Source organism: Anabrus simplex, chromosome 5 (genome assembly GCF_040414725.1).
Source record: "Anabrus simplex isolate iqAnaSimp1 chromosome 5, ASM4041472v1, whole genome shotgun sequence".
NCBI classification, from domain to species: domain Eukaryota; kingdom Metazoa; phylum Arthropoda; class Insecta; order Orthoptera; family Tettigoniidae; genus Anabrus; species Anabrus simplex.
The window spans coordinates 405825448-405969626 of NC_090269.1; the positions used below are offsets into that span (position 1 = coordinate 405825448).

At 40.2% G+C, this 144179-nt stretch overlaps 1 protein-coding gene across 1 annotated transcript; it reads left to right on the top strand.

Moving 5' to 3' along the window:
* The first annotated feature begins 5000 nt into the window (after positions 1-5000).
* LOC137501016 (uncharacterized) lies at positions 5001-69667 on the top strand. The gene is made up of 4 exons (XM_068227856.1): positions 5001-5246; positions 21498-21653; positions 30895-31056; positions 69429-69667. The coding sequence occupies exons 1-4, from the start codon at positions 5001-5003 to the stop codon at positions 69594-69596; spliced, it is 732 nt and encodes a 243-aa protein (XP_068083957.1). The 3' UTR covers positions 69597-69667.
* The last annotated feature ends 74512 nt before the right edge of the window (positions 69668-144179 follow it).

Genomic DNA, 144179 nt, shown 5'->3' on the forward strand with positions numbered 1-144179 from the left:
AGTAGATTAGGGTTGATTTTGTTCGTTCAAGTGCTTGAAGTGTTCGCGATTATATAGGAGCACGTTTCATGTAAAGATAAATTGATATTAATTTTTTTGCAAGTTGCTTTACGTCGCACCGACACAGATAGGTCTTATGGCGACGATAGGACAGGAAAGATCTAGGAGTGGGAAGGAAGCGGCCGTGGCCATAATTAATGTACAGCCCCAGAATTTCCCTGGTGTGAAAATAGGAAACCACGGAAAACCATCTTCAGGGCTGCCGACAGTGGGGTTCGAACTTACTATCTCCTGAGTACGGGATTTTAGAAGTGCTCCAATGTGTTTGACTTAGGTCAGTTATCGTAAACTTTATTGATATTAAGGCATGTTGTAAGATTATCCAGAGGTAGAGGGTTGCCAGTGAATTTATATGTTGTGGGACTGAAATGAAGTCCGTTTGTTTGTCTGTAAATATCAATGATTATGTGTGCCGAGAAGTTTCGCCAGTGGACAGCAAATATAATAATCAGTAGAAGTATCGGAGTGATAAATGAACACGGGTAATGTCTAAATGAGTGTTTAATAATAATGCTTTGTGAATAATGGCACGGCCCTAGTTTGATAGAATGCAAGTTAAACAATTTAAATATGGAGGTAACATGTAGCGTGGAAGACTTCAATTCGGGCAGTAAATTTGATTTTAACATTAATTGTTGATTTAACGTTTGTGAACTCCATAATAATCATAATAATTTGTTTAGAAGTGATAGAGGCACTAGTATATGATGGTCACGCAATATTGAAGGCCCAGAGTGGTTTAAGCCCATTTTTGATTTTGGAATTCGTGCGGGACAAAATGGCGGCATGAGAGAAAATTTAGTCGTACTCATATTGATGAAGATATAGGTGAATCCCGAGGCCTACTTCCATATTATATGACGATTCCTGTGTTATGAGTGGCAGAAGTGTCCACGCACCGAGGATTAACTAGCGAATTAAATGATTTGAAGAGTTCCAGTGGAATAAATAGACTTCCAATGAAGAGGAAGGAATAATTTTGCACATGCAAGGACTGGATGGAGATTCCCAGCCGCGAGGTGCCATGGGATTTGAGATTTGTCTTCGGAAGACATGGGGTTCCCATAAATTAACGACAGTACGGAATGATATAAGGTTGCGGTTCGAATACCGTCATTTTGTCCCGACGGATGTGAAATCGGATCTCGGTGGTTCATATTAGGATTTAACATATGTGACTACATTCTAAAGATTGGAAATTAAAATATAAAATTTCAAATTTATAATAAAAATAATAATGATATTCCAAACAAATCATGTCTCAATTGATTGCTTAGTGCCAAACTAGACCGGAATTTGTGGAGGGTTATGCTTTATACATAATGATAGTTAACTACCGTGTAACAAGTGAAATTATTTTATAATAATAATAATAATAATAATAATACTAATAATAATAATAATAATAATAATAATAATAATAATAATAATTTGAAGTAGCATAAGAAGAAGAATTTATTGTATTATTTCTGAGAAGAATAATAATGGTGATAAATGAAATTGAAATATTAAATCAATGATGATCTCCACTGATAATAATAATAATATTATTATTATTAAAAATAATAAAATTAAATATTTTTAAAATTATTTCGGATGGTGATGTTGACGGACACTAGGGGCGTCACCTGGCGAAATAATGCAATAATCTCGAGTTGTTGTAAATAATAATTTAAGTTTGTGATGTTTAATATTATGGCAAATCCCTACATCTGGACCATTAGGTTAGAGTCCTTTTGTAGTTTACTTCAGTTAACGATAGCATTTCTTGGTGAGGAACCCGGGGTCGGTATTGTACTATCCCGGGTTGGTCTCATCTCAATAACATGACACGATTCATGTGATCGCCCCCACCTGGACAGCAGGTAATTGTTTCATGACCATGAATGTTCATGATGTAGTCACGAGGGTCGCATTTCAACTCTCAGAAATCAACGGTTCAACCACACATGTGGATGGGTTGTCTATAGTGTAAAATTTTAATATGTAAAATTTCCAGGAACGATTTGCCAAATTATGGGCAAAATAAGGGTCAACGAATTTTGTGTGTTCAATTCTAATTTAAATAATATGCTCCTTTCTTGTAAAATAGTAAGCCTTTGGTGAACGTTTAAAATATCCGTCCCCATTCCTAGGACGGAGCCTTCCAATTTTTCCCTTTGATTTGATTTAATATAATTTTGTTTATGATGAGCCTCAAAGTCAATAATTAGAGTGTCCCGTTCAACCCTGTAGAACTGATTAGATGGCGCCCAGATATTTAATTGGAGATTACGTATCTTCAGATTTTTTTATTGTTTATTTGTTGCGATAGATTCGGAACGTAACACCCCCTGAGACAAGTGCTGGTTGGGACTCAGGCCTTGAGCAGGTACAATATATCACCTACATTCCTTTCATACTAATACTTGGAATGTATATAATCTTAAAACACATTCTTCTTATAAGAACTTCGTCTTCAGCTATGGCATAACTCTTCTTGAATCATTATTTCTTTTTAATTAACTGGGGTTTGCTTTTTGTGGATGACTACGTAACACCTTTTATGTCAATCTGTACTGAAATCATTCGCGAGAATCTAATTTTGTAGGTTATTTTTGAGGATCCAACTCGGCACCATTACAATACTTGACTATACTCAGTCTACACAAATATCATCTACCAAATTACGTATTTTAATAAAGAGACTTCCCTTATTTCCGTCCGCTCCTGGAATGGCTTAGGTCTGGTTCATTTTCTGCAGCTGGGGGCGATCCACGTGTTTGGTGGCTGGCTAGGGAGACGTTTCCTGCGAATCGGGCTCGTCGTGATTCGGCGCAGGTAAACCCGAGTAGCCTGTCGCCCATCTTCCTAGTGGGATACCATCTTGAGATGCCCGATTATGAAATTACAATACACAATTGATATCAGCTGACACGTTAAAAATCTTCAAAGCCTTCTAATTGATCAACTATTTTACTTTATAAATTTCTTGGGTTGGCCTCTAATTTGTATGCTCAGACCTTCTATATGTCGGCAGTTATGACGAAATTTATGTTAAACTGCCTGTTTCACAAGTTTTGGCAAGTTTAACGCGTTATTGTAGCCTCTTTTGCCTTTGTTCTTTTGATTTTAAATGGAGTTTTATAGCTGGGTCGTCTTCAGTCTTGTTCCATAAGTAAGATGGATTTAACCGTTTTCTATTAATATCTTGCCTTGTTTTTAAGATAGCTCAATGGGTCAATATGGTTAATATGCTCCTTTTGTTCAATTCTCTTATATTACGAAGTTTCTTATACGAAATAATTTTGCCTGTTATCTTCAATACGTCAGTATGCTGGGATTGCCAATGAATTTGTCATTTTTTCTCAGTGTTGGGCTTTCTTAACAATCCTAATCCCATGTTTTTGTCTTTACACTGCCCTCATGAATATATATATATATATCTTTCGATATTATATTAATCTGGACCTCAGTGACATACAAAGAAATTATTCAATCTACTTAATCTCGTTGTAGGTAATCGCGTTTTCTCTGACTTGGTTGAAAGTTTACTTATGGAATAGTGTAATGGTACAATGTATTTGACTCAAAGGCCAGGACGATTGCCAAATTTCACTTGTTCCTTGGCAGTCACAGATTGGACTCCATTCAAAAGGAAGCCCTACCGTATTCCGGATAAACGCCACGCTCAGGTCGGATTCGCTAAAAAGAAATGGAACAGAATGGTCTGATATCTAAGATGCCAACGCCATTCGTGAACCCGATCGTGGTGGTTTTGAAGCCAGGAGGTTATTTATGTGTGTGTTTAAATGCCCGACCTCTAAATTATATGCGATCAAGCTCCCGCAATGAAAGATATTATATTAAGATACCGAATCATGCTTCGTTTTACTGGTATATATCTTACATCTTCCTATCAACACAGAATGTTGGGCGAAAAATCCAAGTTGTTCACTAGATTTATCTTCGATCAAGAGACCTATGTCTATAAACGACTACCTTTTGTACTTAAGAATGCTGGTGCAGCTTTAGAAAGAAATCTCACTGACGAAGTCAAGGTAGTGACAACGCGTTATTTAGACGACATCTTACTATCGTCGGAGGGTTTTCAACATAAGATTGAAGAAGTTGTTAGAAAACCTAAATTCATCAGCCTTCAAGATAAACCTCACGAAGTCTCATTTTTCAAGGGGAAGTCTTGCTTTTACGACATTTGATACACTGTGACTGAGTCCGGCGAAATCCAGTTAAGTTCGAATCTGTAGAGAAATTTCCACGCCCCATCAGAATTAAAAGCATGAGGCAGTTTTTAATAATGTGCCAGTTCTTAGCGGATCATTGTCCTATTTATAAGGAGTTTGTGGTCCCTCCTGAATATTTGTGGCATAAACAACAAATGGCGTAGGAGTGTTGAATGTGAATAACCTGTTAGGCGCACAATGAAATTTTGTCGAACAGCTTGAAGCTTGGCTATCCTGACCTTTTAAAGATTTTCATTTTGCAAACGGATGAATCTAGAGTATGCATCGGAGCGATCTTGTATCAGGAATCTGTGGATTAATCGGCGAAGAGAAACAATTTAGCTTCTTTCAGTCGTAAGATGAGATCTCACGAGATAAGGCAAAACGTTACAGAGTTAGAAATGCTCGCCATCGTCTAATCATTGCAACATTGAATAAATATGATATGTGGATTCCGCATAATGATCAAGACAGGCCATGAAGACGGCTTTTGCCAGCGAAAGGATAACGAGATGGGCGTTATTCAATCAGCAGTTCGATCTGTGTACAGAACACTGGACTAGAAAATCGAATATTTTGGCAGACTTATGAAGTCGTAATCCCGACAGTGAAGGAAAAGTCGTCAATTACACGGAACTTGTACCGAAGGATCGTGACTGTTTACTCAAGCTAAGTCAACTTCCAGCCAGTCAGCAAGAGGATCCGTTTTGCAGACGCATGGTTGATTATCTACAAGGTATTATTCTACCCGAAGATCCGTGTAATTCTGAGGTCCAGAAATTGGTTGAGAACTACCTCTGTGTGAATGGAACTTTGTTGACATTTGTTGATAGAGATCTTATCAAATCACGAGTTCTTGTACAACCTGAGCTCACGAAAGATCTTCTATGGCACGTTCACCACGTCACTGGCCATGGGGCCATTGATAAATGTGTGCCCAACATCCAGAAGACATTCACGTGCGTAAACTTTAGGGAAACGATAAAGGAAACTGTCATCACATGTCACACTTGCCAGCATGTTAGTGCCAACCCTTATCTAATTCGCCAAGCACCTATACCACTTCTTACCATTCAAGCCCAAGGAATTATACGCGTTGGATATTTTCGATCCCTTGTCAATGCCAAGCATGCAGTTAGCCACGCCCTTGTGACTATTGGTATCTTATCAAAGTTTAGGACCCTTTTTCCGATGCAAAAAAATTTAAATATCAAACTTGTCTTGAGGTGTATTAATCATAGCATCATTCCAGCCATGGGTAAAGCTGAATTCCTCTGGGCGTATCATGGACCCCAATTTACGTCTCATCAATTCAAGTTAGCCATGAAACATTTCCAAATACGCCGTGTACTAAGTTCAGGCTCCTCAGCGAACCATGTGACCTTGCCGCGATGGGGAGGCTTGCGTGTCCCAATGATGCAGATAGCCGAGCCGAAGGTGCAAAAATATCGAATGGGTATCTGTTGAGAGACCAGACTAACGAATGGTTCATCGAAAGGGGGGTAGCAGCCTTTCGGCAGTTGCAAGGGCAGCAGTGTAGGTGATTGACTGTTACGGCCTTGTAATAATATTCAACATGGCTTAGCTGTGTTGATACAGCTAAACGACTGAAAGCAACGGGAAACTACATCCGTAACTACCTCCCGAGAACATGCAGCTCTCTCTGTATGAATGAAGTACTGATGATGGCTTCCTCCCGGGTAAAATATTCCGGAGGTAAACTAGTCCCCCATTCGGATCTCCGGGTGGGAACTACACGAGAGGGGGCGATCATCAGGAAGATGGATACTGACATTCTGCGAGTCGGAGCGTGGAATGTTAGAAGTTTGAATCGTTGTGGTAGGTTAGAGAATCTAAAAAGGGAGATGGATAGGCTAAAGTTAGATGTAGTTGGTATAAGTGAAGTACGTTGGCAGGAAGAACACGATTTTTGGACAGGCGACTACCGAATTATCAACACAAAATCAAACAGGGGAAATGCAGGAGTTGGTTTAATAATGAATAAGAAAATAGGGTAGCGGGTAAGCTACTACGACCAGCATAGTGAAAGAATTATTGTCGTCAAGATAGACAACAAACCAATGCCCACCAAAATACTGCAGGTCTATATGCCTACTAGTTCAGCGGATGATGAAAAAATCGAAAGTATGTATGAGCAGATAGAAGATTGAATACAATATGTAAAAGGTGACGGTAATCTAATTGTGATGGGAGACTGGAATGCAGTGGTAGGCCAAGGAAGAGAAGGTAGTACAGTAGGAGAATTCGGATTGGGACAAAGGAACGAAAGAAGAAGTCGGCTGGTTGAAATCTGCACTTGTCATAATTTAGGCCTTGCCAATACTTGGTTCAAACACCTCAAACGACGGCTTTATACGTGGACGAGACCTGGAGACACTGGAAGGTATCAAATAGACTTCATTATGATTAGGCAGAGATTCAGAAACCAGGTGTTGGATTGCAAAACTTTCCCAGGAGCAGACGTGGACTTTGACCACATCTTGTTGGTCATGAAATGCCATCTGAAATTGAAGAAATTGAAGAAAGGAAAGAATGCAAAAGATGGGATTTATACAAGTTGAAAGGAAAGATTGTGAGGGATTGTTTCAAGGAACATGTTGCACAAGGACTAAATGAAAAGGCTGAAAAGGAAACACTATTCAAGAAGAGTGGAGAGTCATGAAAAATTAAGTCACTAGGGCTGCTGAAGAAATGTTAGGAAGGAAGAAAAGATCAACTAAGAACCATTGGATAACTCAGGAAATACTAGACCTGATTGATGGACGATGAAATTTCAAGAATGCTAGAAATGAAGAGGGCAGAATGAAATACAGGCGGTTAAAGAATCAAGTGGACAGAAAGTCCAAGATAGCTAAGGAAGAATGGCTGAAGGAGAAGTGCAAGGATGTCGAAGACTGTATGGCCCTGGGAAAGGTAGATGTTGCATACAGGAAAATCAAGGAAACATTTGGAGAAAGGAAATCTAGGTGTATGAATATTAAGAGCTCAGATGGAAAGCCACTTCTAGGGAAAGAAGACAAAGCCTAAATATGGCAGGAACATATCCAACAGTTGTATCAAGGTAACGATGTAGATAATTTGGTTCTGGAACATGAAGAGGCTGTTGATGCTGATGAAATGGGAGACCCAATTTTGAGGTCAGAGTTCGACAGAGCTGTGAGTGACCTAAATGGAATTGTTGATATTCCCTCTGAATTACTGACTGCCCTAGGAGAACCAGCATGGCAAGGCTATTTCATTTAGTGTGCAAGATATATGAGACAGGGGAAGTCCCATCCGATTTTCGGCAGAAAGTTGATATACCCATTCGAAAGAAAGCCGGTGCTGACAGGTGTCTACCGCACCATTAGTTTAGTATATCATGCCTGCAAAATTTTAACACGTATTATTCACAGAAGAATGGAAGAACAAGTTGAAGCTGAGTTGGGAGAAGATCAATTTGGCTTCAGAAGAAATGTAGGAACACGTGAAGCAATTCTGACTTTACGTCTGATCTTAGAGGATCGAATCAAGAAGGACAAGCCCACGTACATGGCATTCGTGGATCTAGAAAAGGCATTCGATAATGTTGATTGGACCAAGCTATTTATGATTCTGAAGATGATAGGGATCAGATACCGAGAAGGAAGGATCATCTACAATCTGCATAAAAATCAGTCTGCAGTGATAAGAATCGAGAGCTTTGAAAAAGAAGCAGCAATCGAGAAAGGAGTGATTCAAGGTTGCAGTTTGTCGCCTCTCCTTTTCAATGTATACATAGAACAGGCAGTAAAGGAAATCAAAGGGAAATTTGGAAAGGGAAACACAATCCAAGGAGAGGATATCAAAACTTTGAGATTTGCCGATGATATTCTTATTTTATCTGAGACTGCAGAAAATCTCGAGAAGTTGCTGAATGGTATGGATGAAGTCTTGAAAATAAATAAGTCCAAAGCAAAAGTAATGGAGTGCAGTCGAACGAAGGCAGGTGATGTAGGAAATATTAGCCTAGGAAATGAAGTCTTAAAGGAAGTAGGTGAATATTGTTACTTGGGTAGTAAAATAACTAACGATGGCGGAAGTAAGGAGAACATAAAATGCAGACTAGCACAAGCAAGGAAGAGCTTTCTTAAGAAAAGAAATTTGCTCACTTCAAACATTGATATCGGAATTAGAAAGATGTTTTTGAAGACTTTCGTGTGGTGCGTGGCATTGTATGGAAGTTAAACATGGACGATAACTTTCTCAGAAAGGAAGAGAATAGAAGCTTTTGAAATGAGGTTCAGAAGAATGCTGAAGGTGAGATGGGTAGATCGAATCACGAATGAAGAGATACTGAATCGAATTGGTGAGAGGAGATCGATTTGGCTAAATTTGACGAGAAGAAGTGATAGAATGATAGGACACATCTTGAGACTCCGAGGACTTGTTCAGTTGGTTTTTGAAGGAAGTGTAGGTGGTAAGAACGGTAAGGGTAGACCAAGGTATGAATATGACAAGGAGATTAGAGCAGATGTTGAATGCAATAGTTACTTAGAAATGAAAAGGTTAGCACAGGATAGGGTGGCATGGAGGGCTGCACCAAACCAGCCTATGGAATGATGAATCAAACACAACACACACTAAGTTCAGTTCGACATTCGGTGGGGAACCCATCAGAGCGTGTCATCCGAGTCATTGCAAAATTTTGCCATACCTACTGCGCCAAAGATCATGTCTTACCTGTCATTGTCGACTGTGTGAATAACACTATTCATCAGTCTATTGGAGATAAATCATCGGTAGTGCATTTCAAGCACTACCCAGTCAGGCCTTAGGAATGCTGTGTTGCAATGTCATGACTACCCCTGACCATCACAGGAGTTGGGTATATTGAGAAAGGCAGAACATCTTAGACAGCAGGCAGTCCGTCGTTTGTGTCCGGAAAAGAAGGTTTTTTCGTCCTTTAGAAGGAAATTAATTAGTTCTTGTAAGGCATCCGGCCATGTCCAATCCTGAAGGAAAGTTCTATGCAAAGTTTGCATCGTTTTATGTAGGACCATTCAGGATTGTCCAGATTTTTTCAACAACTCTTACAAAATTCAGAGCCCGGACGGAAATAGTGAATCAATCTTTAATGCTGCAATTCTGAACGTTTATCATCAATCTGAGGATGGGATACAAGAAAAAGTTAACGCCATTGCGTCACTGAACGATGTTCTTGTGGAAGCAGAAATAGGAGAGGAGGATCAAGAAATTCCAGAAATTTGTGAAGCGTGTAAAAGTACTGTTAAGGAAGTACAGCAGTGGATTAAACCCATAATGGAGGAAAGTAAAATGATCCATAAAGGGAGAAGAGTACTGAAAGGTGAGCGCAGACAATTGTGGAACGGAAAGCGAGAGTTGGAGGGGAGAATGCAAAATGATGGTTTCAAGTTTTGAAATGGAGAATTTGATGAAATATTTTCACTGCCATGAAAAATCCATTATGTTGCAAGAGGATTATGAACCCATTATTCACACTCGTCGAAAGGGTATCTAAATTTACTAGCCAACTTAGCCGCGAGATACGTTGTTTTGAATGGAGCATCCATTCTTGCATCATTACTTAATGGGCACCCTATGCCTTCTACACGTTTCGTACCCACATCACTATAGCGCTGAACTTGAATGACAATCTCTTTTGGGCAGGAAAGGAATCCAGATTTATAAGATCGTAGGGGAGAGTTCGGATGGATTCGAGCATACTCGTGGCTAATTTCTAAAATACGACAGTTATCCAGAGGTAATTTAAAACTAGGGTTGGTACAGTGAAACGCCCAGTAAATTGTCATGTAATAAAATCTCTTCTGGCCAAAAATGAAAAGATTGTGCTAGACCGTGGGACGATTCGAAACTACACGTGTATGTTGTCATGGAGGTGGAGAAGGATTTATTCAACCCACGCTACAGTGTTTAGACCACTTAGAGACAAATTAAAATTTTAAAATAATGATATTCATATTCCACGAATTTTTCTGAACATTATAGATACTAACACAAGAGATGAGACCCGTCGGATAATGCAATTGCGTAATGTTGTGTAATCTTCTAACCACTTTTCGCGCGCCAAAATGCAGGTATACTAAGAGTAACGAGGGAGACAAGAATCATTCCTTCTTATGTGGTTCGCGAGTACATTTCGCTCTGGACCAATCATTAATGTGCAGTTGATCAATTGAACACTCAAGATTGGTCATTGGCAAGAGTGAAATACAGGTCTATGGCGAGAACTGGTGGAATCAAATAAAATCAATACTCATATTAGTGTGAATATTAAATTTGACCGCATTTGGTGATGAAACGTAATTAACGGCATATCTCTGCATGGTAATATGAATACAGTCATTTGTCTGGTAAATGTGTCAGATGGTGTAAAGATTTAAAAATAAATAAGAAGTGAAGTGTTTCATGTAAATATTATTTAATGGTCAGGGTATTCAGGAAGAAACGTGTGTGATAAACTTGAAGATTCACACCTACTTGTTAAGTAATACATGTAAGAAAGCAGTTGGTGAATGGCAATGTCTTAGAACATGCCATTGTTCAGCAGAAATCCAGGTGAGTGACATGATTTGTATTCTTTAAAGTGTATTTCAGCATCGTTATGTTCTGTGTATATAAGGGTCGAAGTATCAGGCCCATAGTTCGATGTTTTCCTTTGTGTTGGTTCAAATATTAAGTGCTGTGTGGCACAGAGATGTTACGAGGAGTTTATGTGCGTTTAATGCGGTAATCCCAACATTTCGGACGATTATGTTAAATCGGATTAAAGAAGGTATCGGTAAAGATAAGTTTTATGCCAGTCTATCGTTAAAGAATTTGTGTGTCATGATTCAGTGTCAAAGTATAACGTAAATATAGCTGAGTGTTGGAAAATTTTAGTTTGTAATTATCGGGTAAAGATATCATAATGTATAAATTAAGTCAACTTCGGCGTGATTTTACTATAATTTAAAGTTTCATATTTGCCGGAAGTTTCCTTCAATAGTTAAGTAATTTCAGTATGGTGACGGTTCCATGAAATAAGCCACGATATTGAAATGAAATATAAAAATGAGATTAATATAGACCATATAATATTGTATAAGAAACTAATCTGAGATCATATTGGCATCCAATAGCCATGATGAGAAAGGACGAACCAGCAGAGGCAATGTCAAAGTAAATAAGTTTAGTTGGATTCCGGGATGGAAATGCCCCGAGGGAGAATCAAACTCAGGAGGTGTTGATGCCGGGAAGATGTAATGCCCGGGGGAATAATGTGTTTTAATTCCGAGATGTAAATACCCCGAGTATTTAATATGTGTTAGAATGCCGTGGGAGGCATGTGCAATGTTCAGGATTCGAGAATTGTTGGTTTTAGGAATCATGTGTTCTCAGAAGACTGGATGTTATGAGAGATAAATTCAATTCAAAGGAGTATATTATACTCTTGCTTGTTTCAAAGTGATTCTCTTTCCATGCAGATGCATCGCAGGTAGAAAGTTGACAGGTGGTACGGGGTGATTGAGAAACCGCTAGGCGCTACGGTGCGGTATTTTTAGAAAACTGCGAGCCAGTAGATTTGAGAGGGCTGAAGAAGTCATGATATGATGTAAAACTCTTAACTGCTAGAGATGATATTTTGTATACTGGATTAATGGTTTTTGAAATGTGGAAGAGTTTATTGATCACGAAAGTTAAGTGTTTGTGATGAAATTTTATTTCTGTTATGATAGCACTGGTCATAGTTTTTGAGTAACACATTTCTTCAAATGGTTAAGATGACGGTTGTGATTTCTGAAATAAATAATAAATAGTTCTATATACGTATAAGTGAGACGTTTTTCCGTGTTCCATACAACAGTACTTGTCATGATTATTGTAATGAGTATGTTTGTTTATTATGATGACCATTGGTTTAATAAGTTCACGTTAGTTGTTATTGATTGTTATTGTTGTTATTCATAGCATGGTAATTATTGTTACAACACCAGTCATTGGCGTTACTCTTTTCAGTTCAGTTTGTTAGTAGCGTTCATAAACAATCGGATTAAATTAATTTAGTTATTATTCAGTGAAGCAATAAGGTTAATTTTTCAGACATCCTTGCTTATTGTTGTGTTCATTTTAAATTAATTCATTATAAACTAACATAACCTGGAAGTTATTTGTATGTTGACTTAAATATAAGCTCAACCTTTTAAGTATATTTTATAAATAATGCTGTTCATATAATTTCAAATAATCAATAAAGTAACTTTATTTCCGAGTATCGGGTTGTGGCACAAGATGGTGCGATCATGATTTTTTATAGTGAAATTAGGAATTTTATAGCAGTGAAGCACCATGCCTTGCCAAGGAGCAGGTCAACATGTGAATTAACTGCTATTTGTGTATAATTAATGGGTTCTAATACAACTGCGGTTGTCTCGGTTCTATTAAGGGTCTATTCGGTGCAAGATAATATCATACGTGGTATTTTGTGATTGGTGGGTAACGTTAGTTAAAGACAAATTCGGAGTCCGGTAACGGAAACTGCATCTTTACGGATCAAGTGAATCGACTAACGGTGTTACTTGAAACCCGATAGTAATTTTAGGGTTTTTCTCTTTTCATTGTATTATTATTGAATTTTATTATGGAATGGTAATTATCGTTTAACTTAACTGAATATCAATAAATTAATTCCTGAAGTCTTCTTATTTTTGTATTTGTGTCAAAGTAATATCAGCTGTTTTTTATTAATACAATTTCTTCTATTATTCGATGCTTCACATCTATGAAACGTAATTAATTTATTTTTATAATAAGTCCATTTTATCCCTCTTCTTAAATTTTAATTTAAGCAGTACATAGATTTCATTATGCTACCCGCTGATTTATGTCAACAAGCGACTGAAGAGCCCAGAACCCCTGAGATTAGAAGATTTACATTAGCAAGAGCCAGAGCCAGATATTGACTTTCGGTAAGCAAGGGTGCCGTATCGCCAGATGACAGCACGTTACACACCAAAATGATAAGTACATTCAAATGATGTCTTAGCATGAAAATCCGTCAAATTCGCAATAATATGTTAATTTAACTTTTATAGATCAAGTCAGTAATGTGCATTTTGATTTTCTATATAATGGCTAGAAAAGGAGATATACAGTTTTAAAAGGGATATAGATTTTTGTATTGACTATATTTCTTGTCTTCAGTGTAATTATGGGTTAATCACAACATTTATTTCCGGGAATCTGCATAAACTGGTGTATAACGTCCTATAGGTTGTATGTCTATTTAGTGAAGCACTCGTAGGTAGGGTGGATTTAAATACTTCGGCTAATTTCCACAATATTTCAAAATAAAGTCAAATAATATGATAATATTAATTTGTTCAGGTGTCTCAATTTTAGATTTTTCATGTTTGGAGACTTCCTGCTTTAGTTTAAGGATGCACTTAAGTGAAGAATATGCGATTACTCGAGGTGCACAAATGTCATAGATAGATACACGAGTGTGTGTAATGTTATAATTCAATCCATATTGTGGGTCATCTACATATTTTACAAGATATTTGAATATTGCGAGTATTAAGTACTTGTGTTGAAATTTAGGGCGATCGAAGTAATATTTGAAAATGTGCAAAACGGGAGAATTGATAACAATGAGCACAGAGGGGCCCGTAATGAATATTGCTGAGGCACTAGATGAAATGAATGATATGTAAATAGTGCCCATAGAGGTAATATGCATGCAAAAACGTGCGAGAGATGAAATTAAGAATTGATCGTTTATTCTGGATGGAATTGTGCGTATCCATTCCGCTGTTGTAGATAGAGCATATGTTCGAGACGAGTGATTTATGGTCTCATAGTGGAGGGTGAGAGAAGGTGAAATTCCAGACCCCCAGTTGTTCTGTCCCTTTAGAAATACAGTATGCCTGCAACCCGTGCACCTGTAAATGGCAGAGATAATATCGCTCACTTCGAACAACTTGTTTAATTATTCAAGTGCTTAGTAATTTGTTTTCGCAAACTTGTGTGTTATATCACTAGTCTGTGTATTTCCTCCAATTAGAATATATAAATAAATCGTAGTAGGAAATTTCAGACAACACTTCCATGTTAAGACGGCGTGGTTCGACACCCGACTGGTATCGAAATCCCTGTATCGATACCAGAAGACCATTAAGGGGTCCCAGATTCCGAAGGGCATTAAAGTGCATTTATAATTTGTTTCCAGGGATACTGATTGCTTGTGCTGTGTGTAATTGTATGTGGTTCATTTGTGGAGTTACAGGTTAACCAGCGCTGAAATGTCCGCATTGTAATATTAGTATTACGTTTATCACCCACGAGTTATCCGTATACTCGGTAGTGTAGTAATGTTTAATGTGATAGTAATAGGCGACGACGTGATCTTCATGACTGGGTAATTAGTGGAGTGAATCGGATATACTTGTCAAACACAAATTCCACGATCTCGGCTCTGTAAAAATGATTCACAAGGGGTGCCACAACTTTCATGTAATGTATGCCGTTATGTCACAATATAGTGGATGTACAAAAGGTATCGATATTAAGGTGAAAGGGACAGATCCCTATTCATTCGTAGTATGGCGTCATGTAGGCGGTGTTGAGTGATTTTGGATTGGAAATGCCATAATGAATTTCAGGAGTGTTTAACGAACTGGCAAAGATATTAAATGGCATTACCCATGCATTATACTTTAAAAATTGCCACGCAGACGTTTATGTCGTATCTCGCGTCTGTATAAGGTTTCTCTTAACCAATGATATCTCTCAGTGATTAAAATTAAGTTTTAAATTCGGTAAATACCCATTCTTATTATTTGTTTTTTTGCTAGGGGCTTTACGTCACACCGACACAGATAGGTCTTATGGCGACGATGCGATAGGAATGGCCTAGGAGTTGGAAAGAAGCGGCCGTGGCCTTAATTAAGGTACAACCCCAGCATTTGCCTGGTGTGAAAATGGGAAACCACGGAAAACCATCTTCAGGGCTGCCGACAGTGGGATTCGAACTCCCTATCTCCCGGATGCAAGCTCACAGCCGCGCGCCTCAACACGCACGGCCAACTCCCCCAGTTTATTATTTGGTAGATTGCGTATTCCTCTTACTATAGTGCCCTACTTTCACAATATTTATCACACATGCCCATTCTATTTCTCGAACAAAAATACGACCCGTGTGCTCTCGAGCTTAGCCGTTGCACTGAGTGAAATTAGGGATGATTGGACTTCAATGCCCGGGTTTGATTTCCGAAGTTCTTCACCCATGAGATTTCTACCCGTGATCTATTTGTGAAGCAGGATTTTATACTTAGTACTCTGTCGAGTTCCGGGACAGGTGCAGTGTGGTAAGAGAAGAGAATCTGATTATTTGGCATGTTTAGCGCCAGCAAGTTCCATGAATGTATCACAATTCGACATCTCTGATCGACTTTTGGGTCCATGACAAACCCTATAACCTACTGTACAATTTCTAGAAAGGGAATAACGGATTTTATGCCTTTCAAGACAATATACCTGTGCGAGTGTACTTCTTATGTCCTGAGACAAATGAGAAACAATTACAGAAACAGAGCTAATGTAGCAACTGTTCTTTAGTTCAAGTGATTACGCTTGTAAAATGCTTGGCCAGACATCCGTCTTCTTTGCACAGTTAGACGCGACCGTTTTATTCGGTCTTTTCGAAGGGACACAGGGACATCACTTGAATAAAACAACTCAGAAGCTTTCGGAAATTACAAGACTTGGAGAAATCGATGGGAGAAGAAGTTTGAAAATTATGTTATCGAATGTAGAAGGATTAAAAAGCGCGGTATGCATAGCTCCACCATACTTTCTTGAGGCATATGACACAGCTATATTCACGGACACCTTTCTCACAGACCATTGGCAACACCCGGAATACTTTAGCATACACCTGCTAGCGTAACTAGGAGAAAGGGGAAGACCCCAAGGAGGAATAACAGTCCTTCTTAAACCGTGGTTAACACCAATTGTATCGACACCTGAGCAGAACCACTCCATTCTAATAGAGACAAAATACATCACAATATTAGCAACCTACATTCAGCCAAATGCAAAAGTTATATACATAATAAACGAATTGAGCCAACAAATAACATAGAGCAAGAAAGACATCCCTATAGTATTGCAGGGGATCTAAATTGTCGGTCGGACATACCAAATCACAAAACAAAATTAGTAATAGATTCACTGCAAGAAGAAGTTTTCATGCTGCTAAATGACACCAATGTTCCTACATGTATTTCCCACAACGGCAAAAGCACTATAGACATCGCCCTCATAAGAGGAGAAATAAAAGGGGATATCATCCCAATTTGGAATGCGAACCACACTCCAATAAGAAAAGACTTTCCAGTGAGCATCAACATACAAAGTGAATGGAAGGCGAAGAACAAGCAAGAAGGAAGAATGCTCTCAAGCAGACTGGATGTCAGGAAAGTGGATGAATGCCAAGAATAGATGGAACAAATCAAAACACTAATTGACAACTAAATTTTAGAGGAAGCAGTTCATGATCTGGAGAAACTATTAACTCAGGCGGCTAGCCCCAGGAAAGTGCGAAAAGCAAAAGCATGGTTCGATCAAGAGTGCTTCATACTAAGGAAAGAGGTGCTTCAAGCTATACACCGACTAAAATCGGCCATTGAGAATCACACACTCCTTCAGACATACACCGAAATAAGAAGACGCTACAAAACACTAACACGGGAGAAGAAAACGGCATACAGGGAAGAAGAAGGAAGAAGAATAGTTGAGGAAGCCAGGAGAGACCCATTCATAGCAATCCGTCCTCGAAATCAGGCTCAGACCCACTATATCAGCATGGAGGAATGAACGAGACATTTCAAAGACAGCCTCAATAAAGAACGAAGAGAAGGAACACCCAAAACCAACCAAGAGCATACAACGCATGAGACGGCAGCATGGTCTTCCCTGACTACAAATGAGGTTCAAAACATTATTGAATCCGAAAAAAAAGGAAAAAAGGTGCAGGACCGGATATGATAACGAATTCCTTAAAGAAATGGCTCATCTACTAGCACCACTTTGGGAGAAACTTTATACTAAATGCATAGAAACAGTCAAAATCCCAGATCAATGACGACAATCAATAGTAAGGGTAATGTTCAAAGGGAAAGGAGATCCGAAGGACACAAATAAATATAGAGGAATAATATTGGAAAACAATCCTTTCAAGGTATTCACAAAACTAATCACAGAAAGAATAAGGGACACAGTAGAAGGACACCTCCCAGAATCTCAATTCGGGTTTAGGGGAGTAAGATCCACTGTCGCAGCGGTGGAACTACTCCTAAACAACACATGGGAAGCTATCGAAAGGAAGGAAAAATACTATACAATCTTTATAGACTTCACAAAAGCCTTTGATCTCCTGGACCAAGCAATAGTACAAAGGAAGCTTGAGGAAACTCTAGGAAGAGACAGCTCCTGGACAAGAATTATGAACTCCATAAATGAATGGAACAAGCTAAGGATCTCGGACAGGCTAGTCCTTTTAGAACCAAAAATTCAAACAAATGGTGTACTCCATAAGGACCCACTAAGCCCTCTACTGTTCATCCTGGCAGCGAAAGACATTATGGAAATTGCACAAAATGAAGATGTAGCAGCATACGCCCACGCGGATGATATTGTGATCGGGTCAAAAAGCTTAAAGAAACTGCAGAACACTATAGACGATGTGGGAAAATGGTGCATTGAACACAAGTTCCTAATTAACCCAGAGAAGACGGAAATGATGGTGTTCAGATCAGGAGGGCAAATACCAAAATCGACAAGAATCACCTTGCAAGGAAAAATATACCTATCACCAAGGAATACAAATATCTAGGGATAACACTCCAGCCGTCTGCAAAATGCTTCACTAAGCACACAATAGAGAAAGCGACACAAGCCATTAGAGCGATAAAGGAAATAAGCTTCATCAGATCACTAAATATACAGCAATGTCACTCTTCAAATCGAAAATCGTACCATTACTTACATATGGTATTGAAATTATATGGACACACCTGAATGAAAAGAACTTAGCAACACTGGAAAGAATGAAAGCAACATACATCAAAAGAGCAATCGGAGTGGCAGAAACAACAAGATCCAGATTAGTCTACCTTCTCGCGTGAGAAACTTTCCTCATAGAGGATCTAAGGACAATGCACCCCTACACAACACAACGGCATCAGAGAAGAACACTAACTAGGAAAAGAGAGGAATTCTATGGAACTGAGGCCGTGATCGATCGTACATGGACAGCAGCGAATTTTGAGACGAGGCACGTGCTTACAAGACTTGCAGTACATGGATTCCACATGCCATTTGCGAAAACGTAACATACCACGGACCATCAAACTCATGCACGTGTACATTATGTGGACAGTTATGTGAACGATATCACTTAGAATTGTGCAACAAGAGGACTAGATCAATCAGAGGCTATGCTACCAATGGGGCAAGTGTTAAATTGTAATAACACCTTTCACTAATGTGTGGCTATTTAACTGCAATAAATGTTTAATTTAATAATAACAAAGTGTCACCATGTTCTATATATTCTGTGCATTTATAACTTATTTTTATGTAAATTAAATTACGATTTGCAATACAAATAAACACTTTTACTGAAGAAGATTTAAAGGATTACCAAACGCATTTCTAGTTAATGTAGCTGGAATTTCTTTAAAGTAGATTTGTGAGAAAGTGCCTCGCGATTGGGCGTAAGATCCTGGTTTGTCAGAGCTTCAAACGTGTAGTCTAAATCGATGATGGTGATGATGATGATGATGCTTGTGGTTTAAAGGGGCCTAACATCGATGTCATAGGCCCCATAGTCTAAATCACGGACAGGCAATTTTATCTAAGAGACCTTCAACGAGAGAGTGTCGTGCGTGTCAACTGATTAACCTTTATCACGGATCTGAAACTAACGAGTTGACTTTACTTATGAACACTTATCATGACTGCGAAGAAAGCAGATAAGCTGACAGAAAAACATGAAGAAACGTGCTGGGAGAAAGGTGATGAAGCATGCTGGGCGTGGGCTCATCAATAAAGCAATTGATGTTCTTCCTTTTGAGCTTCATCTTCATATCTTTCAGGCGCTAAACTCGATGTTCGCTTGGCGATCCTTCTATTAATATGCTAGATGCTGCTTGCAAAGTCCACGATCTTGCTTACCGTGCTAGTAATCGTGAAAACGAACCTGAACTGGGACGTGTTGCTGATTAAAGTCTGGTTCGTAAAGCTATGCTGTGTGTGACGTCACCAAATGGTACAGTTGCCGAAAAAATGCAGCGCTCGTCCTTGCCGGTCCAATAAAAAGAAAACTGTTACTGGGTGAAGAATTAAAACGTGAAAACAGCAGAGAAAATAGGTATGAGCAAGGACAAAACAGACTTTCTCTTTAAAAGAAAACTGTACACTGCTAAAATAATACGATTTGTGTAACTTAACGCAGTTGATGATTGATGTTTATGTTAAATCTTATTCTACTCCAAACCCTAACTTAACCAGTTGTAATGGTGTTAACTAACAAGTTAAAACGTGTTTAAACAATACAATATAACAGAGCCAAATACTCACGTAGATATCCGAGTCATTCTTGACATACATAGCTACTCTATATTTTTCGTGGTGGCGAGAGGTGCAAGATCTTTAATTCCATACCCGGAGAGGTTACAGAGGGCGTCTTAGAGGGTGTAAACTTCTCCCAGCACAGGAGTTGTGTGATGTGGTGATGTGTACACTCGTTTTATGAAAAGATGCGTTCTGACAGAACTTTAAGGGAGTTCTCTTTACTGCCTGTCTGGGTGGAGGAAGAGAGTACGGAGTATGGTGTTATTCATCGTCGTAGTAAGAAACTGTGTGTCAAATGGCTCGGTTTTAGTAACAGAGGATGTACTTGAAAACTTTAAACTTGGATGCGTTTTATTCTGGCTGGCTCTTACCCGGAGGCGGCGAGTTCAATTCGCTGCCAGGTCAGGGCTGGTTCATGGTCTACTCAACCCACGTGATTACAATCATGGAGATATCTTACGGTGAGATAGTGTCCCCGGTCTAGAACGCTAAGAATAACGGCCCGGAGGATTCGTCGTTCTGACCATAAGACTCCTTGTAATCTGCAGGCCTTCTGGCTGAGCAGCGGTCGCTTGATAGGCCGTAGCTCCTCGGGGCTTTTATGCCATGGGATTTGGTTTGGGTGTTTATGTTCTACAGTAGAAGTCCGATAGTCCGGCACGTTCGGGACCAGTCCGGTGCCGGATTACCGAAAATGCCGGACTATCGGGCGCTACCTCTTACTACGATATAGGTTAAGGCGTACAGCGAAAAGAGCTGTAACACGGCGTTTTGCAGTAAAATGTTGACCAGCAGAATCATTAGTTTAATAACGCACTCCACTTTTCAAACGTGTTGTTTCTTATTGCCATTCCATAATAATGCCGCAGTTCATCGATGTTTTTATCTGTAAGACTTCCTTTAACATTTAGAGTATATCCATCTACAGTACAACTTCTCTTTTTCTTCTGTCCGCTTCAATTTTTGAAGACATGTTCCCATCCATTTTTGAACGTAGCCCATACATTCAATTTTTGAAATCTGTTTTTTTTAATCATATGGTTGGCTTTCCAGTACTCAGTATAGCACACAGCCTTCTATGCTGAATATTTCCAGAGATACTGTAGAGATATTTAAGTAAGTCAATGCATAACAAATGGATTGTATCAGATACATTTGCACTATTAACTTTGAAATAATAAAAACAACATTTCGATTGGTTTCGACAAATAATGCATCAAATTGTTCACGAGAGGTCATTATTAAGTGATAATAACATTTTAAAGAATCCTGGAATGGTGGCGGACTATCGGGCGTTCCGGACTGTTGGATGCCGGACTAATGGAATTCTACTGTAAATCCATATAATTCACGAATATTATGATCGCAAAGGTTTATAAGTCACCTGTAACCAGTTGGCTAGGTCATCTCTTTCTCGGTCGTGCACAAGAAAATGCAATCGTTTGGTATTTCGATTGTGACCACAGTCTCGGGATTTATACTGAAAATGATGAGAACGAAAATAAATTGTCGGACTGGATTATTGTATGCAAACTCACTCTTTTGTACTTACTAATACAGTGTGTTACATTCCAGGGTCCTTACAATATAAAACTTCTCAGTGTACATTACTGTGATGATGGAGAACCTGATACCTTCAACTATACTCTGAAGTTAACCAAGAAGAGCAAGAGTGAAACCGTGTGGACTACTCCATTTAACTTGATTTACGACATGGATGGTGACGTGTGGGTGAGTAAACATTGCTCATTGACATTTGATGTCGCTAGCGACGTGTTTACATTATTCTCCCAATGATCTCCAATTGGTTCATGTGGGCTAAAGTGCTTGTTAGAAGACAATGCATGAAGGCTGGGCGTACGTAGTGACGCGAAGCAATGGAAAAACTATATTCGCCTAGGAAAACAGTCATCACTGGTTAAAAATAAATATTATATCTTCTTTCTGATACCGCACTTGCTTATCCACGGTATAAACAGATCGTGATTTACAGAAATTCATTTCCTATAAAATATATTTTAATAGATCCACCACCTCAATATTTATCGTGTTGATTATAATAACAGTTCCTTAACCTGAAGATTAAAATTATCATTATTTCATTTCAGTGTAAGAATGTGAGTTTAGTTCGAGTTCAGCTGTAATAAAATTCACTTTAAAATGTGAAATGTCACTATAAATCTTATATAAAAATATACGTATGTGTGTGTGGGTGTGCGTGTGTAAATGACACATTTCCTCCTAAACCACTGGAGCTATTTCTACTAAACTTGGTACAATTATGACTTAGTATCAGGAGACAAACCGCGTGGGGGTAAGACACCCCACAAAACCTTAAGGGTGGAAGGGGGGGTGAAGGGGGTGAGATATAAAAATCATCGAATGTAGTGTCGAATCCATACTTTTCGGGCTCGCTGAAATGAACAGTAACACTCCGGAATTTTTAATGTCCAAGTTCATCCCCCTTCGGGGTGGGGGGCGACGGGGGAGTGATATATAAAATTAATCGAAAATAGTGTCGAATATATAGTTTCCGGTGTCACCGAGGTGAATTGTACACTTCGTATTTTTAGTATCAGGAGACAAACCACATGGGGGTAAGACCACAAACCCTTAGGGGCTCGGGGGGGCGAGGGGGGTGCGATAAAAAAGTAATCGAAAGTAGTGTCGAATCAATACTTTTCGGGCTCGCTGAAATGAATAGTAACATTCCGGAATTTTTAATGTCCAAGTTCATCCCCCTTCGGGGTGGGGGGGCGATGGGAGAGTGATATATATAAATAATCGAAAATAGTGTCGAATACATAGTTGTCGGGGTCGCTGAGATGAATGGTGACACTCCGGATTTTTATTATCAGGAGACAAACCACGTAGGGGTAATACACCCCCAGGAACCCTGAGGGGCGGTGGGGGGCGTCGAAGGGCCTGAGATATAAGAATCATCGACAGTAGTGTCGAATCCATACTTTTCGGGGTCGCTGAGATGAATAGTGACACTCCGGAATTTCTTAAAGTCCAAGTTCATCCCCCTTCGGGGTGGGGGGCGATGGGAGAGTTATATATATAAATAATGGAAAATAGTGTCGAATACATAGTTGTTGGTGTCTCTGAGATGAATAGTGAGAATCCGGATGTTCTATAAGTCAAAGTCATCTCCCTTTGGGGTGGAGGACAAGGGGGGATTGAGATATAAAATAATCGAAAATAGCATCGAATTCATAGGTTTTCGGGTCACTGAGATGAATAGTAACACTCCCGATTTTTTAAAACTCAAAGTTTCGTCCCCTTTAGGGTGGGGGAGTGGGGGATGGGTCATAAAAATAATCGAAAATAGTGTCGAATCCATAACTTTCCGTGTCACTGAGATGAATAGTAACATTCCGGATTTTTTAAAGTACATCTTCAGTCCCCTTTGGCACAGGGGATGATAAAGGGTGAAAAATGAATTGTCCAAAATGATCGAGATAATGGACGTGTGTATGTTCCAGTATGACTTACAAGTATGACTTACTACCTGGAAAATGTACAGTAGGAGTAAGACGGCCCTAGAACCACTAGGGAAGCGGGTGAAATATAATCCTTATTAATAAATGGAAGTCAGTTTGGAGCGATCTATAAATACTGTAGGCTACTATACAGGATAAAGCGAAAATCGCGCACTCGGGCGTCGCAGTGCGACTCCTCACATGCCAGCAATAAAAAAATGTCTCTTACAAAAGTTCGTCCTGCGAGTATATCCGGGAGAAAAAGGTTACTGAAGAGTAGCAATCAGACAACTCTGTAACCATATGTAGGTTAACTACCTCTGTCAGCACGTCTTAGTCTTAGCTGAACACGTTGTAACGCATCTAGTATATGAAGTGGTGCGAATAAATTCACACCCACGACGTGGAAAGGGAGTCTTTCAAAGCTGACCAATGAAAACGAATGTTCGTCCATTTCTAGGATCGTAGTATCTAAGTGCAAATGGTTTCTAGGGAATCCACTGCAATCGCTGTTGACGATTAAGATGCCAGATACCATACCACCTGGACTACATTTACGAAATCAAAAAACAGGCCACAACCCAGGATCGAACACTCAACCTTCTGCATGCTAACCCAAAAATCTATCCACTGCTCCAACTGTACAGCATGACTCGGAAGTGCTGACAGAGGTGGTTACCCTACATGTGGTTACAGTGTTGCCAGACTGCCGCTTTTCTTCCGGATATACTCGCAGGACGAACTTTCGTGAGAGACATTTTTTTATTGCTGGCATGTGAGGAGTCGCGCTGCGACGCTCGAGTGCGCGAATTTCGCTTCACCCTGTATATATTAAGGCATAAAAATGAAAACAGACGTGAATTAATGAGACAATTCCAGGCATCTTAGAAACTTAAAACTTGATACCAGACAAGCCGATGACTTCAGAATCCCTAGGAAAAATCTAAAAATCTCAAAATTCTCTCAAGGGGATGCGTTGGGAGTTTCAAATCTGCATAAGAATGCAGTTGGTTATATTTATCCAGAACAATAACCTACAGGTTTCATAGGCTTAAAAGTTTGCTGAAAGACCTCATTTTTAACCCCCTCTCCCATATCAAAATTGTGGCACAATCTGCCAGACAAGTTACAAAATTGAAATTGGGCAAAATTATAGCTTTTAGTCTGTAGCCAAATGAAAAATTACGTGATGTTTAAAATTTTCATTTTTTAAACTCCGAAATATATCAAAATATAGAGGCAAATTTAATGACGGTGGGGACCTTATTTTCGAAGTACTTGGTGGCTAAACGGTAAGTCGTATACAAACGGATGACATAATCTCCATTCAATTTGGAGTGGTCTAAAACTTTGGTCCTGTAACTTTTTGTCGTATCTCTATCCCTTATAAGTTAAATTTGGCTCTATTTCTGGATTTACCTAAATTTTTGCACTTTGTACACGTATAATTGATGGTTTGAGTCACTTATAGGAAAGATATGATCATCAAATTCTACACGAATATTGGCCCACCCATTAGCCATATGTGAGCCAAATTCTATGTTTGTAGCTGTCGCATAAGTATCTGAAAAGTAATTCACTCTGTGAAAACATTACACAAATTTCACGCTATTCAACTTTTATAAAAAAACTCTTACCTTTCAATAGATGAGATACGATGATATATCATAGGACCAGCTCTTTAGATCGCTAAATGAGGTCAGAAGCGTCTTATCGTACAATCCGTTTTTCCATATGATGCACCGTTTAGCAGCAGTTATTCTGTAAATGAAGATGGACATGCATATACTTCCGAATGTCGATCTATATTTATTTATTGAAGTCGATTTGTAGCGATCTAGAAGGGGTGTGCCTGCCATTTAATTAATACTTTACAAATCAATAGTGACTGTCAGCATGAGGTCGTCTGCTATTGTAATCATTACTTCCACATCGACTTTAACTGGCAGTAGGAATGGGGCCTCCTCCAACTCCTGTGTACCACTGTAATGAATAATTCCCTTCTCGATTTGACTAGCAGAAGGCAAGCGAAGGTACACTTTTCTTTCAAAACTCCTTTACCTGATTCTCTGTGTCATTGTGGAAAGGTGCCCCCTTGCAAAGGTTCCCCCGATTATGAACAAACTAGCAAGATACCCGTGCTTCGCTACGGTATTATACTGAAATTTATAATTGAATGCTTATTGTTTTATATATAATTAGCCGAAATTCGCGATCTGACTCGTTTTCTAATAGATTACGGCATGTTTCCTCCCATTTTTCAATCTTTTTTCCAGGAATCGATTTCGTACTTCCCGGGCTAGGTCCAGGTATTCCACCTGGTCAGATGGGTCCCTAAATCTTTGCCATCTTTTCCTATAAGCATTTTTAATATGGATCAAATCCTTGAGGAGATCCGGCGTAGTTTCGTCTTGGGTGCCTTGGCGGTACTGAACCCGCGGCCGGACTGCATTCTTAGTCATTACCCGTCCAGGACCCGTTTCCAGCGCGGTCCGCACATTTGGCGACGGTCCAGAACATTATAATAATAATTTATTATTATTATTATTATTATTATTATTATTATTATTATTATTATTATTATTATTATTATTATTATTATTATTATTATTATTATTATTATTATTATAGATGTTCTGGACCCCATAGCAAGATGCAAGACCGCTACTTGGCGGTAAATTACATCTGTTGCCATTGTCATTGTTGACATTGTGACCAGCACCATTGTCGCGCGTAGGCAAGTGTGCGGGATTTCTGGCGATACGAATGACATACTTCCGTGTATTATTGACCTTATTATAGAGGTGAACAATTGGACGGTCAATCTCATTCCTATCGTTTATTTCAAAGGTGTTTAAATTTTTATTTCTATGCCAGGAGAATCTACTGTAATCTAAGAACGTTCTCCGAAGAAAAAGATGGCTCTTGAAAACGAACCCAGGAAGGATTAAAAATGATCGGTTTATGATCAAAATGAGTACATCGAAAATCTACAGCCTGTTTCCAGGCATTCGACAGGGTGAGGAATGGAATGAATAAAGCCCCCATCTAGCGGCGACAATTGGAATTGTGCCGGCTGCCGAAGCCTGTCGCACTCCTCTGGAGCAATGGATAATGAATGACAAATGAAATGAAATGATATTGGACAGTGTGCTGGAATGAATGATGACAGGAAAAACCGGAGTATCCGGAGAAAATCTGTCTCGCCTCCGTTCTGTCCAGCACGAATGTCACGTGGAGTGACGGGGATTTGAACCACGGAACTGAGCTGTGAGAGACCGACGCGCTGCCACCTGAGCAACGGAGGCTCCTTATAAGTACATTATGAACAGTAAAATCAACTGGACGCACCTCCTTTTACACTCCACCGCCGTCAAGTTTATTTACCCCCCCCCCACAAAAAAAATTAAAAGAAGGGATGTTTCTTTATGTTTAAAGGAGATTCCAAACACCAATGTTCACGTCTATTACCTTCAGCTTTGGGATATAAGTATCCCCATAAAAATAATTCACTTTATTTCACTTCTTTTCACACTCCCCCTCTCCCCCCAAGTGAATTTTCCGGCAAAAAACTTGTTTCTTTAATAGTAAAGGATCTTCTAAATACCAATTATCACGACTCTAACTTCTTCAGTTTTTGATTTCTGTGCCCTCATGAAAGGAATTCAACTCCATTTTACTCCCGCCCCCAAGATGATTTCCCCCCAAAACGCGTTTTTCTTTGTTTTTAAAGGAGATACAAATACCAATTTTCACGTCTGTAACAACTTTAGTTTTTATTAGATGAAAGTATTCTCATACAATTAAGTCAATTAATGTTTCAATTCTTTCACCTCCCCCCCCCTCCACTTCATTGGATTTTCCGAGAATACGTGTTTCTTTACTTTTAAAGCAGATTCCAAATATTAATTTCACGTCTGTAACATCTTCATTCTTGAGATATCAGTAGCCTAAGTAAAACAATTCAACACCATTTTCAGACACTTTTACCCCCCCCCTTCCACCCAAGTGGTATTTCGGAAAACTAAAAATACACGTTTCTTGGTTTTTAATAGAGATAAAAAAATACCATTTTTCACTTCTGTAACATGTTAAGTTTTTTGAGATATACTGTACAAATTCTCATTTTAAAATTTCACCCCCTTTTTAGTTCCCCTTAAGTGGAGTTTCCAAAAACAAATCACCTATGTTTCTTTACATTTACAGGAGATTCCAAATACCACTTTTTACGTCTGTAACATTTTTCGTTTCTCAGGTATTCTGTAATTATAATCTTTCAAAAAATTCACCCCAATTTGTCACTCCTGTTTAACCGCCATTAATTGGATTTTCCAAAAACAAAAAAACACGTGTTTCTTTATTTTTAAAGAAGATCCCATATACAAATTTTCAGTTCTGTAATATCTTCAGTCTCTGAGATCTATGTATCCTCATTAAAGGCATTCAACCCATTATTCACCCTTTTACACCTCTCCTCTTGGGATTTACAGAACACAAAAAAAATACGTGTTCCTTTATTTTTAAAGGAGATTCTAAATATCAGTTTTTACATGTGCAGACTTTTAAAGTTTTGAGATATAGATATTGACATTTTAAAAATTCACCCCCTTTTCACCCCCATTAATTGGATTTTCCAAAAACAAAAAAATACGTATTTCTACATTTTTAAAGCAGATCACAAACACCAATTTTCAGGTCTGTAATATCTTCAGTTTCTGAGTTCTATGTATCCTCATTAAAGGCATTCTACCCGTTTTAACCCCTTTTCATCCCTCCTATTGGGATTTTCCGAAAACAAAAAATACGTGTTTCTTTATTTTTAATGAAGATACTAAATACCAATTTTTACATCAGTAAACTTTCAAAATTTTGAGATATAGATACACTCATTTTAAAAATTCACCCCCCTTTTCACCCTCCCATTAATTGGATTTTCCGAAAACAAAAAAATACGTGTTTCTTTATGTTTAAAAGAGATCAAAAGTACAAATTTTCAGGTCTGTAATATGTTCAGTTTCTGAGATATGAGTACCGGTATCCTGATTAAAGGCATTCAACCACTTTTTCACCCTTTTCACCCCTCCTATTGGGATTTTCTGAAAACAAAAAAATACGTATTTCCTTATTTTTAAAGAAGATTCAAAATGCCAATTTTTACACCTGTAAACTTTTAAAGTTTTGAGATATAGATACACACATTTTAATATTTCACCCCCCCTTTTCACCCCCTTAGCGACGGAATATCCAAAAATCCTCTCTTAGCGAGCACCTACATGTTAATATGAATGTAGCCCGAAAATATCATTTCTGTATGTCCAGTAGTTTTGGCTCGGCGATGATGAATCAGTCAGGACAAGTTACTTTATATATATATAGATTTACCCATCAAAATGTGACTGACGATACGCATAGTGAATTGCAATAGACAAGTGGACCTGTCGTTATCATCACAACTCCGCACCTCGCACTTTACATTGGAAACAACGTATGCGGACCTCCCTATGCTGTTTCTCGGATAACGCCAAGTGACATCCAATTTAAAATTCTTATTCACTTCATGCACAGTAATTTACTTCGATATCCGTATACAATGTAGAATACCGTAGCGAAGCACGGGTACATTTGCTAGTATACAATCTATACATTGATTTTGTAATAAAATGTTTCTCCTCTTATACGGACATTGCTTTACTGATTTGTGAGATAGAGAATGTTCTAGTAATATCTTCGTTGAAAACATTAACTTTCATCTCAGGGATAGTGAAACCGATTTACTTAGTACACGGCCTCATGTGAGAGTTTATTTTTTATGTTGTGTATTATTTGAGGTGACGGAACATTTAAACAAAATTCTATAAATACGCATTTTGACTTTTGAGGCCGTAAGGGAGTTATCCATTGCCCATAGGTGAATGCTACTCAAACATGAATTTGATTTCACGTAAATGTTTGTTTAATTACATTCGAATGCTAATTTTCAGCGTACTTTTAAATTTTCGATGTATCGCGTAATGAACTTAAAGATTATTTTTTTATTATTAATTCATTTCTGTGTAAGAATTTTTGTTAAGTTTAGAGATTTGATTTTCGTTGACATGTTTATTTTGAAACAGTGGTTCCTCTGGTGCTATTTGAAGCATTTTTATTTGCCATGGCCTTGATTTTAAATTTCCTTACATGAGCTGCAATGATCATTATTGTATGGTTCTTTTTTTAATTATTATTTTAAAACTGAACGTTTGAGCATTATGATTGTATGGGGAGCACATATGACAGAATCAAATATTCGTTGAGTGTTCAAATTGAGGGTTGTGTCGTTTCGATGATTATCTGATACCATCTTTGGGTACTTCAAATCGGTTGATAGCCTTGAATAGGTGGAAACTTAGAGATCGATGTCCGAAAAACCAAACTTTCACACGCAAGCAAATTAAGTAACCATTCGTTTAATCTGAAATCTGGCTTTCGTTTTCAGGTTCTGTTTCTTTTTTGATTAATGGCGGTGTTTAGGAAATGCAAACTCAGAAGTCCATTATCATATTTTTACACAGAAATGAATCAATAATAATAAATTTAATCTTCAAGTTCAAAACGCCATACATACAAATTGTGAAAGAATGCTTAAAATTAGCAGTGCATTGTTAGTTAATGTTCGATATCTCAGACATTTTACCCGGCTGGTTCCTGTTTACCGTGCACTATTTCTTCTGCTACGGGCTAAGGCAATTGTGTTACTTTCATTGATCTGTCTCTGTTTTATCCTTGGCTTTGACAATATGAAAGTGACTGAGGTATGAGCAATGCTAGTAATGTCATTCCTTCTGCAGCCAGTCCCTGCTATGAATGGTGTGAAAACGTTGCTCATAGGGTCGGTTGGTGCATGCATTTCAGTGGGCTTGGCAGACTGATATGTAATAGAAACTTCTGGCTCGGTAAGGAAAGCAACGGGAAACTACCTCACTCCTCATTTCCCTAGTACGCCTCTTCAGTAATGCCTAGGCTATCTATGACAGCTGATGGCAGAGCTGTTGAGGATCCGACCAGTCTTCGGGCTGAAGACTTAACATACATACGGATCTTTTTTAATTGACGACGTAACGTAATTTCATTTAATTTGTTTACCCTTCCTTTCTTTTCCAGTTTTCATTAATGCATATCGGGCCTGTAACATTCTTTGTTCTTAGATCAAGTAGATACAGATTTCAATCTTACTTTGCCGATCGAATGAAGGTTTGACTAAAACAAACGACAACCACCGCGTGATATGAAGAAGATTTCATGAGTTTTTGCTCACAATGGCGAGGTCCCGCGATCCACAAATTTAAGGGTACAATACAAAGCCAGTGGATACCCACAGCAAACATTATATCCATAGGTAGAATTGTTTCTAAGAAAAGTATATCTGTGAGTAACTTAGGCGACACCTTCTACTGATTTTAGTTTTGACCGACTGAAGATACATATATGCCAATATTATTTCATTGCAGGTGAAGTACACAGCAGCGAAGTGGGGAGCTGGAGGCTGGGGAGAGAACGCAATCGTTCAGGACTTTAAACCGTTCTGCTCAAAATTGCGTGAAATTGCTCCGAGAGTATTTAAGATAGTTGCCGACAGTCTTGGTGTTCCTGATGAATGTCCCCTACCAAAAGTAAGTATACCAAAATTTACTGATGTAAAAATGCTTCGTGGTGTGGATTACTGCAGTCAAGTCCTAGTTCGTGAACAATGGGTAACGGCTGAATGGCCTAGTAAGGGGTCCTGAGAGTCATTAAACCAGTTGCTGTGGACTGGGAGATATCGCGGACATATTATGAGTGATGGCCTTCCTTGTGCTCAGGCAGCTAGGACTATACTATCCAGCGTTGGCCCTCAAGCTCTTAGAGGAAACGTTCCCACTGGGAATATGTATAATAATAATAATAATAATAATAATAATAATAATAATAATAATAATAATAATAATAATAATAATATTAATAATAATAATAATAATCGTATGGCCTCAGCTACCGTTTGCAGACATTTCGATTTGACGCCATCTGGCTGTCTGCTCGTCAATTTCGACGTTGCGTTTTACTCTAGGTCCGCTAGATGGCAGAGAGAATACACTGGATCTCTCTTGGGCGTCTATGGCTGAGATTTAATTAATGTTGTCGGGTAAATACCAAATGTATCACCAGAGATCTTTTACATGCCGACATCGTACGACATGGAGTGTCGAATGGACTTTTTTACGCCCTTAAAAATCCGACTACCTCTGCCGGGTTTGAACCCGCTATCTTGGGACCCGGAGGCCGACACTCTACCACGGATCCACAGAGGCAGCTTGGAATATGTGTAATGAAGGGAAGCATACTGGTTTGCAGAATCATCGAGTTTACAACATTTTAAAGAATCCTCCGATTTATGAAAATAATTAAGTACCACTTCAATTTAACAGGTGGGATACTCTTGGAAACAATTTGGGCACGAAGTGGAATTCGATGAAGTGCCATCAATGTTAAAGGGGTTTACGGAAGATAGACAGTAAAACTGGCTGCTTCTGCAAGGAGGTTGCGTCTGGATGATTTAGGAGCAGATGGTACTCGGGTAAGGGGAGATAACCAGAAAGAGTTTGGAGATTATAAAATGTTCTTGACGAGTGTTAAAAAGGTAAGGACCGGGCGAGTTGGCCGTGCGCGTAGAGGCGCGCGGCTGTGAGCTTGCATCCGGGAGATAGTAGGTTCGAATCCCACTATCGGCAGCCCTGAAAATGGTTTTCCGTGGTTTCCCATTTTTACACCAGGCAAATGCTGGGGCTGTACCTTAATTAAGGCCACGGCCGCTTCCTTCCAACTCCTAGGCCTTTCCTATCCCATCGTCGCCATAAGACCTATCTGTGTCGGTGCGACGTAAAGCCCCTAGCAAAAAAAAAAAGGTAAGGGCAGAGTGTGGGGGTAGTACTGTTCATCAGGATTTTTATTGTAAGCAACGCAGTTTCTGTTGGTCACGTAAATGAGCGCATGGTGCTGTTAAGTTTAGATGTTAGAGGAATTAGGGCGAGAATCGTCTCTGTTCACAATGTTACGTTGTATACGACAAGGAAGTAGGCAAGTTTTATGAAGCACTGAGTGACATCGTAGTGAGAGTCAACAGCAAGGATACGATAGTGCTAATGGGCGATATCCATGCGATTGTTGGAAATACCCATAGAGTTGAAAGGAACGAAGAGGTCATTGGTAAGTGTGGGGAAGATTTATAAATTAATAGGAATACGAAGTGATTGCTGAACTTCTGTGCTGGTATGGGATTAGCAGTTATGAATAAATGCTTCAAGCACAATTCTATTCAGATTGAACATGGGAGGGTAGGAGAATCAGATCCATAATAGAAGATATTATAACCGACTTTGAATTCAGGAAATCCGTTAGGAATGTAGGGGTATTCCGGGGATATTCCGACTTTGAAGACCACTGCCCGTTCTGTAGTGAACTACGTATCTCTAGGCCTAGGATACAGAAAGAGGAATCTGTCTACAGACGAATAAATGTGGAAAATTTCCAAGACGAGAAAATTAAACGGAAGTACATGAATAGTATTAGTTAAAAGTTCCAAACAGTGGACAGTCAGCAGGTACAGGTGTGCTGCAGTGGAAACAGCAACAGAATTCCTAGGAAGAACTGTGTGTAAATATGGGAAAAAGGGAATATCTTGGCGAAAATATGCAGTAAGAGTAGTTTGTAGATGTAAAAGGAAGATGTATCAGAAATGGCTCCAAATAAGGACTGATGCAGCCAGGAAATATTTACTTTGATGAAAGAAACAGAGCAAAACAAATTGTTATACAATCCAAGAAGAAGTCGTGGGAAGATTTCTGTAATGACCGTGAAAGTTTAGGTCAAGAGGTAAGGAAACTTTTATGGAGAGTAATAAATAATATTTGAGAGGGAGGGAAGAAATGAATAGCGTTTTTGGTAAAACAGGTACTCATATTAAATCGTAGGGAATACTGGGCAGGTGGATGGGATATTTTGATAATTTTCTCATACAAAGGAAATATTTCTTTTGAAGTTGTGAACAACCGGCCTCATGGGATGACAATGGTTAATTTACGTTTGAGGAAGTGGAAGGAGTGTTAAATAAACCCCATTGTACATAAAAAAATAGTAAAAATAAATGTGTTTAGACCTAAAGTGTAGAAAAATGTTGGGAAGTAAGGTATGAAATAGTTATAACTATTAATATAGTAAGCATGGAATGTTAGTAAGGTAGCTTCTGATTCGACAAAGGCAGTAATTGTATCTGTCTATAAGGAAGGGAACAGGAAGGATTGCAACAACTATCGAGGGATATCATTCATCACTATACTAGACAAGGCTTTCCCCGGCTATTTGGAAGGGTGTGTGCAGAGTTGAGAGTAAGTTGGATGAAAACCAGTGTGGTTTCAGAACACAGAGGATCTCTCAGTATCAGATATTTAGTATCAAAAAAGTCAATCAATCAATCAATCAATCAATCAATCAATCAATCAATCAATCAATCAATCAATCAATCAATCAATCAATCAATCAATCAATCAATCAATCAATCAATCAATCAATCAATACTGATCTGCATTTGGGGCGGTCGCCCAGGTGGCAGATTCCCTATCTGTTGGTTTCTTAGGCTTTTCTTAAATTATTTCAATGACATTGGAGATTTATTGAACATCTCCCTTGGTAAGTTATTCCAGTCCCTAACTCCCCTACCTATAAATGAATATTTGCCCCAATTTATCCTCTTGTATTCCAACTTTACCTTCATATTGTGATCTTTCCTACATTTAAAGATGCCACCCAAACTTATTCGTGTACTAATGTCATTCCACGCCATTTCTCCGCTGACAGCTCGGATACCACTCAGCCGAGCAGCTCGTCTCCTTTCTTCCAAGTCTTCCCAGCCCAAACTTTGCAACATTTTTTTAACGCTACTCTTTTGTCGGAAATCACCCAGAACAAATCGAGCTGCTTTTCTTTGGATTTTTCCCAGTTCTTGAATCAAGTAATCCTGGTGAGGGTCCCATACACTGGATTCATATTTTAGTTGGGGTCTTACCAGAGAAGTATATGCCCTCTCCTTTACATCCTTACTACAACCCCTAAACACCCTCATAACCATATGCAGATATCTGTATCCTTTTTTTACAATCCCACTTATGTGATTACCCCAGTGAAGATCTTTCCTTATATTAACACCCAGATTCTTACAATGATCCCCAAAAGGAACTTTCACCCCATCAACGCAGTAATAGAAACTCAGAGGACTTTTCCTATTTTTGAAACTCACAACCTGACTTTTAACCACGTTTATCATCATGCCATTGCCTGCTGTCCATCTCACAACATTATCGAGGTCATTTTGCAGTTGCTCACAATCTTGTACTTATTTATTACATTATAGAGAATAACATCATCCGCAAAATGCCTTACCTCTGATTCCACTCCTTTACTCATATCATTTATATGTATAAGAAAACATAAAGATCCAATAATACTGCCTTGAGGAATTCCCCTTTTTATTATTACAGGGTCAGATAAAGCTTCGCCTACTCTAATTCTCTGAGATCTATTTTCTAGAAATATAGCAACCCATTCAGTCACTCTTTTGTCTAGTCCATTTGCACTCATTGTTGCCAGTGGTCTCCCATGATCCATCCTATCAAATGCTTTAGACAGGTCAATCGCGATACAGTCCATTTGACCCCCACAATCCAAAATATCTGCTATGCCTTGCTGGAATACTACAAGTTGAGCTTCAGTGGAATGACTTCTCCTAAAACCGATTTGTCTTCTATCGAACCAGTTGTTAATTTCGCAAACATGTCTAATGTAATCAGCTTATATGCAACGCATATCAAACTTACCAGCCTGTAATTTTCAGCTTTATGTCTTTCAATATTTCCTTTATATACAGGGGCTACTATAGCAACTCTCCATTGATTTGGTATAGCTCATTCATGGAAAATTCTAAATTCCCATGGAGGGAATTCGATAGGGTAGGGTAGGGTCTGACACTTCCCACTCTGATGAGTCTAGTGTCAGACCTAAGACGAAACGCTGGTTAATAGAGCAAACGCCTGAAAAGCCTTAAAACTGATATGTTTTTGACATAGCTCCTTCAACCAAACAATAATCAAAAAAGTACTTCAGATATGGTACTATATGCCTTTATATGTCTTTAGTATATCCCCAGAAATTGTATCATTCCTAGCCGCTTTTCTCGTCTTCAACTTTTGAATCATATTGTAAATATCATTGTTATCATATGCACATTTTAATACTTCTTTAGTATTAGTCACCTCCTCTATCTGTATATTTTCCTTGTTACCAACAGTCTTTAAATACTGCTGACTGAATGCTTCTGCCTTTTGAAGAGCCTCACATACACACGCTCCATGTTCATTAATTAAGGTATTCCTGAAATGTCCTTCTTGGAACCTGTTTCTGCCTTAAAATACCTATACATACCCTTCCATTTTTCACTAAAATTTGTATGACTGCCAATTTTTCTTGCCATCTTGTTATCCTTGGCTGCCTTCTATGCTAGATTTAATTTCCTAGTAAGTTCCTTCAATTTCTTCTTACTTCCACAGCCATTTCTAACTCTATTTCTTTCCTATCTGCACCTTCTTCTAATCTCTTTATTTCTCTGTTATAATAAGGTGGGTCCTTACCATTACTTACCATCTTTAAAGGTACAAACATGTTTTCACATTCCTCAACAATTTCTTTAAACCCATCCCAGAGTCTGTTTATATTCTTATTTGCCGTTTTCCACCGATCATATTTACTTTTCTTAAAATCCCACATGCCAATTTTATCAGCCATATGGTACTGCCTAATAGTCCTCCTTTTAAAACTTTCCTTTCTATTACACTTATTTTTAACTACCGGTACTACAAAAACAGTTTCGTGATCACTAATAGCATCTGTTACTTCGGTTTCCATATAGAGCTCATCTGAATTTATCAGCACCGCGTCCAGGACATCCCCTCCTCCCCTAGTTGGTTCCGTCACTTTCTGAAAAACTGTCTTTCCCATGTTAGCTTATTTTCCATTTATTGGTCATTCTTCCTGTCGTTCTTCTTTCACCAGAATGGATATTCCCCCTCCCACCATTCCTATCCTATCTCTACGATACACACTCCAGTTCCGTGAGAAAATTTCTGCATCCATTATATCATTTCTCAGCCATGATTCAACTCCTATTACAATATCTGGTAAATATATATCTATTCAGTTACTTAATTCTATACCTTTATTTACAATCCTTCTACAGTTCAACACTAACATTTTTATGTCATCCCTACATGATATCCAGATCACTGTACCCTCATCATCGCTCCCTATATAACAACGTTTCCCTGAATGTACCTCCCTATTACCCTTCTAAACAAATTTCCATACTTATACGTACCACTGCGATTTAAGTGAAAGCCATCTGAGCGCAGATCCATATCTCCTACCCACCCATTAGGATCTAGAAATTTCACTCCCAGTTTCCCACATATCCACTCCATAGTGTCATTTAAATCTCCAGTCACCCTCCAGTCAGTAACCTCCGCTTTCTTAAACATCCGTGCTGCATTTACCAGATCACACACGTCCCCAACTATGTTGGTACTTATATTAGCTTGCCTTGGCACTTAGGAAAATGAAGGTATCGCCCCAGATTAATCAGGTAGGAGGTAATACATACATACATACATACATACATACATACATACATACATACATACATACATACATACATACATACATACATACATACATACATACATACATACATACATACATACATACATACTTCATTATAGACCGTTATACTTTTCAGCGTCCAGTCTACAAGCCTGTGTGAATTTACTAAACCTCGCCACATTCCTCCATTTACAACTATGTGATGGCCCCATTTAGTTCTATACATCCTATCTTTAAATCGTTAGAAACTGAGTGTAATCATCATCGTATTGGTCTCCCTCTACTTCTCTTACCCTCCATAACAGAGTCCATTATTCTCCTAGGTAACCTATCCTAATCCATTCGCCTCACATAATCCTACTACCGAAGCCAATTTATGCGTGCAGCTTCATCCATCGAGTTCAGTCCTAACTTAGACTTTATCTCCACATTCTGAGTACCCCCTGCCATTGTTCCCACGTGTTTGTACCAGCAATCATTCTCTCTACTTTCATGTATGTTACTTCTAACTTATGAATAATATTTCCTGAGTCCTCCCAGATTCCGTTCCCATAAAGCAAAGTTGGTCTGAAAACAAACCGATGTAAATGTGGTTTCGTCCGGCAGCTGACTTCCTTCCCACAGAATACTGTTGATCGCACCTGCGAGTTCACTGCATTAGCTTTACTGCAACTTCAAAAAATCTCACTATATTACCATTCTGGGACACATATCCTAAACACTTGACATTATCTACACGTTCTAGTTTTGTATCATCGATGTGGCATTCAGTTCTGTCCAATTCCTTACCTACCTTCATCAATTTAGTCTTCGAAAGTCTAATTTTCATACCATATTCATTGCACCTAATCTTTAAGTTCCATGATATTAGACTGCAGGCTTTCGTTACAATTTGCCATTAAGACCAAGTCGTCATCATAGGACTGGCTGCTTACGACATTTCCACCTATATGAATACCCCATGCTAATTTATACCTTTCACCAGATGATCCATGTAAACTACGAATAACAAAGGTGAAAGATTACAGCCTCGTCTAATCCCTGTAAGTACTTTGAACAAAGAGCTCATTCTATCGCCAATTCACACTGCAACCCAATTGACAACATAAATTGCTTTGATTGATTTTAATAACCTACCCGTACAGTAATCGCATTGTCCCCAAGCTCGGCGAACATCTCTTCCCTCGTACTCTATCATGTGCTTTCTCTACGAAACATGAACATAACTGTCTATTGCTTTCGTAGTAATTTTAAATTACCTGGCACATACTGTATATCTGATCCTGACAGTCCCTTTGTGGTCTGAAACCGCACTGGTTGCATCCAATTTCCTCTCAAGCACTGATCGCACCCTTCCTTCCAAGATGCCAGTGAATACTTTCCCTGGTATAGTAATCAGTGAGATACCTCGATAGTTGTTGCAATCCTTCCTGTTCCCTTGCTAATAGATAGGTGCAATTACTGCTTTTGTCCAATCTGAAGGTACATTATCAACACTCGATGCTAACCTTACTACTCTACGAAGCCATTTTACCCCTGCCTTCCCACTATACTCCACCATTTGAGGTTTAATTTCAGCTATTCCTGCTGCTTTATGACAATGGATTGTTATTTACCATCCTTTTCACTTCCTCAAGCATAATTTCACCAACATTATTTTCCACCTCCCGATGAGCTCAGTTGTTTGCGACACAACCATGTGTAGCGGTGAATATCCTTATGTTTGAAGAATGCATTCGTAACTGCTAAACCCATACTAGAACAGAAGTCAAGCAAACGCTTGCTATTCCTATTAGCTTCTATATTTTCTCCGAATTGACCAATCACCCTTTCGTATCGTTCAGTTCTATTTCCAACTCTCGCATTGAAATCACACTTTAGCACTATCCTATCCTTGCTGTTGACCCTGACTAAGATGTCACTCAATGCTTCATATATATTGTCAACTTCATTCTCATCTGCACCCTCACAGGGTGAATACACTGAGAAAATTCTCGTCCTTTTTCCTCCAACTGCCAAATCTAACCACATCATTGGCTCATTTACGTGTCTAACAGAAACTATGTTGCGTGCAATAGTATTCCTGATGAACAGTCCTACCTCACACTCTGCCCTTCCCTTTTTAACACGCGTCAAGTACATTTTATAATCTCCTATCTCTTCCTCGTTATCTCCCTTTACCCGAATATTACTTACTACTAGCACATCCATATGCATTCTCGTTGCTGACTCAACCAGTTCTACTTTCTTTCTCTCATAAGCCCCATTATTTATAGCTCCCCATCGAATTCCATTTCGTTCTCCAAGTTGTTTCCAAGGAGTCCCTCGCCTTTTAGATGGGAGTGGGACTCCATTACTCCCATAGGTACGAGGCTTGCTTAAAATGTTCTGAGCTCGGTAAATTCGTGAAGCGTGAGACCACCCTACTTACACATAGTCCAAGTGAGGATCTCTCCTCTAACGGGTTAGGGCCATGATTCAGAATATGTTCAAGATGCCCACTCCCATTCCGTAGCAACTGGTAACCCGAATCTCAGGACCACGTACTTGGCCACTCAGCCGTTGCCAATGCTTCACGAACAAGGATATGACTCCAGTAACCCACACCATGAACGACAGAGAGGCGGTTGAAATACGTAAACACCTAGATAATTTTAACCGCAATACAGGAAGCAACCTCAGTGAATCATGGCTAGCTATTATCAGAACAAACAGAAAGTGGTGCTTTACTCATGCCATTCGTTGTCCCTAGCATGGGGCTGAAATGGCGTCCATATTACATCTTAGGGCACCGTTTTAAATTCTTTGTTGCTTCCTCTCAAGGAGCACTGAATCAGATATTTTGGCATTCGATATAATATTCTATGTTTTTAGAACATCTCCATAACCTCATTTACTAGTGAGAGATAAATAAAATGTTGCGTATCAGCATGTGAACAGCATGCACATTCACAGTTTTGTTTGTTATTAAGACAATTGTAACTGGGTAGCCGTTTTCTTCTTTCTCTTCCATAGATTTCGATGTAGAAGCACACACTAATGTTCATCATAAAGGGCTATCCTTATTTATAGTTTTGTAACAATATTCGTTAGCAGATGGTAAGTAACATCACTGATATGAATAATAAGACAACAGGCTGTTGTGTTAGCATGAATTTTTCAGATGTTCCAAATTCTACACGAATATCAACAGGAGATTCTTTTATGGATTCTTCATGATAAGAGCAGTCTATAACTACAATCGTCGCTTTATTTTTAAATTCTTCAGTTGAAAATAGCGGACGAACTTCTTTCTGATAATACGACTATTGGAATTTACAAAACATGTCATACAGCAACCCAATTTTTTTCCTCAAAATTAATATCTATGTTTTCGTAGGAATACGTAATTCCGTTCAGATATAGTCTAATATTTCTTAATTTACAGTGATCAAACTGTGAGCTATCTTTTTCATAGTTGAATTTACGATAGGTTTGAGTTTCAAAAGTAATATACAAAGGCATTTCAGTAAAACGTTATGTTTCAACACCCCATCTATGCTTGTTTGTAGGTGGTAACACAGGATATGCATGAAGCTCCCAACTTCGAAAATGTATAGGTAGTGGTGTATCATTATCTACAATTTTGAGTAATCGAAGTTTGTCGCGATCAGATCATGTTACATGCGCAATCCTCCACAATATATGATGCAGTGTAATTTTCGAGACTACTGGTGTTTCAGCTGCTTTAAGGGAATTGTAATCATTTGGATCACGGATCAGAATTAGCTCTTGTATGCGTTGTTTATAATGCGTCTAAAGTCTTCTGCGAAGCCAATAACATGTTTCAATGATAACATACCTGTAAAAGTTCCGTCCTTATTTATCATCCAGTTGTTAGTAGCTTTTGGACCCCATCCTGCCATCCGTAAAATATGACTTTCTTCATCACAAAAATTAGGGAGAGTTTTATAGCACTTGTAATACCAACGTTCTTCGATCTATCTATTTCGACATTATTCACTTCATATCGCGTTTCGGAAAAGAGAAAAGCTGGTCCATAGTAGTTTAGTTGAGATGTGCTTGGTCCACTTCTATCTGACTTATCCAGTCATCCTTCAATATAGAGGTAGCTATCGTGTAGTAGGGTGTGTACATCTTGCTGCTTAATAATGAAGTGAATTTCATCGTTGTTATTCAATCCAAAGGTAAAAGGTTGATACGAATGAAGCTCACTTCGTACTACATCTTCGTGAGGTTCTACTGTGTTCATAACGTTCGTTCCATTTTGTTGTAGTAGCGTATAACCTAAATATTGGAGTATCTGCTTATGGTTATCTGTTAACTCGTTGAGTCTTCGCAAACATTTATTATGGCTTCGGAATGTATACCGTGTTTTATAGATATTTCTCAACTGGTTTATGATGATGTTTGTAAGCTACGTACTTGAGCCGATCTAAATTAATAAGCTGATCATGTTTATTTACGAGCCTAAGAATGATGTTACTAATGTGTTTTATAGACACAGGATGACAAAGTATCACTGACGGTTTCTCACGAATAGTACATACAAGTTCCTCTGTAATAATAAAGTCGTGCAGGACGTGCGAAGGTTGTTGATTACTATTCAAGTCTGTAATAATATTACATGTAATGCTCACATGATGATCATCGAAGAGTGTTATAGATTGATCGACTCGTAAAGTACGTTCGGTATGAGCTCCCTTGGTAAAAATCCAAGCAATGGTCCAATCGAATCAGGTTGTGATATGAAGTCCAACTTAAATGACTCAACAACACATTTATGTGTGATGTTGCTAATAGTAATTGAGAACTTGTAATTATGATTACTAAAACTCTCTTCTCGAAACTGTTCAGGTAACGTACTTTCAATGTAGTCATGAATATCTTCTACTGAATAACTACCTGATGGTAGCGTTAGCACATACTCATCGTAATAGAACTTGTTTACGCCATCCCGCACTTTATGGATTTTATTGTAGCTTTCAAACGACCCAGAATATGTGGCTGATAAATGAGTTCGATCAGTGGAGTAAAGTAGACGGTTGTTTCAGGTTCTTCTCCGCGTACAGCGAACGTTCTTTCGCCTTTAGTCATCACGTACAAACTAATGCTCTCTGTCTACTGTCCAGGTTTGATATAAGAACATAAGACATAATCGACCGCACATGCGTATATTCAAATTTTGCACACAGTTTTTATTGTAAACAATAGTACATACTGTACATAGTACATAGTACATACTTTTTTGTATGGCGCCAGCATCATGTGTACACCTTTACCTCATAATGCAATTGCCTTCATAGTCTTGTTATGACGATCACCCTCTTTCAACTGTTGCCTCGCTTCTTCTACTGGCTTAACAGTTCTTGCTACACTGCTTCCGAAATAACGTATGTGCTCAAATGGAGGAGGTAAGTCTCCATAGCTATCGAAATACCATACTTGAGATTTACGTTTTACGTAATCAACGTAATGAGTTCCAGGACCGCGACTGTTGTCTAAGTTACAGTACTCTCACCTTTACGGGGGCACGCTGGTACTTGATCGCGCATATACACACCTCAAAAATAATGAATTCCAAGTTGTTTAGCAAACGTAAGGACTTCTTCGTGGGTTAGAGCTCGATGTGGCAGTGCTTTCAGTAGAGGTTTTTTGGAGATATGTAGAAGCCAAGCCCTTTTTTGTATGGCGCCAGCATCATGTGTACACCTTTACCTCATAATGCAATTGCCTTCATAGTCTTGTTATGACGATCACCCTCTTTCAACTGTTGCCTCGCTTCTTCTACTGGCTTAACAGTTCTTGCTACAGCACTAGCACCACCCGGCAAAGACCCTAAATCTGATAGTCCAGCAAACAGCGCAGGAAGAAATCCTCCTCGTTTTGGTACAGGAATAATTCGTGCACGTTTACAAAACATTGCTCTGTACTTTGGAGAAATTCTCGCTTTTGTTCCGCGAAATGCCTTAGTAGCTTTTCGTGCAGACTTTACAACATCTTTACATTAACAGTCTTAGTTTTCTTCTTCATTTCGTTTGTATATCGTTGTTTCAGCATTCTGTACACGACTTTACTCGTGAAGAGCAAATTATAAACTGACAGTTATTTCTTGTTGTCTACTTTATTATTCAGTTAACATGGAGATTATAAAGCAACAAGACACACTACCCGTTAGTGACATTGTGCCGCATCTCTTGCCTAGTTCTAGTACAACTACAAAAAGACGTCATGAAACGTCGTTTCCTTTTACTTTTCGATGTATTTTATCCGGCCCATCCGGATGTGGAAAGACAAATTTTTTACTCACATTTATTACTACTTTAAATGGCATACACTTCGAGAACATTGACGTTTTCTCCAAGTCACTGTATCAGTCGCTACATACTTTTCTTCAAATTGTAATGCACGATCTAGTTAAAAATGGAATGAAATATTTTGAATTTCATTCACATGAGTAAGTACCATCACCGGATGATGTGCTTCCCAATTCTCTTATGATCTTTGGCGATATTGCAACAGAACAGCAAAACTTTATTCGTGCATACTTTAGTATGGAGCGACATAAATATGTAGATTGCGTCTATTTGTGTCAAACGTATACTCGTGTGCCTAAGAAGTTCATACGCAACAACGCAAATATTATTGTGCTTTTCCGGCAAGATGAGCGCAACATGCGGCATGTGTATGATGATCATGTTAACACTGATATGACCTTCGATGACTTTATACGTATGTGTGCTACATGTTGGTCATCACACCGTTACGGATTTCTAGTTATTCATAAAGAAAGTGGTATTCAGTATGGACGATATCGCATGGGTTTCGATTATTTTATATGCGTTAACAAAGAGTTACAGTAACCACTTGATTAAAAGCCACCATCATGTTAACGTCTATCAAAGAGATTACAAAACATACAGTATAATCCATGCTCGAAACAATAATCGACGAAAACTTAAAGAGCTTAAACTTATTCAAGCAGACACTGATTTATTTTTGAAAACGCAACTAGGTACACCACTGAAATAAATTTTAAATTCTACTTTATTGCCGCAGTTTACTAAAAATTTTGTTTCTATGCAAACATCACATTATAAAGAGAAGTATGAACAGAAAAAGCATGAAGCAGTAGAGAAGCATAAACAAGAAAAGCATAAAGAAGGGAAGCAGGATAAGGAAGAGGAGAATCAGGATATGGATGAAGAAGAGGATAAGGAAGAATAACTTAACGATACTTCACCATCTATGCGTGTTAAGCTTTTAACTACAGATGTTATTGCTGAAACACCTACCACATCAACACAAGATCTACTTTCTTTGTCCGAGGTTATGATCACGCCTGAGTATCGTAATCAGTTTAGGACTTTTATTCGAAGTACTTATGGATCTCCCTTTGCTCCTTATATAGAGAAACTCTTTACAGGACAAACTGACACAACCTACGGTATTAGCTACGAAGACGATTGTTTCTGGATAGGAAATGCAAATGTTAAGATTAATAGCAACAGACTTATCGTAAAAGGTGTTACCAATAAACCTACTAAAGGACTCTTAGAACTTATTTTCTCTCGAATACCTGACAAGAATACAATTTTACAAGATGATCTCAAAAAATATAAAGCAATACCTTTTGCGAGGCCGACGAGGAAGACAGGCCGTGGCGCGCACGTCGCACGTTGAACGTCAGATGACTTTGCCGATCATCATAGACCTAGAGAACACATCCCGATACTGACGTGGGAGACTATAGTAGCATGGTAAATATATTTCAGCCCATTTCAACTTACGAAAAGTACACTATTCAGTTACGGGTCAAATCAAACATAGTGTCTCATACTACCCTTGGTTAAACAAAACTAAAAATCTTACTGCAGTAAAGATATGCTCACTCATAGAAAGCAAATACCGTATTGCTGATGTAACTGGTTAATGTACAAGCATATCTACAATAACAATCATGTTCGAAATCTTATTGAATCCAGAATTAAAAGTATTTTAAGATACATAAAACTGTTTCAAATTACACGTTCAGACTTACAGATGTTACTCCATATCTCTCTTCAATATACACAATTCGTAAGTTTTTCTACCTTTCTGGAAGTCCTTGAAACAACACGATTTATCATTGGACTTCTACTCAAAATTATTGATAAGAATTTTGTTTCCACAGAGAGACACCCTTTCAAGTTCGTTTAACAGTGTATTGTTAAGAGACAATACTTACGTTCAGCTCCCCCTGTGGGTGGGGGCGGTAGAATAACACCCACGGTAAACCCTGCCTGTCGTAAGAGGCGACTAAAAGGGGCCCCAGGGGCTCTGAAATTTGGAGCGTGGGTTGGCGACCACGGGGCCCTCAGCTGAGTCCTGGCATTGCTTCCACTTACTTGTGCCGGGCTCCTCACTTTCTTCTGTCCTATCTGACCTCCCTTGGTTAACTCTTGTTCTTTTCCGACCCCGACACTATTAGGTTTGCGAGGGCTAGGGAGTCTTTCATTTTCACGCCCTTCGTGGCCCTTGTCTTCCTTTGGCCGATATCTTCATTTTTTGAAGTGTCGGATCCCTTCCATTTTTTCCTCTGATTAGTGTTATATAGAGGATGGTTGCCTAGTTGTACTTCCTCTTAAAACAATAATCACCACCACCACCACTTACGTTCAGCATTATTCAAGTCTGATTTCTCTAGTTTTGAATGCTTATCTTTTGAGCAACAAAGAGCTGTTTCCCACATGACATAAAATGATGTATGGAATCTTTCACAAGTAAAGAGACTGTATGCCACACCAATCCAACTGTAAATACAACTGCCTCAATGGCAACGTTAATTTACCCCTATCCACTTCCTTAACAAAATCATATGATTAATCCACCTTAACTCTTTACTTAGTTGTGCGCTACATCTAATGCTCCTATACCCGCAAACACACGGATGTATGTAAACATGTACGGAAAGAAAAATTCAATCTTTGACGCTCAACATAATCCTCGGAAAACCGAATTAGCGACCAATCTCCGTAATGGTAGGACCCATGCGCCGTGCACCGATGATCATCCCACGGCCAAAGTCAGTTAACTCGCGACGTGTTGCCATTTTCTCTATATATAAAATAATATATAGCAATCATATATAAACTTTTGTAAAACGTTTCTAGTTTTTCTAGTTTCTAGTTTCTAAAACCAAAGTAATGCTTAACAAGTGGGCCCCAGCAGGAAAGCTGCATGTGGGAAACACCACTTTACAACAGGTCAATGAATTTGTCTATCTTGGGCAACTTGTAAACATGAAAGGGGACTTAAGACCGGAAATCTTCCGACGTATCAAACTAGGATGGTAAGCCTACGGAAGAAATTCTTCAGTCTTCAAATCCAACATGCCACCCCACCTAAAGAAGATAGTCTTTGACCAGAGTGTTCTCCCCGTACTGACTTACGGTTGTGAAACCTGGACATTGAGCGAGTTTGTTAAGCAAAAACTCAGAACAACCCAAAGAGCTATGGAACGGTTCATGCTAGGCTTGACGAAGAAAGACAGGAAGAGAGCAGATTACATCAGGTCAGTCACGAAGGTCAGTGACATTTTAGAAAGGGTATTTACCCTAAAATGGCAGTGGGCAGGCCATGTTGCTCGGAGAACTGATGGTAGGTGGACAAAGCTTGTGCTTGAGTGGTGTCCGAAAGATCATCTCAGACCAAGGGGAAGACCACCGGACAGATGGGATAAAGACATCCGGAAGATTACTGGGATCAATTGGCAGAACATCGCTCAAGACCGTCCCAGACGGAGAGACCTCATGAAAACCTACCTTGCTTTGGACTTAAAGAGGCCACATCGTAAAAACGATTGAATATGGCTGATAGTGATAGTGATAGTGATAGTTAATAATTACAAATTAGTTTCTGTAAGGTACGAGGGTGCGGTAAAACGTTAAATCACATTCCCGAAGAGCGGTGTATGTGGGGATTCAATAAACATATAAACAAATTGCTACTCTCATGGTTTTGTTGCCATTCTGTCTGCTATTTTTGAGGCCTGCGACACATTATGTTGTTCAACAATATTGTTCATTCTCAGTATAACTTGGAAACGTTTGTAAAATTTGGATAGCACTCAACCATATCCCTAATATAGGCACTATTTCTCCCTTATCCACCTGTGACTTAATACTTTCTAAAGTATTTTTAGAGTTCAACGTATTAATGTGTTTTAAGAGCGAATTTATACTGAAGTCATTACCGGTCTGTATGTTTAAAAATATGTCAAATCTTCAAGTATAGTGATAAAGGAAGTAACACAAACCAGTCCCCTCTCAAATACCAGGAGATAAATGAGTACTGCTCCTCATGCGAGGTAGTGCCTCATGCTTAATCATTACAGTCCGCTCTTCGAAATAAACTTTTCGGGTTTCTAGGAACAAACCACTGTCATTTAGACACTTCGCGGAATCCTCTGCAAGGTATATTTTATTGGATTCGATACAATTCTGAATAGCTGTTCGACGTCTTACTTTAGGAGTTGACTTCGAACAACATGAAGGTGTATTCGAAATATAGCAGAGCATTTTCGGTAAATTTCGGAATTATTCTAGAGAACACTTTCAATTCTCCCTTAACCGTACCCCTGAATTATGTACGACTCACCAAAATGTTTTATACATACTGTACGTTACTAATGGTTTTATCAGTTTAGAAAAACCCGTCAATATGTGACGAAGCCATAGATTGCGGCGGATTTCAACCAGCGGTAAATAAATGGTCCCCGTTTTTTCAGTTTCTGTGTTATAATTCGACTGATAGTCGACACTACAGCGACGAGGCATTTTTCAAGTTTTCACATATCTGTAAATAAATAGGATATTAATATAATACTTCTAAATCCATAGCACTGAAGTAGTAATTCTTCCAACTTTTTAGGAACTCGTGTATTGCAGATTAATATTGCTGAATGAAGAGAACTTAGAGGTTATATACACATTTTTGTTGATAAATATTTACTTACAGTTCCATACATAATACTGTCAATGTAAGGAACTGTCGCACAACACCTATATATTCCGCATTAAAAAAATATCCGTAACTTACTTCCATAATTCACAATAAACTAGCAATAACACTGCAAGAACATATGTGTTAACCGGCTTTACTCCGCTAGTCCTCGGACCGGTCTAATCACGTAACGAAACCGGGCCATGGCCTGTCTTTCTCGTAGGCCTTAACTTTTTGCTACTGACGCAACACGACGTAATTACAAGAGTGCAGATGCTGTAAATGCAAATAAGAGTCACAAGTATCAAGAGTTTCCGTTATACCAACCAACTGCACGTGGGCTTAATGTTATCTACAAGCCTTTATTGCCGTACATAAACATAAGATACTGGAATGACCCTAACTTACTCGTTGAACGATTACAACTTCTAACAGCGTCGAAAGATGCTGGTCACACAGGTCACGAATTGGAAATTCTAGAAATAGAGAGAGAATTACGACATTTTCTTCTTCTTCTTCATGTGCCATGTCTTCGTAGAACGTTGGCGATCAGTAGCATGATCTGTAGTTTGTTCATAGCTGTTCTGAACAGAGTAAGCTTTGTCACCCTAAACCACTGGCTCAAGTTGCCGAGCCATGATGTCCTACTTCTCCCCGGACCACGTTTTCCATTAACTTTCCCTTGGAGTATTACTTGCAGAAGGTGGTATTTAGAGTTCCGCATCATATGACCAAAGTGTTCTGGCTTCCTTCTCTTGATGGTAGTGAGAATTTCTGGTTCTTTGTTCATACAGTGCAAAACGTCTATATTGGTCATTTTAGCTGTCCAAGGTATCTTCAACATCCTTCGGTACGTCCACATTTCAAATGCTTGCAACCTCTTGCACATGGTCTCAGTTAGTGACCATGCCTCAATGCCGTATAACAGAATGCTGAAAACGTAGCACCGGAGTAGTGTCCGTAGTGAAATGGAAAGGTCACGGCTTGTCAAAAGTTTTCTAAGTCTCTGAAAAGAACTTCTGGCCTGCTCATTTCTGCATCGGATCTCTTGAGTAAGGTCCCAGTTATCAATGATGTGACATCCCAGGTATTTAAATGTTGCAACTCTCGCGATCTGTTCCTTTGCTGTTGTGAGATTACCATCACTTGGTCTTCTTTACATTAAGCTTCAAGCCCATTGCGCTGCTGGCTTCAGTGACAGCATTAAGAAGTTCCTGCAGATCCTAGAGATTGGTTTCAAGTAGCAGAGTGTCATCGGCGTACCTGATGTTATTTATGATGAAACCACTAAACACAATTCCTTGAGTCTTTCCTTAAAGAGCATCTCGAAAAATCTTTTCTGTAAAAATTTTGAAAAGCGTGGGGGAAAGAATACAGCCTTGGCGAACTCCTTTCATAATTGAGACTTCTTCCGAGACACGACCATAAACTCTTATGCCAGCACAGTGGTTCCAGTAGAGATTACCAATAAAAGGAATGTCCCGTCCATCAAGTCCTAATTCTCGAAGAATGTTCGTAAGTTCATCATGGCGGACTGTATCGAAGGCCTTTTCGTAATCGATGAAACAAGCAAAAAACATCGACATTGACATCTCGGCACCGTTGGACTAATACCTGCAGACTGAATAATGCCTCTCTAGTACCAAAACCATGTCTGAAGCCAAACTGCGAGGTTCCGATATTCTCCTCACTTTTTTGATAAATTCTCGCATGCAAGACTTTTAGGAATACTTTCAGAACGTGGCTCATCAAACTAATTGTTCTATATTCATTGCAGAATTTTGCATTGGCTCTCTTAGGCAATATTACGAAAGTCGATTTGAGCCAGTCTCGAGGAATGGTTCCACTGCGGTGAATACTATTGAATAGGTCAACTAATAATGAAAGGGATTTTTCTTTCTCAAGCAGTTTCAGTATCTCAGCATACATCTCATCAGGGCCTGGAGCCTTCCCATTCTTCGCTGTACTTCTGGCATATTCTACTTCTGCACGTGTGATATCCACACCATCGTCTGCCCAAGCACCATGATCCACAGTTCTGCGATCCAAGAAGAGATTTTGTACATATTCCATCCAGTCCTTCAGTTTCTCTTCTGTGCTCGCTAAGATGTCACCATTCTTATTAAGGAGGACTCCACTGCCCTTCTTGTTATATGCACCAGTTACTTGTTTCACTTTCTTGTACATGTTGAAAAAATCATGTATTGAATTCACTAATTTTATTTCGTTTCATTCCTCAGAGAGTTGTTCTTTTGCATTCCTTATTCTTTGTCGTATTAAATTCTGCAAACTTTTGTACTTTACAGATTCTTTGTTTTTAAAAGACCTTCTCTGGTCAGCTTCAGGATTTCTTCTGTCATCCACGGCTTGTTTTTCCTTCTTCCAGCATCCATTAATTTTACTTGACTTACGTCGTTAATTGCACATTTGATGTGATTCCAAGTGCCTTCAACATCATTTATATTGACACTGTTTTGAACTTCCGCAAGTTTTACACGTAGGGCTGACTGAACTTCATCCTTCAGTGCTTGATATTGAAGCTTCTGAATCTCAATCCGACTAAAACTCCTCTTTATATGGCATTTCTTCAGCCTGAGATACATGGAAGCAAACGGTAGGCTATGATCTGAGTTGATATCAGCACCAGGGTATGTTTTCATACATTTGATAGAATCTCTGAACCGCTTGTTAATTGTGACGTAATCAACCTGGTTCCCAATACTGCTGTCAGCATTAGAGGTCCACGTATAGAGGCGACGTGGAGGTAGTTGGAAATACGTGTTTACTATAATAAGGCCCTCCTCCTGACACATCTGGACCAGTCGATCACCTCGAGTATTGCTTACTCCTAATCCGTAGTCACCGACATCATCAGCCAGTCGACCATGGCCGACTTTAGCATTGAAATCGCCCATCACAATGTTTATCTCTGATGGTTTGGTGTATGACAGGGCTGCTTCGATTTTCGTGTAAAAATCTTCGACATCAACGTCTGACGCATCACATCACTTGGACGATGTTCACTAAAATTGGTCGTGCATTAAGCTGTAATAAACATACCCTGTCTGATAATGGTACAAATTTTTTTACAGACTTACTGATATCCCGATGTACAATGAAACCCACGCCATTAAGATGGTGAGGATCGTCATTACCAGAATAGTATACTTGATAACCACTGACCACACTCTTTCCTGAATGAGGCCAACGCATTTCGCTAATGCCAAGAACGTCGATCTAGAGTCTCTCCATCTCTCTGATGGCGTTATGAGTCTTTCCACTTTGAAACAAGCTGCGAACATTCCAAGTTGCTATCCTTCTCATGACTGTCCCGGAGATTCTTAGCACCCCCCGCCCACTGAAGGGCTTCCTGGGACTGGGGGCCTTGGTTTCATGCTTCCCAGTCATGCAAAAAATATTCCTGGTGATTAAATACGAGGTGGTTTCCCGTTGCCTTCCTCGTTCAGTTTTGAGCCCACTTACACCACTATGGTTACGCTCCCAAATGTGTGTCACATCACCGTATCAGCCGATACCTTGGCTGACGCCAACGTGCACTAATGGCGAAGCTGCTGCCCTCCGTCATTATGGATTCCAGTGGCATTTCCTCCACTGAGGGACCATATCCCTCCCTAAAGGCTCAACCGCCCGGAACGGTTAGCTTTTTAGGGTGGTCAGGTTATTTCCTGCCGCCCAACATTCGACGTTGAGACACTAGCTGTACAGTCTACTCCAAATACACTGACTGACAGAGCAAATGCAACACCAAGAAGGAGTGGTCGGAACTTTATGCCAATTGCAGGGTAGACTGACGTCACTGAGGTATGCTCATGATGTGAAATGCGCCGCTGTGCTGCGCACGTAGCGAAAGATAAATGGGACACGGCGTTGGCGAATGGCCCACTTCGTACCGTGATTTCTCAGCCGACAGTCATTGTAGAACGTGTTGTCGTGTGCCACAGGACACGTGTATAGCTAAGAATGCCAGGCCGCCGTCAACGGAGGCATTTCCAGCAGACAGACGACTTTACGAGGGGTATGGTGATCGGGCTGAGAAGGGCAGGTTGGTCGCTTCGTCAAATCGCAGCCGATACCCATAGGGATGTGTCCACGGTGCAGCGCCTGTGGCGAAGATGGTTGGCGCAGGGACATGTGGCACGTGCGAGGGGTCCAGGCGCAGCCCGAGTGACGTCATCACGCGAGGATCGGCGCATCCGCCGCCAAGCGGTGGCAGCCCCGCACGCCACGTCAACCGCCATTCTTCAGCATGTGCAAGACACCCTGGCTGTTCCAATATCGACCAGAAGAATTTCCCGTCGATTGGTTGAAGGAGGCCTGCACTCCCGGCGTCCGCTCAGAAGACTACCATTGACTCCACAGCATAGACGTGCACGCCTGGCATGGTGCCGGGCTAGAGCGACTTGGATGAGGGAATGGCGGAACGTCGTGTTCTCCGATGAGTCACGCTTCTGTTCTGTCAGTGATAGTCACCGCAGACGAGTGTGGCGTCGGCGTGGAGAAAGGTCAAATCCGGCAGTAACTGTGGAGCGCCCTACCGCTCGACAACGCGGCATCATGGTTTGGGGCGCTATTGCGTATGATTCCACGTCACCTCTAGTGCGTATTCAAGGCACGTAAAATGCCCACCGCTACGTGCAGCATGTGCTGCGGCCGGTGGCACTCCCGTACCTTCAGAGGCTGCCCAATGCTCTGTTTCAGCAGGATAATGCCCGCCCACACACTGCTCGCATCTCCCAACAGGCTCTACGAGGTGTACAGATGCTTCCGTGGCCAGCGTACTCTCCGGATCTCTCACCAATCGAACACGTGTGGGATCTCATTGGACGCCGTTTGCAAACTCTGCCCCAGCCTCGTACGGACGACCAACTGTGGCAAATGGTTGACAGAGAATGGAGAACCATCCCTCAGGACACCATCCGCACTCTTATTGACTCTGTACCTCGACGTGTTTCTGCGTGCATCGCCGATCGCGGTGGTCCTACATCCTACTGAGTCGATGCCGTGCGCATTGTGTAACCTGCATATCGGTTTGAAATAAACATCAATTATTCGTCCGTGCCGTCTCTGTTTTTTCCCCAACTTTCATCCCTTTCGAACCACTCCTTCTTGGTGTTGCATTTGCTCTGTCAGTCAGTGTATCATAACAGATTCTGTGGTCTAGGTAACACCGGATGTGTAGTGTGGAGTTCCTATATTAATCGTGGTTTCTATGGCAATTATGTTGAATCGGACAAGATGGCTGACACTTAGGGCAAGAGACTATAGATAGATATAATAAATTGCCGTTCTATCTAGTGTTATCTATGGAATAATTGTAGGAAATCCAATATGGCTGTCACTTAGGGCGTAAAACGTTCAAAAATATAACCCTAGTAACAGAAAATAGAGATCGTAAAACTACTAAATAACGCCAACACTAGGACAGCACATCAAAATAAGCCATAAACATCCAACAGAAATCACAACAGGTGCATACTTCTTGCATTTAGTTCGATATATTATGCAAGACAACTTCACTACAACCTTTGCCACATTATTCAGTAATGGCTCTTCAAGATAAGCCTTGACCTGTGAAGATGAGCATCGCACGTGAGTTACATAAACCAGCACGTCGCACTTACTGTCGCAGACGCGTTATTAAACGCGGAAAACGATCTCTGGCAAGCAGACTTAGTAGAAATGATTCCGTATGCCTCCAGCAATAAGGGATACAAGTATCTACTCACTGTCATCGATGTGCACTCTAAGTTTACTTTTGCACAACCTGTGCGTTCTAAGACAGCAGCTCAATTCAAAGACGCATTTAAACATACTGTTGAACAATCGAAACGCTGCCCAAGGCTGCTTCAAACCGATCAAGGTAAAGAGTTTTACAGCAAGCAATTTTCTTCTAACCTCAAGTTACTTGTCATTCATCACTACTCTACGTTCAGCAATCTCAAGGCAAGTGTTGTAGAACGATTTAATCGTACACTCAAAACTATGATATGGCGAGTATTTACCGCACAGGGTTCATATCGTTGGACTGATCTGCTACCTAGGCTCGTGTCTACCTACAACGATACACCATACCGCACTATCGGGACAAAGCGACGTCATGTTACAAGGAATACACCACACCTAGATGCCGCAATCAATCAATCAATCAATCAATCAATCAATCAATCAATCAATCAATCAATCAATCAATCAATCAATCAATCAATCAATCAATCAATCAATCAATCAATCAATCAATCAATCAATCAATCAATCAATCAATCAATCAATCAATCAATCAATCAATCAATCAATCAATCAATCAATCAATCAATCAATCAATCAATCAATCAATCAATCAATCAATCAATCAATCAATCAATCAATCAATCAATCAATCAATCAATCAATCAATCAATCAATCAATCAATCAATCAATCAATCAATCAATCAATCAATCAATCAATCAATCAATCAATCAATCAATCAATCAATCAATCAATCAATCAATCAATCAATCAATCAATCAATCAATCAATCAATCAATCAATCAATCAATCAATCAATCAATCAATCAATCAATCAATCAATCAATCAATCAATCAATCAATCAATCAATCAATCAATCAATCAATCAATCAATCAATCAATCAATCAATCAATCAATCAATCAATCAATCAATCAATCAATCAATCAATCAATCAATCAATCAATCCTGATCTGCATTTAGGGCAGTCGCCCAGGTGGCAGATTCCCTATCTGTTGTTTTCCTAGCCTATTCTTAAATGATTTCAGTGACATTGGAAATTTATTGAACATCTCCCTTGGTTAGTTATTCCAATCCCTAACTCCCCTTCCTATAAATGAATATTTGCTCCAATTTGTCCTCCTGTATTCCAACTTTATCTTGATATTGTGATCTTTCCTACTTTTAAAGACGCCACTCAAATTTATTCGTCTATTAATGTCATTCCACGCCATATCTCTTTTAATTATGCCGCAAAGAATGGCTAAGGAGTGCAAGTGTAGGAGCTGTGGGTGTGTCCAGGCATTAAGAAGCATGAGGGAGGAGTTGGACTGTTTGAGGGAGATAATTAGGATTCTCTCAGAGGACAGGAAGGAAATTAGACCTCGCTCAAACAATGTGCAGGATACAGTAGGTGTAAAATAAGGATGGGGAGGTAAGGCGGGAATTGTAGAAGACAGAGAGTCTAATTTTTTATGGGGAATGAGATTGCAGGCTAAGGGCTCCATTCAGGAGTAGAATTCAGGACAGGTGTCTGTGAGAAATCGGTACGAGTCACTGCAGGTAGAATAACAAAGGGAAAATGACGAACAGAGGACTGTTGCTGAGAAGTGTGGAAGTGGGAGGAAGGGAAAAGGTAGGAAAGGTAAATGTACAACAGATGATAGGAAAAGACAGGTGGAATACGGTCTTGGGAGGGAGAAGAGGGAGGATGAAGTAGCTTCTGCAGCAGTGTAGAAATATAGGGCTGACCAGGAGGAGAGGGACTCAAATGAGGTGGGAAGTGTTGAGGTTCTGGTCATGGGGAATTCCATTGCTAGACTTGTGGGGAAAAAGTGTGGAGGAAAGGGAACAATGGTTGAGTGTAATCCAGGAATTAGTTTGAGGCAAATGTTGAAGACAGTAGAAGAGAAGGAGGAGGGAAAGGAGAAGGTGGCAGTGTTTCACATTGGTACCATCAACATATGGCAAGCAGGTACAGTATTTCGTACAAACAAAGTTGGGGATGTGTGGGGTCTGGCCAGTGCAGCACAGGTAAATTTTAAGGAAGTGGAGATTGTTATCATTGGAATGCTTTGTAGGAGGCATAGTGACTGGAAGCTGATCGTGGATTTAAATGAGCTTATGGAGTGGGTATGTGGGAATCTGAGAGTGAGAATCCTAGATTCTAATGGGTGGGTAAGAGATAGGGATCAGATGGCCTTCACGTAAACCGCAGTGGTACATAAAAGTTAGAAAATTAGTTTAAAAGCGTTATAGGGAGGTACATTCAGGGAAACGGGGTGGTCTAGAGGGCGGTGATAAGGGTACAGGGTACAGTCAATTAGGGATGACATAACATTTTGGTACTGAACTGTAGAAGTATAAAGAAAACAATATTATTAAGTCATTGAATAGATATATACTTACTAGAAATTGTAATAGGAGTTGAATCATGGCTGAGAAATGGCAGAAATATTCTCACGGAACAGGAGTGTGTATCGAAAAGATAGGAGAGGAATGGTAGGAGGGGTAGTATTCATTATGGTGAAAGAAGAATTTGAAAGGTACAAAAAGTTAAAGATGACTAACATGAAATTCTAGTTGTAAGGCTCATCTCTAAAGATAATAGGCAACTTGATATATTTGGAATGTAGAGACCGGAATAGGGTAGCGCTGGCACTGATTCAGAATTATTTGATAAGATTTTCAGCTATGTGGGAAACTATATGGAAAGAAACGTGATAGTTTTGGGTGATCTCAATTTACCAAATATAAATCGGGAAGGTAATGCGAACGACAGGAAGCAAGACCTACAAATGGCAAATAAGTTAATATGGGAAGGGCAGCTGATTCAGAAAGTGATGGAACCAAATGGGAGGAAGAATATTCTGGTGTGGTGCTGGTAAAACAAGATGAGCCACGGAAAGAAACCGAGTAATAGATGGTATTAGTGTTCACAAAGTTGTTTTTGTCGTAGTTAAAAATTAATGTGATAGAAAGGAAGGTATTAAAATTAGTACTATTAGGTTGTACCATATATCTGATAAAAACGTCGTGAGGGATATCTTTCTAAAGTAAATATGATCGGTGGAAATCGGTAAATTAAAGTGTAAAAACACTCTGAGATGGCTTTACAGCAATTGCTGAGAAATGTGAGAACAGGTTTGTACCTTTAAAGGTGGAAAGGAATGGTTAAGGTCCACTATATTATCACAGAGAAGTAAAGAGAATGAGAACGAGTGGAAGTCTGGAAAGAAATAGAGTTAGAAATGGCTGTAGAAGTAAGTAGAAACTGAAGGAACTAACTAGAAGTTTGAATCTAGCAAAGAAGTCAGCTAAGAATAATGTGGTTGTAGTAGGGCTAGAGCGGTTCAAAAACAATTTCTATCTACACCACTGCCACCCCTAGTAGTATACCTATGCGGGTTCTGAACCCGACGTCATTGACCTCTAATGTAGGGCTATGTCGATTCTCGGATTTGCACAAGAGAGCGAGCCTAACCTCACAGACGCCACCTTGGAGGTACTTAACCTTACTTTCTACGCGTAAGAGAGTAGCCTAATCTCAGAGCCACCATCTTGGATTGGCCTAACCTCATTTTTACGGCGGAATGCCCTTCCCGGCGCCATCTTGCCAGATGCCCTTTCCTGCGCGGATTTTTCATAAGAGAGCGTGCCTAACCTTATAATCGCCATCTTGGAGGGGCCTTACCTTACCTTTGATACCCGGGCTGCAGGTCTAACGTTTCGCTAACCACGTGTTAACCTATGAAGACTTGGAATTGAACTTGGAACAAGATGGCGGCTATACGTAGGCTCTTATAGAGAAAGCTGGCTTAGAGGAGACATAGGGCTTAAGGAGACGGCTTACGGGTGAATGCGCAAAATAGCGGCTAAACATGGGCTCTTATGGAGAAACCTGGCCCAGGGGCTACTGCGCAAGATGGTGGCTATACATAGGTTCTTATGGAGAATGCTGACCCAGGAGAGACTTAGGACTTACGATGAGGCCTTGGGCGATTGCGCAAGATGGTGGCTATGCACAGGCTCTTATTGAGAAACCTGACTCAGGGGCTACTGCACAAGATGGCGGCTATACATAGGCTCTTAAGCGGAAAGCTGACCCATAAGAGATTTAGGACTTAAGATGACGGTCTAGGGACGATTGCGCAAGATAGCGGCTATGCACGTGCTCTTATGGAGAAAGCTGGCCCAGGGGCTACTTCGCAAGATGGTGGCTATACATAGTCTCTTATAGAGAAAGCTGGCCTACGAGAGACATAGGACTTAAGGAGACGGCTAGGGGCGATTACGCAAGACGGTGGCCGCGTTCAACTTCCTACTGCTACGACCCTCGAGGCACGATGGTTGTTATACATCAGTTATATGGGACTAACTTTAAGGAGATGGAGCAGGAGCTAACGGCAATACATTGTTCTTATAGAGCTAAATCTACAGAGCTGTCTCAGGGGCTCACAACTTGTAACTTATGACCTATTAGTTTGATTAGCCTGATATTCAAGAACTGAGGCAGCGGCTACCATGCAAGATGACTGCTATGCTCTATTCGTATAGACCTTAACAAGAGGGCTGCCTCAGGGGCTCATAACTTTAACTTATGACCTATTGGTTTATGCAGGCTAACTTTCGGGAACTGAGGTAAGAGCTACTATGCAAGATGACTGCTCAACTCTATTTGTATAGACCTTAACTAGAAGGTCGCCTCAGGGGCTCAAAACTTGTAACTTACGACCTATTAGTTTTATCAGCCTTTTATCAACTTTCGAGAAATGAAGAAAGTGCTGCTACGCAAGATAGCTGATAAAATTCGTGCTACACACGTGATAAGGATGGAACCCCGGAGGTCACGTCTTACCAGAAGGGCAAAAGGACCAAATGACTCTTCCTTCTCCTCCTCACCGCGCCCTCCTCCTCCTCCTCCTAAGAATAAACGGCTAATGGGCTAAAGGGTAATCTGCAGAAGGGTTAAGCGGCAAAAAGGGCTAAAGGGCAAAAGGGCAAAAGGGGCAAAAGGGCTACGTGGCTAAAGACTAAAGTATAAAACGTCAAAACGGTGGAATGTCGAAAGGGCAGAACGGCAAAAGGTAATGAACTATGGTCTAGGGCGTAGACCCGAACTTGGAACAAGATGGTGACACAGAGCTAGGAAGATGGTGTAAGGTTTAGAACATGTGCTTTATTCATACGGACATAACCTTAGAAAGCAAAGCTACTTCAAAGTCTTAAAGCTGAGTGGCAGCAGAGTCAAGGACGATAGCAATTGAGCAAATGTGTAACGCGCTGTGGTTTCCAGTGTTTGGAACACTGAGTTTTTTATTTTAAAATTTCTAGATTATAAACTTGAACTCTAGAAACTTATAGTAGCTTAAAATATTGATTACATCACGTAGATATTAAATTTGTGTTCAGAACCGAAAAAAAAATTCGCGCTACATATGACAAGGAATGGAACACAGGGCTCTTCCCTACGGACTTCTGAGTATCATGCTAAATAAATGACCGCTCTTTGAAAGCCTGCATTTGATTCCTGTGAATTTATTTTCGAATTAGAATGTCTCTCCTCATTTATCCATGCTTGACATTGCCTCTACAGCTAGAGACGGAGTTAACACCCCAAAGGGTTACTAAATAATTGTGAAATTCTTGTTTACTAGATGTTACAAAAAGAAGGCTTACGATTAGAATAAATACGAGGGAAGTTTTAAGGTGCTGTATTGTAAAGAGAGATGGCTTACAGGTGACGTCATCGCTTTAAAGATCTATTACTTAATGATAGTCGCACGACGTAATTCTTGCTCTATTTCAGAAATGTCTGCTTTATACTGTGTGTAACCAGCATTGTAATAGACTCTTTGCAGTTGCAAACGTTTTACGTGTAGGTTGGGGTCGTTACAGATCTTACATCTATATAGGGTAAGAGAGACTAGTTGTTAACATTGTGTTTACATACAGAGTGTTGATACGTAGGGAACGGTAGAACTTGTTTTGAAGTAATAGGTGCTTCTCCGATGGCTTTTGTAGGTAAAACTAAACATGGTTTGGAGGCAAAGATGAGTTGAAATTTTTATCTTCATTCTTATTATCATTAATATTATCTTGCTTCCCTTCTTCGTTGTCTTCTGGATCATCACCCTTGTGTTCTTCTTGATACGTTTGCACGGCGTCAGAACGTGTAGTAGGCTTAGGGTAGGAAGTAAAATTAAAAAGCTTTGGTGGTACAGAAACGGTGAGATCTTTATCATCAACATCATCATGGGCATCATCATCATCATTATCATCCTGTTTCTCTTTATCTTGAGATGTGTACGTAGTAACAGAACTTGTAGCAGGCGTAGAGGTTGAAATTAAAAATCTCTAGCAGGGTGTACTTTTTAAAATAAATCTGTATCTGCATGGATAGGTTTGAGCTCTTTAAATTTGTTTCTACACGCATTTTCATGACGTTGCACGCTGTAAGCGTTCTTGAATTTTATGAAGCAAGCTCGTAAGCCATTACGCTACCAGAATTTTCTTCTACAGTTTTTCCATTGAAAATAGTCTTATACATCATCTCGTGGCTTCTGTCGCGATAGCTCCGGAGAAACGCCTTTTCACACTCTTTGCAACTATAGATAGGAATCGCTTGTTCCATGAGGGACGAATTTTTAGTAACACAACTCGCACATTACTGGAAAGATGAACCACTGCCTGAGGGGTCCTTCTCTTCGACTGCAGACTATCCACAGTCTAGCTTGAGCAACCGAGGAGTAAAGTCGCGTGGTGCAGTGCGTGCCGTGAACATGGTCGCTATTGAGCAGTACCGGGCCGCGATTGGGAAATGGCAGGTGAAGCAGAGGAAGGAGACCAAGAATGGACGAGTGTCAAGAAAAGAAGGAGTAAAAATGGGTGAAGCGGTGCTGGTAGTGACAGTGATAGCGGTGCTGCTGGTTATTGGGGGTTGGAATTAAACCCAGGCCCAAATACCAGCGGGAAATTCAGCATGGAGGACTTGGCAGCACTTAAGGTGGTAGTGAGTGAAGTAATACAAGAAAAGTGTCAATGGGATAAGGTACAGGAAATAAAGGACATGATGGAGGAACAGAGAAAGGAGTAAGTAACTGTGCATACAAGGACTGAAGCGGAATCTGTTGTAACGTAATGTCAGCGGTTTCTTTTTTGCAAACTATCTGTTGTGACGGTCATGTGGTGAATGCAAGGTCATGGTAGGGCCAGATTAGTTGTTTTGTAGGTAGATTCTTGTTTAATATTATTATTATTATTATCATCATCATTCGTATTATTACTATTATTATTATTATTAAATAGGATTATTGATTTGTGAACATGTATCTGGGCTGGAAGCCTGTTTTGTTCAGTAATAAATACTTTACGTTTCGCAGAGAACTTTGCTCTGCGTCTTCAGAAGAAGATTGCAGACTATCATTCTAACTAACTGATTGTGCATTAAATGGTTATATTTATTTCAAACACCCGGCCTTCGAGCTCGTAAAGACTGTTTTCTGCTGAGATGTGCACACTATCAGGACACCGTTCTATAATTCATTTCATATAATCGCTTTAATAGCTGTTCTATAGAAAAAATACGATAACAAATGCTGTAGAAAGTTACATTTCTAATCATTTCGTCTGAACATGTCTTTCCGTACAGGTTATAATAAGATAAATAATAATAATTATGTGCTTTTGCTGAGTTGCGAGAATTTTGGGAACAGAATGAATTTTTCACGTTAGAGCGACATAGATACTGAATATCGTCTCGTTGTAAAAATGAGAAATCATGTAAAGCAATCTTCAGAGTGGGGTTTACACGTACTGTCTCTTGTATACAAGTTCACGGTCAATAGTTTTTAAACATAGGCTTCGAACTAGCGTCTGTACGGCTAACGCACTTAGGCCTCCGGTTCAACCCGAGGTCTGTAAGGTTTAGCCTGGCCACGTAGCCAACTTAATGAGGCCTGGGTTAGAACCTATAGTATATAATTTTAAGCCTCGACAATGAGCCAGTTTCATGCGAGGTCAAAAGCGCGACAGTCTGCCCTTTTGATCTTTTTTCCTCTTGTCTTTCTGCCCTTTTGCCCTTCTGATATTCTGCACTTTGAAACTTTAGTACTTTTGCCATTTGATCTTTTTCCCTTTTGTCCTTTAACCATTTAGCCCTATTGCCCTTTTGACATTTAGCCCTTTTTGCCATTTTGTTATTTATGCGATCGCTCAGCTCCAAGACCTAAGGTCGCCTTTCAGCGTTGAGCCCCATCTAAATAAAGCATTTATATTAAACCGTACACCATTTCCCTAGTTCTATGTTTAGGCATCATCTTGTTCCGAGTTCAGCTTCCAGCGCTATGGCCCCTATGAATAAAGCGCATGCATTAAACCTTACGCCATCTCCCTAGTCCTATATGTAGCCGTTATCTTGCTCCAAGATCAGCTCCAAGACTGCTGAGGCTACCCTCCAACGCTACGCCCCTATGAATAAAGCAAATGCATTAGGTCTTACACCATCTCCCTACTTCTATTAGTACAACGTGTAGCCGCTAATGGCGTGCAGGTATGGACAATCGGTTAGGTCAACTCATGGTCAGCTTGCGATTAAGCCTATGGTGTAAAGTTATGTCCGAGATGGTGTAGGAAGAACAATCAGCCAAAGTTCAAACATATGCATATTTCTTCACATGCAGAACGGACCGGACGTGTTTAAACACCTGCGCAAAAAGCTACATTCGCAAATTTTTGCTAGGTTAGTAACCGTTGCTCCTTGCAGAAACAATTCTGCTGACACGTGACATCGTTCGCTTCATAATACTCCTTCAGCATTCCTTTTAACTTTGACGGATCGGGTTGTTAGGTTACATTAGTCTTCGGTTAAAAAAGAAGCTAGTTTTCGATTTCCTGCTTTTGTTGAGCTTCAGTCTAAGAGAGTTCCAAGTTCGATATCCGTTCTTCTTTTGCTCAAGGGAATCGTAGACTCGATCTCTGTGTTAGACAGTTTGACTAAATGTTAGTTTTGTGCAAGGGCGCCCCAAAATTCGATCTCCGTTTTGGGTCAAATATTAATAATGTTAGGGCCTATTGACTTCATGTCCTACTAACTGCTGTTTAGATACACCGAAATACCGGAATTTAGACCCGCAGTAGTTCTTCTCTTGTTCAAGGAAGTCCTAGACTCGATCTCTCTTTGTGAGAAATATTAATAATGATATTGGCTTTACGTCCTACTAAATACGTTTTAGAGTCGCCGAAGTGCTAGAATTTAGCCCCCGAGGGATTTCTATTTTAGTTCAAGGGAATCCAAACTCTATCTGTATTTTAGGTCAAATTCCAAGTCCCAGACACTAAAAACATGAATAAAGTACATGTATTAAGCCTTACACCATCTCCCTACTCCCATGTGCAGCCCCATCGCGTTTCTAGTTCAACTCTAAGTCCCAGAAATCATCTAACATATACGTATTGGCCTTATAGCCGCCATCTTGTTCCAAATTCAGCTCCAAATCCTGGGTGGTTCAGTTAGGTTAAAACATGGTCAGCGTAACGTTAAGCCTCGACTATTTGCCAGAGTGTAGGGAGGGGCATCCGGTTTGATTAACGCCTGGTCAGCTTAACGTTAGGCCTGGACATTTAGCCTGGGTGTAGGGAAGGGCAACGTGTTAGGTTAACGCCTGGTCAGAGTAAGGCTATGACTGCACTTTTCGCTAATAACATCATGTAAGGTTTAGCCTACACTGTTATGCTATTAGCCACGGCATCGAAATTACTTATCTCCAGAAGCCCCTGGACCACGTCTCATCTTGTCTAGTTAGGTTAAGCCTGGGATCGAACGCCAAACTTGAGACTGTAACAGGCTTGTATGTTTAAGACTGGTGTCAAATGCATGCCTTTTGGCTGATACGTTACGCTGGCAATCTTGAGTATCAAATTTGGGACTATAATGCTAACGCCCTAAGCCTAGGGTCGAACCCGTCGTTTTTGAGGTTACGCCTAGATATGTAGCAAGTGTTACATAATGTAATTTTAAGGGCGCGCTCTTAGCTAGCAGCCCGCACCGCGCTGTAACGTCACGCACAGGTTCAGGCCTCGTTCAGGGGGCCACCGGTACCGGGTGCCGCCGAACTCACAAAAAACCACTACTCCCTTTAAACAACACAACATCATCATCATCAATCCGCAAGAAAAACGCACACTTCATACTCGTTGCTTTTTGCATAATATTCTTAAAACTTCTCAACCAGCCTATCTTCGTGATCGCATGAAACTCGTCTCCACAGACCATAATAAAAATACCCGATCCTGCAACACAGTGTGTTTATCCCTACATATACGCAGAACAACAATCTACACTAAATCATTCACCGTTACCGCTGACCAACGATGGAATCGCTTACCACTGGACGTCAGAAGCATATCCAGCAGCTCAGCTTTCAAACATGCCTGTGTCGAAATACTGAGTAAAAATGCATGAATCATCAAGTTTTGAACTGAAATCACCTCCTCCTACTTCCTCTTCACATTATTTTCATCCCCCTTTCACAGATAATCCTCCTTTTACTAATACTTATCTTAACCTCTCTACTGAAGGCCATATCTCGGTATATTGTAGACATTCATACACTGAAGAAAATGGAAATTGCAACACCCAGAAGGAGTGGTGCTACATTGCTGCAATTGAACATGCGGGACGACTGTTCGGTTGTGCTTCGATGATTACACTTTCAAGACCCTCTGACCGCAAGTTTGGACAACAATCAATACAGGATTTGCCCAACACACTTGCAATAAATTGATGAATTCGTCGAGGCATGGAGTCAATAAGGCCCTGGATCGCTTCCTGCGGAATTGTGGCCCATGCTTGCTGCACTGCACGGGACAGTTGTTCCAGAGTTGTGGGTGGCTGAGGACGGTTGGCCAGTTGTCGGCCCATCATCTCCCACACATGCTCAATAGGACTGAGGTCCTGGGATCTCGCGGGCCATTCTAAGGTTGTGATGTCGTGGAGAACTTCTCTGGAGATGCGTGCAGTGTGAACTCGGGCATTGTCCTGCTGAAACATCCCATTAGCAATGTTCGCCATCATAGGGACAACCACTGGATTGAGTACCGTATGAACGTACTGTCGAGCCATCATAGTGCCCTCAACAAGCACTAATTGTGATTTCACATTAAAGCCAATAGCTCCCCAGACCATAATGCTTGGTGTTGGCCCTGTGTTCCTCTCGACAATAAGATTTGAGTGTCCCCTATCCCCGGTACGTCGGTGCCCACGATTCCGGCGATCACTGCGGGCAAGACAGAAGCGCGATTCATAACTAAAGACGACCCTATGCCATTCGTCGATCCACGTCGATCTTTCTCGACACCAGGCCAGCCTTACACGTCGCTGTTGTGAAGTCAATGGAACACCTTATGCAGGGATACGGGCACGCAAGCCAGCTGCACGCAGGCGACTACCAACTGTTTGTTGCGTAACGTGGGGTGCCACAGCTGCTCGAATTGGCGCTGCTGATGCATGGGGTTCCATCCGGGCCATCCGAATGATGCGGCGATCCTCTCTCACTGTTTTCTGTCGCGCTGGGCCTGTGCCAGGTCTAAGAGTATGGGTACCTTCATTTGACCACTGCTGCCATACACGTTGTACCGTAGATGCCTGTCGGCCAACACGTGCAGCGACAGTCCTTAGCGATAATCCAGTCTCACACAGCCCAATTATCCGAGCCTTCTCAAACGGCGACAGTTGTTGATAGCTTGCTCATCTCTGTCGTCGAGGCATGTTCGACGGGAAACACTTCACTGCATAGACTGCAAGTCGACTACGCTACACCAGAGTCCGTATACTGGAGTTGATTCCTCCGCGACCAATCACGTGGGGAGACCTGTAGGAACAATCCAATAGGTCTGAAACTTTGATCGTTTACATATCTACATGGCATCGTTCCATATGTTGAAAATCAACACAAACGACCAATGCCTTCATGGTGTTGCAATTTCCAATTTCTTAAATGTACCTTTTCAAAACTTGATCTTAATTATTATTTATAGTACTCATATTCATATATTGAAATGTACCCTACGTACGATGTGTATTATGTAGATGATATGATCTTTTATGTGAGGTTACATTTAATACTGTTACTGTTATTATTGTTCTTATATTATTGTCATCAGTAGTTAATATTTAAGTATTCTGGTTAAGACTGGTTAAGTGAAAGAAAGGGAGTACATCCCTAACTTTGCCAGAATAAATACAATATAGGGTGAAGTAAGGTTACTTGGTGATACAGGTAGTTTGGTGATAATGTTTTAATCGAATGCCACCACAAAACTTGTTCTGTTTTTGTGCTTGTCTGTTGTCAGCTGGGTGTCCTGGGTTTTTCCTTTGTCCCACACTCAGGTATAATCCTTGGATTCTTTCACTTACTGAGGTATGAGATAGGTTACTTGGTGATACAGGTAATTTGGTGATAATGTTTTAATCGAATGCCACCACAAAACCTGTTCTGTTTTTGTGCTTGTCTGTTGTCAGCTGGGTGTCCTGGGTTTTTCCTTTGTCCCACACTCAGGTATAATCCTTGGATTCTTTCACTTACTGAGGTATGAGATTTTGTAACACTCAGCTGTAGTGATTTGGCAAGTGCAGACTTATTAAATGCAGTGTGCTATTCAAGTGAAATAAACTGTGACAATAAACTGTTTTATTTTAGTTATTATTGGTGTCGAACTGTTGCTAGGAAAGTGAGTTATGTTTTGCATTGAGAGAAAATTTTAATGCCGTAACAATTTTCGGGACAAACCTTAAGAAAGTACCGAAATATTTAAGCGGTTTCTACTCAGCTGATGTTAACCCACAATAATGTTATTTTCTATTTCCAGCTTGGTTCATTAAATGCCTGAAGGAATTAGAATTTTATACATATTTCAGTTGTATGTAGTGTAAATGAACAAATGTCATCATCATTTTCAGAAAATAGATCGTCACCAAGTTAGCTTACGGTAAAATTCCCCCCCCCCCCAAAAAAAATACCAACATGAAACGAAAGCCTAGACAAGATGATAATCCTTAAGTGTACAAGAAGTACAACAGTGCAGACTTAGTGGAGGTGGCAAGATTAGTGCACCGAACCTCAAAATTCAAAGGTTTTCCATGGTCGTCTCTCAAATGATGGCTCCAAAACAGTGAAGAAAGAGATATTGCAGAAGGTATCTTTCCCAAACTTGGATTACATGGTGATTAGATGATGATTGAATATGTGTCATATGCAAAAAAAAAAAAAAAAAAAACTAAATCGTACTCTAATGATTCAAAACGTTAAACTTAGGAAAAGTTGATTCAGTGCAGCTTTTGTACACATACTATGCATGAAGACTGCCAATCACAAGATACTGATGACATAATCATGTGAATGTGTCACATGTGTTGTGAAGACTCATCTTAAGACGAAAACTCCTGTGAAATGTAGTTATACAACTCCTGAAAGTAAAAAGTGTTCTAAGATAACTATCACCAAATTACCTTGCTACTATCACCCAATTACCTATATGTATCTCCAAATAACCTAATTCAATTGAGTTGCATAAAATCATAGAGTTCAAGATGAAGTAATTGCAAGAATACATTCATGATCAAAACCTTTAGCTAATGTTCTGTTCTATACGATACATGGAATTGAAAGGAAATAAATCATATATTTTCCCCCTTTATGTTGCTATAATCGAAAATTATCACCAAATTACCTTACTTTACCCTATTTTTATTGTTACATCAGATATGATAGCTTCTTCTTCTTCTTCTTCTGCTTCTTCTCCTTCCTAATTTGTTTACCCTCCAGGGTTGGTTCTTCCCTCGGAATCAGCGAGGGATCCCACCTCTACCGCCTCAAGGGCAGTGTCCTGGAGCGTGAGACTTTCGGTAAGGGGTACAACTGTGAAGGAGGAGCAGTACCTCTCCCAGGAGGCCTCACCTGCTATGCTGAACAGGGACCTTGTGGGGGATGGCAAGATTGTAAGTAATAGACAAGGAAGAGGGAAGGAAGCGGCCGTGGCCTTAAGTTAGGTACAATCCCGGCATTTGCCTGGAGAAGCAGTAAACCACGGAAAACCTCTCTGAGGATGGCTGAGGTGGGAATCGAACCCGAGCCACCAGGGGTGGCAGCTAATCACGCTAACCACTACACGATAGAGGCGGATGTATTTCCCTTAAGCTGTCTTATTATTATTATTAGAAAAATAGCGGAAATACGCTCGAAATGTCGTTAGCTGCAGCTGACCGAATTGTACAGCGCCACAGCAAGCAGTGGAAACTCGCGGAGCTATGTGGTGCCTGTTCTGCGACGCCGGGTAGCAGGGGTATAATTTTCCAAAGGTCACCCGCTTGCCCGTCAGTCTGGCAATGTCACTCATTCATTGCGTCTGTTCAGTTTTTTTACAGTGTCTGATACTTTGTTAGTGTGTAGTCAAATAGTAAATGACTAAATGTCATTTTAATTGTACAATCACGCCGTGCTTATATCCAATTGTAATACATGCGTAATTATTGTTCCTTTCATGAATGCTTTACTTTATAGTACTATTATTAGCGCACTGTCCGGCTCCATGGCTCCATAGTTAGTGTGCTGATCTTTGGTCACAGGGGTCCCGGGTTCGATTCCCGGCAGAGTCGGGAACATTAACCATCATTGGTTAGTTTCTCGAACATGGAGGATGGGTGTCATTGTCCTCTTAATCATCATTTAACCCTCATCACGACGCGCAGGTCGCTACAGGTGTCAAATCGAGAACCTGCACCTGGCGAGCCGAACATGTCTTCGGACACTCCCGACACTAAAATCCGTACGCCATCATCTTCATCATCATAACCTCACTTAAATTTGTAGACTGACAACTTTTGATTCCCCAGAATGAGCATAGAAATTTACCATTTTACACCAAATGATTTCAATTTTGATGTCTGTGACTGCCCTCCCCTCCCCCCACTATATCTCAGGTACTTTTGGTTGTCTATAAATATTTGCCTCATCCCCCGCCCCCAACATCGGCACTACTGACCTGGACCCACCACATCTGGATGCTCTCGAGTCTTCCGGAAAGCGAATATTCACGGCGCAGCCTCCACATCTTTCCATAACGCTGGAGGTCGCTAAGGGAGCTCTCCTCCGACTGCTGTATTTAGTAGGGAGACCGCGGGTGTACTTGGTGATGTGCGCGCGATCGGAGCTGGCTAGATTGTTTCCCTTCCCGTACCTGTACATTGGAATGGCGAACGCAGCAGTTTTCAGTGCCTCAACATGTATTCATTTACTAAGACCATAGTTTTCATAAACTAGTTGACTAATCGGAAGAGCTTTCAGAGCTGGACAAATCTAGTTGTTACAGTTCATGTAGTGCCTAGTACAACCAAGAGGTCGTTACTTCGTTACCTGTCAACGTTTGCTCGAAATGTGCAGTTGTGGGCTCTGGGAATGTACATAGTGTCTCACCATCTCTCAAAGGATGTATAACGCACCTCTTATCATTTAGATTTGCCTTTATGTATTTGTGTTACATTTCAGATGGATTAGAACGAAATTCTTTGTTGATTTCAGGGTTCGCACACGTTGAATGAATTACCAGTTAACCTGGGGAGGCTAGAGAAGTTTCCTGCTATGCCGTATGGAAAATACAAGATGAAACTTGAATACATGAAACGTGAAGAACGCTTCGCTTGTTCCGTCACTGTGGCAGAGATCACGGAAGAAGCAGCACGAAAATAACATGCTTTATGAACACCACGAAGTATATTCCCGCCATGACACTGTTTATTATTACTGTAAATGTTACTAACGGTAGAAATTCACATTTACACTTGGAAAATATTTTGTCAATGTTCTAGATATAAATATTAAATCCATATATGAGATCTTTTGCTAAAAGAAATGATTCTGCATATTCTAGTATAGAAGACAGTTAACATCCTTGAGTCGAATCCCCACATACTTTTCTTGCTATCTATGGTTATTTCCCCGTCTTTATTACATATACATACATACATACATACATACATTATCATTAAATACTCGTATGTCTTCAGCGTTTAGTCCGCAAGCCTCTGTGAATTTACTAACGTCGCCACAATCCTCCATGTGCAACTGGTGCTGTGGCCACATTTAGTTCTATACCTCTTATCTTTAAATCGTTTGAAACTGAGTCTAACCATCGTCGTCTTGGTCTCCCTCTACTTCTCTTACACTCCATAACAGAGTCCATTATTCTCCTAGGTAACCTATCCCCCTCCATCCGCCCCACATGACCCAACCATCGAAGCCGGTTTATGCGTACAGCTTCGTTCATCGAGTTCATTCCTAACTTAGCCTTTATCTCCTCATTCCGAGTACCCTCCTGTCATTGTTCCCACCTGTTTGTACCAGCAATCATTCTCGCTACTTTCATGTGTGTTACTTCTAACTTATGAATAAGATATCATGAGTCCACCAAGCTTTCGCTCCCGTAAAGCAATTTTGGCCTGAAAACAGACCAATGTAAAGATAGTTTCGTCTGGGAGCTGACTTACTTCTTACTAAATACTGTTGATCGCAACTGCGAGCTCACTGCATTAGCTTTACTACACCTTGGATCAATCTCACTTACTATATTACCATCCTGGGAGAACACACAACCTAAATACTTGAATTATCGACCCGTTCTAGCGTCGTATCACTAATCTGACATTCAGTTCTGTTGAATATCACACCTACTAACATCAATTTAGTCTTCGAAAGGCTAACTTTAATACCATACTCATTGCACCAATTTTCAAGTTCCAAGATATTAAACTGCAGGCTTTCAGGAAAATCTACCATTAAGACCAAGTCATCAGCATAGGCCAGACTGATTACTACATTTCCACCTAACTGAATCCCTCCTTGCCATTTTATACCTTTCAGCAGATGATCCATGTAAATTACGAACAGCAAAGGTGAAAGATTGGCCTTGTCTAACCCTTGTAAGTACCCTGAACCAAAAACTCATTCTACCATCAATTCTCACTGAAGCCCAATTGTCAATATAAACGCCTTTGATTGATTTTAATTCTTCTTCTTCTTCGTTTTGCCTCATGACTGAGGCGTCTCAGCCCTCTAGCCGATGTACCACACTCCGCCATTCTTCTCTATCTAAAGCTTTCAATGTGGTTGCTCTGAGAGAACTCTGTAGGGGTCCGTTCACCATGTCAATCCATCGCGTTGATACTCGTCTTCGTTGTCTGGTTCCCTGGACTTTGCCCTCAACAATCAGCTTTTGACGACTACTATCTCGGCGCATTATAATATGTCCAAAGTAGCGTACAATCCGCTGAGAGACCTTACGCTATAGACAAACTTTTATCTGAAGTTGGTTCAGGATTGATGTGTTCGTGCGATGAGCTGTCCAAGAAATCCTTAACATTTTCCTCCAGCACCACATTTAAAAGCTTTATATCCGTTCACGATCACGTTTGAGGATGGTCCACGTCTCTGCGCCATACAAGAAGACCGAGAAGACTAGAGATTCAACGATCTTCGTTTTTGTATTGATGGTGATGTTATTATCTTTCCAGAACTTCCACAGACGGATCATCGCTACCTTCGCTATTTCAATTCTTCGCTTTATTTCATCTTTGTAACCACCAGAATTTGATAGTAAGGAGCCTAGATATACATACTGATGTACAATTTCACACCCTCCAATCTGTTTGAAATGTGGACTGTTGTTGTTCTTACGATCAACAATCATGACTTTGTTTTTCTGTCGATTTAGGCGTAATCCAATTTCTAGTCTTGCTTCCTCTACTCTTGATTTTAATAATCTACCTTTAATTCCATAGTCCTCCAGTATGGCGAACACCTTTTCCCTCGGTACCATATCATATGCTTTCTCTAGATCTACGAAACATAAACACAACTGCCTATTCCTCTCGTAGCAATTTTTTCAATTATCTGGCGCATATTGAAAATCTGATCCTGACAGCCCCTCTGTGGTCTGAAACCACACTGGTTTTTACCCAACTTCCTCTCAACCACTGTTCGCACCCTCCCTTCCAAGATGCCAGTGAATACTTTGCGTGGTACACTAATTAATGAGATACCTCGATAGATGTTGCAATCCTTCCTGTTCTCTTGGTTAAAGATAGGTGCAATTACTGCTTTTGCCCAATCTGAAGGTACCTTACCAAAACTCCACGCTAATTTTACTACTCTACGAAGCCATTTCATCCCTGCCTTCCCACTATACTTCACTATTTCAGGTCTAATTTCATCTATTGCTGCTGCTTTATAACAAAGGAGTTCATTTACTATCCTTTCCACTTCTTCAAGCGTAATTTCACCAACGTCATTTTCCTCCTCCCCATTAGCTAGACTGTTCGCAACACCACCAGGAAGATTTCCTTATACGTTCAGAAGCTTTTTAAAATATTCCCTCCACCTCTCCAGTGATTCCCTGGAATCTATTATGAGTTCACCTGAATTACTCAACACACTGTTCATTTCCTTTTTCCCTCCCTCTTTAAGATTCTTTATTATTGTATAGAAAGGTTTCCCTGCTGCTTGACCTAGGCTTTCCAGGCTATTACCAAATTCTTCCCATGACTTCTTTTTGGATTCAGCAACTGTTACTTTTTCGCTCTGTTTCTTTCATCTACGTACAGATCCCTGTCGGCCTCGGCCCTTGTTTGGAGCCATTTCTGATAAGCCTTCCTTTTACGTTTACAAGCTGCTCTCACTTCATCATTCCACCAAGATGTTCGCCTTTTCCCATCTTTACACACAGTTGTTCCTAGGCATCCCCTTGCTGTTTCTACTACAGCATCCCTGTATGCCACTAATTCACTTTCTATATACTGAACCTGCTTACTGTCTACTGTTCGAAACTTCTCACTAATCATATCCATGTTCTTCTGTCTAATTTACTCGTCCTGGAGATTTTCTACCCTTATTCGTTTGCAGACAGATTTCACTTTCTCTACCCTAGGCCTAGATATACTTAGTTCACTACAGGTCAGATCGTGGCCGGTATCATCGAAAAATCCCCGGAAAACTCGTACATTCCTAACAGATTTTCTGAATTCGAAGCCAGTTAAGATATAGTCAATTATGTATCTGGTACTCCTAGCCTCAGACGTGTAGCGGTGAATAGCCGTATGCTTGAAGAACGTATTCGTAACAGCTAAACCCATGCTGGCACAGAAGTCCAGCAAACGATTCTCATTCCCATTAGCTTTCATATCTTCCCCAAATTTACCAATCACTCTTTCGTATCCTTCAGTTCTATTTCCAACTCTCCCATTGAAATCGCCCATTAGCACTATTCTCTCCTTGTTGTTGACCCTGACCACGATGTCACTCTATGCTTCATAAAACTTGTCAACATCCTCATCTGCACCCTCACATGGTGAATACACTGAGACAATTCTCGTCCTAATTCCTCCAACTGAAAAATCTACCCACATCATTCGCTTATTTACGTTCCCTTTCTAACACCCGTCAAGTACAATTTATAATCTCCTATCCCTCCTCGTCATCTCCCCTTACACGTATATCACTTACTCGTAGCACATCGACGTGCATCAACTTTGCTGACTGAGCCAGTTCTACTTTCTTTCTTCCATAAGCCCCATTAATACTGATAGCTCCCCCTTAAATTCCATTTCGTTCGCCAAGTTGTTTCCAAGGAGTCCCTCGCCTGTCAAATGAGAGTGGGACTTCGTTACTCCCATAGGTCCGAGGCTTGCTTAAAATGTTCTGAGCTCGGTAAATTCTTGAAGCAGGATGCTACCCTTCTTATACGTAGTCCAAGTGAGGATCTCTCCTCTAACGGGTTATGGACCACCAGTGGATTGTATAGTCCTAGCCGCCTGAGCACAAGGACGGTTATGACTTGCAATATGTCCGAGATGCCACTCCCATTGCATACCAAATGCTATCCCAACTCTCAGGACCACTTACTAGGCCATTCAGCCGTTGCGCATGGTTCACGAACTAGGACGTGACTAAGGCAACCCACACCATGAACCATGTCTTTATTACATAACTGGAAAATCTACACAGTCAAATGCTTAATCATCTCTTACTGTATATTTTATTTTTTCAGTTGTTCAGCAATAGAAATTTAATTAGGTAAGCATATATGTACTGTACATCATCGCTACGGTGCCGTAAATGGGAATGTGACGATGTTCTTTCTATCCACTCTTTCCCCGCAGACTGTCACGCCTCCCAGCCACATATTGATATGCAGTCCATCGCAACAATTTCCGTTGTATTCATTTTCCTCTGTGTGAAGTGTTAATAAAGGTGAACATTCAATGCATCATACCCTATGAGTGCTTAAATAAGTACTTTCTATAGTGCGTCACGGTAAAGTGCGTGGACCTGTTAATCTGGGGGCTAACTTCCTGCACCACTACTAACAGGATAGGTCTTTTCACATACCTGGCTAACCACCGAGAAATGGAGGTCTTCGCCCGTGATTGTAATTACGCTGAGTTTTAGCATAAGAAAGGGTGATAAAGGTGGAGATTCACCACTGACACTTGGTAAATGTTTTGTCAATATTCTAGATACAAATATTAAATCGATGTATGAGTTCTTGTGCTAAAAATGTTTGTGCATAGCACAGAATTACGAGTAGCACGGATCGTTTCTGGGTTATCTACATTTGGAATGAAGTCGTTGATCGACCACAGATTAGAGAGCGAAGAATAAGAGGTTAAACCGAACATAAATTTGCCTGTGACTCTCATGTACAGCAGAAGAGAATGCACAAGGTAACTATTTCAGCGATGAAACCCACTTCGAGAAGTCAGAACAATGATAGATATTTAGAGGAGTTCTAATGTTTCGATTAATTCCCTCGGCATAATTACACTTCTGATAACATTGGGTAGTAGTTACATGGGAAACCGACAAGCCAAAAACAAATTACGATAATGGACAGAAGTAAAATCAATGGCATTATCACTTGCTATGAATTGAGAACATCCGAAAGATCTGTTTTAGACAAAAGATGGTAGTTAATGAACGTAGGTTTTCGTGGCTCATTGTATTAACATAAGAAATAAATGAACACGATTAAAGCCACTATATATATTTATTTAATAATAAAGCTAAGCTTTCAGCCAAATTTCACTGGCCTTCGTCAGGGCATGGGAAGTTTTGCCTCCGACATTGAGCAAAGAAATTCTCCGAAGGAACGTGGAAGTCATGCCCGTACTATTCACGGCCTACCCCACTAACTGGACTCAAGGATCGTGGCCAGCGCCTCCTAGAGAACAAGGCCTGGCAATACGAATGAGAGTAGCTGATGACGTATGTTGAAGTTGGCCCATGCCAGTAACTCAGTTAGCTTGTTGCTGCTTGGTGTATGAGGACGCGTTTCCCTATTATGCGTGTTTTTCATCGATTATATTAATGTTAATCGAGTCTTGTGTGTTAACACTCGCTTAATATTCCTATTAGTGTAAGTTCAGTTAAAGGTGATAGTACTTATAAATTGTTAATATTGATAAATTGTGTTTAAAGTGCCGGCATGGCCACCACGTGAGGTTAGAACTGAGTTTATTTTTAAAGGTGTGTTCTGAATTGCGATCACTGTTTTTCAAATTATGAATAACGATGCCTCAAAAATGCAGTGTTCCAAAACTATAAGGGCAATTATCGCACTGGCCCTAAAGTGAGTGTTTTCTCGTTTCCAACTGACGACTCGGAGAGAGCTAGGTGTTTACGAGCTATTCGCCGGGATGATTTCGTTCCTTGCAAAACTGCAGAGGTAAGTCTTAGTTTTTAGTGTATTATATATGATTCCAATCATTCAATCACTTAAGTTGTGGAATGGTCCTCTAAATGGAGCCCTGTGTTGTAGGTGTGCGAGCTCCATTTCAAAACTGAGGTTGAAAAGACGACCAGCATGTATGATGAGAGAAATGGGAAATTATTGACTGCACCTTTGTCTCATCCAAGGCTTGTGAAAGGTTTGTGGATAGGTCTCTTATATCTTTGCTATTGATGAATGAAATAGTAGATTTTTTAGGGTGATTTATATCTTACTGATTTAAGCATTTGCTGTATTGAATTGACCAGTTATTACATTTAGTTTGGAATGTGCTGAGTATTCACATTACTTCAAAGGACTACTGTTGTGGGTATAGTGATATTCTGGGAAAACTTATAGGGCCTAAATTATGAAGGTATGTAAGGTATTGGCTTTCAAGTATTCCTTCTGTGCTGGACCCCGTAACTGCAAGTGAGCCAGTTCTGTTTATTATATCGCATGAGGGAAAATACCACTTAGTGTGGGTTAATATTTTTAGTTCAGGCTAGACAGCAATGTTATTGTGTTTATTGCAACTATGTTAGGTTCTGTATAATTATTATAAGTTCAATGATTTTTCTCTGTCTCCTTGTGTGCTATTCATTTTATATTAAAATCAACCAGATATATCTAAGACATGACATGGTCCTGTGAAGTAAGTGGTGCCATGAATTAATAGACGAGCGCATTTATATCTAGGCGAATGCATTCTAACTTGGTCTAAACGTTTCAGGAGCTGTTCCTTCTCAGTTTCCAAACTGCCCAGAGTACTTGTCTGATACCACATTTGCCCACCGAGAAGCTCTAGACGATAGGTGTTGTCGAGTAGACAATGTAAGTTTGGCCAAGGCTCTTGCTCAAAGTTTAGAGACCTATGAAGCTCATGTCAGTACTGTTTCTTTCAAGAACTTCCAGGAATTTGAAGAAAAATTAAGTTCAATATCTGTAAAACAAGACTGGAACTGCTCTGAAAAGGAACAAATTTAGTAGCTCTATTTTCCATAGTAGTTTCTTTAGAAGATAATACAGTAACAACACAAGAGCACTTTTATTTTATCATATTTATTGCCAGGTGTTACGTTTTCAGGGAGTGATATTACATTTGAGAGGGCACTTTTTATGTTAAACAGGTATTTTGTCATTTAACAAATACGGTTCATTACCTTGGTGGCACATATCCTACAAAATCATTAACCATCCTTTCCTTTTGTCTGTGGTAAGCTGAGGCTTTCTAATTTTTTTTAGTACATTACTATTATTAATCACTGAGTTGATGAACCTCTATGAATTCCATTCAAAGGGAATGTGTAAACTCTGAATTCAGGGCTAATCACTGTAAGTTCCTTCAGTAGTAAACATTCCTGTTTGAGTAATTGTGAATTCAATTATGAATTTCCTCTTCCAGCATTATAGCCTATTCACACTCTGGTTATTAATTTCCACTTGGAGAGAGTACTCTTTCCAACTTTTGTTATGTAATGAATCTAACATGCATCTGTGAAAAATTGGGGATTAATTACTTAATTGAACTCATGTGTGTCATATCTATATAGTGCAGCTGGTTCATAAAGCGTGAAATGAGTAGTTCAGTGTGTGTTCTGCTACTTTTTTATTAATGTAATGGCAGGGATGCAAGTTCTTAATATGGTTTCTTAGGATTTTAACAATTACTGTTCATAGAGATTTCCTTTTATATTTTCTTATATAATGTTCACCTCATATCCATTTCAATTTTAAGCAACCTGGTGAAGTTAAATTGAAAACAATTTCAGAAAATGTCTGGCTGAAGGTCAGTTCAAATGTAATAAGAATTGGCATGCTACTTTTCAAATTTAAGAATTTCAATTTTTTTCCTGTTCTGGTTATTTGAATCAGGGTCCAAAATCATATAAGTACATTTATTTACACTAGGGAATGCGAATATAATTTTGATGACTTGATGAACAAACTATTGTTGGCATGTACTATAATCATTCTCTTTGCATAACAGCCAAATTGTGTGGGCTCTTCACGCCCTTAATTTATGTGAGGCTTCTATTGTAAAAAAATGTTTACCTCTTTTCATGACCGACAACACTGAGCATTACAGCTTGCATGTTCCTGGACTGCTACTAATATACTGTAAGTAAGGTAGTTTATACGTTATTATTTTTATTTAATAGCTTTTTCTGTACTTACATGTTGTTTTTTAACTTTCATCAGCAAGTTCAGTTCTGTAAAAGCTTGCTTTTTCTTTTTTTTGCGTCGCACCAACAGAGAGAGGTCTTATGGCGAGTTTTGTAAAAGGAACTGATCATTTTTGACTCTTAAATATACGTAAGAAAGTGTCATATAAACATATTATTAAAGTTGTTCAGTATTAAGACTCTTAAAAAATTCTTTGCATTTTTAATTGTTCTTTCTAATTATTACAGTATATTACTCATTTCGCTTCCGATATGCGCGTCTACGAGAAAGAATATTCGTAGAATGCACTTTAACCAGCGTATTTTTCAATTTTCGTAAGGAATTAGCTTCATCTACTATCCACTCGCACGGAGCCGTGGTGGTCACGGCTGAGCCCAGTCGGGTGAAGTCACGAATCGTATTGCCAGGCCTTGTTCTCTAGGAGGCGCTGATCGTGGCGCTGTGCTGTGGTGGTTGGGATGGAAGTTACTGATTCACCGCCCTCTGTCGACAGTTTGACTGCGTCCCGCTGTGCCATGATGGTGTTATGCATGTATTTCTGCAGTACAGATCCCCATCTATTTGATAACTTGAAGCCGGCTTCCCTGTTGATGTTATTTGGGCGCAGCTCTATCTCTATGGCTTCCCTCACAAGAAGAGCATAGAAATCTTTCACAGGCTGTACTGTAGAAATGTTCTGCTATGGCAGACTGGCTTAAGGCGTTCTCCGTGGAGGATGAAAGAGCGACATTCTTTACCGACCTGATGTGCTCACTGTCGGAGGCAAAACTTCACATGCCCTGATGAAGGCCGATGCAATTCGGCTGAAAGCTTGGCTTTATTATTAAACTAGCGAATGTACCCGTGCTTCGCTACGGTATTCTACATTGTATTCGAATATCGAAGTAAATAGTGTGCATGCAGTAAATAAGATTGTTTTAAAACTGCATGTCTCTTAGCGTTATCCGAGGAAGAGCATGGGGAGGTCCCCGTACGTTGTTTCCAATGTAAAGTGTTTGTTATGGATTTGTGATATAACGGCAGGCTCACTTGCCTACTGCCATTCACAATCGAGTTGGGAAGTTTACATTATAATTGCAAGCCCCATTGCCTACTATGTGGACAGAATCGATTTGGGGAGTTTTCGTTAAAATGGCAGCCCCCCTTTCCTTCTTCCAGACAGATTACAGTTTTTATTATAATGGCAGGCAATTACCCTACTATCACTCGAAATTGAGTTGTTCAGTTATCATTATAATGCCAGGCCCATTTTCCTACTTCCAGCCAGCTTACTGCCTGTCACACCAAGTTGGTGAGTTTCCATCAAAATAGCAGGCCACTATGCCTAATGCCAGTCACATTTTAGATGAGGACATTTCTTTATAATGGCGGGCACCCTTGCCTACTGCCAAACACAATCGGGTAGGGGAGTTTTAAACAAAACTGCATGCTCACTTGCCTTCTGCAAGTCAAATCGAGAAGTGAACTATTCATTACAATTGTAGACCTTCCTTACTAATGACAGTTACACAGGAGTTGGAGAAGGAACCCTTTCATACTGCCAGTCAAAGTCGGTGTGGGGAGTACTGATTACAATAGCAGACCCACCCTTTCTCGATCGCTACAAATCGACATCAGTGAATATATATAGATCGACATACGAAAGTATATGCGTGTTTACAATATTGAAGACCTTCATTTACAGATTAACTGCTACTAAACGTACGTCATATCGACAAAGGATTATACCATAAGACACGCCGGATTTAGTGGCCTAAATGGCTGGTCCTATGATATGTCATCTATTCTTGGGTCAGATTGAGTTAGAAACGTGGAACAGGGTAACGTTCTTGTAAGATTATCTCACATTACATTAATTTTCGGATAATTATGTGACAGCTACATACATAGCATTTGGCTCATATATGGCTACTGGGTGGGCCAATTTTCGTGAAGAGTTTGATGATTCTGTATTTCATATAAGTAATCGAAAGTATGAATTATGAATGTGAAAATTCCAAATTGACTTAACATCCATTAATAGAGAAAAATCAAACGTAAAAGGGATACAGATACGGCAAAAAGTCATAAGACCAAGGTTGTAGATCATTCCAAATTGAACGGAGATTGTGCAATCTGTTATGTGATAGGAATTTCCGAAGGTCTGCACCATCATTAAAATTGCCTGCATATTTCGATATTCTTCGGGGATAAAAAGTGAAAAATTTAATGATCTTGGATGTTTTCCGTTCGTTACAGGCTAAAACGTATAATTTTGTCAAATTTCAATTATCTTCTTTTTCTTCTGGCAGATTATGCCGCAATGTGGATTTTGGGCGAGGCGGGTAAAAATTAGGACTTTTAGGAAACTAAACCAAAAATTATGCAGATGGTCATTATTACCCCTTAAACGGAAAGCTGTACGAAAATTTCGCCAAAATAGTCCGTGTAGAGGCACACAGTCGTTACGATTTGATTTATATAGATAAGGAATCTGCTCCATGTAAAACAACCTTTTGGCTATGTCCGCTGGACTTAACCTGCAAAACTGACCATTCATGATATCTCCCTTATTAATCCTCCTGACGAAAAAATGCACATGAAAAAAAGGTTTAGAGGTGGAATTCCATCACGTTTGGTCGATTTCCAGTCAGGTTGGTCTTGTTCTGTATATATTGTGCAAGAGTAAAATCACCATTTCGGTTCCCTATAAACCGCCAGTCCATTCCGGAACATGAAATGTTATTTACGTTTAAAACCTACCATTGGACAGGTGGATGCTAAATATGAATTTTGGTTCGAATGTCTTCAGTAGTTTTCAAGTTGTAAGGAATACGCTTTACACGCACCCGCTCGTGAGTTTAGTCCGATGGGACTTGTACAAAAGAACGGTCCGTTAATGATATTTCCCTTATTAATCCTCGTATCGAAATGATGCACATGAGAAAAAAGGTTTAGAAATTAATTTCCACCAAGGCAGGTAGATTTAAATGAACGTTGGTTGTGTATATTTTGTGGAAGTGCAAAATCACTGTTTCGGTTTCGTATAAACCCCCAGTCAGTTCAGGGATTTAGAAACAATATTTGCCCTAAAACCTATCAAGGACAGGTGTATTCTAAATATGAGTATTGGTGGAAATACATCCAGTAGTTTGTAGCACTCGCGTACATACGGCGTAATTAAGGAAGAAAATAATACAGTTTAAGAAAGTTGAAAGTAATAGAAAATGTGTTATAACTGAGGACAGCCGGATAACGACAAATATGTAAATGCCAAGTTAATGTATTGGAAAATCAAATGCCCCTCAATAAATTATGCTAGTGTGAGTTATGGATATAATAAAGCGGTAACAGAGGAGAAATTTAGGTCCATTGATTCCTAGGTAAACAAATAATAAGAAGAAGATGACTAATGGTGTTATTACTTAATCTATTCGAAGGCGGTTATAACATCCAACGATATTTCGCCAATATCCCGCAGATAGGCCGATTGACGCCTCTCTTGCCTTCTACCTAAGGAACAACCACGAATTTAAAAGCATGATGAGGAAAATGGCAATACGTTACTTCCCTGCTGGCATGCAGTCAGAGACGTTGCCATGGTAACCTGTAGGTTCGTTGTCGGTCTGTCGGTCACTCAATACAGAGCATGGTACCAGCAGAAAATTGTAAATTTCTCCGTCATGTAAAGAGTAAGGTAAATTATGAACATAACGAAAGATGTTTATAATGAAGAGACGTTTCACGTACGGTAAACGAAGCTTACAGAAAATCAATAGTATAAGAGAAAATGGAGGAAAACCAGAATGGTTTTCCTATAAACACCCCGTCTGTTCAAAGAATTTAAAAAGATATACATATTGAAACCTTCCCCGGGATGAGTATACTCAAAATATGAAGTTTAGTTGAGATCTATTGAGCCGTTTCGACGTGATGGTGGAGAAACCATTCTGGTTTTCCTATAAACCCCCGTCTATTCAAAGATTTTAAAATGATATGCATATCGAAACCTTCCCCGGGATGAGTATACTCTAAATATGACATTTGGTTGAGATCTATCCAGCCGTTTCGACGTGATGGTGGAAAAACCATTCTGGTTTTCCTTTAAACACCCGTCTATTCAAAGTTTCTAAAATGATATGCATATCTAAACCTTCCTCGGGAGGAGTATACTCTAAATATGAAGTTTGGTTGAGATCTATCCAGCCGTTTCGACGTGATGGTGGAAAAACCATTCTGGTTTTCCTATAAACACCCGTCTATTCAAAGTTTCTAAAATGATATGCATATCTAAACCTTCCCCGGGAGGAGTATACTCTAAATATGAAGTTTGGTTGAGATCTATCCAGCCGTTTCGACGTGATGGTGGAAAAACCATTCTGGTTTTCCTATAAACCCCCGTGTATTCAAAGATTTTAAAATGATATGCATATCGAAACCTTCCCCGGGAGGAGTATACTCTAAATATGAAGTTTAGTTGAGATCTATCGAACCGTTTCTACGTGATGGTGGAAAAACCATTCTGGTTTTCCTATAAACCCCCGTGTATTCAAAGATTTTAAAATGATATGCATTATCGAAACCTTCCCCGGGATGAGTATACTCTAAATATGAAATTTGGTGGAGATCTATCCAGCCGTTTCGACGTGATGGTGGAAAAACCATTCTGGTTTTCCTATAAACCCCCCGTGTATACAAAGATTTTAAAATGATATGCATATCGAAACTTTCCCCGGGATGAGTATACTCTAAATATGAAATTTGGTTGAGATCTAACCAACCGTTTCGACGTGATTGTGGAAAAACCATTCTGGTTTTCCTTTCAATACCCGTCTATTCAAAGTTTCTAAAATGATATGCATATCTAAACCTTCCCCGGGAGGAGTATACTCTAAATATGAAGTTTAGTTGAGATCTATCCAGCCGTTTCGACGTGATGGTGGAAAAACCATTCTGGTTTTCCTATAAACCCCCGTGTATTCAAAGATTTTAAAATGATATGCATATCGAAACCTTCCCCGGGAGGAGTATACTCTAAATATGAAGTTTAGTTGAGATCTATCGAACCGTTTCGACGTGATGGTGGAAAAACCATTCTGGTTTTCCTATAAACCCCCGTGTATTCAAAGATTTTAAAATGATATGCATATCGAAACCTTCCCCGGGATGAGTATACTCTAAATATGAAATTTGGTGGAGATCTATCCAGCCGTTTCGACGTGATGGTGGAAAAACCATTCTGGTTTTCCTATAAACCCCCCGTGTATACAAAGAGTTTAAAATGATATGCATATCGAAACTTTCCCCGGGATGAGTATACTCTAAATATGAAATTTGGTTGAGATCTAACCAACCGTTTCGACGTGATTGTGGAAAAACCATTCTGGTTTTCCTATAAACCCCCCGTGTATTCAAAGATTTTAAAATGATATGCATATCTAAACCTTCCCCGGGAGGAGTATACTCTAAATATGAAGTTTAGTTGAGATCTATCGAACCGTTTCTACGTGATGGTGGAAAAACCATTCTGGTTTTCGTATAAAACCCCGTCTATTCAAAGAAATTAAAAATGATATGCATATCGAAACCTTCCCCGGGATGAGTATACTCTAAATATGAAATTTGGTGGAAATCTATCCAGCCGTATCGACGTGATGGTGGAAATACCATTCTGGTTTTCCTATAAACCCCCGTCTATTCAATGATTTTAAAATGATATGCATATCGAAACCTTCCCCGGGATGAGTATACTCTAAATATGAAATTTGGTTGAGATCTATCCAGCCGTTTCGACGTGATGGTGGAAAAACCATTCTGGTTTTCCTATAAACCCCCATGTATTCAAGGATTTTAAAATGATATGCATATCGAAACCTTCCCCGGGAGGAGTATACTCTAAATACGAAGTTTAGTTGAGATCTATCGAGCCGTTTCGATGTGATGGTGGAAAAACCATTCTGGTTTTCCTATAAACCCCCGTCTATTCAAAGATTTTAAAATGATATGCATATCGAAACCTTCCCTGGGATGAGTATACTCTAAATATGAAATTTGGTTGAGATCTATCCAGCTGTTTCGACGTGATGGTGGAAAAACCATTCTGGTTTTCCTATAAACCCCCGTGTATTCAAAGATTTTAAAATGATATACATATCGAAACCTTCCCCGGGATGAGTATACTCTAAATATGAAGTTTAGTTGAGATCTATCGAGCCGTTTCGACGTGATGGTGGAGAAACCATTCTGGTTTTCCTATAAACCCCCCGTGTATTCAAAGATTTTAAAATGATATGCATATCGAAACCTTCCCCGGGATGAGTATACTCTAAATATGAAGTTTGGTTGAGATCTATCCAGCCGTTTCGACGTGATGGTGGAAGAACCATTCTGGTTTTCCTATAAACCCCCCGTGTATTCAAAGATTTTAAAATGATATGCATATCGAAACCTTCCCCGTGAGGAGTATACTCTAAATATGTTTAGTTGAGATCTATCGAGCCGTTTCGACGTGATGGTGGAAATACCATTCTGGTTTTCCTATAAACCCCCGTGTATTCAAAGATTTTAAAATGATATGCATATCGAATGGTTCATGTTTGTGGGTTACTGTAGTCACGTCCTAGTTCGTGAACCATGGGCAACTGCTGAGTGGCCTAGTAAGTGGTCCTGAGAGTCGGGATACCAGTTGCTATGGAATGGGAGTGGGCATCTCGGACATATTCTGAGTCGTGGTCCTCCTTGTGCTCAGGCGGCTGGGACTATACAATCCACCGGTGGTCCATAACCCGTTAGAGGAGAGATCCTCACTTGGACTATGTGCAAGTAGGGCAGCATCCTGCTTCATGAATCGACCGAGCTCAGAACATTTTAAGCAAGCCTCGGACCTATGGGAGTAACGAAGTCCCACTCCCATTTGACAGGCGACGGACTCCTTGGAAACAACTTGGCGAACGAAATGGAATTCGATGGGGAGCTATCAATATTAATGGGGCTTATGGAAGAAAGAAAGTAGAACTGGCTGAGTCAGCAAAGAGGATGCATCTGGATGTGCTAGGAGTAAGTGATATTCGGGTAAGGGGAGATAACGAGGAAGAGATAGGAGATTATAAATTGTACTTGACGGGTGTTAGAAAGGGAAGGGCAGAGTCTGGGGTAGGGCTCTTTATCAGGAATACCATTGCACGGAACATAGTTTCTGTTAGGCACGTAAATGAGCGAATGATGTGGGTAGATTTGTCAGTTGGAGGAATTAGGACTAGAATTGTGTCCGTGTATTCACCATGTGAGGGTGCAGATGAGGATGAAGTTGACAAGTTTTATGAAGCATTGAGTGACATCATAGTCAGGGTAAACAGCAAGGATAGAATAGTGCTAATGGGCGATTTCAATTCGAGAATTCGGAATAGAACTGAAGGATACGAAAAGGGTGATTGGTAAATGTGGGGAAGATATGGAAGCTAATGGGAATGGGAAGCGTTTGCTGGACTTCTGTGCTAGTATGGGTTTAGCTGTTACAAATGCATTCTTCAAGCATAAGGCTATTCACCGCTACACGTGGGAGGCTAGGGGTACCAGATCCATAATAGACTATATCTTAACAGACTTCGAATTCAGGAAATCTGTTAGGAATGTACGAGTTTTCCGGGGATTTTTCGATGACACAGACCACTATCTGATCTGTAGTGAACTAAGTATCTCTAGGCCTAAGGTAGAGAAAGTGAAATCTGTCTGCAAAAGAATAAGGGTAGAAAGTCTCCAGGACGAGGAAATTAGACGGAAGTACATGGATATGATTAGTGAGAAGTTTCGAACAGTAGACATTAAGCAGGTTCAGGATATAGAAAGTGAATGGGTGGCATATAGGGATGCTGTAGTAGAAACAGCCAGGAAATGCCTTGGAACTACTGTGTGTAAAGACGGGAAAAGGCGAACATCTTGGTGGAATGATGAAGTGAGAGCAGCTTGTAAACATAAAAAGAAGGCTTATAAGAAATTGCTCCAAACAAGGGCCGAGGTAGATAGGGAGTTGTATGTAGATGAAAGAAACGGAGCGAAACAAATAATTGTTAAATCCAAAAAGAAGTCATGGGAAGATTTTGGTAACAACCTGGAAAGGCTAGGTCAAGCAGCAGGGAAACCTTTCTGTACAGTAATAAAGAATCTTAGGAAGGGAGGGAAAAAGGAAATGAACAGTGTTTTGAGTAATTCAGGTGAACTCATAATAGATCCCAGGGAATCACTGGAGAGGTGGAGGGAATATTTTGAACATCTTCTCAATGTAAAAGGAAATCATCCTGGTGGTGTTGTGAACAGCGAAGCTCAAGGGGAGGAGGAAAATGATGTTGGTGAAATTATGCTTGAGGAAGTGGAAAGGATGGTAAATAAACTCCATTGTCATAAAGCAGCAGGAATATATGAAATTAGACCTGAAATGGTGAAGTATAGTGGGAAGGCAGGGATGAAATGGCTTCATAGAGTAGTAAAATTAGCGTGGAGTGTTGGTAAGGTACCTTCAGATTGGGCAAAAGCAGTAATTGCCCCTATCTATAAGCAAGGGAACAGGAAGGATTGCAACAACTATCGAGGTATCTCACTGATTAGTATACCAGGCAAAGTATTCACTGGCATCTTGGAAGGGAGGGTGCGATCAGTCGTTGAAAGGAAGTTGGATGAAAACCAGTGTAGTTTCAGACCACAGAGAGGCTGTCAGGATCAGATTTTCAGTATGCGCCAGGTAATTGAAAAATGCTACGAGAGGAATAGGCAGTTGTGTTTATGTTTCGTAGATCTAGAGAAAGCATATGACAGGGTACCGAGGGAAAAGATGTTCGCCATACTGGGGTACTATGGAATTAAAGGCAGATTATTAAAAGCAATCAAAGGCATTTATGATGACAATTGGGCTTCAGTGAGAATTGATGGCAGAATGAGTTCTTGGTTCAGGATACTTACAGGGGTTAGACAAGGCTGTAATCTTTCACCTTTGCTGTTTGTAGTTTACATGGATCATCTGCTGAAAGGTATAAAATGGCAGGGAGGGATTCAATTAGGTGGAAATGTAGTAAGCAGTCTGGCCTATGCTGACGACTTGGTCTTAATGGCAGATTTTGCCGAAAGCCTACAGTCTAATATCGTAGAACTTGAAAATAGGTGCAATAAGTATGGTATGAAAATTAGCCTCTCGAAGACTAAATTGATGTCAGTAGGTAAGAAATTCAACAGAATTGAATGTCAGATTGGTGATACAAAGCTAGAACAGGTCGATAATTTCAAATATTTAGGTTGTGTGTTCCCCCAGGATGGTAATATAGTAAGTGAGATTGAATCAAGGTGTAGTAAAGCTAATGCAGTGAGCTCGCAGCTGCGATCGACTGTATTCTGTAAGAAGGAAGTCAGCTCCCAGACGAAACTATCTTTACATCGTTCTGTTTTCAGACCAACTTTGCTTTACGGGAGCGAAAGCTGGGTGGACTCAGGATATCTTATTCATAAGTTAGAAGTAACAGACATGAAAGTAGCAAGAATGATTGCTGGTACAAACAGGTGGGAACAATGGCAGGAGGGCACTCGGAATGAAGAAATAAAGGCTAATTTAGGAATGAACTCGATGGATGAAGCTGTACGCATAAACCTGCTTCGGTGGTGGGGTCATGTGAGGCGAATGGAGGAGGATAGGTTACCTAGGAGAATAATGGACTCTGCTATAGAGGGTAAGAGAAGTAGAGGTAGACTAAGACGACGATGGTTAGACTCGGTTTCTAACGATTTAAAGATAAGAGGTATAGAACTAAATGAGGCCACAACACTAGTTGCAAATAGAGGATTGTGGCGACGTTTAGTAAATTCACAGAGGCTTGCAGACTGAACGCTGAAAGGCATAACAGTCTATAATGATAATGTATGTATGTATGTATGTATGCATATCGAAACCTTCCCCGGGATGAGTACACTCGAAATATGAAATTTGGTGGAGATCTATCCAGCCGTTTCGACGTGATGGTGGAAAAACCATTCTGGTTTTCCTATAAACCCCCCGTATATTCAAAGATTTTAAAATGATATGCATATCGAAACCTTCCCCGGGATGAGTATACTCTAAATATGAAGTTTGGTTGAGATCTATCCAGCCGTTTCGACGTGATGGTGGAAAAACCATTCTGGTTTTCCTATCAATCCCCCGTCTATTCAAAGATTTTAAAATGATATGCATATCGAAACCTTCCCCGGGAGGAGTATACTCTAAATATGAAGTTTAGTTGAGATCTATTGAGCCGTTTCGACGTGATGGTGGAAATACCATTTAGTTTTCCTATAAACCCCCGTCTATTCAAAGATTTTAAAATGATATGCATATCGAAACCTTCCCCGGGAGGAGTATACTGTAAATGTGAAGTTTAGTTGAGATCTATCCAGCCGTTTCGACGTGATGGTGGAAAAACCATTCTGGTTTTCCTATAAACCCCGTGTATTCAAAGATTTTAAAATGATATTCATATCGAAACCTTCCATGGGAGGAGTATACTCTAAATATGATGTTTGGTTGAGATCTATCGAGCCGTTTCGACGTGATGGTGGCAAAAACATTCTGGTTTCCCTATGAACCCCCCGTGTATTCAAAGATTTTAAAATGATATGCATATCGAAACCTTCCCCGGGATGAGTATACTCTAAATGTGAAATTTGGTTGAGATCTATCGAGCCGTTTCGACGTGATGGTGGAAAAACCATTCTGGTTTTCCTATAAACCCCCGTGTATTCAAAGATTTTAAAATGATATGCATATCGAAACCTTCCACGGGAGGAGTATACTCTAAATATGATGTTTGGTTGAGATCTATACAGCCGTTTCGACGTGATGGTGGAAAAACCATTCTGGTTTCCCCATGAACCCCCGTATATTCAAAGATTTTAAAATGATATGGATATCGAATCCTTCCCCGGGAGGAGTATACTCTAAATATGAAGTTTAGTTGAGATCTATCGAGCCGTTTCGACGTGATGGTGGAAAAACCATTCTGGTTTTCCTATAAACCCCCGTCTATTCAAAGATGTTAAAATGATATGCATATCGAAACCTTCCCCGGGATGAGTATACTCTAAATATGAAATTTGGTTGAGATCTATCCAGCCGTTTCGACGTGATGGTGGAAAAACCATTCTGGTTTTCCTATAAACCCCTCGTGTATTCAAAGATTTTAAAATGATATGCATATCGAAACCTTCCCCGGGAGGAGTATACTCTAAATATGAAGTTTGGTTGAGATCTATCCAGCCGTTTCGACGTGATGGTGGAAAAACCATTCTGGTTTCCATATAAACCCCCGTGTATTCAAAGATTTTAAAATGATATGCATATCGAAACCTTCCCCGGGAGGAGTATACTCTAAATATGGAGTTTAGTTGAGATCTATCGAGCCGTTTCGACGTGATGGTGGAGAAAACCATTCTGGTTTTCCTATAAACCCCTGTCTATTCAAAGATTTTAAAATGATATGCATATCGAAACGTTCCCCGGGATGAGTATACTCTAAATATGAAATTTGGTTGAGATCTATCCAGCCGTTTCGACGTGATGGTGGAAAAACCATTCTGGTTTTCCTATAAACCCCTCGTGTATTCAAGGATTTTAAAATGATATGCATATCGAAACCTTCCCCGGGAGAAGTATACTCTAAATATGAAGTTTGGTTGAGATCTTGTACCCTATAGGGCATAAACTACACTGCAATGTCAATCTTACCTTCTTACCTGTTATTTGATGAATGCGCCAGCCCAACTGCAGTCGGCAGGAAAGGTCGTATACAGGGTTCTTGTGAACGAGAGTAGGGAGGTAAAAAAAATAATTGTTCTATACGTATGCTTACGAAATGAGGAACACAAACGCACCTACTGACATTTTGAGCAAAAGTTGTGTGTTCTTAAATCAACATTTCCTTTCTTTTATATTACAATTGATTGCACTAATAGTGCTAAAATGGATGCCCAAAAGGCTCATATCATAAATCCAAAGATAAACATAAAAAAAATATACACTAGCTGGTTGATTGTCGTGCGGAGAATCGATAAGTGAACCCAAGAAACAAATGTGTCCTTACTCGGAACAGCCTCGCTGTACCTGCACATAAAGTATATGATGCCAGGGTGAGAAATTGTCCTGCAGAAATAAAGTCACAAACAAAAGGTCCCCACACATATTTGGGAAAGTGCACACAACAAAGATAGTAAGTTTGAACCTATAACTACAGGCATATCCTATCTAATCTCGCATGAAAAATATACCTTTTTATGGATAAGAACCAAGGTCCATTAAACAAACGTTATATTACCAACATGTACTGATTAAGCGAGTTTTCTTAGTGCCCAGTTTCTACTTAACGCATCGCCATTTACAACAAAATAAAGAAAGTAAGAGGAAAAGAAAGGATGAATGAAACGAAGCCTCCTTCGCATGCCTATCTCGCCTGCGAGAAGGAATTCCTCCCCACCCCTTCTGTCTATTTAAAAATGGCTGCGAGGCTCCCTGCTGTGCAAGCAGGGGAAACGACCTCCGAGACATGGGGCCGTGAAACACACCCTCGCACAACAAAAATAAAAACATAGCCTAGTTTCGAACATGCGGAGCTCTGCTCTACCTCGACCTTGTCTCGACACATGACGAAGATCGCCACAAATAAATGAGTGAGGAAATCACATACGTGTCTGCACTATCCAAAGTCCGTGACAGACCGCCCTGGGTCTCGATTATACCATCTGGAGTAATACACATTGTTATACACATCCATCTCGCCGTCAGCCCAATGCGACGTGTTCCTATCGACCCTCAAGTCTAGGGTTCAATCCCTTACTTGGCAGAGTATGAGGGGTCGCAAATATACGTGACATAGCCTACGGTATATTTTCATTACACTCACAGACAATCCAACTCAATATAAACATGAAGTAAACAATTAAATCCAGGCCGCATGCGTGCTCTACATTATGCAGACAGATTCCCTTCCCAACATAAGGGTACTCTATCATAACAACCTATAATTACAAGCAGATATCGACTGATGCCGGGCACTAAGAAACATTGATTTAAGCTCGTACACAAGCTTCCCTACGACTATGTGTACAGTCACACTATCATTTCAACTACCATAATCCTTGCTTACTATAAACAATAAAATAAAATGTAAATGCCTTACCCTAAATTATATAAAGGAAATACCTTAATAAATGGCCTAATGGGCCGTAACCCTATTCCTTACTATATTTACAAATTAATCACCGTATTTCTGCATAACAACCCCCCAACCCTACACATATATATTAATTGTTGTTCACTTATCTATCATCTAGGAGACTTCTTCCTCACCGTCCGCGTTGACTGTGGATGCTTAAGCAGTCATGGCGGCAGCGTTGTCCCAGATCGATCCCTTAGGTCCCGTCTTCCAGTGTACCATGGTCATGATATCCTTTTCCGCCTGGGTAGCCCGTTGGTCGTCTTCTTGGGGTCCTGGACGGCAGTTCGTAACACCAGTCTCCTGCACACCTCACCGCTCTTCACTAAAATGAAATGCTCAGTTTATTCACAGCACAGCACCTCCCGATCTATTTACTCCCTTTGACATGGGAATCAATACTGGATATCTGGAATCTCGAAACTGACTCCACTCCACTAATCTAGCCTTCTACCTCTGACCGGAATAATACCAACTATCCTAGCTTATTGTTACGGGTATTTTATTTTTATTTTTGTACCCGTCGCTACTCCTCTCTCATCGCCTCATAATGAAAGTCTACACAGGTAGCACACTTTGCGTCAAATACTAAACACTCGTCGGTCTCACCGCACATGTCTACATATTGTCCTTCACTTAAATTGCTACCGGGAACTTTACAAATCTCGGAGTTATTAAATCAAATTATCGCCACAACACTTATTATTCACAATCTTTGTCTTAAACAAAGGTTTCTGGCGCGAGTATCAGCAGAAACGCGACGTGCACGGACAGCGGTCTTATCATGGACTGCACACCTCCTTCCACCTTTCTCTGCTCTTAGAGAATCCAGGAACCCACGCGACTCGCTGGGAAGTCCCGGGAAACAACTTGAGATTGGTATGTGGCCTCGAAACATTTTCTCACGGCAGTCGGCCTCCCACGTAGTTATTTATTCGATTATATATTAATAGACTTTAAGGTATCTATGGCTTCGGAAAATTCTGGTACCTATTTACATCCTATTACTTTCCTGTAAAACCTTCAAACATAGGAATTACGACTCAATTTCCATAGCGTGGTGAGCCTGTCTGTTCCCGCTGAAAATCTCTGTTAAGATGGCAGGTCTCTCCCCCAGACAAAATCCCATCTCTCTTTCTCTCTTCCTCACATATTCTTTCTTCGTCACACATGACCACGCCTTGCCTCGGGAAATCACCTTCTCGATTCCCGCGCTCTGTATAGCATCACGCCCTCACAAGCGGCGCCCTACTGCACAATTATTACTGCGTTAAATATCCATTCTCACCGCTCAGTATAATGGTACATTTGCCTCCCTACGCACCAAAGAAAAATATAAAAAAACGCTCGCGTGGCCTTTTCTTTCATTCCGAGCCATCCTGTAGTTCTTCCGGAACTTGCTCCAGTAGTTCCTCACGCTCCTTCCTCACTCCGTAGTAGGCATCCAACAAAGCCAATAATTTTCTATGATTCCCCAAACATTCATTGCACTCCACAGCAGCCCTTCCTATTATTGCGCTGCTCTGCAGCGAAACTTCTTCTACCTTTCCTACATTTAGGGATACTTCACTCGGATTGTGGTCAAGGGTTTCATTTTCATCGTCGTGCGTCTCCGGTACTTCGTCTGCGCCTGCCACGTCTTCTTCTTCTTCTTAATCTTCTACTTCATCGTCCTCTTCTCCCTCCATCTCGTCATTTTCGATGTTGTCCTCGATTTGCATTTGTCCTCTGGGAACATAAACTTTAAGATTGGCTGCATTGAATACCTTCTCTGTCCTACCGTCCAAGCTTCGTACCCTGTATGCATTGTTATCGTAACACTGAACTATACGATAAGGTCCCACATATAGTTCGGCAAACTTGTGATAAAATCTAGCTGACGGTTGACTGGGAGCGGGGCGACGAATGAGCACTAATTCATTCACTCGTAATGGGCGGTGAAAACGCCTCTTTCTGGTTCGCCTCATTCTACGTTCCGCCTGCGCCCTCAGTTGTTCGGCCGCCCTCCTCACACATATCTCTTGTGACATTCTTGTGTCGGTGGGGCACGGAATAACACTTTGCCACGGCCGACGGGGGTAGACGTTGTGATGTAAAACTGAAGGAATTTGTGACATGGATTCGTGTCGTGTTGAATTGATGGACTCGGTGATAATAGGTATCACCCGTAACCACTTATAATGTTCTCGCGGACAGTAGATACGACAGTACTTAGCGATCTCTCGCATTATTCTTTCACTCGGGTTTGCTTCAGGATGCCGTATGCTGGATAGCACGTGTTTGATTCCCAGGCGTTCCAGTTCCCTTTTAAAGGCCTCAGACGTAAACTGCGCACCGTGGTCCGATAATAAATTCTCAGGTTTCCCCATGGAAGGAATTATCTTGTTTTTCAACTGATTTAGCGCCGTCCGGGTATTCGCCTTTCGTACTGGACACAGTGTGACATATTTACTGAAAACATCCATGCATACTAATATGTATTTCAAGCCTCTACTCGCTGCGGGAATTGGCCCATACCAATCTATTGCGAAAAGTTTTCTTGGCTCCGTAGGGAGTAACGGTTTCGGTTTTTGCTTTAATAGGTAGGGGTTTGGTTTCACCCGCTGGCATATATCGCAGGTCTTAAGTAACTGCTGAACTGTAGTTCTCAACTTAGGCCAAACGAAAGTTTCTTGTAGCGTCGCAGTAACCTTATCAATACCGGCATGTCCTGTGGCATGATGTGTAAGCCAAATCAATCCTGTCTGTAAATTAGAAGGTACCACTATCCGTAACCGGGTGTGTTCTTCGTCCACAAATTTGTGTAACATGCCATTAAGGAAATGGTAGGCTGCCGCCTTCTTCTCTGCCTCAATGTATTCTGGGGTTCCTCGTTGTAATTCCTTTTTAAAATACTTCACCATGAGACTAGTGGCAGGGTCTTCTAACTGCTCATGCCCTATGTCTCGCAGCTGGTCTAAGACTTCCTGATCTTCTTGTCCCAGTGTTGTCAAGTTTATTGAAACTTCTTCCGGATTCGGATTACGGCTTAACGCATCTGCCAGTACATTCATTTTCCCCGGGCAGTGCTCAAAGGTTAAGTCAAATTGCTGGACATAGAGCGCCCATCTAGTAACACGCCCACTCGCTAGATTTGTCTTTAATACAAAAGTGAGAGCCTTATGGTCTGTTCGGATTGTGACGGGAAAACCATAAACATATTTCCTCCAATAATTCAGAGCAGTGACTATTGATAACATCTCCAACTCTGTCGTGGTGTACTTCATTTCATGAGACCGTAATTTTCGGCTCATGAAGGAGAGATACGTTATTGGGTTATTTTTCTCTGGGGTTTCTTGATATAGTACGGCACCTATTCCCACTTCTGATGCATCTGTCTGTATTATGAACTTGCGGGTGTAATCGGGATATCCTAACTTCACAGAATTTGCCAACAGTCGTTTAGTATTCTGAAATGCCTGATCATGTATCTTATCCCATTTCCAACGATTATTTACTTTCAATAGGTCTTGTAGTGGAGCGAGCGTTTCCGTGTAACCTGGACAATGATTCGCGAAAAAGAGACATAAACCCAGGAACTGTCTAATATGCTTCACACGACTAGGTGTGGGAAAATTCTGTATCGCAGCTATCTTCGTAGGGTTAGGCCTTACATCTGTTCCATCCACTACATGGCCCAAGAATAAGACGCTTCTCTGACAGAAATGAGACTTCTCGAAGTTTATCTTAAAGTTGCTCTTATTGAGGTCTTCCAGTAACATGTCTACCTTCGTTAAGTGCTCATCCAGGGTCTTTGAACCTATTATTAAATCACCCACATATTTGAGAGTAAACGCCTTTACTTCCGGGCTTAGGTTCGCTTCCAGAGCACGGATAAGAGCGGAACTTGAGGGTTTCAATCCGAACGGAAACCGCTTAAAGCGATACGTCTGGTTATCGAACATGAAGCCTGTCAGCATGCTTGTTGCAGGGTCTCAGACAATATGGAAGAACGAAGAGGTCAAATCGAACGTACTAAAGTATTCCATATCACCGAATTTTGTCAATAAGTCCTTTATGGCCGGGGCACACTCATATTCGGGCACTAAGCGGCCATTTAATACACGCGCATCCAAACACAAACGGATCGAACCGTTGGCCTTAGGAACCGTACCGATGGGGTTCAGGAACGGCGTGGCCGCCTTTGATATTATGTCGTTTCTCTCCATGTCCTCTATTATACCTTTGACTTGGGAAAAGAATTTTTCCGGTATGGGATATGGTTTCTGCTTATATGGTTCCCAATTTGTTACGTTCAAACGGTATTGGAAGTTAGGAATTCTTCCTGGCTTCGAACCAAAAACTGTCGCATGCCGCTCCAAGATATCTTGTAATCTCTTCTTGTCTTCCTCCCCAATTTTAGCTTCCGCGATTTTCTGTGGCTTTACCGCCTCGAAATTTTCTCTCTCTGCTTCGCCCTCTAAGATGGCTACCATGACCTCACATTTCTGAAGAATCCCTTTATAATCCTCGAATTTAAACGCTGGCCTGTCCTCATATTCACTCATGTTCCCGTCTTCTGCTGCAGTTAGCCAGATTCTTTCCTCCTGGTGGTAATCCTCATTCTGATTCAACTTAACTTCTTCGGGTATCGGACTTAAGTGTAATCTAATAACATTGTTATCCATGTCAATATTTGCCTGATGTTCACGAAGAAAATCTGCTCCTAAGATCAAGTTATACTCCATTTTCGTGAGCACTACGCACGGGTGAGATATGACTGACCTGCCTATTTCAATGTCCACTAAGACTTGTTGCTTGCATCCAGTTGTCTTATCTGGTACGATCCCTCTGACTTTCAGTTTAGCGATAGGAATGGAAGGAACTCGTGCTCTAGTCTTTATTTCTGACAGCAACGCTTGAGAAATAACGCTGATGGACGCGCCTGTGTCTACCAGTATACGTGTCTTTAAACCATGTATACGTGCATATATTATTGGTAATTCTTTAACCGTCTTGACATCAATTTTAATGTGGTCGTCTAATAAGTCCTCAGGCCTTATTACCCAACTGTCTACTGTCACCGTCATCCATCCTTCTTCACTGCCCTCCCCTTCAGGGTTTAGGCTATCTCCATTTGTGGACCTTGTAGTTTTTTTAGCTCCCGCACTCCCCCGGCTATACTCAGGCGCGTGAGGGTTCAAGTTACACCCCCGGTTTTCGTTAATGTGTTGCTGCAGTTCCAGACTCTGTGCACCGCACTGTATCGGATTCGCCTGCTGGATGGCATTCCTCCAATTCTCTGAATTGTTACGTTCTTGCTCTAGCTTGTTCACATACTGCCTATGTTCTCTCTCACGTTCCGACTCGCAAGGTCTGTAATCATTTCTGTGCTGTTGGTAGTCCCGCCTTCGATTCTGGTTCCAGTCGGAGTAAGGTTTTCTCGCCACGTTCCTTCCCTCGTACCGTGGACGATATTGTCTATCTGGCGGTCCGGGGTTATGACCTGCCGGCGAAACGTCTCTCCTTTCTTTGTAATTTCTATATCTTTGCTGATTACTCCTATACCAGGGTCTTCCATTCGATCCCCTTTGTTGCCGGTTTTGTCCTTCCTCTCTCATCCATCTTGATGTCTGGGTACCCGAGTCCTGAATTTCTTGCCGGCTATTTCTTCCGTGTGGATGTTCTTCTGGCATCACCTCCAGCGTGTTTATCGCTTCAGTATGCCGAATACGAGGCTGATTCTGTACCGAAGTTTGATCTAATTGCCTTAAAATCGTTTCAACCTCACTAGCTGTACTGACGTTGGCGGCGATCAAAATTCTTTGCACCTCTACCGGTAGCTGTTTCATGATGGTCGTAATAACTTCTTTCTCTGGAGGTGGGTGGTCTAGTTCCCGCATTTTAATTAGCTGTGAAATGAAAAAATCATTAAAGCGCGTGGGCAGCGTGCTAGCATACCGTCTAGCATATAGCTCCAGTCTTAAATTCTGTTGGACCGAGAGGCTCCAGTATCTCCTGAGAAAGGCTTCCTTAAAGTCCTCATAAGACTGGAAGGTGTTCTTGAAAGCAGTCATCCACTGAGACACAGTCCCTCCTAAAAATCTCTCTACTGTTCGGAGTCTTTTCTCCTTAGGTATCCGACAATCGTCCATGTACTCTTCAATCTCCCTGAGAAATGAACGGGGAGTGCATTCACCATTAGCTAAGAACTTCTTAGGTTTGTCCTCGTTTGACCTCACTATATTATACACGGGAATGATATTGCCATTCTCCGGCATTGAGCTCGGTCTCATTGGCTTCTGTATATTCAAAGACTCGTTAACCGCCGCTGACTCACTTAAGGGACTGCCCTCTACCTTAATTTCTACCGGCGCCTTTAGTTCGCCTGATGACATCAGCACCCCTTCTCCTTTTCCTCCCTGATACTCATAAGAATTTTTCTGTTCTAGTTGCTGCTTCATTTGTCCTACTTGAAGTTCTAAACCTGACATTCGGGCAGTCATTTTCGTCTCGATTTGTTCTACTTGAGCTTCAAGACTAATCATTTTTGCCTTCGTCTTTTCTTCAATTCGTTCCATCCTGTCAGCTACGTTCTCATTTACTGCTCCTATCCTAGAATCCATCTTCTTTTCCAACAATACCAGGCCAGAGCTAGTTTCATCTATCTCCCTCTTTATTTCATCTATGTCCACAGTGTATGCTTTCAACTTCTTCTCTACCAGAACTTCATTGTTAAGGGTCCTTTCCTCTAGCGTCCCTACTACTTCTTTCAACGTGTTAATTTGTTCTCCTGTTTCCTTCTCCATGTTTGACACCTGCCTCCTCAATTCCTCTGTATTCTCCAGGCAACAAATGCGCACTTTTTCTATTTTCTCATCTAATTCCCCGAGCCGTGTCTGCGTCTGCTGATTGTCCGCCATTAACCGGTCTAACTTAGCATTCGTGTGCTCTTCTAAAGCCGTTAATTGTTCTTTCGAACGGGCTTCTAGTCCTATTAACTGCTCCTCAGTTTTATTTATCTGTTTTTCACTTACGTCATTAACCTGTGATTTTACAGCAGCTATCTGATTTCGGACATCTGTGTCTCTAATCCTGCCTTCAATAGCTCGCTTATCTCCTCTAATGTCAACGACATTTTATTACACTGAGAATACGCCAACCCTTCCGGAGAAAAATCTGAGGTCTTTCTCCGCACGACATCATAACTCCAAGTTTCATTCAATTTCTATCCATCAACTTATGCTCTGTCACTACACATATGAACCACAAAATTGACAAATTTTGAACAAATGCAAATAACATGTTATTTAATTTAACCGAAATAACGGTGTAATCTGGTAAAAATGGTTTATCTGAAAGAAGATCATCCTCACAAAGATCAATAAAACCTATCATTATTTTTGACAACAATCTCCTGTACCTATATTCGCCATTACTAAATATGCGCTAAGATTCGGACAGATTCAATGCCAAACTCTAGCTTCTCTGTCCTGGTTCCTCATTTATCCAAGAAAACTCGTAATTAATGATCCACACACATTCAGCCACGTTTTGTATCCTAACATGGATATTCGTAGCGTCTGCATCTAATACTCTCGTCACACACAACTAAAGCAAATTAGTACGTTACCGTCGATATTATTATCCTCCCTCACGATACCCTCGCCACACGCCATTGGGAGCCATTTTAATGTACCCTATAGGGCATAAACAACACTGCAATGTCAATCTTACCTTCTTACCTGTTATTTGATGAATGCGCCAGCCCAACTGCAGTCGGCAGGAAAGGTCGTATACAGGGTTCTTGTGAACGAGAGTAGGGAGGTAAAAAAATAATTGTTCTATACGTATGCTTACGAAATGAGGAACACAAACGCACCTACTGACATTTTGAGAAAAAGTTGTGTATTCTTAAATCAACATTTCCTTTCTTTTATATTACAATTGATTGCACTAATAGTGCTAAAATGGATGCCCAAAAGGCTCATATCATAAATCCAAAGATAAACATCAAAAAAATATACACTAGCTGGTTGATTGTCGTGCGGAGAATCGATAAGTGAACCCAAGAAACAAATGTGTCCTTACTCGGAACAGCCTCGCTGTACCTGCACATAAAGTATATGATGCCAGGGTGAGAAATTGTCCTGCAGAAATAAAGTCACAAACAAAAGGTCCCCACACATATTTGGGAAAGTGCACACAACAAAGATAGTAAGTTTGAACCTATAACTACAGGCATATCCTATCTAATCTCGCATGAAAAATATACCTTTTTATGGATAAGAACCAAGGTCCATTAAAACAAACGTTATATTACCAACATGTACTGATTAAGCGAGTTTTCTTAGTGCCCAGTTTCTACTTAACGCATCGCCATTTACAACAAAATAAAGAAAGTAAGAGAAAAAGAAAGGATGAATGAAACGAAGCCTCCTTCGCATGCCTATCTCGCCTGCGAGAAGGAATTCCTCCCCACCCCTTCTGTCTATTTAAAAATGGCTGCGAGGCTCCCTGCTGTGCAAGCAGGGGAAACGACCTCCGAGACATGGGGCCGTGAAACACACCCTCGCACAACAAAAATAAAAACATAGCCTAGTTTCAAACATGCGGAGCTCTGCTCTACCTCGACCTTGTCTCGACACATGACGAAGATCGCCACAAATAAATGAGTGAGGAAATCACATACGTGTCTGCACTATCCAAAGTCCGTGACAGACCGCCCTGGGTCTCGATTATACCATCTGGAGTAATACACATTGTTATACACATCCATCTCGCCGTCAGCCCAATGCGACGTGTTCCTATCGACCCTCAAGTCTAGGGTTCAATCCCTTACTTGGCAGAGTATGAGGGGTCGCAAATATACGTGACATAGCCTACGGTATATTTTCATTACACTCACAGACAATCCAACTCAATATAAACATGAAGTAAACAATTAAATCCAGGCCGCATGCGTGCTCTACATTATGCAGACAGATTCCCTTCCCAACATAAGGGTACTCTATCATAACAACCTATAATTACAAGCAGATATCGACTGATGCCGGGCACTAAGAAACATTGATTTAAGCTCGTACATAAGCTTCCCTACGACTATGTGTACAGTCACACTATCATTTCAACTACCATAATCCTTGCTTACTATAAACAATAAAATAAAATGTAAATGCCTTACCCTAAATTATATAAAGGAAATACCTTAATAAATGGCCTAATGGGCCGTAACCCTATTCCTTACTATATTTACAAATTAATCACCGTATTTCTGCATAACAACCCCCCAACCCTACACATATATATTAATTGTTGTTCACTTATCTATCATCTTGGAGACCTCTTCCTCACCGTCCGGGTTGACTGTGGATGCTTAAGCAGTCATGGCGGCAGCGTTGTCCCAGATCGATCCCTTAGGTCCCGTCTTCCAGTGTACCATGGTCATGATATCCTTTTCCGCCTGGGTAGCCCGTTGGTCGTCTTCTTGGGGTCCTGGACGGCAGTTCGTAACACCAGTCTCCTGCACACCTCACCGCTCTTCACTAAAATGAAATGCTCAGTTTATTCACAGCACAGCACCTCCCGATCTATTTACTCCCTTTGACATGGGAATCAATACTGGATATCTGGAATCTCGAAACTGACTCCACTCCACTAATCTAGCCTTCTACCTCTGACCGGAATAATACCAACTATCCTAGCTTATTGTTACGGGTATTTTATTTTTATTTTTGTACCCGTCGCTACTCCTCTCTCATCGCCTCATAATGAAAGTCTACACAGGTAGCACACTTTGCGTCAAATACTAAACACTCGTCGGTCTCACCGCACATGTCTACATATTGTCCTTCACTTAAATTGCTACCGGGAACTTTACAAATCTCGGAGCTATTAAATCAAATTATCGCCACAACACTTATTATTCACAATCTTTGTCTTAAACAAAGGTTTCTGGCGCGAGTATCAGCAGAAACGCGACGTGCACGGACAGCGGTCTTATCATGGACTGCACACCTCCTTCCACCTTTCTCTGCTCTTAGAGAATCCAGGAACCCATGCGACTCGCTGGGAAGTCCCGGGAAACAACTTGAGATTGGTATGTGGCCTCGAAACTTTTTCTCACGGCAGTCGGCCTCCCACGTAGTTATTTATTCGATTATATATTAATAGACTTTAAGGTATCTATGGCTTCGGAAAATTCTGGTACCGATTTCCATCCTATTACTTTCCTGTAAAACCTTCAAACATAGGAATTACGACTCAATTTCCATAGCGTGGTGAGCCTGTCTGTTCCCGCTGAAAATCTCTGTTAAGATGGCAGGTCTCTCCCCCAGACAAAATCCCATCTCTCTTTCTCTCTTCCTCACATATTCTTTCTTCGTCACACATGACCACGCCTTGCCTCGGGAAATCACCTTCTCAATTCCCGCGCTCTGTATAGCATCACGCCCCCACAAGCGGCGCCCTACTGCACAATTATTACTGCGTTAAATATCCATTCTCACCGCTCAGTATAATGCTACAATCTATCGAGCCGTTTCGACGTGATGGTGGAAAAACCATTCTGGTTTTCCTATAAACCCCCGCGTGTTCAAAGATTTTAAAATGATATGCACATCGAAACCTTTCACGGGAGGAGTGTACTCTAAATATGAAGTTTGGTTGAGATCTGTCCAGCCGTTTCGACGTGATGGTGGAAAAACCATTCTGGTTTTCTTATAAACCCCCGGTGTATTCAAAGATTTTAAAATGATATGCATATCGAATCCTTCCCCGGGATGAGTATACTCTAAATATGAAATTTGGTTGAGATCTATCCAGCCGTTTCGACGTGATGGTGGAAAAAACATTCTGGTTTTCCTATAAACCCCCGTGTATTCAAAGATTTTAAAATGATATGCATATCGAAACCTTCCCCGGGAGGAGTACACTCTAAATATGAAGTTCGGTTGAGATCTGTCCAGCCGTTTCGACGTGATGGTGGAAAAATCATTCTGGTTTTCCTTTAAACCCCCCGTGTATTCAAAGATTTTAAAATGATATGCATATCGAAACCTTCCCCGGGAGGAGTATACTCTAAATATGAAGTTTGGTTGAGATCTATCGAGCCGTTTCGACGTGATGGTGGAAAAACCATTCTGGTTTTCCTATAAACCCCCCGTGTATGCAAAGATTTTAAAATGATATGCATATCGAAACCTTCCCCGGGAGGAGTATACTCTAAATATGAAGTTTGGTTGAGATCTATAAAGCCGTTTCGACGTGATGGTGGAAAAACCATTCTGGTTTTCCTATAAACCCCCCGTCTATTCAAAGATTTTAAAATGATATGCACATCGAAACCTTCCCCGGGAGGAGTATACTCTAAATATGAATTTTGGTTGAGATCTATCCAGCCGTTTCGACGTGATGGTGGAACAGACAAACAGACAGACAAACAAACAAACAGACACGAACAATTTTATTTATATAGATAAATATATATATAGTGGCTTTAATCCAGTTCATTTATTTCTTTATGTTAAAAGATGGTACTGTTAGCGATAACCATACGAGCTGGGAACAAGTTTCAACACGAACAAGTGAAAACCTATGTCGGCCTTTGACTCAGAAATGTTCTTAATGCACTCTATGAATTATCTCTACATAAGGGGGGGGGGGGGGGGTGCTTGCTCAGACGACAACTGACCTCCACGAGTTCTAAGAGGTGGTTTGCTGATGCTACAAGTTTTAAAAGGTTTCAGAAATATGGCCTTCACTTAAACTGCAGTGGTACATATAAGTTAGGAAACTTGTTTAGAAGGGTTATAGGCAGATACATTCAGGGAAGCGGGCTGGCCTAGGGAGCGGTGTTAAGGGAACAGAGGACTGGAAATCAAGTAGGGATGACATAAAAAGGTTAGTGCTGAACTGTAGAAGCAATGTAAACAAGGGAATCGAATTAAGTAATGTAATAGGTATATACTTACCAGATATTGTAATAGGAGTTGAATCATGGCTGAGAAATGATATAATGGATGCAGAAATATTCTCACGGAACTGGAGTGTGTAAGGTAGAGATAGGATAGGAATGGTAGAGGGGGAGTGTTCATTCTGGTGAAAGAAGAATTAGTAAGTTACGAAATGTTAAGGATGAAAAACATGAAATTAAGGATGTAAGGCTCATTTCTAAAGATAATAGGCCACTTGATGTCTTTGGAGTGTACGGATCGGGAAAGGGTAGCGCTGACGCTGATTCAGAATTATTTGATAAGGTAATCGGCTATCTGGGAAACGATAAGGAAAGGAACGTGATTGTAGCGGGTGATCTCAATTTACCAAATATCAATTGGGAAGGTAATGCGAACGGCAGGAAGCATGAACAAGAAATGGCAAATAAGTTAATGTGGGAAGGGCATTGGATTCCGAAAGTGATGGAACGAACTAGAGGGAAGAATATGTTGGATGTGCTGCTGATAAAACCAGATGAGCTCTATAGGGAAATCGAAGTAATAGATGGTATTAGTGATCACGAAGCTGTTTTTGTCGTAGTTCAAAATAAATGTGATAGAAAGGAAGGTATTAAAATTAGGACTATTAGGCAGTACCATATCGCTGATAAAACAGGCATGAGGCAGTTTTTAAACGTAAATATGATCGCTGGAAAATGGTAAATAAAAATGTAAACAGACTCTGGGATGGGTTTAAAGCAATTGTTTAGGAATGTGAAAATAGGTTTGTACCTTTAAAGGTGGTAAGGAATGGTAAAGATCCACTATATTATAACAGAGAAGTAAAGAGTCTAAGAAGGAGGTGCAGGTTGGAACGAAATAGAGTTAGAAATGGTTATCGAAGTAAGGAGAAATTAAAGGGACTTACCAGGAAATTTAATCTAGCAATGAAGGCAGCCAAGGATAACATGATGGCAAGCATAATTGGTGGTCAAACAAATTTTAGTGAAAAACGGAAGGGTATGTACAGATACTTTAAGGCAGAAACACGTTCGAAGAATTACATTCCAGGAATCATTAATGAACAAGGGGAGTGTGTATGCGAGGATCCTCAAAAGTCAGCAGTATATAAATATTGTTGGTTACAAGTATAATGTTCAGATAGGGGATGTGAGTAATACTAAAGAAGTATTAAAATTTCCTATGATAAAAATGACATTTACAGTAAGGTACAAAAGTTGAAAACTAGGAAAGCAGCTGGAATTGATAAGATTTCTGGGGATATACTAAAGGCGATGGTTGAAGGAGTTATACCAAATGAATGGAGAGTTGCTATAGTAGCCCCTGTGTATAAAGGAAAGGGTGATAGACATAAAGCTGAAAATTACAGGCCAGTCAGTTTGACATGCATTGCATGTAAGCTTTGGGAAAGCATTATTTCTGATTATATTAGACATGTTTGCGAAATTAATAACTGGTTTGACAGAAGGCAGTTTGGGTTTAGGAAAGGTTATTCCACTGAAACTCAGCTTGTATGATTTCAGCAAGATATAGAAGATATCCTGGATTCAGGAGGTCAAATGGATTGTATTCCGATTGACCTATCTAAGGCATTTGATAGGGTAGATCATGGATGACTCCTGGCTAGAACGAGTGCTATTGGACTAGAAAAAAGAGTGACTGAATGGGTGGCTACATTTCTAGAAAATAGAACTCAGAGAATTAGAGTAGGCGAAGATTTATCCGACCCTGTAATAATTAAGAGGGGAATTCCTCAAGGCAGTATTATTGGACCTTTATGTTTTCTTATATTTATATATCAATGATAACTTACGTGTAAAGAAGTGGAATGAGAGATAAGGCTGTTTGCAGATGATGCTATTTTTTTACAGAGTAATAAATAAGTTACAAGATTGTGAGCGGCTGCAGGGTGACCTCGATGGTGTTGTGAGATGGACGGTGGCCATGGTATGTTGATAGACGGGGTTGAAAGTCAGGTTGTAAGTTTCACAAATAGGAAAAGTCTTCTTAGTTTTAATTACTGTGTTGATGGGGTGAAAGTTCCTTTTGGTGATCATTGTAGGTACTTAGGTGTTAATGTAAGAAAAGACCTTCATTGAGGTAATCACATAAATATGATTTCCGACAAGAGAGTAGCGTTACAAAAATGTTGCAAAGTTTGGGCTGGGAAGACTTGGGGGGAAAGGAGACGAGCTGCACGATTAAGTGGTATGTTCCGAGGTGTCAGTGGAGAGATGGCGTGGGAAGACACCAGTAGACGAGTAAGTTTGAGTGGTGTCTTTAAAAGTAGGAAAGATCACAATATGAAGTTAAATTTGGAATTCAAGAGAACAAATTGGGGCAAATATTCGTTTATAGAAAGGGGAGTTAGGGATTGGAATAACTTAAAAGGGAAATGTTCAATAATTTTTCAATTTCTTTGCGATCACTTAAGAAAAGCTAGGAAAACAACAGATAGGGAATCTGCCACCTGGGCGACTGCCCTAAATGCAGATCAGCAGTGATTGATTGATTTGATTAATTCAAATAAGGATTTCAGCGTCTATGGATATCGATGTGAAATGCTTGCGGATTTCCTCTCCGGTTTCGAAGAATCCTAAACAACCATCGACAGTGTATTCATGAAAATATTTAAACAGAGCAGAAACCATATTGGATGGAACAACAGTGGTATTTAAATAAGGAATTCTCTATTCGCAAATCATTTCCTCCTTCCTCAGATGAGAAGGATTGGCTCGAGACGTCAAGAAAGGAAATAAGGTAAACGCAATATTAATATTTTGTAGAAGGCAGTTGCAGTCTTTCTTTTCTTTCCGAAGCTTCAGTTCACAAAAACCACACTCTGCTACCATTGTAACATTGAGCGATGAACAATATAAAATCCTTTAAGTTTTATTGGCACGAAATTTAAAAAACGGTAAAATGAACGTGAACATTGAATAGAGTAAAATAAACGACAATTATAAAAGCCAGGATGCGGAAAGTTGTAGGAACCTTTATGAGGTGTCAAACGAAGGACCTTTATGAACTGAAATTCCAGAAACATTATTTTAGACAACAGTACAATTTATTATAAGAACATTTTCAATATTAACAAAACAATAACCTAATACTGACGTGATATAGACCTAACATTACCTATAAAAGGGTAGATGATAAATTTTAAACAAAAATTATTAATTTTTCCACTGCGCAGAGTGGAGAATGATGCATGGTGATAACAGCACTTTAACCTACAGCATGATCTACAGTGAAATAGTGGGCTAATACCATATCTACATTTAAATATAAGAAGACCATTTTAGTTCACATTCCAGGGAGCTTCCAAGGTGACAAAAATAGGGTGCCTGGGTGACGATAACTTCGCAATGGATTAAAAATTTAAACAAAATTATCTTGGCGAAGTCATAAGGACATCCTACGTTACTGTTTCCAAACTGTTTTAAAAGGTCCTCCCTTACCTCAAAGAATGAATGGAAGTATTTAGCCAATTACTCAGCGGGGAAAAAGCCTGCACTTGAAGTTACTTTACAATGATAAAAACAAAGACCGAAAAGAAGCAGGTACTCACGCAAGAAACCCTGGAACATAACCACAGAATTGGGATCTGTCACGGACCACCTCCGTTCTCCAAGAGAACCAAATCCGAAAGACGACTCGCACATTATAATTAATATCTAATTAGCGTGCAGGATTGCCATTGCTAAAATTTACTAACCAATACCAATTAGTCGTTTACTTTGACCAATCCTGAAGGTATTCTTTCTAGCTGATGCTTCGTAAATTAAAATGGTCTCAAAATTTCAATATGTTATCCGGGTGCAACTCTTCTAGTATACGACGCGTGTATCATAGGATGTTCCAAAATTTACGCCAAATTTCTTCAGAGGACACACGCATAAATATTCTTCTACTACCACCAGTTTTTAAATATCGGTGGGGTCACGGTGCGAAATGCGTCGTAAATATGGATTTGGTCGTGTTTTACTGCTGGAAGAACTTCCTGACGCCAACCATAAATGGACGGATGTAATCGCTATTTCGTATTCCTATAGTGGTTGGTAGTGTGGTGTGTTGTCTGTATATGAAGGGGAAAGTTTTGGGACAAACACAAGCACGAAGTCCCCAACACAGAAGAATTAATCAGACTCGAATCCCCGACCTGGCGCAGAATAGAACCCGGGGCCCTCTAAACTAAAGTACTCAACGCTGACCATTCAGCCAATGAGTCGAAAGGTACAGAAATTTAAATAAGATAAAATAAATGAATGTTCAGAAAAATAATAGATATTTTAGACAGTCACATTTTCCCACTGTGACATCCTCTTCATCGACAAAATTAAACGAGTAAATTTGAACTTTGACGGATGAGGTGTACAGGACACATCACAAACTTTTGACGCCATTAACAGCAGTAAGCAACTTCCTGTTTTCTTTCAGTTCCGTTGATCCGTATGTAGAATTTTGACCATGGCCGTTTGCCGACCAAGTCCCTCACCACCGTCTCAGTCCAACATAATGAAGCGAAAACCCTCCATCTCGTTCTTGCCTGGAACTGATTGAGACCCGAGTGTGTAATTCATTGTCCACCAAATGGACACTATAATTATAAACAGCAAAATTGGTCCTCCGCATAAAGCGAGGCAAGTGTCCAAACAAGTTCTACAAGGTTGTGTGATGAAAGTTATGAAAGTAGTATAGTCTTAGTTTTTTATATCATGAGATGCTGGTGAACACGTATTCATCAGTACTGTGATGGTTCCCATTTGGCTCATCAGAGCATAACCACCCTTCCGTCACTGAGGAGCCTAGCGACTCCATGGGTAACTACTTTAAAAAGAAGGAATTTAAGAATGCACATATGTTCTCCCGCTGCGAAAGAATTATAATGACCCTTTAAATTTGAAGGTTTATAAAATTAATTTCTATCCTTACATAATCTATAATTTGCAAAGTAACCCTTAGCAAAGAAACCATGGAATTTATAACTACAAGAAACCTAAAATACTGATGTCAATATCAAGTTTACTCCCAAACCTATGATATCCATCTAAACACCTTAACACACCGACTTTATACAGCTGGGCTGGCACAGTCACACGCGCTGCTGGGTTAATGTCTCTCAGAAAGGTACAGAATATTAAAGAACACTAGCGAACAGTGATCACTAACGGCATCTGGAAAATTACACGTGAGATGATGTCAACAACCCACGGTACTTCTTGGGGAATTTAAAGACAAGTTTCAAGTGTCATGGTGGTAGAGTGAGTGAAGCATGTTCAACAACTCATTCGTTTCAATCATCTTGGGGGTTTCTGCCGATAATGATTCTTTGCACCAGCATGACATGCACCCTGTCATAAAGTTGCAGCTGTGAGGGAATGGTTTGTGGACAGTAACATTCCTGAAATGGACTCTCGTGCCCAATGTACGGAGCTGAACCCAATGGAACATCTTTGCGATGAATTAGGACGTTGACTTCGCTCCATAAGCCAGCGTCCAACATCACTACCTTCAGTTTTAACATGAAAATGAAATGTCGTATGGGCTTTTAGTGCCGGGATATCCCAGAACGGGTTCGGCTCGCCAGGTGCAGGTCTTTCTATTTGACTCCCGTAGGCGACCTGCGCATCATGATAAGGATGAAATGATGATGAAGACAACACATACTTACAGGCCCCGTGCCACTGGAATTAACCAATTAAGGTTAAAATCCCCGACCCGGCCGAGAATCGAACCCGGGACCCTCTGAACCGAAGGCCAGTACGCTGACCGTTTAGCCAACGAGTCGGACAGTTTTAACATGAAACATCAACTGTGTAATTGATTCATTACTTCCATTCATTCTTTGTGGTGAGGCAAATCCTTTAAAATCAGCTTAGTAACAAAACATGTCCCTACGACTTCGCCTCCTTAATCCTTTTAAATTTTTTTATTTAACTGCGAAGTTATTGCCACTTAGCAGTCATATTTTTTCACCTTTGGAATGTAAACGAAAATTTTGAAATTCTATTTAAATGTAGAGAGAGCCTCCATGGCTCAGACGGCAGCGCGTCGGCCTCTCACCGCTGGATACCATAGTTCAAATCCCGGTCACTCCATGTGAGATTTGTGCTGGACAAAGCGGAGGTGGGGCAGGTTTTTCTCCGGGTACCCCGGTTTTTCCTGTCATCTTTCATTCCAGCAACACTCTCCATTATCATTTCATAGCATTTATCAGTCATTAATAATCACCTTTGGAGTGGCGATCCCATTGTAATAATAGCCTGTATATGGTTCATTCATTACATCCCTGACCCAGTCAAAGACTGGAAAAGTTGTAAGTTTTCATTTTCATTTAAATGTAGACATGGGATTATCCCATTTTCTGAGTGTAGAACAGGCTGAAGGGTTAAGTGCTGTTAGCTCCCTGTATCATTCTCCACTCTGCTTAGTGGAAAATGTAATAATGTATACGAAATTCAAACCAAAACGTTCGTAATGTTCTATCCACCCTTCTTAGAGTATAAATCCTGGTGAAGGAAATAGTCCATCTATGAATTAGAAACTTAAGCTGTTGTCTTTCCCCTTGAACGGCTCAGAATGTATCATGAAACTCTACCTTTCGATCCTGAAACTGATCACGGGACCCTGAATTGGGTATGAACCAGACAAAGATGTACTGGTCATCTTTGTCGATGGACAGTACTCATATCCGCATCCCAATTTCAGTCTCGTCACACTCGTGGCACTGAAAATGTAGTGGCGGATGGCCTCAGTCGTATATTCTACCCTAGCCAAGATTCGGCCTTTGAAAATTTTGTCTGAACTAACTGCCATTTTGTTATCCTTTTTGATCAGGTATTCTATACAACAAATGTTAATATCCAGGAATGCTTAATTGAGACACTAAAAAACCGTAATCTTTCCAACACGTTTATATGCAACAGGATGCCTGAACACCTTGGATACCTTTTCAGATAGAAGAGTATGCAAAAAATAAAAGAGAATTTTAAGAAAAGTTAAGGAAGAATGACATATTGTCGGCTTACAAGTGAAACACACTAAGTTGAAAACCTTACTTTTGAGAAAACAAGCTTTGAATATTTCTGCCATATTTCCGGTGTTATAATGAAGCAATGGTACTTATTTAAACCAAAATTATTTTTTGGCGATGAAGGTACATGTTTTCTATTGTAACCAGCAATAGTTGCAATCAAATATACTAATAGTTTGCAACATTTATTTGATGTTTTCTGAAAAGTGGCAATGACTTGGTGAATTTCTCCTTCAATAAGCATTTAATGTCTTTCACCTGGCTATCTCCAGCAATGTATATCTCACGTCGGCAACAAAACATATTGTTTTTTTGTTTTCTGTCCGTATTATAGGGTAAAACATTTCCATTCATTAGTTGGGGAAGTTACCTACAGAAGGACGGAGATCATCTGATCTGGTATAATGGAAGGAGATTATCTGATATTTTATAATAACGGGACAAGTGCTAAATTCTCAATGTGCTTTAATACAATTATTTTCAAACATACTACACTAGAAATGAATACGAAATTGTCATCGAACATAGAAAACACAGTTTGATTTCCACAATGGAATTTATTATCAGATAGTCTTTAGTAAGACTAAGAAGCATAATGATGTTGTGTGAATTTGGGAAATTTATCAATGACACTGATCATACATTTACACAAGAATTTCAGCAAACTCTAGAATAGTTTAACTTTCCACTTCTGAGTCTGAATCCAACGCTCCTGGCTCTGCGGTGTTGTTCGGGACGTTACTAGCTTGAAGACTTCTATATCACGCATGGAGCTCAGAGGGTACGATTCGCTTTGTGCATAGAGAAAGAAAATCATTCCTTTTGGCTGTAGATATAGGGAGGGGCTTAGTGTAGATATGTAGTATTTCATCAATCTTCACGTCAGGCCGTTTTGCCTTTCGTGTTCCTCTGGTTTCATTGACGATTATTTTCTTGTACTTAGTGTTGATGTATTCGTATCTGTATTCTATTACACCCAGATAATCTTTCCCGTACCTTAAACACTTAATTTTCAGCCAGTTGACTGTCTCACCTTTCTCATCGTTATTTCTATTCTTGACAGTTTGATTGCTGGGGTATTTCAAGTCAAGAAAATCACTGTACAGGAATCTCTTCGTTGAGTAAGGCTCCTTAGACTTCCTAGCATGTTGGAAAACGTTCATCCACTCATGAACACTGAAAACCTCTATGTTTCGTTTCCTTCGCTCGATTGCACTGTGCATGGAATCAACTTCCATGAATGTGTGACCACTTTCAAGAAATGTATGTTCAATAATTTGTACAGGAAGTTTTTGAACTAGATACAACATAAGAGCAGACATTTGAACATTTCTGTTCTGTCCACAACATGTATCTGAAGACAGAGATACTTCAGTGACATGAGGTGGCAAGTTCTAGAGATAGTAGGCAATGCACGTTCCAATTTTAGAGCTTCCCTGTTTTCCATTTACCGTCCAAAAATAGCAATATCCAACATTTGGTGGCGCTGCATTATAAATGATTAGGTTATATAGAGGTTCAGCTTCTTCAAGTAGTATAATAAGCTGACGCTTGAAGAAGGTATTTGTAATACACTTTGAAAATCGAACGTCACCGAAACAAATGAAGGATCTCGGATAGCTCTATCCTTGTCCAAAGACTTTGCTGTCATGGAAACATTCTTCCTCGCTTTATGTAAATCATAATTGTCCTGAAGTTCTAACTTTTCTGTAGTACTTGCCTTCATACACTGTGCACGTCACGCACTGATCCTTCTTTGGCTTGAAGAGTGGTAAATTGAAGTTGTTGCAGAATATTCGTCGGTAAGTAATAAGGCTGACAGGTGTCAATCCAGAGCTCAGACATTGTACTTTATAGAGACTGTGCATCATAGAAATGCTGAGATTTGAATTAAGATACATTCGATGAGAAGATTTCCTCGTGTAGTGACTTGGAACAGTGGGAAAACTATTAATGTGTTTTATCACTACTTCCCTGTCTTGAGCGCTGGTTTTGTTTGCAGAAGTAGTCTTCCCTCTTTTATCCGTTTCACAAAAATGTCCTTTCTCACCTCTTCCAGAAAATGCGTGAATAACTGAAGTGTTAGAAATGCACAAGGTATTACAAAAGAATTTTTGACAAACTCTAACAATCTCTACATTTACTAAGAAGCCGTACTTTCTGGAATTTTCCATTAATTTAGGATTTTCTTTGCGAGGTCGGTGTTCTTTGGGCTTACTTGTAGTCATATTACTTAGGATGAAGTCCCTTTGCCTCTCATAGGAAAGTTTCCAATACTGACGGCATATCCGGTTTCTTTCTTCTTGCGAAATTTTTCTGTTACACTCATAAATACACTTTGTGCAATCACTGGCCTTTGGCAATTTCGGTCTTTGAATTTTTCCTCTGATAGATTTATAGGCTTGTCCATCAGATCGCTTTCCTTTCTGTACGTTTATCGCCCAAGACGATGGGTCACATTTCTTCCATCTGCTATGCTTTTTAACCGAATTGTCATCAACATTCGGCTCCCTGTTGACTATAAGGCGGCATCACTGATATTTCGTAACTGCCCTTCTCTTGAGGAACTGGCAGTAATTCTGGTATATTTTCAGTACTTTCTTGGCAATTGCCAGCAACAGGTTTCCGTGGATCCCATACAGCTGAAAGAGACAAGTTCCAATATTTCATACGTGACAAAACAATGCTGGAACAAACAATATGTGGACACCACTAGAATACATTCTTTTTGAAATATTATTTATTTTATGATTATAAACAACATAATTAGACTTACCACTCCTTTCCAATTCCAAAATAGGCATGTTGGAATCTGGCATTCCTGCAACTTGTGTTTGTTTCTGGGGATTCATTCTCCACGTCCTCCTGCAACACTCTCTGGGGAAAGTGGACTCCAAAATCTAAAACAATGACAAGAAAAGAATACAGAATACTAGTATTTTTTACTCTTCTTGCTAGTACTGCACTTGTTTTACGGGGCCGATTCTCATTTGCCTTCCCTGCCGAAGGATGGGTCACGAAGGTAGGATTTGGAAGGCTACCTACTGTCGTGAAAAAAATATACACTCGAGTTTATACGTTAATAAAAAGTTTATCTCTGTCCCACATAGAAACAACCTGCACGACAGTAGGTACATCATGTATGGTGCTGTCCCCTTCAAAAGTGGTAAAAATCATTTAAGGGAGAATATTTTATTTCTACTGTGAATTGGAACATTATTTCGTGAACCAGGAAGGGAGTTTTAGCACGTTGAGTCGGCTAGAACCAGTTACCAGGTGAATGGAAATCCCAGCTAAGAGCGAGCGAGAGGGAACAAAGCAGATACCGCTAGCCAGATGACCTTCAAATCAGCCGTGAATATCACGTGATCAGGCGAAATATGTGTCTAATACTCGATCAATACTAGTAAAGTTATATGACGTCTGACTATGGCAGCCAATCAGGTGATAAATTTCGTGTGAAGTTAATGAAGTGACCAATCGTGTGTAATGAAAAGACGCACCCCTGTCTTAAGACGGTGAATTATGGATTTTCCTAAGGAAACTTTACCCTGGATTTCTACCTCTGAACGCGACGAGTGGGGTTTTATTCTGACTTCAACTACAAACGTGAAAAGACGCACTTTGCTCACTGGAGAACTTCGTCTTATTTAGAGCTTCCAACATGTTACAGATAGCACTTCAGACATTCACAGATTCTATTTACAATTAACTGAAGATATCAAAAGATAAGTTGCTTTTCCATCTCGTCAAACAGCGGTGTGTGTTTTGGACTTGTCTCAGACTTAATTTTCAGTTTCAGCTTTCGCAAGAACTTCTACAGAGGAGATTATTGGTTCGAGTGCAAGTCAAGATGCCTGTCTTCCTACAATATGAATGGTGTGGTGTCCAGCGTGCCAGCATGTCCTCAATGAACGAATAGAATGTGAAGCAGCTCAGACGGGCGAGACCAGGATCGATGGTGCGTAACGCGGTAATGCACTAGGTCATCAGCCCGAGTTCTACGATCAACAGTCACCACCAAGTAATACACTGACTGACAGAGCAAATGCAACACCAAGAAGGAGTGGTCAGAACTTTATGCCAATTGCAGGGTAGACTGACGTCACTGAGGTATGCTCATGATGTGAAATGCGCCGCTGTGCTGCTCACGTAGCGAACGATGAATGGGACACGGCGTTGGCGAATGGCCTACTTCGTACCGTGATTTCTCAGCCGACAGTCATTGTAGAACGTGTTGTCGTGTGCCACAGGACACGTGTATAGCTAAGAATGCCAGGCCACCGTCAACGGAGGCATTTCCAGCAGACAGACGACTTTACGAGGGGTATGGTGATCGGGCTGAGAAGGGCAGGTTGGTCGCTTCGTCAAATCGCAGCCGATACCTATAGGGATGTGTCCACGGTGCAGCGCCTGTGGCGAAGATGGTTGGCCCAGGGATATGTGGCACGTGCGAGGGGTCCAGGCGCAGCCCGAGTGACGTCAGCACGCGAGGATCGGCGCATCCGCCGCCAAGCGGTGGCAGCCTCGCACGCCACGTCAACCGCCATTCTTCAGCATGTGCAAGACACCCTGGCTGTTCCAATATCGACCAGAACAATTTCCCGTCGATTGGTTGAAGGAGGCCTGCACTCCCGGCGTCCGCTCAGAAGACTACCATTGACTCCACAGCATAGACGTGCACGCCTGGCATGGTGCCGGGCTAGAGCGACTTGGATGAGAGAATGGCGGAACGTCGTGTTCTCCGATGAGTCACGCTTCTGTTCTGTCAGTGATAGTCACCGCAGACGAGTGTGGCGTCGGCGTGGAGAAAGGTCAAATCCGGCAGTAACTGTGGAGCGCCCTACCGCTAGACAACGCGGCATCATGGTTTCGGGCGCTATTGCGTATGATTCCACGTCACCTCTAGTGCGTATTCAAGGCACGTTAAATGCCCACCGCTACGTGCAGCATGTGCTGCGGCCGGTGGCACTCCCGTACCTTCAGGGGCTGTCCAATGCTCTGTTTCAGCAGTATAATTCCCGCCCACACACTGCTCGCATCTCCCAACAGGCTCTACGAGGTGTACAGATGCTTCCGTGGCCAGCGTACTCTCCGGATCTCTCACCAATCGAACACGTGTGGGATCTCATTGGACGCCGTTTGCATACTCTGCCCCAGCGTCGTACGGACGACCAACTGTGGCAAATGGTTGACAGAGAATGGAGAACCATCCCTCAGGACACCATCCGCACTCTTATTGACTCTGTACCTGGACGTGTTTCTGCGTGCATCGCCGCTCGCGGTGGTCCTACATCCTACTGAGTCGATGCCGTGCGCATTGTGTAACCTGCATATCGGTTTGAAATAAACATCAATTATTCGTCCGTGCCGTCTCTGTTTTTTCCCCAACTTTCATCCCTTTCGAACCACTCCTCCTTGGTGTTTCATTGTCACTTGTTAAAAGCATGAGATCTGACGAACGGAACTTCACAGCACTAGAAGCTGTAAATGGGAATTTAGTCAGGAGCGGGCAAGAAATTAAAAGTTCAATTCAATTTTTATTTATTGTCTGTAGAATTTGACAGTTGTCAGACATCAAGCTATATCCCGTATACAACAAAAATCATACATTCTAATGAGAAGCACACATTCTGATTTTCAGTTCATTTATGGACAAGCACCTATTAATTATCAGACCTTTTAATGACTTTTAAAATGTATTACCATTCGGATATTTTCTATCCTTAAGCAGTTTGTTATAAAGTAACATACCCTTTACATATTACACCCTTCCTGGGCTTGACTAGGAGATCCAAGCATAATAAAGCTTCAGTGTAACCCGGCGAACCATCACCGATGAGCTATATCGACGAGCGGTCCGAATCGCTAACATGGGCTTCGAACCACTTTCTACGTTAGCCTCGGAATAGTCGAGCACTTGGGGAGAGGTGACGCTCGGAAAAAATATAAATAAGTAAAATACTTAAGGTGGAGTCTTACCTAAAATGAAAGCAGGTTTTTTGTTGGGGGGGGGGGGGTTGGGAGGGGTTCAACAATTTACTGGATACTGCTTAGCACTGTTAAAAATGACAAGAATCATGAGTAATGGTGTCATGAATATGAATGTATTCCTGAATTGCGGCATAAGGAGAAAACACGGTGGAAAGAACAAACTGTAAACGAATTAAATTGACTCGCCCGAAGGGAGTTCAATGTTATCAACTCATCACAGACTTCATTTCACAATGAAGTATAATCGAAGTTCGGCAGATAAACATCATCTAACTTTCTGTCCTTAATTTGCTTTCTTTCGGGCCGTATCGTGGGCACTTCTGGTTTAAAGCAATTATTGAGGAATGTGAAAACTGGTTTGTACCTTTAAAGGTGGTAACGAATGGTAAAAACCCTTGTTATTATAATAGAGAAATAAAGAGACTAAGAAGTAGGCGCAGACTGGAAATAAATTGAGTTAGAAATGGCTGTGGAAGTAAGACGAAACTGAAGGAGCTTACTAGGAAATTGAATCTAGCAAAGAAGTCGGCTTAGGATAACATGACGGCAAGCATAATGGGCGGTCATAAAAATTTAGTGAAAAATTGAAGGAAATGTTTAGGTACTTTAAGGCAAGTTATTATATTAGACAAATTAATAACTGGTTCGATAGAAGGCAGTTTGGGTTTAGGAATGTTTAATCCACTGACGCTCAACTTGTAGAATTCCAGCAAGATATAGCATATATCCTCGATTCAGGAGGTCAAATGGTCTGTATCGCGACTGACCTGTCTTAGGTATTTGGTAGGGTGGATCATGGGAGACTACTGGCAAAATAGAGTGCAATTTTGGACTAGATAAAACTGTGACTGAATGGATTTCTATATTTCTAGAAAATAGATCTCAGATAATTAGAGTAAGCAAAGCCTTATCTGACCCTGGAATAATTAAGAGAGGAATTCCTCAAGGCAGTATTTTTGGACCCTTATATTTTGTTTTATATATATAAATGATATGAGTAAAGAAGTGGAATCAGAGATAAGACATTTTGCAGATGATGTTATTCTGTACAGGTTATAAATAAGTTTCAAGATTGTGAGGAACTACAAAATGACCTCGATAAAGTTGTGAGATGGACAGCAGGCAATGGTATGGTGATAAATGGGGTTAAAAGTCAGGTTATGAAAAAGGAAGGAAAAGTCCCCTCAGTTTTAATTACTGGATTGATGCGGTGAAAGTTCCTTATGCAGATCATTTCAAGTACATTTATTAAGAAAGTAGTTACTCGTACTGTGTTTCATAAAGGTTACTTCGGCGCGATGTCAAACATAGAATGCCTGCTCAGTTGGGTACATTAAATTCCTTTTGTTAACTGTTGTTACCCACTCATGTGGCAAATTCTTTGATGGTTCTGTGGCACAAATACCTTAACACATCACAAGTGATAGTATTAGCTACTCTAACGACCGGGCGAGTTGGCCGTGCGGTTAGAGGCACGCGGCTGTGAGCTTGCATCCGGGAGATAGTGGGTTCGAATCCCACTGCCGGCAGTCCTGAAGATGGTTTTCCGTGGTTTCCCATTTTCACACCAGGCTGGAGCTGTACCTTAATTAAGGCTACGGCCGCTTCCCTCCAACTCCCAGGCTTTTTCCATCCCATCGTCGCCATAAGACCTGTCTGTGTCGGTGCGACGTAAAGCAAATAGCAAAAAAAGAAAGAAAGAAGCTACTCTAACTAATTTATGGATAACCCATCCATCTATATAGTAAAAGCCATACATCTGTAATATGTTAACATGACTTGGACACTGAGGATAATGATTTGCAGGCTTACAATCTTTAACTTTCTGTTGGCAAGAAAAAATATCAAGATAATAATAATAATCATCATCAACATCATAAGAATAGGACTTTGGCATATGTGAATATTGGGCTACACTTATCATTCAAATGACATGTCTCATTTTTACAGGAGTGGGATGACTGTCACCAGTCCCACGCACTTGAGAAAAACAATTCTCAACATATTCTGTTGATAGTGAACAGATACTCAATTAATCCTCGTGATGTGAGTTTACGCAAATAACTGTACCGGTGTAACACTCGCAGTAGATAACTGCAAACCAGTTTGTATAAGCTTCCATAATATCTTATTATTGAACAGGAAAGATGGAAACCATCCTACGATTTATTTCGGAAATTGTAGTTTATCGGCTTTCTGCAGCTAAGAACATAATTTTTATGCCTACTTTACACATCATATCATCTATCTATTTTTGATACTGCATCATCACCTATAATCCCTACAGATATACAAAATAACGAAACAGAATAAACATGATGGGAAAATATCCTTGCTAGAGGCACCCTCATTTTTTGAAAGGCACTTGGATCTACCGTCTTCATTTTCTTTTTTTTTCTTTTTTTTTGCTAGGGGCTTTTACGTCGCACCGACACAGATACGTCTTATGGCGACGATAGGATAGGCAAGGTCTAGGAGTTGGAAGGAAGCGGCCGTGGCCTTAATTAAGGTACAGACCGAGCATTTTCCTGGAGTGAAAATGGGAAAGCACGGAAAACCATCTTCAGGGCTGCCGATAGTGGGATTCGAACCTACTATCTCCCGGATGCAACCTCACAGCTGCGCGCCTCTACGCACACGGCCAACTCGCCCGGTGTCTTCATTTTAAGGTTTGAAACCAACACAGGACCACCTTTTTCTTGGTGTTCAACCAAACTAGTGACATATTTAAGTGACACTGCCAGACTTCAGTTTTATGTTGCTTAAAATATTTTCAGGCAACTTCTTGACTTGATTTTAACAATTACTGATGTTTATTAGTAAGTGGGGGACATAAGCTACTAAATAAATGCTTTCCTCGGGCTTACAAGGATGTGAAATTTTGTAGTTAATTTGGTTCATGATAGAATGGACCCAAACTGCACACCACATACCCCTGCTTTTCGAACCCATATCACTGACACACACTTTACAAGTAGAAAATGCGAATATAAATTCATACTGAGATTTTTAACAAAATCCCACAATTTGACAGGATTTGTACAGTTTCCTGTTAAAACATAGGCTAAAACTTGTTTCCAGCGTAACGTTAAACCTCTTACAATGAAAACAAGTGCATAACTCGCAATTTCAGGCCTGACAGAAGAACTAAATTCACTACTAACACAGCCAACATGCCTTTTCAGACCTTTATTTTATTCAATATGTGGTCTTAATTGCATTTCATCAAGTGACAAAACACAGATTTTACCATCACCACCAAAATACTGTAATTTAATACCCAGCCATTGAATTATGTCATACTGAATCCCTTGCATGAACTTGCAAGATTCAATCCTTCTGCTTGGTGTCCTCGGGGAAGGTAAAGGATATGAAACACTCCTCAAAAACTCATAATCCTTATTACCAAATGCACACTTCATTTGCAAAGATAGATAGATAGATAAATATCTTTATTGGCGTAGTTAAGGCCATTGGGCCTTCTCTTACACTAAACCAATTAGTATACATTAAAGTCATAAGTAATACTACCACCGAGCTCGATAGCTGCAGTCGCTTAAGTATGACCAGTATCCAGTAATCGGGAGATAGTGGGTTCGAGCCCCACTGTCGGCAGCCCTGAAGATGGTTTCCCGTGGTTTCCCATTTTTACACCAGGCAAATGCCGGGGCTGTAACTTAATTAAGGCCACGGTCGCTTCCTTCCAATTCCTAGGCCTTCCCTACCCCATTGTCGCCATAAGACATATGTGTGTCGGTGCGACGTAAAGCAAATACCAAAAAAAAAAAAAAAAAAAAAAAAAGGAATACTAGAAGACACAATTTAAAGCACAATCAAAATATAACTGAAATAAAATTCCACCACAGTGAGACGTACATATAACAGCAGCAATAATAATAATAATAACTAGTAATGATATTGTAGTAGCACGATCACTGAAGGGCCAGAAATGCACAAGTCACTCGCATTTTGCTGTACCTCTTAACGATCTTTTACATGACACTGTAGTTGTTATTCCTCTGACGTCGTCCGGTAAACGATTCCATTCTCGTGCGGCAAACACCGAGAATGAGCTGTTATATGCGGCAGTTCGATCGTGAGGGATGATGAGCAGGTTGGATGTTTGAGCGCTTGTATGTCTGTCATGAACATTTGAGAAGTAATGGAAACGCGAAAAAAGGTAAGAAGGGGAAGATGTAGTAAGAACTCGATGGAGGAGAGACAAAGTATGATAAGCATGCCTTATTGTCTGGTTTGACCATTTGTAGGGGTTTGTTCTATAGACTCTCTGTAGATACTGAATCTGGTCCGGATTTAGGAAGTTGTTGACATTCCTTTCCATGACATGTTGTTTCTCCGCTAGTTGATTTATCTAAAAGGGACAAATGCATTTCAACATCATTTTCATGCACTAACTAATGTAAATTCATATAAGCATAATAAAAGTTAAAAACAAAATGTTTTCTGTACCAGCATAAAAATATGTATGTTGGGTATTCAGACCGAAGGCTGGTTCGATCCTCTGCAGCTCCGCCAACAGCTGTCATAAATAGCCTAGGCGTCACTGAAAAGGCGTACTAGGGAAATTAGGAGTGAGGTAGTTTCCCGTTGCTTTCCTCACTGAGCCAGCCGTTGCTATTACATATCAGTCTGCCAAGCCCACTGAAATGCAAGCACCAACCAACCCTATGAGCGATATTTTCACACCATTCATAACAGGGACTGGCTGCATAAGGAATGGTATTACTAGCATCACTCATACCTCAGTCACTTTCACATTGTCAAAGCCAAGGATGAGACTGAGACAGGTCAATGAAAGTAACAAATAATAATAACTACATGAGGTCAATATTTGTATTTATTATTTCATACCTAAGTTACATGGCAGTTAAGTTTTCTGTTCATTGCTTCAAGCATTGCCATTTTATTTGAAGTCATTATGAGGTTCCCCAATACTGTCAGGCCCAGATTCTTCATTTAGGATTAACTGTGTTCCCGTAGTCTCCTCTGAAAGCAAATGAGGGCATTGGTGAAAAACCAGATAAGTTTACTTTTGGTCATAAACGAGGTAAAAAATGCATAAGATGATATAAATATTTTGGTGAATGAGCCAGACTTGTATGGACTTGTCTGTCTGTTAGGTCATCAGCCCAGAGGCTGGTTGGATCCTCAAATAGCATCACCAAAGGCTATGCAGTTACAGGGAAACCACAAAAACCAATGGCAGTACCAAAATGAGGCGTACTAGGCAAGATGATGAGCGAGGTAGTTTGCCATTGCTTTCCTCACTGGGCCAGACAGTGCTATTGTAGCATAACTAACCCTATGAGCAACACCTTTCATGACACTCTGTGCTCTGAATGTCATTAATCAGCACCACCCATACCCCAGCAGCTTCCATATTGTCACAGCCATGGATGAGTCTGGGACTTCAGTGGAAGCTACACTTTGCTCTGGCCTGTGCCAAGAGATGGATGCAAAAGTACTGTATCCATCAAGAAATGACAGCAGGCAGCTGTATGGACTTATCTGAAGGAAGTGTGCCTAATTGCAGACATAGCTGTAGTTGAGTTTGTTGCAAGAAGCTGTTAAGTCCAGGACTTGTCTTGTTTTGTTCCCTTTTTTACAGCCGTTTGCTTACCTGATTTAATGTGTGTTCATTTTTCTAAACTGTTTGTTCTTATAAACTAGAGTATCATATTGAAAAATATCTTGTGATTGTTTATTTAATCCAATGAGAGTATGGTCAGCATGAATTTTTATTTTGTTGTTCGCACACTATGCACCCAATCACTGTTGACCTCGCTTGAATCTCACGGATATAAAACATAAATTTTAGATTATTAGTGCATAAAAAGGATAAGTCCAATTACAAATGTGATACATTTCTTATAGGAAATACATACATAGTTCTAGTTCCTTCCCTAGTACAGTGCACAAGAATTATAAAAATCAATCAGTGCAATTGGTTTTAAAAATTTTCAAAAGTTTGCGAGTAACAATATTTTCTTTAATGTTCTCAAGAATTGTTATTATGAACTTGCCTTGTTTTTGAACCAATGCCCTCAAATACAATATCATGACAACTATTTATTCATATAATAAGAATAATAATGGCTAAGAAAATTAAAGCCATTGGTAGACATGAGTCCATAAGAAATGGAAATTCAGTCACTATTAAGTTGAATTAACCTAGGTTAGGCTATTTTTGGGATTACATCAGGATATTATGTTAGGCTACTGTACGTTAAGTTACAGTAGTTGGTTAGTGCGAGTGAAGTGAGTGTTGTGAACATTAAGTAGCCTATGACCAAGATTTGTCCACCAATTTAATGCAACCTAAAGTGCATTAAAGATTAATGAATTATGTGTCAATTTATAATTTATTATACAATCTTCCTACAACAGATGCAGGTTTCACAAGAACAAAGAGTACCTTTACAACAATAATGGATATAGATACAGTAGATAATGCGATCGTACGGTGTTAGTGTAGGCAAACGAGTGAGGCACGTCAAACTTTTATTTGAGGTCCGATGGTTCTTGTAGACTGCTATTAACAATTGTAATGATGGAAAGCTGGACACAAATTGTTGGTTTGAAGTGACAGGCCTATTGTTTGTTGTGATTATAATTGTTAAATTAGAAGGAACAAGCATTTCAAATGCCTGTGTAACATTTCTACGAGGACAACTAAATGTAGAAAAACACTGTCTGTAGTTTACATGAAAAGGAACCTTTCATAAACAGCGATACTATTATTACACATTTCCTCTTACCTTTCTTGCTTGTTTTGAAAGGCAGTTCTCTTCCTTTGGGAGGTTTACTACTGCACGTAAAAGTCTTGGGTGGATTATGGACGATAAAAATTGTTGAGTTGGAATTCCACTTGAGTAGTTTACGTCCATCTGCTTTCTTTAATTCAAATTGCGATTCTTCAAAATTATGCTAGAAGAAAATCTATTTATAAAAGCAAGTCGGTCTGGAGCGATGTATATATAAATATTTAAAAATGAAAAAAGACGTGAATGAATGAGGCACTTACAGAAATCTCAGAAATTTGAATCTTGGTACGGGAGAAGCTGATGACCCCAGGATCCCTAGAAAAATCGAAAATTCTCAAAATTCCTTGAAGGGGGCACGCTGGGGGGCCTCAAATTTTGGGCTCAGCATAAGAACGCAGTTGTATAATTTATCCAAAGCTACAACCTATAGGTTTCGTGGGCTTATACATTTTCAGGAATTTCCTAATTTTTATCCCCCGTCCCCCCAAATCAAGATGACGGCACAACCTGCCAGACGAGGTAGAAAATTGAAATTTGGTGAAATTATAGCTTTTGGTCGCGAACCGACGGAAAAATTCCAAGATGTTCAAATTTTTCACTTTTTACCACCAAAGATATCGAAATATGGAGGCAATTTTAATGACTGTGCAGACATTCCTTTGAGCTTTTTGTTGGCTAAACGGTAAGTCGTATCACGAAACGGATGGCACAATCTCACTTCAATTTGGAGTGATCTACAACTTTGGTCCTTTAACATTTTGTCGTATCCCTCTCCCTTATACGTTAGATTTGGCCTTATTTCTTGATTGTTCGTAAATTTGCTGATTTTACAAGTATTTGTCATTGTTTGACACACTTATAGGAATGATGGAATCAGCAAGTTGGGTGCGCACATTGGCGCGATCAAGGGCCATATGTGGACCTAATTTAATGATCCTATCTTATGCATTAGTAAGCAAAAAGTAATGTAAAACGTTAAAAATGTACCTAAATTTCATCCTACTCAAAGTTTTGAACTCAATTTACCCCCTAAATATGGGAGATACGAGGAAATGATTTAACAACAAATATGTAGAGCGATTAATGAGGCGTCTGATGGTGCAAACCTTTTGTTAATATCATGCACCTTTTAGGAGTTATGAATCTCGAAGTGAAGGTCTGCACTCTTCAACGTGCTCATGCTTATCCGTCATCTATATATATAAAAGCAAGTCGGTCTGGGGCGATGTATATTATATAAATATTTAAAAATGAAAAAAGACGTGAATTAATAGGCAGTTCCAGAAATCTCAGAAATTTTAAACTTGGTACGGGAGAAGCTGATGACCCCAGGATCCCTAGAAAAATCGAAAATTCTCAAAATTCCCTGAAGGGGACACGCTGGGCGGCCTCAAATTTTGGGCTCAGCATAAGAACGCAGTCGTATAATTTATCCAAAGCGAGAACCTATAGGTTTCGTAGGCTTAAACATTTTCGGGAATTTCCTAATTTTTATCCCCCGTCCCCCAAATCAAGATGGCGGCACAACCTGCCAGACGAGGTAGAAAATTGAAATTTGGTGAAATTATAGCTTTAGGTCGCGAACCGACGGAAAAATTCCAAGATGTTCAAATTTTTCACTTTTTACCCCCGAAGATACCGAAATATGGAGGCATTTTCATGACTGTGCAGACATTCCATTTGAGCTTTTTGTTGGCTAAACGGTTAGTCGTATCACAAAACGGATGGCACAATCTCTCTTCAATTTGGAGTGTTCTACAACTTTGGTCCTATGCCATTTTGTCGTATCTCTCTCCCGTATACGTTAGATTTGACCGTATTTCTGGACTGTTCGTAAATTTGCGGATTTTTGCAAGTATATTTTGTTGTTTGACACACTTATAGGAAAGATAGGATCATCAAATTCTACACGAATATTGGCCCACCCAGTAGCCGTATTTGTGCCAAATTGTATGTTTTAAGCTGTCACATATCTGAAAAGTAATTCTATATGTGGAAAGCTTACACCAATTTCACCCTATTCAGCTTTTCTAAAACAATCTTACTTTTAAATAGATGAGATACTTGAATATATCATAGGACCACCCATTTAGATCGCTAAATGTGGCCAGAAAGTGCGTCTTATCGTACAATCCGTTTTTCGATTTGATGTACCGTTTAGCAGCAGTTATTCTGTAAATGGAGGTAAACATCCATATACTTCCGTATGACGACTATATTCTTTCAATGACGTCGATTTGTAGCGATCTAGAAAGGGTTTGTCTGCCATTGTTATTAAATACTTTGCAAATCGGTAGTGGCTGTCAGAAGGAGGGCGTCTGCTATTGTAATCAGTCCTCCCCACATCGACTTTGACAGGCAGTAAGAATGGGGTCGTCCTCTATCTCCTGCGCACTATTTTAATGAATAATTAATTCCCTTCTCGATTCGATTAGCAGAAGACAAGGGAGCGTGCAATTTTTTCAAAACTCTTTTACCCGATCCTGTTTGTCAGGTGGTAAGGGCATCTTCCAGTATAAACAAATTTACCCATCTAAAATGTGACTGACGTTAGGCATAGAGGCCTGCTATTATAATGGAAACCCACCAACTCGGTGTGACTACCAGTAAGCTGACTGACATTAGAAAATGCGTCTGCAATTATAACGATAAGAACGCAACTCACTTTTGACTGGCAGTAGGGAAGGTCCTTGCAAATATAATAAAAGTTCCTCAACTGTAATCTATCTGAAAGTAGGAAATGGGGTCTGCCATTTTAATGAAACCTCCCCAAATCGATTTTGGCCGCGCACTACGCAATGGGGCCTGCCGTTAAATGAAAATTACCAACTTCTTTGTGAATTGCAGTAGACAAGTGGACTTGCCGTTATCATCGCAATTCCGCAAATCACACTTATATTGGAAACAACGTCTGTGGATTTCACAATGCTGTTTCTCGGATAAAGCCAAGACACATCCAATGTAAAAATCTTATTCACTTCATGTGCAGTAATTTACTTCGATATCCGTATACAATGTAGAGTACCGTAGCGAAGCACGGGTACATTTGCTAGTACATAATAAGTCCCAGCAATATAAAACATTGTTCTTATAAACATATTGTTATTTAGGAATTATTTGAATGTATAATTTCGCTATTCTCACACAAGACGGTATTATCGGTAGGTCACGCCTACAGTTTGTACCCACTACTTTGCTTATCTCTCTGGAAGCGAAACACTATAATTCCGTCAGTTGTCTTATTTTGATAAATCGGTGCGGCACAGTATCCCATTTTCCTTCAAAATACAGGTATAACTCACATCATTACATCGGACAAGCCCACATTACAAGGATGTTTAAGACTCAATATGGCCGTCACCGCAAAGGGTTGTGGTATCGTGAACAGACTTATCTAGACAGACCTTGAAATACGAGGGAATTCTCGCAGCCCGTCACGTACGGTCGGCCGAGAAACTACGAGAATTCTCGGGGCCCATCACCAATGTGTTTGGTATTTAATCCCGATGTATTCAATGGTGATGAAGGATACGAGAATGTTATCCTTCTCCCTATGTTGTGATGTTGGTCATTAATGAATAGTCCAAATAAGTGATATCTAGAATTCAGTCACGAGATATTCTGTTGAAATTCAATAAGGTATGTGAGAGATACTGCCTTGTTTCAAACTTCTAAATATTAAATAATAATTGAAAAAATCAGAAACTAGCAATCAAGAAACTAGTCTGTTAACATACGAGTATTTGCATATGTGTATCTGTATGCTATTGGTGTGCTCATTTTGGCAAATCCTGTTGTTACATTTAACTTCTAATCAGATGTGGGATTTCTGAACCTCACATGTTCTCACATGGTGGAAGAGTTCAGAGCTTGTTGAGGATAGAACCTTGTGTATGGGAGAAAAGAATTCCATTGCACTTCAGTGATGAATAGTGAATTACTAAGCTTTTAGATATTTTAGCGATTTAAAATTACTGCAATTTAAGATCATAATACATTATATTAAATAAGAAGGGTCAAGTTAATGAAATATAATTGTAAAAGTGAATAGAAAATGACGAACATTAAATCTCTAAAAGGAAATGTAAATTAATAACTACGTGTTATTAAAATTATGAAATAGATAGGAAGCATTGATGATTTAGGATAATATTATATGAGTATAAAAAGGAGTAAAGATTATAAAAACCCTCTATTAAACTTTGGTGGTGATGTTTATAAAATTTAAAAATTAATTCACTGAAATAAGACTAATCAAGCCAAATAAATTAGTGAAATTAAGAACAAATTTATCTAAACTAGGATGATGATATCGTTGATATAATAAAATAATTATTTACTGCTTAATTAGTGTGATAATTAACATTGATAATAAAATGAAGGGAAATAATCTGTTGACTTAAAAATATTGATAGTTGCTTTACGTCGCACCGACACAGATAGGTCTTATGGCGACGATGGGACAGGGAATGGCTGGGAGTGGGAAGGAAGTGGCCGTGGCCTTAATTAAGGCACAGCCCCAGCATTTGCCTGGTGTGAAAATGGGAAACCACGGAAAACCATCTTCAGGGCTGCCGACAGTTGGGTTCGAACCTACTATCTCCCGAATACTAGATACTCGCCGCACTTAGACTTAAAAATAAAAAAGGTTATAAAGTTTAGGTAATAAACGTCGAATATGAAAATAAAATTAAAAACATAGCCTATAATAATTAATTAAATAATATACTTCACAGGCTATACTAAGAATGAATGAGCATTGTCAATATGAGTAATGATGTCAATCATTGATGAGGATTTTTAAGGTGCAAATTTGTAAATAAGTGAAACTTGAAAATATATTTTTAATTTCGTGCGGATATTTCTAGCCGAGTGCATCTCTTGTAAGGCAGACCCTCCGATGAGGGTGGGCGGCATCTTTGAAGTGTAGGTGACTGCGTGTTATTGTGATGGATGATTGTGTTATGTGTGGTATGTTTGTTACAGGGATGCTGGGGAAAGCACAAAAACCCATCCCCTGGGCCATTGGAGGTTAAATCCCCCGAACCAGCCTGGAATCGAAGCCGGGACCCTCTGAACCGAAGGCCAGTACACTGATCATTCAGGCAACCAGACAGATTCTTGAAACACAGAAAATGATAATCAGATAGATTAAGAATATCACATGCTTGAATTTTAATTTAGGAATAATTTGATGGAGAAATCAGAGATTTAACTTGCTTACTAACTCTAGAACTACCAAAGGGGTGCAAAGTTGCCCGCGTTATCCCATTTTATGAATAAAACGCGCAATTTGTAAGCCAGAAAAGCAATATTTTAAATAGTTGTGGCATAAGATGTCTTCCAATGTGTGGTTTTTTAGTTCCTGTAATATACTTTTGTTGAGGGGGGCAATTTCCTCCCCCCCCCCCCCCTAGACGTGCATGTAACTGATTTCGTATCCGACGAAATATCTTAATAACGCCAAATGATCGGATTCGCACATTTGCACTTTGAATGTAGGCAGTTATGAGGACTATTGTTGACTATTGTTGACGTTTGAAGTTATTATTACTGCCCGCTTCCCGCCTTTGGGCCTGTAAGGTATGTGAACAATGCCCCACAGCTCGCCCGCCAGCATACCTGGTTCCATCACGTTCTCTTCCCGCCTGCCAACCACACTGAGCTGGGACTCACGCTGTAGTAGGCAGTACGAGTGATCTTTGGTTCAAGTTACAAGTGATAAGTTATAATGGCACGGAAATATCTGTCGCAAGACGAGGTAATAGCCAGGTTGAATGATGAAAGTGATGTAGACGACAGAAGTGATCCAGAAGAACATGATGTTTCTATTTGTTATGACAGTGAAACGTAGAACGGTGAGGTAATACAGCATGAGTCAGAATCGCGAAGTTCATCCCCTGGTGAGCAGAACTTTTCTAATGTCAGCAATAGTGTTGTTGCAAGAAGTAGTAGGTAATTTACTACTGTTGTTCCGAGACAAGCTCGAAGATCAGTGCAAAATATAGTGAACTTTCGTGAAGGTTTGACTAAGGAAGGTTTGACATCTGATATTTCCGAGTCATTCAAGAAGTTTATAACTCCTGAAATAATTGATATTATTGTCCAGCATACTAACCAGGAAGGAATTGTCAGGAACAAGAAAACAAAAATCTCGAGGGAAATGTATGCATTCGTGGGTGTATTGTTACGATTGGGTGCAAATAATGATACCGCCTTGCCACTTCAAGACTTACGGAGTAGCGTACTGGGCAAGAATATATACATTGCTTCTATGAGTCGTAGAAGATTTGCAGAACTGGTATCTCTGATCAGATTTGATGACCGACAAACAAGGGCAGAAAGACGAAAACATGATAAGTTTGCCCCACTTCGTGAAGTGTTTCAGAAAACTAATGAAACTTTCTCCAGGTGCTACGTACCTGGTTTTCTGCTAACAATGCTATCACTTTTTAGAGGGAGATGTCTTTTTAAGGTTTTTCTAAAAGATAAACCACAAAAGTATGGGGTCCTGATCAGAATGTTAGCAGATGCTCATAATCGATACGTACTACAAATGGAAGTTTATGCTGTCAAAGATGAGAGACCTACAGAAGAACGGTCTGCAAAGGCAGTTGTGAAATGTCTGGTGAAGCCAGTGGTGGGGACTGGAATAAATATTACAACAGATCGTTAATACACATTCATTGAATTGGCAGAAGAGTTATTTGAAGAAACAAAGCTCACCTTAGTAGGGACATTGAAGAACAATCCTCGTCACATACCAGAGGAGCTGAAGAAAACCCAGGGTCGTGAGAAATATTCCTCCAAGATCTTATTCACGGACCCAAGGACACAAAGTCCGCCCGTAACCCTGGTTTCGTACATCTTCCACCAAAAGCGCATGAGAAATCTCCTCCTCCTCTCCACCCAGCATAGTGATGACAAAATTGACAATTCTAGTGACGAAAGGATAACTGAGATCAAGTTGTATTATAACGATACAAAAGGATGTGTAGATAGTGTTGACCAAATGGCAAGATATCACTCTGTAAAACCAGGTACGAGGAGATGGCCACTTTCTGTGTTCTTCACCCTAATAGATATTGCTTGTATAAATGCCTGCACCATATTCATAAAAAAATAACCCTGACTGGAATAAGAAGAAACCGAATCTCAGGAGGCTGTATATGTTGGAGTTAGGGCAACAGCTTTTAAGACCACCTGCAGAAGACAGGGCAAAGAACATGCTTGGTTTGAAGAAACCTATCACTTCAGCTATGGGAAGTGTTCTTGGAAGCTCATTATCCAGTGCTACTTCAACAACTGCTTCTGCTCCATCATACACAAGAGTAAGATGTCATCAGTGTTTGAAATCCATCCACACTAAGAAGGACAGAGACAAGATGACCAAAGTGACAAGGGTTTGCTGCAGATGTTCCAAATACGTCTGCAAGGCTCATTCTACGAAAACTCTTATCTGTAGCGACTGTGCGAGTGAATGAAAGAACATTCGTAATGTTCCTATGATTTATGACTTAACTGTTGCAATACGCCATGCAAATTTCATTATTCACTTTGTTGTTGTTGTTGTTGTTGTTTGCGAGTGCAGTCATTGTTAACTTATCTCAATACTGTAACATTACAGGAATTGTATATATAAAAAATTTCATTAGAGATGAAAATAATAACGGGAAAATCCCCCCCCCCACTCCCTAGATATCCAAGTGACGGATTTTACCTTGGTAGTGCTAGGGTTAAATCTAATACAGTCCAGCAACATGCTGCAAAGAAAATACATTATTTATTTTAAGAATTCTGACGAATTTGTATAAAAACAAGGAGCATTATTGAGAAGGTTAAGAGAACTTAATATTTAGTTAATTTTAATTTTATTTTGAGTTGGTAATCTGTCGTATGAAGATTCCAGTGAGCAGGAATCGTCGTTTGTTTCACAACATAAATTTAAATTTGGTAAAAGTGATATTTCAGGGAGAAGAAAATAATTTTCAGCCATGATATTGTAATTGAGCAAAGGTATTGTTTGGTGATTTTTAATAAATATAATATTTGTGTTCATTCATATATCATTTGCCACGTGCGTAACCGGCCTCGTGGTGTAGGGGTAGCGTTCCTGCCTCTTACACGGAGGCCCCGGGTTCGATTCCCGGCAAGGATTTTTACCTGGACCTGAGGGCTGGTTCGAGGTCCACTCAGCCTACGTGATTAGAATTGAGGAGCTATCTGACGATGAGGTAGTGGCCCCGGTCTCGGAAGCCAAGAATAACGGCCGAGAGGATTCGTCGTGTTGACCACATGACACCTCGTAATCTGCATGCCTTCGGGCTTAGCAGCGGTCGCTTGGTAGGCCAAGGCCCTTCAAGGGCTGTAGTGCCATGGGGTTTGGTTTGGTTAGGTTTAATACTTACAGGTAGGTATTATTTATTTGACACGCTCAGATACTTCCCGGGCAATCTGGGCTGCCAAGAGGATTAAAGTTTAACTTGAAAAATAATGAATCTAAAAGTAAACATATAACAAGAACTCTAAAACTACAAAATATTTTTCGTAAATTATCGATCAACGTGACATTAAGGAATCTAAAAAAAAAATACCTTCACAGATAATTAATAGGTGATACAAATCCTAAAATTAAACAACGTATCCGGGCAGCGCCGGGTACTACAGTTTGTTAAACATACAGGGTGGTCGGTAACAACGTGAGCTGAGTATATGAGCGTCAGAGCGTTGGTCATACTGATAGGTAATTTGAAAACATTACGTCGATATCTCACGCCGGCCGTTGTCACTTTTTGTGAGATGCTGAAGTTAGCCAATCAGATCGCTTCGCGGGCGAATTCAAATGGGCGGCGTTGCTAAATATGCATATGGCTTGCTCGGGCTTGAGAGGCATGCCGAGAAATGAGCATGAAACACTAGCATACCGTGAGTTACAGCGAATGCCACCGTAGCGTGCTTGTTGTGGGCCAAGTCTATCAGCAGAGAGGTTCCTCTTGAATTCCCTCCCTTAGAGAAGTGTATTTCTTCCATTGGCGCTCTCAAGTCGGTAGGAAGTCACGTGCAGGTTTAGCAACATCGCCTCACATGGTCCATCTAAATTCGCCCGCGAAGTGATCTGATTGGCTAACTTCAACATCTCACAAAATGACAACGGCCGGCGTGAGATATCGACGTAATTTTTTCAAATATCTATCAGTATGACCAACGCCCTAACGGTCACATACCCCGTTCACTTTGTTTCCGACCAGCCTGTATTTATGACGCTATATTCTGACAATTTCGAGCAATTTCGGGTCAAATTCCTAAGAGAAATTAATCAGAGTAAAAGTAGGTCACAGGGCAACGCATGCTTGCTGCTCAAGCATTTTTTCCAGACATTATTATTAAGTTGGTGTTCTCTTTTTCCTTTTTTACAAGATTTTTTACTTCGCACCGACAAAGACAGGTCTTACGGCAACGATGGGATAGGGGAAGCCTAGGAGTAGGAAGGAAGCGGCCTTGGCCTTAATTAAGATATATCTCCATGATTTTCCTCGTGAGAAAATGGAAACCATGGGAAACCATCTTCAGGGTTGCCGACAGTGTGCTTCGAACTCACTATCTTACGAATGTAAGCTCGCAGCTGCGTGCCTCTAACCGCACGGCCAGCTCACCAAGTTTAGTGAAATCAAATAAATAACAGGCGTCAACCTAAATGCGGAAAAAATTGTTGTATTATTTTCTTAGTGTGATTTTTGTAATTCTTTCATACACTCTCTCTCTCTCCTTCCTTTTTTTCATTAATGTATTTTCACGAATACATTCTTCAAGCATAAGTTTAAGCACCGCTACACATGGGAGGGATGGGACACCAGATTCGTAAGAGACTATATCATAACAGGCTTCGAATTCAGAAAATATGTTGGGAAAGTTTGGGTTTCCGGAGATTTTCGATGATTCAGACCACTATCGGATCTGTAGTGAACCAAGTACCTCTAGGCCTAGAATAGTAAAAAGTTAAATCTGTCTGCAGACGAATGAGGGTAGAAAATCTCCAGGACGAGTGTATGGATATGTTTATCTAAAAGTTCCAAACAATGGACAGTAACCAGGTTCAGTATATAGAAAGTGAATGGGTGGCTCCGGGATTTTGTAGTAGAAACAGCAAGAGAATGCCTAAGAACAACTGTGATTAAAGATGGGAGAAAGCGAACATGTTGGTGGAATGATAAAGTGAGGGCAGCTTGTAAACGAAAAAAGAAGGCGTATCAGAAAAGGCTCCAAACAAAGACCAATGCAGACAGAGAATTGTAGGTAGATGAAAGAAACAGAGCGAAACAAATAGTTGTTGGATCCAAAAGAAAAATTCGTGTGGAAATGTTGGTATTAACGTGGAAAGGCTAGGTCAAGCAGCAGCGAAACCTTTCAGACAGTAATAAAGAATCTTAGGACGGAAGGGGAAAAGGAAACGAATAGCGTTTTGGGTAATTGAGTGAACTCAAAATTGCAACGCGCCGGCCTACTTACCGCTGGGTTCCGTGGTTCAAATCCCGGTCACTCCATGTGAAATTTGTGCTGGACAAAGAGGAGGCAAGGCAGGTATGTCTCATGGTACTCCGTTTTTCCCTATCACCTTTCATTCCAGAAACACTCTCCAGTATCACTTCATGTCATCTGTCAGTCATTAGTCATTGCCCCTGAGGTGTGAGACAGGCTTCGGCAGCCGGAACCATTCCTATCCTCGCCGGTAGATGGGGGCTTGATTCATTCCATTCCTTACCCGGACGAATGACTGGAAACATTTCTTCATAATTGATCCCAGAGAATCACTGGATAGATGGAGTAATTTAAAAAAAAAAAATCTTCGCAATATAAAAGGAAATCTTGCTGGTAACGTCGCTAACAACCGATATCATGAAGAGGAAGACAATTACAGTATATTGGTGAAATTACGCTTGATGATGTGGAAAAGGTGGTAAACACACTCAAGTGTCTAAAACAGCAGGAATAGATGGAATTAGACCTGAAACAGTGAGATATAGTGGGAAGGCAGGGAAGAGATCCAAGAGAACTGAATGTTGAATTTGGGATACAAAGCTGGAACAGGTAGGTATTTATGATTTGTGTTATCCCAGGATAGGGGCTGCCTGGCCGAGGCGGTAAAGGCGTGCTCGGTTCGCCTGGAAATACGTTGGGTTCGAATCCCCGTCAGGATGTCGGAAAATTTAAGAAACGAGATTTCCACTTCTGGAGGTGCATATGCCCCTGAGGTTCACTCACCCTACACCAAAAATGAGTACCAGGTTAATTCCTGGGGGCAAAGGCGGCCGGGCGTAGAGCTAACCACTCTACCCCATCACGTGCCGCGGTTAACAATGGTGGAAGCCTTTACCTTCCACTCCTCCAAGGGCCTTCACTGCCTGTACGGAGGTGACTTTGTCTTTCTCTTTGTTATCCTAGGATTGTAATATAGTAAGTGAGATTGAATGAAGGTGCAGTAAGCTCGCAGTTGCGATCAACAGTATTCTGTAAGAAGGAAGTCAGCTCCCGAACGAAACTATCTGTACATCGGTCTGTTCTCTGACCAACATTTCTGCACGGAAGTGAATGCTGGGTGGACTCAGGATATCTTATTCATAAGTTAGAAATAACAGGCATGAAAGTAGCGAGAATGTTTTGCTGGTACAAACAGGTGGGAACAATGGCAGTAGGGTACTCGCAATGAGGAGATAAAGGCTAAGTTAGGAATGAGCTCAATGGATGAAGCTGTTCACATAAACCGGCTTAGGTGGAGGGGTCATGTGAGGTGATTGGAGGAGGATAGGTTACCTAGAAGGAAATAACGGACGCTGTTATAGAGGGTAAGAGGTGTAGAGGGAGACCATGATGACGATGGTTAGACTCAGTTTCTAACGATGTAAAGATAAGAGGCATGGAACTAAACGAGCTGACAACTAGTCTTTGAGCTGTTTCATCGACATATTTTCTAGTATCTCTTGCATTTTCACCTATTTCGCGCTACACTCGTAATCACCCGTAAATTCTTACGTCCTGTCCCACGGTCGCCAATGAGGACTGTGGCGGCGTGTAGGTAAATTCACAGAAGCATGCAGACTGATCGCTGAAAGGCATAACAGTCTGTATGTTATTCATTTCATTGTTTTCCACAGCATATTTGTTCCACGGTGTAGAACATCAGAAGTTGTTCGCCACGTTACCGTGTAATCAAATCATCTTCAATAAAAATAAATATTTTTTTCATCGTACAGAACAATATCAAGTTTCGGGTGTTTTGAATACACCGCGATACTGTTAAAATTACAACAATAGGTTGATACTTCAAAAACTGAATAAATGTACAGCTTCGATAATGGCATGATAGCTTTGTCCACTTTTGCACCTTCTTTACATGCAACGAATACTTCCCGGAAACGTTTATACGATCGCTTCACACATGGTGAACTACAAACAATGTTTGCCATGTGCGCGATGAATGACCCACATTCTCATCTCTTCTATTACCCTTCTGTAGTTCCCTCGTTAATGAGTAGAATCAGTCACCACTGATCTGCATTAAGGGCAGTCGCCTTTGTGGAATATTTCCCTATCTGTTGGTTACTTAGACCTTTCGTAAATAATTGCAAAGAATTTGGAAATTTATTGAACCTCTCCCTTGGTAAATGTTTCCTATCCCTAACTCCTTTTCCTATAAACGAATATTTGCCCCAATTTGTCCTCTTCAATTCCAACCTCATATTCATATTTTAATCTTTCCTACCACTCTAAATTATTACTGTACTACCGCCATTCAACGCGATCTCTCCACTTACAGCTCTGAACATATGACTTCGTTGAGCAGCTCGTCTCCTTTCTCCCAAATCTCCCCAGTGCAAACTATGCAGTATTTTCTTTCGTCGGATATCTCCCAGAACAAATCAAGCCGTTTTTCTATGGATTTTTTCCAGTTCTCGAATCAAGTAATATTGGTGAGGGTCCCATACACCGGAAACATACTCTGTTTGGCATCTTACCAAGGACGTATATGGCTTCCCTTTTACATCCTTACTAAAACCAAACCAAACCCCATGGAACTCCAGCCCTTGAAGGGCCTTGGCCTACCAAGCGAACGCTACTCAGCCCGAAGGCCTGCAGTTTACGAGGTGTCGTGTGGTCAGCACGACGAATAATCTCGGCCGTTATTCTTGGCTTTCTAGACCGGGGCCGCTATCTCACCGTCAGTTAGCTCCTCAATTCTAAGCACGTAGACTGAGTGGACCTCGAACCAGCCCTCAGGTATAGGTAAAAATCCCTGACCTGGCCTGGAATCGAACCCGGGGCCTCCGAGTAAGAGACAGGCACGCCACGCCTACACCACGGGGCCGGCACATCGTTAGTACAACCTCTAAATACCCTCATAGCAATCCCGTTTGTATGATTAACCCGATGAAGATCTTTTCTTATATTAACACCTAGGTTCTTACAGTGCTCCCCACAAAAACGTTAATCCCATCGACGAAATAATTAAAACTAAGAGGACATTTCCTATTTTTCCAGTTGCGCACAATCTTTTTTTTTTTTTTTTTTTTTTTTTTTTTTTTTTTTTTGCTAGTTGCTTTACGTCGCACCGACACAGATAGGTCTTATTGCGACGACGGAACAATAAAGGCGTAGGAATGGGAAGGAAGCAGCCGTGGCCTTAATTTCGGAACAGCCCCAGCATTTGCCTGGTGTGAAAATGGGAAAACACGGAAAAGCATCTTCAGGGATGCCTACAGTGGGGTTCGAACCCACTATCTCCCGGATGCGAACTTACAGCTGCGCGCTCCTAACCGCATGGGCAACTCGCCCGGTGCTAACAATCTTTCAACATATTTATTACGCTATACAGAATAACATCAGAGTCTTATCTGTGATTACAGTTGTTTATATATATAAAATAATATATCGTTTCAATATTTCAACCTTGAGGAATTTCCTCTTAATGATTACCGAATCAGATAATGCTTCACCTACTGGTAATGTAGCCACACATTAAGTCAGTCTACTACCTAGGCCAACTGAACTTACATTTTCCCCATGGTCCCCCCTCATGCCTTAGATAGGTCAACAGAGATGCAATGCTGACCTCCTGAATCTAAAATATCTGCTATAACTTGCTGGAATCCTAAAAGTGGAGTTTCAGTGGAGTAACCTTTACTAAACTCAAACTCCATTCTATCGAGCCATTTATTAATTTCGCAAGATGTTCAATATAATTAGAGATAATGCCTTCCCAAAGCTTACATGCAACACGTGTCAAACTAACTGGCCTGTAATTTTCGGGTGTATGTTTACAGTATTACCCCTCCCTTTATATACAGTGACTCCTATATCAACTCTCCATTCAGTTGGTGTAGCTCCTGCATCCAAATAGCAATCAAATCAATATATACATTTTTTAAAAATGAAAACTAAAGTCAGGTCGGTAGATGCAAAGTGGGTTGTTGTCCCATATGCTCTGTACTCTGACCGGCCAACCGAGCAGAGGAAAGTTGGCCACGGCTCTATCGTGGCTCTACGCCTCTGCATTCGGGAGACGGGCCTGGGGCACAGGGCCGGACTTCACGCCTGGCCCCACCCGTCGGCTGTCCTGAGAATGGTTTTCCGTGGTTTTCCATTCTCCTGCACTAAGGTGAATGCCGGGACAGATCGTAGTATAGGCCACGGCCGCCTAACCCCTCACCTTCTCCTCACATCTCCACCGTAACAAATCTCCCGGCCTGAGAGACGGCGTCACCGTCTAAGAGGCCCGCCTCCCCCTTCAGGGGAGGAATGAAAACGTTTAGTAGTTAAGAGTAGTAGTAAACTAAAATCAGTCAGTCCGGCCATTTTATCCGGTCGATTTCCTTCATTTTTAAAAAACTTAAACCTATTCATGCGCAGATTTGTCTTCAGGCATTATGAATCACTTAACTTCTGCCTTCCTCAAATTATTTCATTTTACAATGTTTTGTATCTCTGAAGCAATCATATCTTTGATTCTAATTGAGACATGGAGTCCGTTTTGGCCTAAGAACACTCACTGGATCAAGCTCTTTCATTTCAGCTCTTAACTATTCAAATTGGTTGAGTGCAAATTCAATTTGACGTCTCAGTTCTTCAACATTTTATCTCATTGAAGCCACCTTTTTTTTCGTTCTAATTGAGGTACGCAGCTTGCTTTGGTCTAAAAACACAAGTGGATCAAGCGCTTTCTTTTGAGGTAATAACTACTTAAATTGGTAGATTCTGAGAAAAGTTATGAGTACATTTGTCTCCATGACGAAGATCTTTAAAGGACTTTTTAACAGTTCGGAATGTTAAATCAATTTCTTTGTGTGATGTATTTTCAAGTGTTTTTTGACATAATATTACATTCTATTACAACAGCAGATCATGTGCTTTATTTCATTAACTCAAAACTTTGCAAATACTTCCGTGAGGATAGTAGCGAACAACACCATACTTTGTACATTGTGGACGGAGCCAGCGGGAATCTGCTAGTAAGTACTTCAGATATGGTACTACATTCCACCTCATTGTCTTTAGCATATCCCTAGAAATCTTACCTATTCCAGCTGCTTTTCTTATTTTCAACTTTAGTATCTTATTCTAAATGTCTTTTTTATCGTTGGCGAAGTGTTAGTGACCTCTCCTCTTTGGACATTCTCCTTGTAACCTACAGTATCTACGTTCTGCTGACTGAATACTTTTGCCTTCTCTAGATCCTCACATACACACTCCCCCCTGCGCATTACTGATTACTGGAATGTCCTACTTGGAACCTTTTTCTGCCTTAAAGTACCTATACATACCCTTCCATTTTCACTAAAATGTGTATGACTGCCAATTATTCTTTCCAACATATTTTCCTTAGCTGGCTTATTCGCTAGATTCAATTTCCTAGTGAGTTCCTTCAATTCATCCTTCCTCCGACAAGCATTTGTAACTCTATTTCTTTCAAACCTGCACTCCCTTCTCAGTCTCTTTACTGCTCTGTTATACTATAGTGGGTCTTTACCATTGCTTACCACCTTTACAGGTACAGACCTGTTTTCACCATTCCTATATAATTCCTTTAGACCCATCCCACAGTCTGTTTACATTTTTATTTACCGTATTTTACCGATCGTAATTACTTTTTTTAAACTCCCTTGTGCCTGTCTTGTCAGTCATATGGTACTGCCTAATAGTCTTACACTTACGAACTTCCTTCCTGTGACATTTATTTTTAACTACGACAAAAACAGCTCCGTGATCACTAATACCGTCCATTACTACAGTTTCTCTATAAAGCTCATCCGGTTTCAGCTATCGTTCCCAGATTAACTTATTCGCCGTTTCCTGGTCATGATTCCTGTTGTTCGCATTACCTTCCAGGTTGGTAAATTGAGATCACCCGCTGACTTCAAACTTGCATCGAAATATTTCTGAAATTGTAAGTGCTAATTATGTGCTATTAAATGTAATTAAATGTAATAACGTCTTCGTAGTTATGGCCAATTACAGATAATAATTATATTCAGAAAGTGTATTTACATTAGAAAAATACATTTTTAAATCGATAATGCCTGTTGCCATTAGCAAAATAACTATATGAATGAACACCTACAACCTATTTTCCAGTCAGTGACCGGGTCAGGGATTGAATGAATGAAGCCCCCCATCTTGCGGCGAGGATAGGATTTGTGCCGGCTGCAGAAGCCTGTCGCACTCCTCTGGGGCAATGATTAATGACTGACAGATGAAATGAATGACAGTGGAGAGTGTTGCTAGAATGAAAGATGACAGGGAAAACTGGAGTACCCGGAGAAAAGCCTCTCCCGCCTCAGCTTTGTCCAGCACAAATCGCACATGGAGTGACCGGGATTTGAACCAAGGAACCCAGCGGTGAGAAGCCAACGCGCTGCCGCCTGAGCCACGGAGGCTACACCAAAATAACTATAGTGAGCCGTATCCTGCCGGCCCATATGAGATACTCGGATTATTATTTGACATAATATGTAAATTTTATTGATATGAATTGCAGTCATATATGGTAAAGTAAAGAATCGCAAGATAGCTGGGACCGGAAGTCGATGGAGACATCAAGTCGCTGGATATTGCCCAATACTTCCTCGGGACCGTGAGAATGGCTTAGCGTCACTAGGACTTGGCACACATCGGCACGTGTACAAGATGCTGACCAAGCGATATATTCAGCCAATGAGAACTTGAGGATATGGCAAATATGGAGTCTACATCGCGCTAAGTCATAATCCCAGGTTGACCAACGTGTACAGTTGCTTGAGATAAATTATGTTATTTGGCGGATTTCCACAGGTCTATAAGTGAAATATAAACAGGAATACGGTATAAAATTTATAGGAAGAGATTTGATATTATTTGAACTGTGTTTTATTAATATGTTATAATTGATATTGTGTCATTATAAATGGCAAGCATTCTGATTGGTGGCTTGTCTAGACAAGCGGGAATCCCATAGTTGCAACGGCGTTACCTACGCTTCCTTAGCACCCCAAGCTCTGGAGAGCGTCACTCTGATCGGGTAGTTTGGAGAGTGTAGAAGTGCGACTCTGATCGGGCAGTTTGGACAGTGTAAAACTGTAACTCTGATCGTGGATACCGACGTGAGGTGGACGTTGTTCGATGTGCTCCGAGAATTGTACTTAAAACTTGCCACGTGAATATATCATTAAGAGAGTATGGTTAATAAAACCAATAAACAGTGTTTCAGTCGTGCAGTGGAATAACGTGTCCGACTCGTTGGCTGAATGGTCAGCGTACTGGCCTTCGGTTCAGAGGGTCCCGGGTTCGATTCCCGGCCGGGTCGGGGATTTTAACCTTAATTGGTTAATTCCAATGGCACGGGGGCTGGGTGTATGTGTTGTCTTTATCATCATTTCATTCTCATCACGACGCGCAGGTCGCCTACGGGAGTCAAATCAAAAGACCTGCACCTGGCGAGCCGAACCCGTCCTGGGATATCCCGGCACTAAAAGCCATACGACATTTCATTTCAGTGGAATAACGTAACTGATGCAGAGTTAATTGCAGATTATATTATCGCAAAGTTCACTACCAATATATAGACGGTGATAATTAGCCGAAGTGTAGAAAGTGCAGGAGAGACGTTCCACTGTCTCATATTTTCGCGTCGGTCGCGTTTCGCGAGGAACTCTCGATTCGTACCGCGTGCCGCTCTCAAAAACTGTGTACATATACCCTCCAGTGTAAAATTTACAGTGTATTTATTTGTCAGTGTGTTTGGCTGAGTTTGTAGCCACATAAAAGGTTGTTCGGCACGTGCAGAATTGAGCGGTGAAGAGATATTCATCCAAAGCCTTCTGTGTTGCAGTGTTCAGTAACTTTAAGCAAGAAGATGGCTTCGCCTATGGAAGAAGGAAGTGTATTTATACGTGTTGAAGCAGTGATCAACATGGAGTAGACATCCAGCAAGGCAGAGATGTGAACTGCTGCCATGTATCCAGAGAGTCGTCCAAGATAAGGCGCATGTGTTAATTATGGAATGCTATATGGGTTATGTTAAAATACTAGTGCAGTTTAGAATAGGGATTTATTTACCGTAAAGTAAGCCTGACGGCATGTGTTTGTTTCACTTTTATATTGTTGTATGTACGGATAAGAGAGTAATGCATGTTCTCCTTATTTTTATTTTTATTTATATTTTTATTTATATCTAGATAGTTGGGATAATGAGGGATTTGTTAGGATTATTTTGTTGTTCATTCATGCATGATAATTTAGTTTAGTTTTATTCCGATCGTTTCTTGTAGATTAGTGCTAGGAGGATTAGATTGACAAGTTCATCCAATTTTCAAAGTTAAACACTTGCTACGTTATTTTATTTTGGTCATTTAGAGAGACAGTAACAGTTAATTGCATGACGCATGGTATTTCAGAAGCTGTACGTAAGGAGCTGCATAACATCGTTGAAAGAATAGGATCTTCTAACTTAGGTTGGAATCTGGTTTTGCCCAATGATTTGCACAGGAAACGAACCGGGTCTCATAATGTAAAAGGCTGATGTGGTTTGTGAGAGATATGAGAAGTTATAATGCATGCGGAGGTATAAAGTGATTATGCAGGACGATTGCATGCCTGATAAGTGAAAGAATAATGTGCAGTGGATATGTATCTGCTATTGTCTTCTGAGAGAATATTAGTTATCAGAATTGACGGAATTGATTCCAGACCAATGAGTCTGATGTGTGTTAAATTGTCAAAGCATGCTAGGAAGGTATACGATTGTACGTGAGTTTCCGTTTAGCCGACGAAAGATGATATCTCATGGCAAGCTGATATATTGGCCGTGTTTCTTAGACGGCGTGAATAAGATGGTATTTCCGTGTTACAATCTTGGCGGACAGAATCCAAGCCTTAGTACAGTGTTGAGTTCCAACATTTCCTTTCAGCTCACAGCACACCAGGGAATATGTGACGAATGATCGCGCTGTTGAGTGCGCAAATGCAGCAGAAGAATGCAATGTTGCCCATTGCTTTCTACATGATATTGATGGATAATTATATGTATTTCTCTTACAGCAAGGTGTTTTATGATGTTTCATGTTGTTTGAATATGTTGTCTTGTTGTTTAATGGGGAACAGCCCGAGTGTTGAGTTATATTGATGGTCAATCTAGTTCTCACTAGATCCTTTGTGGTGAACCGTGAATCACGTAGAATCTGTGTAGTATGTAAGACTTTTCTCTTTATCCGATGTAAATAGATGTGTTATTTTGCTTATTTTTGTCCATTGTAAATATAACGTAGGAAATGCCACTAGTATTTTTCATAATTCATATCATGTCCCATTGCGTCTTAGTTTTTCTTTTCATCGTAACTTTCTTTTATATTGTAATTTTCCTTTAACGTTTAATCTTGCGACGACTCTAAAGTAAATTACAAACCCGTATCAATGCGATATTTTCAAGTGTCACTCCATCTGAAATAAATACGTATCAGTACATGCGTACATATGTTACCGTATAACGTGAAAAATGGACAATAAGAAGAAGATTATTTCTGAACGTATGCAAGTATTCAATGTTGTACTTGATACTTCATTTCACTTTTGTTTCTTTGAACAATTAACTTTGTTAATGTCCAGTTATTTCTTTAATTTTGAGATTTTTGTAATGACATTTTATTATTTGATAGTATGATTCGGGGATATTTATGAATAAACTCATCCTACCCCATATTATTGTTTCTCATTCGAGTTATACCTCCATTTTCCTGTCATTTACTTATATTTAAGTGTAGAACTTCGACTTTTAGCCTGACCCAATTGACGACCAACCCACTCTCTGCCCAACCCTGAGTTAGTCGGATGTTCATACAGGAATGGAGGCATCGCCCTAGAGGGTATTTACCCCTGGGTACGGTACAATAGAGTGAATTAAAATGCCAATTGTGATATTTTAGGAATCCTTGTTTTATGTTTTAAATGTATTTTATTCGATACTTCCTTCCAGATTCGAAATTGTACATAAAATTACACTTTACGGTATAGTAATTACTTCCTGATCAATTTTATTAGAATCGCCGGTGATTGGTTTAAACTCCGGTTCACAGTAATGTAAACACGAATTGTCAAAGAGATTATGAGTCAGCGAACACCAAACTTAACCTTATTGAATTGTTTCTCTGCCTGACTTCGACACCATGGTATACACGAAAAAATAATATCGTCTTTGCATTCCCAACCCAAGTAATGTGCCGTCGATTCTCTAGGTTAATCCATTTTTAACTATCCTATATAATATCAGTGTATACCACAAAGTTCGTACTACCTTCGTTATTCCGGCAGAGGAGGACCATCTTTAAGGTTCAGGTAGCATAGTGGACTTGCCTGCTTGAAATAACATTATCTTAGTTTTTGTAATTATAACACGTGGGGCTTTAAATACTATTTCACTGTCACTCGTATCAGATGAAATATTTCTTTCACTTAAAATGTCTTCTTCAATCTTATCATAATCGCCATCACTGTCCTCTGAACCACTTTCAATTAACGCAGCAATAGCATTGCTGTCACTTGCTTATACTCCGCCCGGAGCGATGTCTAGGAGAATGATTGACAACTGATGAAATGTTTGCGCTTTCAGAGGCTACAATTAGGCAATAAATAAGGGTGAAAGTTCTTAGAAGGGGAGCTGCAAACAAGCTAAATTCTTGTTCTATTCTCAGAAGTTCGCAAAAGGAAACCCTTACAAGCGTGATCAAAATATAAGCTAGTACATACGACTCGGCGCGATGCGTAAATGATTCATTTGAGTTTAAGGCCTGGTCAGTGCTCGCGTGAACGTCACGCCAAACGAATCGAGCCCAGGTTAACGTCAAACACGAGAGTAAAG

Excerpts from the sequence above, each read along its gene's own strand:
- LOC137501016 (XM_068227856.1), top strand. The coding sequence starts at position 5,001 with ATGGTTGATTATCTACAAGGTATTATTCTACCCGAAGATCCGTGTAAT. Across the intron at positions 21,654-30,894 it reads ACATGGATGGTGACGTGTGG|GTGAAGTACACAGCAGCGAA; the intron begins GTGAGTAAACAT and ends ATTTCATTGCAG. Across the intron at positions 31,057-69,428 it reads ATGAATGTCCCCTACCAAAA|GGTTCGCACACGTTGAATGA; the intron begins GTAAGTATACCA and ends TGTTGATTTCAG.